At 32.5% G+C, this 144,179-nt stretch overlaps 2 protein-coding genes across 3 annotated transcripts in view; one reads left to right on the forward strand and one right to left on the reverse strand.

Moving 5' to 3' along the window:
- Window positions 1-21,709, reverse strand: part of LOC145296861 (telomerase Cajal body protein 1-like) — a 245,506-nt gene extending 223,797 nt beyond the window's left edge. The window contains exons 1-6 of the mRNA XM_080142995.1: window positions 21,617-21,709; window positions 15,963-16,955; window positions 12,490-12,576; window positions 8,398-8,506; window positions 3,517-3,605; window positions 569-659 (exon numbers count right to left, since the gene is read on the reverse strand). Coding sequence (XP_079999121.1) covers window positions 569-659; window positions 3,517-3,605; window positions 8,398-8,506; window positions 12,490-12,576; window positions 15,963-16,885 — 1,299 coding nt within the window. The 5' untranslated portion in view covers window positions 16,886-16,955; window positions 21,617-21,709. The remainder of the gene's footprint in view (window positions 1-568; window positions 660-3,516; window positions 3,606-8,397; window positions 8,507-12,489; window positions 12,577-15,962; window positions 16,956-21,616) is intronic.
- A 12,707-nt stretch (window positions 21,710-34,416) lies between these two features.
- LOC145296862 (uncharacterized) lies at window positions 34,417-108,110 on the forward strand. Of its 2 annotated transcripts, none has more exons than XM_080142996.1 (3): window positions 34,417-34,586; window positions 71,990-72,244; window positions 107,091-108,110. In XM_080142996.1, exons 1-3 carry the CDS (start codon window positions 34,458-34,460, stop codon window positions 107,934-107,936), a joined length of 1,230 nt encoding a protein of 409 aa, XP_079999122.1. In that variant the 5' UTR covers window positions 34,417-34,457; the 3' UTR covers window positions 107,937-108,110. The 2 variants fall into 2 exon arrangements, with proteins under 2 accessions (XP_079999122.1, XP_079999123.1); XM_080142997.1 differs by lacking the exon at window positions 34,417-34,586 and adding an exon at window positions 64,833-65,065.
- Window positions 108,111-144,179: the final 36,069 nt, after the last annotated feature.

A 144,179-nucleotide genomic window follows, 5' to 3' on the forward strand; every position in this document is an offset into this window, starting at 1 on the left:
TGTCACATTATGCTTCAGTAGTAATATGCATTGTTTTGCATTAACATGAAAAAATGCAAGTCTTTCAAATGACCAATGATTGTGTATTTTATCTCTAAAAGAATTGGACACTTCTACAGAATTGAGACAATATTTTGTAGTCGATAAATGGAGTTTTCAGATAAAAAACAATGGATTCAACTGATTTTTTTTTTGCTAATTCTAATAAGTTACAATGGTTGCTTCCAAATTATGCAGTTGGAATTACCTGAATATTACTAAATTATTTAAAAAAAAAAAACAACTTTAATCATGTTAGCAGGTGAAAAATTGCCGCCATCTTGTTTGAATCAAAACGGAAAAATACCTCCCTTTTTAACTCTCCTGTGTCTTACGATTGTTTTCATCAAATTCTATTTTTTAATTTCTTTAATAAATAATTTTCTATCTTATCGATTTTCGTAATTTTTGGATATAATCATATCAAAAATACAAGGAATACTTGGATTCCATTGTTTTCATGTGAAATTCAGTTTTACGATTTCCAAAATTTCATCCCAATAGTGTAGAAATGCCAAGAATTGCTTACCATTTGATCATAGGCTCGATAGGTACAGCGAAGTTCTGAGGTAAAAGCATCCCACATGTGGATAGGAGTGTCTTTCGATGTGCTCACCAAGCTGGAGTAAAAAGATAAAGATACATTAGATCAAGAAAGGTATTACTAAAATTGAAAGCAAATAGAATGTGCATATTATATAGTATCAAATGAATAACAAAATATATAGCATTCTAATGAATACTGTGTTAGTCAAGTAATGAGTACTACGTCATTTGCTTACCGAAGGAGTACTATGTTATTTACTCACCAGACGAGTATTCTGCCATTTGCTATTTACTCACCAAATGAGTATTATGTTGTATAGTTGAAATAAGTACATTAATGATTAATTAATGAGTATTATGTGGTATAGTATTGAAATAAATACATTAATGAATATTTAATGAGTATTATGTTGTATAGTATTGAAATAAATACATTAATGGTTATTTTATGAGTACTAGGTTGTATATGTAAATAGGTACATTAATTTAATATGTCAACTAGCCATACTATCAAAATTAATCAACTAGCTATACCTTCAAAATTTATTATGTCAACTAGCTATACCTTCAAAATTTATTATGTCAACTAGCTATACCATCCAAATTAATATGTCAACTAGCTATACCATCCAAATTAATGTCAACTAGCTATACCATCCAAATTAATATGTCAACTAGCTATACCATCCAAATTAATATGTCAACTAGCTATACCATCCAAATTTTATGTCAACTAACTATACCATCCAAATTAATATGTCAACTGGCTATACCATCCAAATTAATATGTCAACTGGCTATACCATCCAAATTAATATGTCAACTGGCTATACCATCCAAATTAATATGTCAACTGGCTATACCATCCAAATTAATATGTCAACTGGCTATACCATCCAAATTAATATGTCAACTGGCTATACCATCCAAATTAATATGTCAACTGGCTATACCATCCAAATTTAATACGTCAACTGGCTATACAATTAAAATTAATTTCAACTAGCTATACCATCAAAATTTTATATGTCAACTAGTTACGTTTCTGAATTTTTTAGATGAGGATTGGTTATTCGTATTATTATTCATCGGACTACTGTTCTCATCTTGAGTGCGAGTTTCACAATGTTTCAGTCGATATAACCTACAACCTTCTTCAGGTGTATCAATTGTTTATAATTACTGGTTCCCATATTGTATTAAATTCTATACTAGGTCTACTTAATAGTTGGTTATTCTCCAGCATATGTGCTGCTTCTTTCAGTTGTCTTACTCTCCACCATTCCTCTATGTCTATAATTTTTACTTCGTCCAATAATGGTAGACGGTTTCTCTTTTCCTTCAAGATATAGTCAGCTGTACCTGATTTTTCAGTCTCTCCACGTACTACGGATTTTTGGTGTTCTTCTAACCATACTTTTAATGGATGACACGTTTCACCTTTGTATAGTTTTCCACATTTACATGGGATTTCATATACACAGTTCTTAGTCATGATTTTTTCTGTAGGGGGCTTGACTCTCACAAGCTGTTTCCGGAGAGTCGAACCACTCCTGAATACTGTCCTGATGTCATATGGATTACATATTCGTTGAAGTTTTTCAGACAAGCCCTTTATATATGGTATACAAACTGGTGAGTTTCTGTGGTGTCCTTTTGAGTTTGGTCCAGATTTCTTGGAGCTGATGTCATGCTCTCTGGATAGTTGTTTCGGTGGAGGGTTTCTCTTAAACTGTCCATCTCTTCTTGATATGCACTGATGTTACTACATATTGCTTTTGCTCGGTGGTGTAGGCAATGAACGATTCCTTTCTTTGCATTATATGGATGGTGGGAGTTGAATTTTAGATACTGTCCAGTGAAAGTTGGCATAAACCCCTGACCTATACCTTTCAAATTTTATATGTCAACCAGCTATACCTTTCAAATTTTATATGTCAACCAGCTATACCTTTCAAATTTTATATGTCAACCAGCTACACCTTTCAAAGTTTATATGTCAACCAGCTATACCTTTCAAATTTTATATGTCAACCAGCTATACCTTTCAAATTTTATATGTCAACCAGCTACACCTTTCAAAGTTTATGTCAACCAGCTATACCTTTCAAATTTTATATGTCAACTAGCTATACCATCAAAATGTAATGTTAACTAGCCATACCATCATAATTTAATATGTCAACTAGCTATATCCATAAAATTAATGTAAACTGGCAATACCATTAAAATTAATGGCAACTTGCTATGTAATTAAAATTAATGCGTCAACTAACAATACCATTAAAATTATTATCAACTAACAATATAATAACAATTAATATGTAAAGCAGCTATACCATCAAATTTACTACATTAACTAGCCATACAATTAAAATTAATGAGTTAACTAGCCATACAATTAAAATTAATAAGTTAACTAGCGATACAATTAAAATTAATAAGTTAACTAGCCATACAATTAAAATTGACTAGTCATACCATTCACTCTGTGAACCACAATTTGGTTCTATATTTTAATTGAATCATAGGTAAACAATGTAAATTACATGATGACCCAAACTTAAACTAAAATCATCTGAAAAAAAAGTAAAACAAACTTTGGGGAAATTGTGACTTAGCCTGTGATATCATATCGGTAAAGGACAGACACCTAATATCCATTATAACAAGATATGAACAATTCTACAATTGTTTTTCGTTCTCGACTCAAATCCTGAAGTTAAATTTCTCATTTGGCATGACAAATCGTACTTCAAAACGATACGAAATGATTACTCATCTTAACATGATTTATTTTAAACACAAACTCATGAACTTTTAAAATGTATTTATAGTTGACTACTAAACTCCCACTAATTCTCTCCTAACATTAATTGTACATTCTCATAGGACACTTTTTCATACGATTCTAAACTACTTTTTACTTACCAGCATGTTTCTGGCGTACAAGAAGACATACCCGGATACCAACAATAATCATAAACTGTTCCACATTCTTGCATTTTCAGAACGGATTGCTGGAAGGTAAAAGTTAGAACATATTCATATTAAGACACAAAAAAGTCAGCTTATGGAAGTCTTCGAATGGAGATTGATAACTTGTACTATTTGGACGATTCATATTACAATTTTATATTCACATACTTTCAACTAATACAACCTCCAATCTTCTCCGGATTGGTTTCGAACGATTTGGTGTAAAATTAGCGTTTTGTCATTATAATAAAGTTTTTTATATTTTTAAAATTAACTCAGTAAACGAGGATATTTTTTCTTTGAATAAAATTGAAATAAAAGTTATTAAAAGAAAAAATTTAACTTAAAAACTTTAAAATAACCGGGTTTATTTAAAACAACACAAAAACTGACAACAAAATTCAGTCGTCAAAGAGATTATATTTTCATATTGTTTTTCTTAATTAAAAAAAAAACTTGAAAATATTTTAAAGTTTTGAATCCTTAAAAAATTAATTATAAAATAATAAACCAAAAAAAGTCTTGCAAAAACATGATTTTTTTCTTAAAAACAGTTAACGTGATATAACATTAAAAACTTTGGACCATGTTTATTTAAAACAATACAAAAACAGACATACTATTCAGCCGTCCACAACAAGATTATATTTTGCTATTGGTTTTCTTATTAAAGATAAAAAGACCTTAAAATTTATAATCGTGTATATTTAAAAGACAACATAAAAATAGACAACACTCAGCTGTCAACAATGAGATTATACTTTCATATTGTTTTTCCTAATCTAAAAAAGAAGAACTTAAAAATATTTAAAAAAATAATTAACCAAAAAGAGTTTTGTGAAAACATGATTTTTCTTAAAAATAGTTAAAGAGATATAATTTCCTATTGTTTTCGTTCATTTTTTTTTTTTCTTAAGTTATAAAATCTTTATAAAAATGCTGACTGGCTTGGTCGATGCTGAATTGTCACGGAGCCAAATCCCATTCAATCTTTTATTTTTTTATTTTTTTATTGATAGCACATACACAAACTCTTCTGGCTGCAGTGCACTTGTACTGTTCTAACAACTTCTGGAAGGCCTTATGGAAGTCCTCTTTTGTGAATGTGTCAATGATTCTCATCACAGCCTCTTTCATCAGCTCAACTGTCTCATAACTGGGGCTTTTTTTTTTTTTTTTTTTTTTACACAGATGTCACCACTTATCAAGGCCCGGAAGCCACTCAGGGATAAGGGTTATTGCAAGTACATTCCGTTAGTGTGGAGATTTGATGAAGTGTTTAATTAAGGGGGCGGTTCATTAGGAATTTGTTAACGTTGGATTTGGATAAATCTTGCCAAACTTGGAAATGTGTGCAGAACAGGAGACTTCAATCATATGGCTACGTTGAAAGAATGCATAACAGTTCTTGGGTTCGTAGGTACAAAAGAATTAAGGTAGTTTGTCCAGTTTACAGGGGAAGGTCAAGGAAAACATAAAAGTAATCAAAATGGACATTAGAGATAAACAGATAAAAAGTATCTGACCAGAAATTGGTCACTTTGGAAGCGAATTTCTTAAAGCTGTCCAACAGATGTCAGCATGTAAAACGAACATTAAACTGATGATGATGATGATGGTATCATCTGTTGTAAGGATTAAACTATAGACACATGGCATAACAAGTAATGGTATTGGTTGTCAATCAGTTCTAAATCATAGTCTTCTGGAGGTTGAAGGTTCAATCCTACGACAAGTGATAATAACTAAAAATAATAAAAAGTTAAATGTGGACCTCTATACAATCCTGCTCCAATCTCTGAACATTTAACATTCCATAAAAAAAAAAGTGTGACTGCAAACTCCATAATAATATTGCACCTCTTTTGATCAAAATGAAATATATGTACTCTGAGAAACGTAGTTTCAGAATATATATCGTTCATTTGGTTGATTTTTGTGGAGGTCTGTTTGATGTTCGGCTTTCTTCAGTTTCTTTTCTCTTTCAATTTGAAATCTTTGGTTATATAACCCACATGTTAAACTTTGATATGTCAGAAAACGCAAACTTTCACCGCCGTTAATTATCATTTCTCTGCAGTAGTGATTGAAACTTCAATAGCCAAAAGACCATCGCTTAGAACTGATGCTAATTAACAGGGTAATGACAACAAAATATTCTTTTCATTGTTTTTGCTAATTAACACATTTATTTCACATTTTTTATTAGCATTTTCTTCTAGCCAGGGATGGGGCATCCTACCAAATGTTAGACTTTCACCCACTATCTCATACATTCCAAATTTTTCAGATTCTAACCATCCATTTATGTGCAATTGTTTCTATCTCTTGCACTTGGTTCACCTGGTATATTTTCCAGATAGTTTTTGAAATTCTTTTTCATGAGTTTGGTTGCTCCTATAATTACTGGAATGAAAGAAATCTTCCTAAGATTCCAATTTCTTTTCATATACATAAGACCTTGGTATTTCTCATCTATTTCAGTACGGCAAAAAGTTATATCAACAAAAACATTGTGAAAATAAAATCATCATCATCATCACATTCAGGTTTAATGTCCATTTTACATACTGGCATATGTTGGATGGTTTTTAGAAATTGACTTCCAAACTTATCTCTGGTTAGGTTTCTTTGGAAGTCATTTCTGTAATTAAGATAAAGTTGTTAGTCTGGATGCCCTTCCTGGTACCAATCCAGTGTGGTGGCAAGATACAGATGCTTTTATCGAGACACTATTTTTAGGCTATTGTCTAGCAGGGCTAAAGAGCACTTCTTATTTAGACATAGGAACTGCCGTATCATGCGAGGCATGATGCAGTCAAAGCATACCATCATTTTTGATCTGAAGCCAAATTCACAGCATCCCTCCAGCTTCTTCCCATTGCAAGCAAATGTTCTCCAATTATCTGCTTCCAGTTCAGTTATGATCTCCATCTTCTTTCATCAGGGTCATTGGTGCCAATTCTCTCTGAAACCAATCTTAGGGAATGTTCGAGTCATGCCATTTGCAGATTATTGACAACACTACCTGTGTTGTATACTTGTGTATATATAACGGGTGTATATGTAACAGAGATCAAATCATGTCGTTATATAGCCGGGTGTGTGTGTGGAGTTACACATTTATACATTGTCTATATGTTCATGTATGTTGTATCGCCGTCCGTCTTGTCTCTAATGTTTTTGATCGTCTAGCGCATGCATGTGTCTCTCTTCTAGTGTAATGATCACCAAACACGGACAATAATGTACAAAGACAGTTATTTACAGGGATGGTTATCATCTTTTCTGGGGGGTGCATACCTTATTTCACTAGATCCCTCTTTTAGGTCCTGTGAAGCTGCAAAAACGCCATATGATATTTATTCCTTGATGTACTCCGGCTTGGAGTTGCACGTCTTTTCTTCTTAGTTCTACATCTTGCTGTAATGTCCCCGCTAGTGCTCCTGAGTAACTCAGTGACTGAATTCCCCATCCGCTAGCCAACTCTACTTCTCTCTGACTGACTAATGTGTATATATAAAACCTATCCCTTTATCTGCTTAACTCTCTGACATCAGAGGTCAACATTGTTATTCCAAACCAGGTTTTGCTTATCTGCATTCCAACCTGGTTTATTATTTATGATATTGAATTCGATTACAACTCAAACTGTTTTATTTTCCAACATCCCTTTTTGTTATCAAAGCATTTTCTTTGAATATTTGCTATCTCATAACATCTACACTTCTATACAATAATAATAATTTATTCATTTAGGTGATTCGACAATGCCGGGTTAGGGCTAATATATAACATCTGTTGGTTAGTGCGGGTTCTAACTTCTTGGTTGCTAGAGTACATCAGCTGCCAGTAAAGATGAGAATAGTAATAATGTTATGTAATTGGGAACACGAGAAATTATTTGTTATTTATCTGTCTGTCGATCTATCTATCTATATTTAGCTATTTATCTATTGATCTAGCTATCTATCTATCTATCTAACTGGCAAGGTAAAAACAGGAGATGTGAACCTAGATTTTGATAAAAGTTGTCGAAACATAGCAAGGTATAAAATGGACATGTTGCACCGGAAGTTAAAATAGTTGACCAGAAGGACAGTTGTTACGTGTTCAGGTTGGCTGAATGTTGAGACTATTTGTAATTTGGACATTAAAGAGAGTGGACAGTTTAACAAGTCGACCCCCCACCCTTGGAAGGGAGCTATCTTGTCTCAAAAATGGAGACTAAATAGAATTAACCACCCAAGCAAAAATTCTCACTTTCCATTCTTATGTGATCGACAACTGGAAAATGAATAAAACCAACCATCATCTTGGAGTTGAAATGCCTTTGTCCACAGGTTTCCAGCTTCCCTCCAAGAACAGATGAAACTCAGGTGGATCACAAGATCAACGATGCAGTTGAAAAAGGTATGTCCAGTAGATGTATGAGACACACACACCCGCACATGAACATTTAAATGATCACGGAACGAACTCAAATAGGTCACAAAGATAACTTGGGTTCAGATAGTGAAGAGTCGCTAGATAGAGAATAGTGACACATACATGAACTCAAACCAGACTATACAAAATAGATAATAAATAAGTGTCATGTTTCCAAACTTTTGAGATGAGGATCCAAGTTATCCTCATCCCAAAAGTTTCGAAACATGACACTTATTATTTACAATAAATGCTTTCATCATTGATAAAAAAAAAAAATTTTTTTAAATATTGCTTCAAACTCATAAAAGCAATTAAGGTTTCAGAATGTGTAACATTTTAACAAAATAGAAGTTTTCTTACCGAGAAAAATCACTTAAAAATGCATTTTTTTTTTGTACATACCAATGGTGGAATGTCATTTATTTCTGAATTGTAGATCTGCTCAGGAAGATTAAACAATCGAAGGCAATGATCTTCACTATTTGTCAAAATACAAGAGCCGTCAGGTGCCCTAACATTTAAAAAAACAAAAAAAAAAGAGGAAAAAATAAAAAAAAGAAAAACATTTAAGTAGAGTTGCATCAAAATTGAGACGATTTATATGCATAATCTGTCTAGAAAGTAATAACATTACATTATTACTTATAGTGAGCTACATAATAATAATAATAATAATAATAATAATACTTGTACTATTTGGGATGCTTCAAATGAGTGTTCTTATCTTGAGTGTTACTTTCACAACGTTTCGGTTGATTTAACCTCCGACCTTCTTAAGATGTATCTTGTCGAACTCGGGAATCTTTCCATCAGGCTCGGGGAATCTTTTCGTCAGGCTCGGGGAATCTTTTCGTCAGGCTCGGGGAATCTTTTCATCAGGCTCGGGGAATCTTTTCGTCAGGCTCGGGGATTTGCACAGTATTTCAAACAGAACTCTTTATTTAATCCACAGGGGTAGCATGATCTCATTCCGTCGGCCATGACCGTGTAGAAATCCTAAGTAATTTGCAATGGTATTTTTAAGTGTCACCCGAACTGAGGATCGAAACTTCAACATCCAGAAGAATGTAACTTTACACCTGAATTTTATCAAGTACATTATACACTATGCCATGGGTCCTTGCAAATTACTTAGGACTTCCATCCAGTTGTGGCTGACAGAATGAGAGCATGCTACCTCTGTGGATTAAATAAAGAGTTCCGTTTGAAATTCTGTGCATCTGAAGAAGGTTGGAGATTACATTGACCGAAACATTGTGAAAATCACACTCAAGATGAGAACAGTAGTCTGAAGAATCCAAATAATATGAATAACCAATCCTCATCTCAAAAATTCAGGAATAATACAATTGATAATAATAATAAAGTACTTATTTATAAAAAGATACATATGAAATATGGCAATTCAAAATAAAATAACAGGAAAACTTATGAATATACTTTATATATTATACTGCAATCAAGAAAGAAGTTGTTTGGGGTTAATAGGGAAATTTATTTCAGCGTAAATAATTTAGGTGACTGAAATAGGAATTAATAAGCTGTTGTTGTTGTTATCACTGAGTGTTTGTGTTTTTTGTTCTATTGAATGAAAAAGGATGGTTCAATATTATAATAATGAAAAAATATTGAATTCCAAGTGAAACAAATGGTACCTATGTAATTGTCATGTATCAAATAGTAGCATATCCAAAAATTATGGAAAACAATAAGATAGAAAAATAATTGTTTTTAGTCATGTGTTTTGTTGTAATGTCTCACAAAGAATACAAGTAAACATATATGGATGGTAACATTTAATACTACTAAGACCAAGCTTCTTTCCCTTAACAATTACAAGAAATCTTCTCAACCACCGATAGACATGACTAATAACATCCTACCTGAAAGCTCATCATTCTAACTCCTCAGCTTAACATTCACAGGCAACATGAATTGGAACAAATATATTGAGGACATTGCCAAGACTGCTGCAAATAAGATGGATTCTCTCTATCGTGCTAGAAAATTACTCACACCTGAGAGTATCCTGTACCTCTACAAAGTCACTATTTGCCTATACATGGAGTATTGTTGCCACATCTGGACTGGTGCACCTACCACTAATCTCTTTCTCTTAGACAAGGTTTAAAAAAGAGTCTCCAGTCTAATAGGTCCTGTACTATGTTAGAAATTTTCTTGAGTTAGTTATTTCTAACACTCTTTTTTTTTTTTTGTTTATAGAAAAGAACAATAAGGCAACCATTCGCCCATGTATGGAGTATTGCTGTCATATTTGGGCTGGTGCATCGGCTACTAGTCTCTCGCTCCTTGACAAGGTTCAAAAGAGAGTCGCAAATCTGATAGGCCCTGAACTGGCATCTAAGCTTCAGCCTCTGTCCCATCGACGAAACGTTGCATCCCTCTGCCTGTTCTATAAGTATTTTAATGGTGAATGCTCTGACGAACTGCAAGCACTTGTGCCCCCACGATGTGGACAGACCCGACAGGCTGCAAAATCCCACCCCCACACTGTAGAGATCCCTAGATGTAAAAGATCTTTCTACTCCAGTAGTTTCTTCCCCAGAACCCCTAGACTTTGGAATTCAATTCCAGGTCCCTGCTTCCCCAACTGTACGGACGTGCAGAAGTTCAAGTGCAACGTGAACCAACATTTTGCTGCCCAAATCCCTACATAGTACCCCAGTAGTTGTTGCCCCTGATAGTAGCCCCCTACACCTAAGTGGCAATGTGCCTTGTTTGGGGTGAAAATGTAATAATAAAAAAAAAAAAAAAAAAAAAAAAAAAAAGAAAACAACCTTCCGTTTTGTTTTTGAAGAAGGCAATTAAAAACCAACAAGTTATTGCATTCAAAAACAAATTATGTTCAATTATAATTAGAATACAATAAAGGGTAATACTTATAGTTTCCAAAACAGTTTTTCTGGAGAACGTTCTTTTTTTGTTGAAGAAAATTAGTTCAGTAAATTCCCTTTTGAGCTCCTTTTGTCCTTTTGGTAAATTCTTTTTTTTTTTTTTTAACTCTGCTCATCCAAGTTTCCTTTTTTTGTGTTTATATATAGCCTCTTCTCAAGTAATAATGGGCAATCTGCATAAAGTCACTCATGCAAATTGCATAAAACCTCTTGTTAAGAATATTTCCAACATTTTCGACAATACTATTTTGCACATGATATGGAAACAAAAAACAAGACTGCTATAGAAATGGCAAAAAAGAATCGCCAGAAATACACCAAGACCTTCCATTGGGAAAAATTAGAAGAATGGGTCGATCAACAGCATGCCAAGTATTTTTTGGACAGAGGTGAGAAGTATTTTCATTCCTTTATTGACTTTTGAGCTAGGATCAAGGTGTAGTGCCTGTTCATACCTTGATCAATGCATAACACTCATAGTTTTCCTCATCTGTCAGCTTACAGTCATGTTGTCTTATTAACCTTTACTCTCAAATGGCTCTTTGCCTTGATAAGTGGTGACAAAATATTAAAAAATTGGTTGTCTTCAAATCCAAACTACCCTAAAACGCTATCTGGTTCGAAAATTATTTTTTGACCTCTTCTCGTCCTTTCAGTAAATTCTTTTTGCTTTTTGGTGTCTATATATATAGCCTCTCCTTAAATAATAGTGGGTTATTTGCATAAAAGTCACTTATGCAAACTGCCATAAAAAGTCTTCTTAAGAATATTTCCAACAACTATCAACCAAGCTCAAACTCCTATCACATCGCCACAATGTTGCATCTCTGTGTCTGTTTTACAAGTATTTTAATGGAATGTGCTCCAATGAACTCATTGCACTTGTAGCATCTTGATGTAGACCTCCAGATTGTAGTGCAATGGGGACATAAATGGATGGTAATATTCAATGGTGCCAAAACTAAGCTTCTTTCCTTTAATAATTACAAGAAATTTTCCTGACCACTGATAGTTATGGCTAATGATACTCTACCTTAAAGCTCTTCATTAAAACTTCTTAGCTTAACGTTCATAGGGAACATGAATTAGAGCAAATATATCAAGTGCATTGCCAAGACTGCTGTGAAAAAGGTGGGCTCTCTCTACCGTGCTAGAAAGTTACTTACGCCTGAGAGTATCCTGTACCTTTTACAAGGTTACCATTTGGTAATGCATGGAGTATTGTTGCCACATTTGAGCTGGTGCATCTGCTACTAATCTCTAACTCCTACATAGGTTAAAAAAAAAAAAGAATTGCCAACCTGATAGGTCCCGCACTGTCAACCAAACTCCAACCTCTGTCCCATCGATGAAATGTTGCATCCCTGAGCCCATTTTATATTTGATTTTTGGAATTTTTACTAATTTTGCCATGACACGTAAGTATGTAATAATATTTTCACCTGAAATGTGTTGGTTTAAAAGATCATCGCTATAAACAAGCACTAAAATTTTAATTATTTCTCAATGGCCAACTCATTTCTTTCAAGTTATATTACAAAAATAAAGACAAAAAGTTAAAAAACATAAATTGACTTACCATTTGCATCCTTTGAGGATATTAGTATTTACAAATTCTTCTGAACAATGAGTTAAGAATTGAGGTGCTTGGCCAAAATTGTACGGGCTGAAAGAACAATAAAAATTATTGGTAAACAAAGAAATGGCTGAGTATATTTCTAACATGTTAATCACAGAAATTGTAAGGTTCTAGTCCAGAATTCTCCCCCATATTAAAAAAAAAAATCTGTAAGATGTATACACCCATGATAATACGAAAATATCATATTCCAAAAAGTACATAAACTGATCAAGTAATTTTATTTTTAAATAAAAAAGTTTTATGAATAACCAAAAAGTAGTTGTCTTGTCCGCCATTTTAAAAACAATGTATAAAAAAAAAAACGTAGATAACTCAACAATAACTAAAACTTGAAATATTTATAGTGTAAGACTACAAATTCCTATTAATCATTTAAAAATTTTCTTTTTACTTTTTATACCATCTTGTCTAATTAAAAACATCGAGCCAGCAGCAGCAGAGAGGGGGTGAAAGTGGTTTAGTGGTTTAAGATACAAACTGAAAACCTGAGTGTGCCAAGTTTGAAGCTAGATTGCTCCACAGAAACACTTTCACTTAGGGACGTTGGCAATTTTCATGTGGTCCCTCCAGTAAGTACCCAATATCCTTCTCAAAAGAATTCTTAATAGAAAGATATCGGGGGAAACGAATGCCAACAAAAATCATCATGAATGATGCGCAACAAGTAATAACATAAGCAGCACAAATATTTTTAATCTCTTCAAAAAACATGAAAAAGAATTTCATAAGCCTTTTAGTGCCAAGTTTACAGGGCAGTAAACTGTAAGCGTTTGTCTGGAGTGTACCATCAATTTGTTTACACTGCATCTGCTAGTGGTAATCTCCCTTTATTTTGAGATCATTTTTCTTAACCCTAATGGGCAAAACTGACGGGCAAAATCAAGTGGCAGCCGTGATATTAAACATAAGTAACCATCTATTTCTATTAATCCCCGATTCAGAAATATAACACATATAATTAGTAGGTTGTCATGGCAACTTTCTGCCTCTTGAGACAATGGCATTCTGTACCTAGTTTGGTTTACTACAGCATCTGCTGTGGCTAACCAGGTGCAGGCTTTATTGTAATTGTCTGTATTTTTGAGATGAGGTGTTTTCATTGATTGAGATTGTCGGACTGACTTCCTCATCTTGGTTGTTATAGTCACAACGTTTCAGCCGTTTTGCCCTCTGGCCTTCATCAGGTGTTTTGTATCAAAGTTTACAGTTACTCAAAGGTGCTGAATTCAATCCTGAACAAGGCAGTGAAAAGTAACATTCAAAACAGAGAATCAGCAACTATGTCCCAGAGCCTAGCTGGAGTCCGAACACGGTACCCCCATAATAATAATAAAGGGTTGGGTTCGAGACTCCTAACAAACGGTTCCCCAGTTCAATACAAAACACCTGATGAAGGCCGGAGGGCAAAACGGCCAAAACGTTGTGACTATAATAACCAAGATGAGGAAGCCAGTCCGACAATCTCAATCAATGCAGGCTTTATGTTGGATAACTTTTCAATTCGCTGAGGAGTCTTTTTTATTTCGACTGGCATGTTGTACATTATACAAAATATACAGCATTAAAAAAAAAAAAAAAAAAAAAAAAAAAAATAGAACTAACTATAAATACACCAAGCCTCAATAAAAAAAAAAAAATGACAACAATAATCGCTCCTGACAACGGATGTACCGATTGAAAGCGCTTGAGAAGAATATGACTGAACAACAACTACTTGGCGCCATGATATACAACATGCCAGCCAAAATAAAAAAGACTGCACTACAAATTGAAAAGTTATTCAACAAAATCGGCAAAAAGAACTCAGTCATGTTCAATCAGACATGCTTGAATAATGACTTGCTGCCAAAATATATATATATATATATATATATATATATATATATATATATATATATATATATATATATTGTTTCTTACCGTTGCGCACTTTCAGTTGAATTAAGTCGGTCAATGTAGCTCTTATGCATAGATCATAATATAATGATTAGATCACTTTGATTGACTTAAAAAATATTTAAATAAATGTTTAATTTCAACGTTATTTTCATGTGCTTAACAGTGGCCGAATGGATACGGTCTTTGCTAATCGAGCCAGAGATGGCTTGTGTTGCCAGGTTCAAATCTATCAACTGGTGTTAATCGTGACACCCTGCACTGAAGATTCCCGAAAGGATGAAACACTAGTGTCTGTAGGTATTTAATTATTATTGTAAATAATTATATATATATATATACTAGCAAAAGTACCCGTCGTTGACTGGGTTTAAAAACAGCCTACAGAAAATGGACTCTGATTTATGAAAGTATGATAGGTTATGAAAAAGAAGGGTTGTAAAGATATAGCTTCGAATTTGGGGGTAGCAAAACCAAAGCAAAATATGATGAAAGTAAAAATAAAATAGATAAACCCCATAATTTATTATACCATACCTGTTCACACTGAAACACTTATTACAATATTTTGTGGATCTATATTAAAAAACCTTGTTAATCTTTGTGACATATTTCCATCCTATGCGGTCAGGTGCGAACGAACACCTCATAATTTTATTATACCATATTTCTTCAAACTGAAACATAATTATCAAAGTATACTTACGCAGATAGTTATGAAAAGTCTTTATTAAAGTTTGTGCCTATTTCCATTCTATGGAGGCCAGGCGCGAACGCAGACCCCACAATTTTATTATACCATCCCTATTTAAGTTAAAACTCATCAAAGTATTCTTATGTACATCTATATCAAAAAACCTTGTAAACGTTTTTTTTTTCATTTTTTATTTCCATACTTTGGGGGCCAGACGCAAACGCAGACCCCACAATTTTTATGAACCACCGTTCTGCCAGATCAAACATACCCATTCCTGATACTCGATACATCTTCTATCATTATATGTAATCAGTTTTTTAAAATAGTCGACCATATAGGAGCCTATTCGTGACCAGACACACACACAGACTTCAGCTTATATATATATATATATATATATATATATATTCTCTATATGAGTTTGCATTCATTTCTGTTGTCTTACACTTCTTGTATACAAACAAGCTGTCCTTTCTCAACCTACCAGTAATTCCACTGCTTTTTTAGTGCCCCAATGCCTACATGCAGAAAACTGATTTGCAAAACTTTCCAAACACAAACTGAGCATGGGAATTTTCCACTCTCCAGGTGCTTTGCAATTCTAGAATCACTGATGAACACTTTTGCTTTGTCGACATTCACTCTCAGATCTTTACTTTCCATAGCATTGCACCAAATTTTAACAAGTCAACCCTTCATTGTTTCACAGGCAAGTACTAAGTCATCAGCCGTAAGAAACTCCCTGGATAATGCTTCAAATTTTTTCTCACTTTAGCATTAACGGTTTCACTAGAAATCACAGAAGATAATAACTTACCGATATTCTTCTTCAGCTTCAACCATTTCCGTTTGCTGATTCTCTACAGGATCATTTTCTGCTGTTGCAACTTCTCCAGACACAATCTCTTTCTTAGCATCATCTCCACAAGAATGAGTTTCCGTAAGTGTAGGTTTGGTCAAACTTTGGCAAATATCAGATTCAGATTCTGTTTTCTTGGAATCAAAAATACTGCCAGCATTGGAATCTAAAACAGGTGTGCTATCACTAAGATGGTCATCTTTACTTTCTTCCTTAGCTTGTAAATCTGGTTTAAATTTCTTGCATGGGAAATCCTGTTGAGAATTAGAACAGGTTTCCAAATCTTCGTTGTCAGAAGTTTGAGAAATTTCAGCAAAGCTTCGTTTTTCTGTAGCGCCATTATCAAAGACACTTTCTTTAGAGACATCCATAAGTTCAGATTCCGGTGTGCATTCACTTGAATCATTTTTCAAAGAGTCTTTACAAACGGCAATTTTTTCTGAAAAACATCCGTCAGGAACAGAAGCTTCTTCAGCTAATATATTTGTATTCCTACAAGAATCAGGAATTAAACTATTTCTTTTTGGAGAACTAAGTAACTCAAGCTCTGTCATCTTTTCAGAGGTTGTACCTTGAATACATGATCTTGGTTCAGATAAATCTTTATTTTGCGTAGAAAAACTTAATTCTTCACTCATTATGTTTGAATGTTTGTGGGATTCTTCCGATGCAGGAAATGAAATATTAGAATGTAAATTCAACGAAGCTTCTTGAGTTGAATCAATGTCCGACAATTGAATCTCTTCCGGCTTGTCTATCGAATTAGAATTGAAAGCATTTTCTGATTGTGAATTATCTGTAGAGATTGTGTTGTTCCCAGGAGCTGAAATAACATCCTCCTCAGGGTAAAGTTTATTTTCTTTTTCCACATTGTCTTCCATCACGGCAGGGGAGGAATGTAACAGAACAATAAAACTGATGTTTTTCAGCAGATTATTTGCGTTTCCTTTTCTGAAAAAGAAAAACGAAAGATTTTTTAAGCAAAACTTGATATTTTACTTGAGAACATATCGACTTGTTGGGTTTTTCTTTTGTTGGGAAAATTATTTTAAATAAGAATTTTGAAATTCACCAACTGTGATAATCAGGTTTTAGTAGGGTGTATTCCAATTCCTGTTGAACCTGTACAAGAAACAAGTAGAAATTTTTGAAATCGCAAAACATGGCGTCTTGTCAAGTCTGCTGAGTAAGTTTAAGGAACTCTTAGACAAGTCAAATCATTGAACATACGTAAGCAAATATATATATATATATATATATATATATATATATACACACACACACACACACACACACACACATATATATATTTTTTTTTTTGATTGTAAATTTCAACTTAGTTTTAATTTTCTTTCTCTTATATATATATATGTGTGTGTGTCTTGAGAAATTTCAGCAAAGCTTCATTTTTCTGTAGCGCCATTATCAAAGACACTTTCTTTAGAGACATCCATAAGTTCAGATTCCGGTGTGCATTCACTTTATTTACAATCAAAATTTATTGTTCGACTGAATACTCCAAAAAACAATTTACAATAATAATATATCTCTATTGTGTATTGAGCTTTTTTATTCGCTTGAGATTAAATTATCAACATATAAATACTGGTATCTATATTAGATTGAAGTTTACCATTGCATATATTAGGTAAACACTATATCTTTTTGATTTCATTACTTTATAATATATATATATATATATATATATATATATATATATATATATATATAATCCAAATAAAGTACAATTAAATCAACACTTAGGTTTGGTCTTCTCTTATCTTTCAAAAGATAGTTGTTTCAGAGTTCTTCATTTTCAAAATATTGGTAACAGCAACACCTTTTTAAAGTACTGTCTTTCCTTTAAAGTTTTTTGTCTTTTCTTGTTGAAAGATTGTATTTACTTTTAAAGAAACGTCTGCTTATTTGATACAAAAGCAAAAGATAGTTTTTAATTTCAACCAAGAAAAAAGCGTTCTTTTAAAATTATCTATAAAATTTAACATAAGCGACAAATTAAGTTATTTTGTTTTATTTATATTTTATGATTTCATTTTACTTTGCAAATTATATTGAAGGAATATATTCATTCCTAACACCTTTTAAGGATGACAAACAATTGTTTTACCAACCTTTTCAAATGTGTCTGTCCTTTAATTATGTTAAACTTATATTAAGTTGTATTTAATATACATGACTTTTTAAGAGATTTTACTGTTTTCTGGTTAAACAGAAAACAGTAAAATCTCCTAAAAATGTTAAATGGTATTCTAATCGGTAAATGTCGGCACATTACTTACAGAAAAACGGTTAATTAAACTGCAGAAGCACCTGTTAAGCAACACAAGTTCTATAATTGAATCCACCACCACCCCCAAAAAAAACAAAAAAAAAAAAAACATAAAAATGTTTGGTGCTTATGTTTTTGTAGACTGCTCGTGAAAACTTTGTTTTAGATCAATTAAATTACATTAAAAACTCCACGAGACAAAAAAAAAAAAATCCCCCCCCCCAAAAAAAAGTGCTATAATGTATTTTTTTTTTAAATTTTGTTTTAGACAACTTTTTCTTCTAATTTTAAATTGTCTACCAATGAAAAAAACAAAACAAAAAAAAAAAAATTTGAAAATTCTATGATCTGAAAAAAAAAAAAAAAAAAATTTCTTGTTTTATTTCTTTAAGATTCGTGCGCTACGTGAGAAGGCAGTTTGCTACGCGAAGGCACATTCAACAACCGTTGTTTATACTACACATTTATTTCCTTTCTTATACTTGCTTACTTGTGGGGCTACCTGGTGTTGTCTGGGTGCATGGATAACATAATAAAACAGTTTAAAAAATTAATCTACACCTACTAAGCAGACTTAATATAGAATTTAATACAATATGGTAATCATTAATTATAAAAAATATAATATTGAATGCGCACTTGCAAAAACAAACATGCCTACAAGTGAAAACAATAGAGAATACATTGGATAATAAAGTTTTTAATATCATAAAAACTACTTGTCGGTGACAATATTATATGTGATATTCATTAAAAACAAAGCTGAATACGCTTAAAAATCAACTTTTTAAAAGTAAGTCTTTAGTTGGCACTCAACGGTACTGGATCATTTTTGGTCTACATATTTGAAACTTGATATATAGGGAATTCGGATATGTGGAACAAATTCGATTTAGTTGTTAGACGGTAAAAATAGCTGCTAAGGGATCAAAATTGAAAAAATTGGAACTCGTGTAAGTCGACTTATAAAATGCTCTTCTACACATGCACAAATATATATTTCTAGGTTAAATATTATTTTTTAACTTTTATATGTGTATGGGCGTGGCTCAGAGGGTAACAAATACAGCTGGAGAGCTATATGTTTTGGTTTCGATTCTAACTGATGGCACCAAGTCAATGCTAACTCTAAATGGTTCCTCGTTTACTATATTGGTGCTTATGCACATGTTACCATGCTATCTTTTAAAATAGTATTTTCGAGTTAAATTCAAGATTTACAATACCTTTTTTTTATTAAATTGTTAGGTGAAAGTACAGAATAATTAGAAAACACCCTCCCCATGTTAAGAATGGCGTTCTAAATAATAACGTTAATATTTCAGCATGGTAACATAAGTGCATAAGTACCAAAAAATGTGTACAAACGATAAATATTGTTTTATCTTGTTTATTTTGTTCAATATAGTGTCACTTCTGCACGTCAGTGACATAAGGCGAATGTGTGTATTTTAGTTTCAAGAATCGCCGACAGATGTCACTCGTCAGCCAAAGAACAGGGATCGACAACTCTTTCTTTTCTAAAAGTGAGTGCAAACTAAAATTATATTTTGCAACATTTTTTTATAATCTTTCTGTACAAAAAAAAATAAATAAATTATTCTTAAACCTCTATAAATGTTTCATGTTTTTAAAATTCTATTTTGCTACATTGACAAACAAAAATTATATTTTGATATGTTTATACAATCTTACTATGAAAACAAAAAACTTTGTGTAAAAAAAAACAAATTATTCTTAAACCTCTATAAATGTTTCATGTTTTAAAATTTTGATAAGGTTTGTATTACTGTACACATAGATTCGTAAAAGTTGTCAAAAAACAAATATATAACAAATAAATGTTATCAAAGGCAAGATAAGTTACTTTTCTACCTAACTGGATATATTTTTTTATTCAGCTCGAAAAACATACAGTGTTTACTGATGTATTGGGAAATTCAAGATGGCGCCTCACTCCCTCTTTAACACGGTAAGTTTGGGAAACGGTGTTATAAATAAAAAACTAGACAAAATACTATTAAAAACACGCCAAATATATGTCAACCTATGTCACGGTAACATATATTGAGCGAGTTTTAACAGTATTTTAATCCAGTTTTTTTTATTTATAACACCTTTTCCTAAACTTACTGTGTTAAAGAGAGAGTCAGACGCCATCTTGAATTTTCCAATACATCGGTAAACACTGTATGCTTTTCGAGCTGAATAAACACGTTACATTGAATAAAAACAGGAAAAATATATCCAGTTTGGTAGAAAAGTAACTTATCTTGCCTTTGATAACATTATTTGTTATATATTTGTTTTTGACAACTTTTTCGAATCTATGTGTACAGTAATGCAAACCCGAAAATTCTATTTTGCTATATTGACACACTAAAATTATATTTTGATACATTAAATCATTCCTTGAAAAAAAAATTATATTAATAAATGAAAATAATATTTTTCTACATTTTTTTTTATTCAATAAATGTTTCGATTTTCATATATTTTTGTGTTATTTATTTCGTTATATATTTTTGCGTTATCGTAAACACTTGTTTATATTTGAAGTTCACATAATAGCTGCTAGATGTCATTTCTCTTTCGAAGAACAGGGGTCGATAATTCATATCTGTTGCTAATATATCACTGTAATGCAGAAGTGCCATCTTTTCAGCTTTAAAAAAAATGTTGAAATTTTTATTTACCTACATTTATTTTGTTTAGTTTTCGTAACATGGAATACGAGGGGGCGATAGAACACCTAAAAAAATATTTCCTCTAATATATTTAACAAAACCTACTTTTATTATGTTAAGTTTAGTTAAAAATAAATAAATATCGAAAAATTCAGGGAGATATGACTTTTATTTGATTTTTTTCTAGATTTTTAAAACATGGGTGTGTCTACAACTTCAAAAACGTCACTACATAGGAACGTTGTTTTAAAGCGTCGATAATGTAAACACGATTTGTCTCGCATTTTCATTATTTTTGTATGCTGTAAAAAAAGATATTTTTTAATATTAGCAGTTTATTTGAAGCTTCTTCTTTTAAATGGTAAAAACGTTAGGGTGATAATATTAAATTAAATTACAGTTACATCGGGTTACATATAGGGGGGGGTAAAACTGCAGCGCGCGTTGGAGGTACCTAAATGACCAATTAGAAATATGTAAATAAAAAATTCCAAACATCAATGAAACTGATAAGTACACGAAAAAGATATTTAAAACAATGACAATTATTTGTTTACGTCGATAATATAGCCAAACAAAAAAAGATAGGTCTGTTTGTTTTTTAAACACACTAATACGACTTAACATGTGCTTACCTCAACAACCGCCATGTTTTTTTTTTTTTTCAGTTGTGCTTAACAACAAACGAAACTAAATGCGATCATACTCAACTACAGCGGCTATTTTTGGTCTGCCACCGGAATGTGCCATAAATGAATTTAAATAGATACTGTTACTGCAATAGGGGAAACTCAAAAAATTTCTACGCTGAATATACGAGGGTCGTTCTGAAGTTAATGCATCCTATTTTTTAGCAAAAATAAAGTTGAAGAGTTGCGAAGACGCGAGTGGGACCATCAAAATGAGCGACATTTTGTGCTCCAGAATTGATTTTTCTAATCTACATAGTCACCAGTCACCACCATTTTCAATACACTTTTGTCAGCGAGGTGATGGCTGTGCACCCACTGCACCACTGTGCAATGTGCAGGGGCATTCAAGGCGTACTTTAATCACTCACATCTCTGTCATCACTCCGAAATCGACGAATCCATCTCCTACTTATGCTAATATCAACTGCATCGGTTTCATGAAAGTTTGACAGGCGCCAGTAAATGTTGATCAGTTCAATTTTTTTCTACATGGAGGAATTCAACGATGTATCTCCACTTTTGACGTATATCCATGACAGAGGTTGCTGTTTTAGAGTTTCAAACGTCAATATCTTATAGGATACAAGTCGGGAGGTCACCAGTCACCACTCTATAGGATGTGTGGGTTTGTATTACTGTACACATAGATTCGAAAAAGTTGTCAAAAAACAAATATATAATAAATAAATGTTATCAAAAGCAAGATAAGTTACTTTTCTACCAAACTGGATACATTATTTTTGGTTTTATTCAATGTAACGTTTATTCAGCTCGAAAAGCATACAGTGTTTACCGATGTATGTATTGGAAAATTCAAAATGGCGCCCGACACTCTCTTGGTGTTATAAATAATAAACTAGACAAAATGCTATTAAAAAAACACCGAATATATGTCAACTTATGTCACGGTAACATATAATGAGCGAATTTATAACAGTATTTTGTCTGGTTTATTATTTATAACATCTTTTCCTGAACTTACCGTGTTAAAGAGTGTCGGGCGCCATTTTGAATTTTCCAATACATCGGTAAACACTGTATGGTTTTCGAGCTGAATAAACATGTTACATTGAATAAAAACACGAAAAAATATATCCAGTTAGGTAGAAAAGTAACTTATCTTGCCTTTGATAACATTTATTTGTTATATATTTGTTTTTTGATAACTTTTTCGAATCTATGTGTACAGTAATACAAACCCGGATGGGTTTCCGAATACATGGCGGCGGCACCAATTGTAGAATCATTTTTCGGGAATGTATTTTAGCAGGACCATTAAAGGTAAATTTAATGGGATCGTCAATCCATAGAAAAGGTTGCCAACTTACATCCCATAATAAAGATATAAAAAATGAAATCCAGAAAATAACGGCACTCGACAAATGAACACGAAATCGCCGTATTAACATGAAATAAACAACATTTATTTACGTGTTATAGGAATATTAGTTTAAATTATTCCAACATAAGTGTTTTCTTGTGTGGAGTGTTTATAATAGAAGGATTAGTGAAGTGAACAGTTTGTGAGAATTACACAAAGATTGAAATTACTCATTTTTTTATGATCAGAGTGCTGCACGTCGGCCTTCAGGTTCATGTGACTATTTTAGAGAAGAACAGTCTAAAAATTATATCAGTGAATACATGAATGTGTGTGTGTTTGAAATGAAATTGTTTAAAGGAAGATTTAAATTCTCATTGGATGTGGTAACTTACCATGATGGGAATTAAAGTTCAGGTGCATTGTTCATAATATCAGGACGAGGGTTTTAACGTCTCCCGAACATGTGCTGCGCTGCGGCTGCGCTTGAGAAATTAACAAATAAAATAAACAAAGTCAATTTAGGAATTTTAAAGTAGATTTGGAATTTGGATACTTTTAGTAAACGAACGACACGTGATTTGGTCTGTTTTGCTGACGTATTAGTTAATTAGCAAAGATCAAATTAATGCGTTGGTGAGAAACGCATTAGCAAGCAGATGTGCGGATGCCGCCGTTGGAAAGGGATAGAGAATCAGGAAAATGTAGAAAGAGACTGAACTAGTGACGTTATTTGAAATTTCCGAATTTACGCCAGGGTCACCACTTGTAGAATGTGAGATTGGTAGAATAACCAATTTATCAATTTGAGGGGGCGTGGTTGCGTGTGTCACAATTTATTGGAGTCGAAAGTAGCAGTGTATCCATGGGACCATAAAAGTAAATTCAACAGAATCGCCGATTGATAAAATTCACCGATCCACATCTTTACATAAAAAAAATAAAAATGAAATCCGGAAAATAACGACACTTGCCAAAGAACACAAAATTGCAGTATTAACATGAAATAACATTTATTTACGTGTTAAGAATATTAGTTTAAATTGTTCCAACATAAGTGTTTTCTTGTGTGGAATGTTCATAATAGAAGGATTAGTGAAGTGAACAGTTTGTGAGAATAGCTCGAGGTTTAAAATTACTGAGTTTTGTACGATAAGTGTGCAGCAGTCGGGTTTAAAGTCCATGTGGCTATTTTTGAGAAGAACAGTCCATAAATCATATAAGCAGATACGTGTGGGTGTGTGCTTTTATATCATAAGAACAGTAGTTCGAAATAAGTTTGTTTACAAAGAAATTTAAATCCTCACTGGAGGCCGTAAATTTCGATGCTAGGTATTAAAATTCATGCCTGTCGCGCTAAAAATCATGACGGGGGTTTTAAGGTCTCTCGCGGAGGAATTTCCTCGACACGTATTGAACTGGAGAAATTGAAGAAAAAACTCTGACTATTCCGTGATAAGTGTGCTGCATGCGGGCTTTAAGTCCATCTGGCTATTTTTGAGAAGAACAGTCCATAAATCATAGAAACGAATAAGTGTGTGTGTGTGTGTGTGTGTGTGTGTGTGTGTGCGCACATTCACACCATAAGAACAATAATTCAAAATAAGATTGTTTAGAAGGAGATTTTAATCCTCACTCGATGTGGTAATTTTCCACGCTAAGTATTAAAGTTCATGCCTGTCATGCATAAATAAATGACGGGGGTTATAACGTCTCCCGCAGATGCAATTTCCTCGACACGTGTTGCACTGGAGAAATTGAAGAGAAAACCGATTTGATTTTATGGCATTCTTGATGATGCTATTTTATGTCTAAATAGACGGAGTCCAGCATATGTGATAACTAGGGCTATGACAACAGCATATTCTTTTCATTGTTTTAACTCTCGAGTATATATCTGGCACAGTTAGACACAGTTAATCAACTGAAAACCACATCACTCTATATATGAGATATCAACAGATACACACTCAAGAGTCAAAACAATGAAAAGAATATGCTGTTGTCATAGCCCTAGTGATAACCACGGAGAGTGATGATAGTTACTTGTGGAATTGCATCCTGGACTGTTTAAATTTTGGCGGTTTAATCTTTATACACAGGCTTTCTCGAATGTTCCAACCTATTTACTGTATTCATACGCAAGAGAGCATAACATAGTTCCTTTTGTTTTATGTGTGTGGTGGTCGCATCACGATGTCATGTACCTACGCATTCTTCATATGCATGGGTGTTTCAAAGCAGTGATTGCTGTGAAATGTTCCTGCTGGACATTTATTCCAGCCAGGCATAGTGGTTGCTACAATCCGCAACAGAGAGATGAAACTTTCAGGTCATGAATGCATAAATTCAGTCATCATAACAATGCAATTTACTATCCCCTTATATCTATTCGAGTGAAATGTAAAATAGGAGGCATTACTTTTGGAATGTTCCTCGTAGTACTTAAGGAGATTTGTTGTTGCGTTGTACCCTTAATAAAATAACTAGTAGTTTTCAAACACAGAGCACAGAATGAAAAACAAACATTCTCTCTGGAGTCCTGGGTTGACAGCAGTTGCCTTCTGTGAAAACCATCGATACTTCAAAGTTGAGTAGACAGGGACGAGATGGAAGGGAGAGAGGTATATGGACACTTGTCGGACTACTATATTTAGCCTCATGCACGCAGCGCACACATGAACACAATGTGCAATACCCTCAAGTTTGAAACTGTTATATCCTGTTTCAACGGTATATATTTTTTTAGTTGTTGTTTCCCGACGTTTCGGCCACTATTCCTCTGGCCTTCATCAGGTGGTAACCGCGATGGGATAGGAACTCCAACAACTAAAAAAAGATGAGGATAATAGTCTGCAATAAATAAATGAATAAATAATACAAATTATTCATCTCAATAAGAATTCTAATTAATATATTGTTATATCCTGTTTCAACGGTATATAATAATATGACAAAATACGCCGAGTGGGATGCGTAACAAAAAGAAGGTTTATTAGTACTTCGTAATAATACAAATACAAAATGGCTAGTTGCTTTTGAAGTTAGATAAATGTAAATGAAGGTAAAGAAAAAGGAACTTAGCGTGTGAGAGCTAAACCCTCGTCCCTGAGAAGCTTGGTTAACTGGAGTACACTTGTAGAGTGTACGACGCGAGACTGGTAGGGGGCAAGACTGCAAGACTAAAACGTAAGACTAGACTGCAAACAAAACAAGACGTTCCTACCTTAAAATGGTAGCTCTTTTATATACAGTTTCGTATCTGGTTCGATACGTAGTTATGTCCCTTATTTCCAGAGTTCCATGTTTAAACTGATAGGTGGCGATATCGACTTCCTTTCTATCTATTTCACTCTCTTTTTATGTAGGACATCATCCGGTGTGAACATGTGGAGATTTCTCTCCGTCTGCTTTTCTTATAAACATGGTTTGTACCAGTTGCCCATAATAAATTTACACGGAGGAGATTGTAAGCCAAAATCAGATCACCACATAATTGTTGACGCTCAAGGGAGAAAAGGTTAAGCTTTTTGAGTCGACTATCATAGAGCAGATCCGATAGGCCCTGCACCATTCAAATAGTCAGCCTTTGAACTCTCTTCAGATACTAAATATGGAGAACTATACTTGAACAATGGTCTGACGAGGGAGACATGTGGTGGATAGGTTGGTTATGAAGAAAGGATGGCACACATAATGGGTAGGGTTAGTTGCAAATGACTAAAATAGAATTTGAACAAGTAAAGTGGTGATCATCTATAAATATCAAAGTGAAAATGTGTGTGCGTATGGATGTATGTGTGTGCACTTTTTGTGTATGTCTGCGAAAGGCTTTTTTCGTCGGCCTTCTCGGTCGGCTTGCTCCTTCTTAAAACTTTTTATATCATGTCTAAATTGTAATATCTATGACTTAACAACGGAGGTCGCGAGTGTATTTAATTTGCCCGACTTTTACCAGCTATTTTTCCATCACCGCATCTTTGAAAAGCGAATGATGGGGCGGGGGAAACAGTAACTGGCTTGCAGCGCAAAACTAGGTCAAACATAATGCCAGCTAACTTCCTCGCACCTGTATATTTCCATTTATAAACCTTAACTTCACACACTTATCAATTCCTCTCCCCTCGTTGCCGAGATGGCTAGGTCTCAGGTTTTTTTTCATATCCTTTCCACCTTCGTGTCAAGGCTTCGGGGTTCAATCCTACCTTCCTACTGAAACTTTTTTTTTCTTTTACACCTCTAAACACCCGGTCAATGGGTTTTTTTTTAACATACACACTTCCAAACACCCGGGCAACGCTGGGTACTCCCCCGCCCCGCTAGTCTATAATATAAATCTCACCTATCTGTTTAAATGTACGTATGTATGTCTGTATGTTTGTATGTCTCGCAAAAACTTTCGACAGAGGCGACAGGTTTTCACGAGATCAGTATCGTTTGAAGCTTTCGGGTTGCATTAGCTTACACCACTGCATTTATATTTGCCCTCTATCACCCCCCACAACAGTGGGGTTACTATCTTTAGGAGCATATCTGAGAAAATTGACCACATCCTGTCTGCTCATCCTTCGGCTAACATTCACATTTGCGGTTACTTCATTGTCCATAATGTGGAATGGCTGACCCACTCAAATAAAACCGATGACGAGGGGAGGTTTTGTCATGATTTTGCCATTGCCTATGACCTCACTCAGATTGTTCACGAACCCACCCGTGTGCCCGATATACCCGGTCAATATGCAAGCCTTCTAGACCTTTTCCTCACAACTTCCCCTGAGCTGTGTTCATGTTCCATTCTATCTCCTCTGGGATCCTCTGACCACTCTGTTGTAGTAATTAAGATAAAAACGAAATGTAATAAGTCTTCAGATGTACCTCTCCACCGTACTGTATATCGATACTCTATGGCTGACTGGGATAGCTTCCGTACATTCATATCTGACCTACCTCTGTATTCCATGTTTAAAAAGGATGTGTCCTCTATAGTATCAGACCTGACCGAATGACTAATTGTAGGCATAGACTGATTCATACCATCTAAAAAATTCCAACAAAAACCTAACAACCAGCCATGGTTCTCCCCTGAATGTGCTGCTGCCATCGCGCACAGAAATCACTTTTTCCATAGCTACCAATGTAATAGATGTACTGAGACTAAAGCTGCTTTCAGGACTGCCAGCAACCACTGTAAAAGAGTGATAAAACATGCAAGAGAGCTATATGCTCAGTTTGTTAAATCCAAAGTAACTGAGCAGCGGCTTGGTTCCCACCAGTTCTGGCAAATAGCAAACAGGATCTTGAACAGAAGTGTGCGTTCTATCCCAACTATCATCAATGGACCTGAGGTCATCTCGTCAACATCAGACAAGGCCAGACTATTTGCCAAGAACTTTGCAGCTAATTCTACCCTATGCGACAATGACCATCAACTCCCTGTATTTCCCCCTATAACAGACAACATGCTATGCAACATACAAATATCTGTGCGTGAGGTCGCCAAGCTAATCAAGAACCTTGATTCCAGTAAAGCAACTGGCTCTGATGGCATTCCAGTTATAGTGCTGAAAAAGCTCCAACCAGAACTTGCCCCCATATTTACAAAACTGTTTAAGCGTTGCCTTAAGGAGAAGTGCTTTCCAACACCCTGGAAAACCTCATCAGTATGCCCTGTATTTAAGAATTCAGGTGATAAGTCATCTCCCTCTCAGTACAAACCAATAAGTCTGTAGTGTGTCATGAGTAAATTGTTGGAATCCATATTAAATAAAGAAGTAGTCAACCACCTTAACAGAAACAACCTTCTTAGTGACATGCAATATGGTTTCCGCTCTGCAAGATCTACAGCAGATGTGCTAACGGTGATATCACATAGGATTAGTGAATCTCTTGACAAAGGTTTCCTTTCCAGGGCAATTGCTCTTGACATATCGAAGGCCTTCAATAAGGTATGGCATAAGGGCCTACTTCAACAGATTTCCAGCTACGGTATTACTGGAAATGTTTTCTCAATCATTAAATCATTTCTCTCCGATAGGTTCATAAGAGTAGTGGTTGATGGGCAGAAATCAGAGGCCCACAGTATTAATGCTGGAATCCTCCAGGGGTCCATTCTGGGCCCAACTCTCTTCCTGATCTACATCAATGATCTCCCAAAACACATACTTAAATCATTCGTTGACATCTATGCTGATGACACGACCATTTACGGCAACACATCAAAGGCTGTAAATGACAAAGTTCTCTCTAATTCTCTCTCCTCTGATCTTGAGCACGTGGTACAATGGGGGAAGAGGTGGCTGGTCACTTTTAATGCATCCAAAACAAAGCTTCTATCTTTACATCATCAACGCTCTGATCCCCATCTGGCATCAATTGAAATAGATGGCTCTCATCTAGGAGAGACTCCATGTTTTGACAAGCTTCTGGGTTTGACCTTTACTCCTGATCTGAAATGGAACACGTACATCAAATCTGTTGCCAGGGACGCTGGGAAAACAGTGGGATCCTTCTACCGCTCCAGAAGATATCTCACTACTGATGCAATTCTCTATCTGTATAAAAGCCAAGTACGTCCAAGGATGGGGTACTGCTGCCACATCTGGGCAGGAGCTGCTAAAAACAGCCTATCCTGCCTTGACAGAGTACAAAATAGATTTCGTGGTTTAGTGGGGGATGCCTTTTTCTCTTTTCTGCAACCTCTCTCCCACAGAAGAGACGTTGCGAGCCTATCTTTGTTTTATCGTTATTTCCATGGCAGCTGCTCGTCTGAACTCCAATCCCTCGTCCCCCCTCGCCAATCTTTCACTAGAAACACCCGTCTGGCTGAAACTACTGTCAATAATTTTCCCCACTCTTTATCTGTGCCTAAATCCAAACGTAGATTCCATAAGCAAAGCTTCTTTCTTAGAATTGCACGCCAGTGGAACTCTCTGTCGCTTGCCTGTTTCCCACCTGACTACAACTTGGACGTCTTCAAGTCCAACATAAACAAACTCCTGACAAACCGCCCCCCTTAAGTAAGACACTCTATCAAAACCCCCAATACTAATGATTACTACAATACTATCTCATTGATTACTGTACACGCAATAACCATTATCCCTGAGTGGCCTTCGGGCCTTGATAAGTAGTGACCCCCATGTAAAAAAAAAAGGAAAAAGTAATAGGAAATGTTGAAAATACCATCTGTTATCAAGACGATATATGTGTTAAAGATTTAAATGAAGATGATTTAAAGAAAAAAACTGAAAATATACTGAACCGGCTAAGAGAGGCTGGTATCACAGTAAATACAAAAAAGTGTGTAACCAACGGTAACGAAATATCATTTTTGGGTTACTCAATATCAAAGGAAGGGATTTCTCCAGATAAAGCGCTAATAGAGAAAATTCTAGAAGTGGCTACACCAAAAAATAAAAAAGAGTTGGAGTCTTTCTTGGGTTTGATAAATTTTTATAGAAAATATGTACCAAAATATAATGAGTTGAGAGAACCATTTGCGAAGTTAAGGAAAAAAATGCAGGATTCATTTGGTTAGAACACTAACAGAAAGCCTTTGAAAACTTAAAACAGATTCTGGCAAAAAAGCCAATAGTACAAATTTTTTACCCTAAGAACGACATAACTCTAACTACTGACGCCAGTAAGCATTCCGTATCTGGTATTTTGTCACAAGATGGTCATCCCGTATTGTACTTATCAAGGAGATTAACAACGATTGAACACAATTATTCTAATATAGAAAGGGAGGCATTAACCATCGTGTAGACCAGCGGTTCTCAACCTTTTTTGACCCATGGACCCCTTTTCCCTTCTTTTTTTCTTGGTGGACCCCCTTATAATTTTTGGTCATAAAACAATATTCTATTTCTCAATATAATTTTTTGAGCTTTTAATAAAGAAATAAATATTATATAATTAAACTTTATTTTTAAATGAAAATTAATTTAATGCAAATAAAGTATTTTACAACAATTATAATAATGAAAACTTGATTAACGCTAACTGTTTTTCGTGTTTTTGTTTTTGTAAATTCACGTAATGGAATGAATGTGTGTGTGTGTGTGTGTGTGTGTGTGTGTGTGTGTGTGTGTGTGTGTGTGTGTGTGTGTGTGTGTGTGAAAATTGTAAACACTTGTAAGACAATGTCACTGGAGAATCGGATTTACTGAAATAAATTGAATATTCAAAACTGACAATTCATTTATAAGAGAGCAATTCATAGGTCACGTGACCAAAGTTTTGCACTAATAGTTTAGCTACGCGTTTATAATTTCAAAAAATTAAAAAAATTTACTCGCAGAAATGTCAAAATTTTTCACAGATAAGATTGATTGAAAATCGCCCCCCAAAATTTGATTTTCGCCCACTAGGGGGCGATTCGCCCCCAGTTGAGAACCGCTGGTGTAGACAACGGATAGAGCAAGACAGTTCTTGATGGGGAAAAAATTCTTGTTGAAAAGTGATCACAGACCACTGGAATTTATTTTCAACCCAAGAAAAGAACTACTGAAAGTTACAACATCCAGAATATTATGCTGGGCGATCAGACTGATGGCATTCGACTTTGACATTGAGTATGTTAAAGGGAATATGATTCCGCACGTCGATGCCTTATCTAGATTGAGGTTTTATAGAGAGGACAAGGACAAAAACGATGAGCAATTTGAAGACCCATTCCTGCACCTTGCGAAACCGATGTACTATCTGTTGATAAAATGGCTACTGAAACTACAAATGACCCAGTGTTAAACAGAATAACGTTGAGGATAAAAGAGAATTGCTGAGAAAATTGTACAATGGTTGAAAGACCATTTAAAGAAATAAGGCATAGACTGACTATAGAAAATGGGGTAATATGTAATAAAGACTAGGTAGTTCCTCCAGAAACACAGAGGAGACAGGTTATAAAAAGTGTACATGATGATGTACATTGGGAAGTAGCAGCTACGCAAAGAAGATTAAAATTGGAAGCATGGTGGCCGGGATACTCAAGAGACATAGAGGACTACATAAAAAGCTGCACAAAATGCACAGAACTCAGGAATTTCAAGCAAAAGAAAATACATGTGTGGACCCGAGAAGCAGAACCGTGGAGCAGAGTACACATGGATCATGCCTATGTCAATGAGATAAGACTATTATTAATATTAATAGATGCATATTTAGGTTGGCCTGAAGTGGCAAGAGTACCTGATAAAAAAAAATGTACCACCGTAAAATAAATATTAAGAGTAATATTTTCGAGAAATGGAATACCGAGAACATTGGTGACGGATAACGTGCCAGAATTTGCAGTGGCTAATTTGCATGAATGGTTAAGAAAAATAGGATGCAGACCTTACAAGTCCCCTCTCCACCACCCTCAAAGTAACGGGATAGCGGAAAGGTCCAGACGGTAAAGAAGGGCATAAAAGCATAAAAGCATGCTTGCAACAGGAGAAAATCAATGCTTTCCTACCAAGATTATTACTAAGTTATAGAACAATTCCGCATGCAGGCAGGCCAGAAAGTTCATCTGCCTTAATAAGCAGACAGTTAAGATGCTCTTTGACTATGTCATATGCCACAAATCAAAAGATGTGATACAAAAGAAATAGGAAGCCGAGAGAGTAGAATTTATTATGCAGAAAGGACATAATACTGCAATATTAAATAAAGAAAATGGGAACAGTGTTCTAGCTCATGGTGACCAAATAAGATCCCAAGGAGAACAATCGGATGAGGAAATGCCTTCAGAGCTGCCTATTATTGACGCAACAGAAGAGTTACTGCAGAATGAGACTGCGGAGGAAGAAGTAGAATGGGACAAGGCAGAAGAGGAAGATCAGAACAATAATAATAAACCATACCAAATAACACTTTTCTTAGGGGGGGGGAACATATATCCAGTAAATTTACAGTAGGTTTTTGTTATTTTTATTTTATTGTATTTTTTTTTTTCCATTTTTGTTTATTTTGAAATTCGTCTGCGTGTTACTTTACTCGAGCCGAACCATAATTGACGGGAAATCCCGAGGATCCGAGTCACATTCTGCCAGATTACTATTCCCCCGCCCAGCTTTTATTTTTAAAATTATTTTCACACGTAAAATACATTTCTTAGAGGTTACGTGGTAATCGTGAAGAAAGAGAGAGCCTGTTTCCTCCGTTTGACTATAGGTGGCGTTAATGTCTGTCCACCCAGTTACGGAAGCACAAAATGTATATAATGGCACCGTTGAAATAAAAATAAATGTTTAATTTTAAACATGTTTTTTTTTGTTTGTTTGTTTTTTGCAAACATATTTAAGTTTGTTTTTGTTTTTTTTTCAAACATATTTACGTTTGTTTTTTTGTTGTTGTTTTTGCAAACATATTTAAGTTTTATTTTTCCAAACATTTACGTTTTGTTGCTAGTTTATTTTCAAACATTTACGTTTTTTTTTGTTTTTACGTTTTTTTTGTTGTTTTTTTTGCAGGCATAAACTAAATATTTTTGAAATATTTTTCTTTTAGAAAAGTTTGCTTATGCACTTATTGTACCGCGCTATTTTTTTTTTTTTTTTTTTTATAGTAGTTTCAAGTAATATTCAGGTTTTACAATATCCCTTTTCAAACATATATATATATAAATACTCGCGGAAAAAGTAAAATAAGTCCAGAAAAATTAAGAAAAAAGAGGGAGGGGTCAATAAAAAAAAAGATAAAAGAAAAAACGTTGACTTTTTTTTATTATAAGAACGTAAAAAATACTCGCGGAAAAACGGTTGTACCCATAAATATGTTTAAAAGAAAAATATAGCAAAAACATTTAATTTATGCTTGCAAAAAAAAAAAAAAAATATTAAAATTAAAACAAAAATAACGTAAATGTTTGAAAATAAACCAGCAACAAAACGTAAATGTTTGGAAAATAAAACTTAAATATGTTTGCGAAAACAAAACAAAATAAAACTTAAATATGTTTGCAAAAAAAAAAAAAAAAAAAAAAAAAAAAAACATGTTTAAAATTAAAACATTTATTTTTATTTCAACGGTGCCTGGTGCCATTATATACATTTTGTGCTTCCGTAACTGGGTGGACAGACATTAACGCCACCTATAGGCAAACGGAGGAAACAGGCTCTCTCTTTCTTCATGATTACCGGTTACGTTTAGGTGTTTAGCTCCCACACACAATGAAATCTAAATTGAATAATTATACATTTTTATTATAGTTTATCTCTCTTGATGTACTATGCACTTGAAAAAATGCGAAAGTAATACTATTTAGTTATTTATTTTAATTATTTCAAAGAAATATAATCAGTATAATAACAAAATTAATAATATATATTTTAATGTTAAATAAGATGTGATTTCTTTTTTTATTCTTCTTTTTCTGAAAGGTCTCAAAAAATCTAAATGTTAAGTTCGTAGTTGCGGCTTTCAAAAAAGTTGCTTGTTGCGTAACGTCAATGACTCAGTTTATGGTTTTTAAACATGATGGAGTCGTACGATGATAGTGATGATAGCCGTCATGGTTCGGCTTCAAATTCATCGGATTCATATTCATCTGGATCGAGAAGAAGCAAGAAATCCTCTAGGGATAACTATGTGAAAAAGTACAAGGTAGATATGCCATTTTTTGTTTTCTTCTAGTGAATGAAAAACGCGATGCGGACGAAAGGCTGAAAAGCAGGAACTCGAATGGATATAAAATCTGATTTATTAAAAATTAGATTGGAATTTTTGGTAACTTTATAAAATTGCTCTCATGTTAAATTGGATCATTTATTATTCTTATTATTTTTATTTATTTTATGGGTGTTTGTATTGTGCCGAGAATGATTTTTGCATTGAAAACTATCGCAAATAAATTCTTTGATTGTTACGTCATATGACGTCAGCGGGGGGGGGGCGTGGGAAAACCCCCTTAATTCTAGAGATGGGAGTGACTCTATAAAAATACTGAAAACTTCGGTCAATGTCTAGAATCTTTACAACTTCAAGAAAACCTTTACAATGACGTCTTAACAAGGTTTTCGGGGGCGCTGGAAACGAATATATACTTTTAAATAGTAGCGCAGAGAAATAGTGTTCATGTGAAAAAAGTACTTTTTCAGAAAGAGGGGGATCACTTTTCTATGTAAATTTAACGTAAAATGAGCACCCACTTTCTGGCCACCTAGTGAGGGGAGCATTTTTTGTTTTGTTTTTCTGCTTTCATCTTTCAATAAAAATACTAGGACATTAAAGAACAAAAATAAAGAAAAATCTATATACAGATACGTGTAATTCCTTGTTATCAGTGGTGTGGTGGTGAGCATTTCTTTACGCGCAAGCGCGCATATTTTTGACGCACGCGAAAAACTACTCGTTTGCGGCAAACTTAAATGAGATATTCGTTTTCAGCATATCCGAAAACCATTAAAGTCATCTCAAAGACGGTTGTTAAGGTGGAAACCAAAAATAGCGTTCAACCAGACAAAAAAAAAAAAAAAAAAATATTAGTAAATGGCCAGAAAGTGGGTTCTCATTTTATGTTAAATTTATATAGAAAAATTATCCCTTTTTCCAAAATTTCCTCATACCATGAAAAGTATTTCTCTGCGCCACTTTTAAAGTATATTAGGGAGGGACTGCCAAAATTCACCACAGAATTACCCCACCCTATATGTAACACGATGTAATTTTATTATAAATTAATATTATCAATATAACTTTTGTGCCATTTAAAAGAAGGGCAAAATAAACCAGTAATAATTAAAAAAAAAAAAAAAAAAAAGGTTATCCTTTACGGAGATGGTCCCGACGTCCACCTCGTTCTGAGTTCGGGGAGAGGCCGTCTGACGTAAGCGGTGTCGAGGCAGAAAATTACCCTAACCCTAAAATTTGCGATATGTCACAGACAGATGCTTTTACAAATATTGTGAAACAAATAACAGAATTTTACAGGGTTAACTAACTACGTGGAACTATTCTAATCATGTGGACTGTTTTTTTGTTTTTAAATTCTAATTATTTGAACTGTTGAATTATCAAAAATTTGAAGTGTTTATTTTGTAAAATTCTAATTATTTGAACTGTTTAAAAAAAAAAAAAAATTCTAATTATTGGAACGGGTTTTTTTCTCCTTAAGTTAACAACTGGGCACTTTATTGAAGGGGTAATTTTCTGCCTCGACACCGCCTACGTCAGACGGCCTCTCCCCAAGCTCAGAACGAGGCGGACGTTGGGACCATCTCCGTAAAGGTTATCCAAAAAAAATTTTTTTTTCATCGAACGAAAATGAAATTGCGAGACGAAAATCGTATTTACATAATTTGGCATTTTAAAATAATGTTCCCATACATGCCGAACGTGAAAACATACCCGTATTTAATAAATCCTAGCAAAAATCAACTAATGGTCAGATTTTCATGAAATTTTCGATACTTATCCATTTTAGAATGAAATTATATATAAAATGCAGTTTTCGTAAAATATACGAGGGGAAATATTTTTTTAGTGCCTGTCCCCCCCCCCATTTTTTTTTTTTCGAGATTTAAACAAAATATATTTAAATCTATCGAAATTTCTATTTATTATGAAACATAAGAGTTCAAATAAGTAAAAAATATTTATTTTTTAAAAACACATATTGAACAAAAATTTACCTTGAAGTTGCAATTAAAAAATTGATATAAATTTAATGTTTTTTTTTTGTTTTTTTTTTTAATTAGCGGTTTTTCGAATTAATATATACTATAATTATTTGAATTGCCAAGAAAAAGAAACTTCGTAATCATTAATTAATTTTTAAAAGATTAAAACGATTAAAATTCCATTATTTACAAAATGTTCCGTTACAACATAGATTTTTAATTGTGTTTAAATTTTTTTTAAATATTAAGTTTTAATATAAACATGACTCTTGTCAGCTATTTTATCGCCAGATTAAAACCAATTTGAAAATATTATTGCACAAATATTAAGCATTTTGTAGCCCCCCCTCATATTTTGTTTGCCTCTTTTTACCGAACAAAATATGGAACCCCGTAGGTAACCAAATGAACATTCAGTAAAACCGTATTTCATATTTAATATATAAATGTTTATTATATTATTAATCGTTAAACTGTGTAAATCTTGAAACCTAACAAAATTATAACAAAGATTAATTATTAATTGCAGTTTGAAGAAGATAAAGGTTTTAAAAAATCATTATATCGCTTCTGCTTTTCCATAGTTCTTATAGTTAACACAAATTTGACGTCACGGAAACATGCGGTCCATTTAACCGTGGCTACCGAGAGTAATAAGGCCTGTTAACTAAAAAATGCCAGCAGGCAATGTAGGTTAAGATTTATCAGACTGTTAGTACTATATCAGGGCCATTCTAAAAAGAGCAATAAAACGTTTTTAAAAAGAAAAAAGAACACAGTTCGATTAATACTGAAACTGAACTTTATTCAATATAAAATATAAATATTTATGTAAAATTAAGTAATGCAATTTAATACTGATAAAAGTGAATTATGAATTTAGGAAACAAAGAATTAAATAACATATTAAACATCAACGATGAATAATTTTAAAAGTGAAAGCAAACGATAAATAATTTTAAGAATGAAAACAAACGATAAAATACAAAAAATTGAAATAAAACAAATAATTTTAAATACAAACAAACAATAAAGTTACTAGTGCAGAAATATTTTTTAATTTAATTTAGAGAAAAATCACATGGGTTGAATGTTATTTTTTGGAATTTTAGAGATTATTCGGACTAATGTTCTCGTCTTGCGTGTTTATTTCACAACGTTTTATCATCGAATCTTGACTTCTCCTTTATTACATCCTCAGGCCGAAAATGATGTTCAGATAACTAAAAACAAAGAAAACATTCATAACATAATGTAAACTATTGTTAAAATATAAGAAAAGAAGTTAACATTTGCAATAATAATAATCACAGTGTAGTATCTGTTCTGATGCTACACTTCATTTGTTCTGTCCTCGGTCAGTGGAGAAATTCTTCATGACTGACACAATTTTTATTTTACTTTTGTTCCTATCCAGAGTGCCCCTTTTTGGGGAGTTAGATTTTCCCACATTAAAAACCGACCTTGTGTCTAACTGTGCCCTCGTGGGGAGGCAAGTAAATAAATTTAAAAAAGAATATTTTTGACAATTATTCTCATGTAAAAATTATTTGTTTATAATTTAAAAAGAAGCAATCAATTTTAATATATAACGCTCAATCACTGGTAATTTCATTAATAGTCGCGTGATGAATAATTTTCAAAGCGACTTTAGAAAAAAAATATAGAACTTCAAAATAATTTGGAAATACTCAACAAAAGGTTTTACTTATTAAAGGCATTTTGAAAATTATTCTCATGTAAAAATTATTTGTTTATAATTTTCAAAACTAAAACAAAATTAAATTATATTTTCAACCTTCCTGATAGCCTTATAACCTTATAAGAAAATAAACAGTTAAAAATATCAACATAATATTTGCTGTATTAGCAATAAATGGTATTGTTTCTGTAATTTATATTAACAATGTTATCAAACATTATGAAAGTACTTGAATACAGTTCTAATTAAATACACGTTTAATTATTAACAAATAACATTACTTACTTTACTATATTTGGTTGGAATAAAAATTTTCTCTTCTAATGGTATGTATCCAAATTGAGAAAATTTAGGTAAAGAAAATGTATGTACTTTGGGGCCTTTTAGATAATTTCCCCGGTAATTTGGAACAATGCAAGAATACACTATGTTAGCAAACTGAAAACTAGAGGAAACTGCTGCTGATAGCCTAGACCATATACCTACAACTCAATCTGATAATGATGTCACGCTGTCATGTGCATCGGCCTTCTTTACTCTCGGTAGTCGCGATTTTACACAATCGTTTGGCAGACCCTAAAGTATATATATTCGTTTTCAGCATCTCCAAAAAAAAAAACATTAAAAGTCGTCATTGTCAAAGGTTTTCTTTTTTTTTTTTTTTTTAGTTGGAAAGATTCTAGACATTTGACCATTTCTTAATAAAACATAGGTATGTGTTTAGAAATATTTTAGAAATACCCACGCAATAAATGTCACGGTTACATTTATTGGGTCGGTTTCCACTGGTATTTTGTTTTTCTATTTTTGAGCGATTATCCAGACTACAAAGATATGATCCTCTCATGTCAGCCATTTTTTTTTTTTTTTTTTTTTAACGATCTAACCCGGCGTAGTTTACCACTTCAAAAGCAATCAAAATCTATTTTTGTTTTTGGCTAATACGTTTTAACGTCCCTTAGAGATAATATGAAAGACGGAATTAAGTAATAACATTTTAACATTTTCAAGTGGGGGGATCACTTTTCTCTATAAATTTAACTTAAACTGAGCACCTATTTCTTGTCCAACGGGGGTGGGGGCTAAGAGGGAAGGTCATAAAATTGTAAAAACACGTAGAAACACTTCTGACCATAAAATTTATAACTCTAATTTCCACTTCTTTTGGTAATCATGCACTTATGTTACTGTGCTAAAATAATAACATTCTAAGAAAGTCATTCTTAACATGAGAAGGGAAGGGAGTTGTAACTATTTTGTATTTTCACCTAACAATTTAATAAAAACATATCAAAAACTCGAATTTGACTTGAAAATATGATTTAAAAAATTAGCACTTTAAATTCTAATATAGGTGTCTAACAGTGGGGTATCAATTTAATAGAACGTTATAATTTAAAAGTGATCCCCCACATTAAAAGTCATTAAATAACCTTTAAAAAAAAAAATTTCCCTGCTAATATGAAAGTAAAGTTTGTTTATTGACCGTAATCCACAGAAAAAATGCGAAAACGTGAAAAGGAATTAATTTTATGGCAGGTGGGGGGAGCTTGTTCAGGTCTGCCGATTTTTATACACTTTTTAATTTGCTGAGTTTTATAAGTAAATAAACCCATATATATATATATATATATATATATATATATCGCAAAAATGAATAAAATAACATCTACCTAAAAAGTGATATATCCAAATAGTCGTGCGAGATGGTCCAGTGATAGTTTAGGCTTCTTACCATGAGGTCCCGATTTCAAATCTCGCTAGATTCAACCACTCTGAGTCGTAGACGACAAAACACATGTCAGTGGATAATTATATTTTAAAAACAATATATATGCTGCTCCCTATTTGGGGGAGTATCAAATTGGTCAAAGGGAAAAGTATTCCCAACTTGTGTTGAAGTAAAAGTGCATTTTCTTATAAATAATTGAATTCATTCAAAACGTATCGCACAAACAAAAACAATAAAATAACATATATCTATACTCCTATTAATTCGTTTTCCTTTTGTGTGTATTGATATTCATATTAAAAACCCTCTTTTCTATTTATTTAAAAAGAAAATATGATTTTCTTATATATGGATTGTCGAATTGCCTTTACTAGCAAAAGATCCAGCTAATTTGCATATTATTTTAAACATTCATTTTAATTAATTCCCTATTAGTTTTTTTTCGGTTTTCTGATGAGATAATCATCTTTAGTTAACTATTACCTGTAATTATATTCATGCAGATATTCTACATGATTTATACTTGAATAATATTTGTGTAAAAAGTTTACAGTAAACACAAAATTGTTTCCATATATATTTATGTAAATTTTGCCTACCAAACTCCTAGAGTTTTTGGTCTACAGACATGAAACTTCATATATAAGGTATTTGAATCCATGCAAAACTTTATATTTGGGTTTTAGCCCGGAAAAATCGGTGCAAAAGTATGAAAATTTAAAAAAAAAAAAAAATGAAATTTGCCAGGTGATGGTCGAACGCCAGCATTAGGAATGCATAACGTAGTAGCTATTGGTTCATGTTTTAATTTTTAGCCTTGCAGTAAACATGTTTTTATAGCCCAGTCATTGACGGCAGAGGTAAAATAAATCGTGAGCTGAACGTTTTGGTTTTGATTCTCGGTGGTAGCGCATGAGTCTTTTTTTTTTTAATAATTTACAAAGAACATGCCATTCATGAAAAAGAAATTAAATAAATAAGACAGTTCCTAAGCAAATAATTACTTAAAAAAAAAAAAAAAAACTTTAATATATAAAGGGAAGTTCAGCCAAAAGTAAAAAAAAAAAAAAAAAAAAAAATATAAAACTAACTACCACAAAGTTGGTATTGTCTTCACTGGTGTTAGCCCGCATGTATAATATCTAAAATTTAGAAAAAATATATTCATTCTGCGAGGATCAACTTAGCCGTGTTTCTGTCACGCGATTATTTAAAAAAAAATTTTTTTAGCCATTTTCAATGTTATCGATAATATTAAAGAGCGGTGAATGACTTCTTTTCACTAACAGAATTGAATGGGACAGAAGTAAAAATGGAGGTGGAGAAGGAAAAAAGATAGACAGACTGATCTAGGTAGAGAGATAGAAGTTTTAATCTATATAATTATAAAACTCAAATGACCTTGTAACGAGTGATGTAACCCACTTTCCGGTTTATGACATCCGGTTGTGCATGCGCGCATAAACATTAACCCATAACAACGTAAATAAATAAACACAAATCGCTTCTTTTGCAGATTTTGACCTGCGCACTGAAATATTAACGTTATTTCGAAATTATTATTTAACATGGGAAGAGTGGGGGTGTTATGCAACTATTCTTTATTACAACTATACTGTCGCTATTTTCTTGCAACTAAACAACTTTAACCCGTTGACAAACATAAGAACAATTGTAGTAAAGCCAAGACTACTACCACTCTCTATCCGTCCCTTTTCCTTCCTTCTTTCCTTTTATTTTTTGTTTACATTTCTAGATACAAAATAGTTGTGTAAGAACGGTGAATTTGTTGACACATTTACTAATCTGTTTCAATATTAGCTTTATTTTATTCATTAAGGTTTTATTTTTTGCTTAAGGTTTTATTATTTTTTTTTTGTTTTTTTTAAAGTTTCTATAACTTGGTTGAAGGATTCCAATATGGGTTTTTCATTCTTATATTTCTCATCGGTAGGCTAATGTGTGTTTTAGCTGCTAAATGACTTTCATCGGCGTTCGATTCATAGGAAAATCATGTTTAATTTTCGATTTTTGAGCGATTATTCAGAAAAATAGGTAACTTTACACGAATAGGGGGGGATTTTTTTTTTCATGTTTGAGTGATCCGTCTGATGTTTCATAGAAATGTTTCTGTTGTGTCAAAAAAAACTATTTTCTTTACGTCACAAGTGTCACACTCATACATGAATTCCATAGCTAATATAACATGCTGACCCAACGGGTCGTCTAGTATTGTTATATTATACTCTACTAAGAAGAATAACAACATTTTGATTTATAAAAATATGAATAGACTTTATTGGGGAAGTGGGAGAGGATGGCTTGGGTATTGGCTGACGGTGGACTGTTGGAATACAGTCTCTCTTTGTTGCCAAATCAAACAAACTGCTTTTAACTCAATTCCAACTTATGTTATGTAATTCGCTCTGACCTTTTTGACAATTTTTTTTAAACCACTTCTATTTTGATTTTTATGCTCCTGGGCAATGCTGGGTAGACCTTCTGGTTAAATATGTTGTATTAAAACAATAATGATACATATAAGAGTATCAGTAATAAAGAAAGAAAATATCTATATTAGAATAATGAAATACTAGCAGAGCTACTCGACCATGCCTGTATGGCATGGATAAAAAAAAAGAAAATAAATTAGAAAGATTAAAAGTGACATTTTCCTTTTTAAAATCTTTCTCACACATCTTCAGTCAGGTTAATTTTGTAAGTCCTCTCCTTCCACAAATATATTTACCAACTGGTACATGATAAAAAGAATGTGTGACTGACTGCTGCTTGGCATAGTTTCAGTTTTTTCCAACATCTACTGGTAGGAATTAATAAAATTCATAATCCTTTCCGCAGTCCAACCATATTTAGTACAAATAAACTTAAAATAAACTTTGCAAGGAACTGTGGCATATAAAATTCAGTTCTAAGTGAAACTCTTTTGAAAGTGGAAGGTTCAATCCTCAGTGTGGGCGATACTAATACAATTTTTTTTTTTTTTTTTTTTTTTTACTCCAAACAATGCGTATTGCCACTTGGATATGAGGGGTTACTAATTGGGATCATGCCTACAGGGGACTATATGGGGAGTTGAGCTGCAAGATGTATGTTTGCATTACATGTAAGCTTCTGCATGTTAATACACTCAGGGAAGCAAGAAACAGGGAGGGCATTCTAAAGTCTAGCAGTCTGTGGGAAGAAACTATTAGAGTAGAAGGCTTTCCTACATCTCAACATAGAAGGGGCGAGATTTTTATGCTTGTCAGGTTAGTCACAAGTATGTATATGGAGGGAGGGACACAAGTGTGAAGAGTTTATCAGAGCATGTTCCATTAAAGTACTTGTAAAACAGACAAACTGATAAAATATTGTGGTGATGAGACAGAGGTTTGAGCTTTGCCAATAGTGCGGGACCTATTAGATTTGAGACATTTTCCGACTCTTAAGAGTCGGCCTAGTGGTAGATGCACCAGTCGAGATGTGGCAACAATACTTCATAACGCCAGTTCATTTGCATTTTGAATTTTATAGGTGTTTACATAAATTTGCGTTTGATGTATCGAATGAGTAATAGCTTGGCTAAAGTGAAGAAATGATTTGTTCTCTTTTTGAAGCCAAACTTCAAATTTCCACTTCATATGTCATTATGTTATTTATTCTGTTATAAACAAGTTATGGTGATGTTGACTTGCCCAAGTCAGGTGCGTCTGTGTGAACTTTAAGATTTGTATGTTAAAATCTTAAAGTTAAAATCAATAGTACGGCACAATCATGTTGGCACACCAGTTCTCACCAGATCACCAAAGTTAAGCAACATTAAGACTGGCCAGTACCAGATGGGTGACCATTTTGGAAGGCTAGGCGCTGTATGTACCTTCTGGGAAGGTTAGGCAAGGGACCAGCACCCTCACCTCAAAAAAAGAACTCTTTGCTACAAAAGCATTTACAAAGTTGTTGATGTCTTATGCCCCTCTAGGGGCTCAAGTATGCATGGACGGATGTTAAAAATTATATGTTGTCTGTCCATCCGTCAGAACAAAGACCATCTGATCATCTTTGAGATGGTGGGGGTCCGTTGGAAGGTCATTATCAGTGTATGTGGAGATGGCTAAACCCAATCCGTGCTTGTAAAGTTTTGCCGCTGTGTGGACAGAGAATTGTAGTAGGTGCCTAGGGCTTCAAAACATTGTTCTTTCCTGTCGTTTTCATGTTGATGAGCACTTATGAAAAGCAGTCAACAATTTGGTCCTATCTATTCCCATGATAACTTGTAAACCTTGAAGGTCTTCAGTGATGCTTTTAGAATATCTTTAAACCATTTTCTTTGGCTGCTATAATTACATGAAAAAGAAGTCTAAAGTGCCAAAGATTTTATTCTGTGACTCTACAGTTCTGCATGTAGAGAATATTTGCACTTCATTATAAATTGCTTGGGATTTTCTATTACCATTTCTGTCTTCAGACGCTCATAGGAACAGAGATGCCACATGAATATCCACAAGCTATTGTTGTCAACTATTTCAAAATACCCTTACTTCCATTGCAGGTGATATTGTTTAGTTATAGCAAGTGCTCAGCTGAGCTTCAGCCTATCCCCCCCTGCCAAACTTTCACAAAAGCATTCATCTAGCTACAACCACTATCAACAATTTCCCCACTCTATCTGTACCTAAATCTAAAACACAAATTCCATGAACAAAGCTCATTTCCGAAAACTTCCTACCATGGAACTCTGTTACACTAGGCTGCTTTCCAGCTAACTAAAACATGGTCATCTTCAAGTCCAACGTAAACAAGTTCTTGTCGAACCGTCCCCTTAAGTAATGAAATTCTACCCAATTTCCACTACTAACGATCACTACAGTGACCACCGTACACTCATTAATCCTTATCCTCGAGTGGCCTTTGGATCTTGATTAGTGGTGACTCCCATGGCAAAGTTTTGATCTTGATAATCGGTCTGGCAGAAACTGGGTCATTTCAGTAGCTTTTTATCTGGCGAACTGAGGCATTGTTCTGGGTAGTTCTAGGAGGTTCACCCTCTGTGCCTTGCCTCTCCTCTTTGAGGTGGAATAAGTTTATTTCGTACTACCTGAGGTGTCCTGACCAGGTAATGCCGACGATGCTACCCAGGCAGTTTTTAAAAGGCCAGAGTGCTCCTTCTTTAACACCTTCCGTGACAATGTGTGTCACATCCTCTTGTGCTAGGAAGGGTGCAAATACAGTGATTCGTGGCAGTTCTGGCCCCAGAATCATGACGTGTACTTTTGTTAATAATACCAGTGTTTATCTTGATTATTACCGGCCTACGAAGTCACAATACTGGCGACGAAGGATTTTAAACTTACATTACCACAACGAAGTTTGGGTCAATTTAATACAAAAAAGAAAGTCTAATGAATGTGACCCCTCTCTCCAACAACACCGGGTACTCTTGCTAGTCTTAAATATAAGTGCACTATTTATTTATTTTTTTTGTCTCCCCCCACCCCCGATAAAAGGAGGGAGGACCTTTTTTTTTTACACCACTCAGGGATAAGTACAGTACGTTAGTGTGGAGATTTAATGAAGTGTTCACTTAAGGGGGCGGTTCATCAGGAATTTGTTTATGTTGGACTCGAAGACATCCAGGTTGTAGTCAGGTGGGAAGCAGGCGGACGGAACAGTTCCACAGGCGTGCAGTTCTAAGAAAGAAGCTTTGTTCATGGAATCTACGTTTTGATTTAGGCACAGATAAAGAGTGGGGAAAATTTTTCACAGTGGATTCAGCTAGACGGATGTTTTTTGTGAAAGATTGGCGAGGGGAGGGGACCAAAGATTGGAGTTCAGACGAGCACCTGCCATGGAAATAACGATAAAACGACGACAGGCTCACAACGTCTCTTCTGTGGGAGAGAGGTTGCAGGGTAGATAAAAGGGCATCCCCCACTAAGCTACGAAGTCTATTTTGTACTCTGTCAAGGCAGGATAGGCTGTTTTTAGCAGCTCCTGCCCAGATATGGCAGCAGTATTCCATCCTTGGACGTACTTGGCTTTTATATAGATAGAGAATTGCATCAGTAGTGAGATATCTTCTGGAGCGGTAGAAGGATCCCACTGTCTTTCCAGCGACCTTGGCAACAGACTTGATGTACATGCTCCATTTCAGATCAGGAGTAAAGGACAAACCCAGAAGCTTATCAAAACATGGGGCTTCTCCTAGACGAGAGCCATCCATTTCAATTGATGCCAGATGGGGATCAGAGCGTTGATGATGTAAAGATAGGAGTTTGGTTGTAAATTCACTCTTATCCGTTCGCACTTTCCTCAATAATTACATCTTGGAATTTTTTGAAATTTTGCACAAACATTAAACATGATATGAGTATAAAGGTAACAGAACTGATTTTCCGGGAAAACTCTGGTTTCCCCCCCCCCCCCCCGGGGTGCCTTTTGCGTTAAAATGGCTAAAATTGACACTTTTGTGCTTATTGAAAAAAAAAAAAAAAAATTGCCTTGGATTTTTATAAAACTTTCTGAAAAGTTATAACTAACTGATTTCTATATAATTTTGTTTGTCTATACTTCGCGATAACTCTTGGGTGTGGCCAGGGGCTCTTTTAGGGCTAATTAAAACTACTTCATTTTTGGGGCTATTTTACCATATTTGTCCAAAATTTTCTATGTATGCCTATTTATCAGTTTTGAATGGTGCTGAACTCAAATTTAAATATGTTAAGGCCTTGGGGAGGTTTGAGGCTAAATGGGGGGTGGGGGCAAATGATGGACTTATTCATTTCTTTTTTTTTTGCATGGCGCAGAACTCAAATTTACATATGTTAAGGCATAAAATTGCACCGTTGGTTCATTTTCACCAGGATTTGACGTCCCTTGGGCCTTTTGGGGCTAAATGGAGGGGGTGGGGATGCTGACGCTGTCATTTTTTTTTTTATGCCTTGTTCACTGTGCACTCATGGGGTACCATGCATGCTTCACTTGTTCACTGTAAGTTTAATTTTGCTTTTTTTTTACCAATTTTTCAATTTTGACCCCTTAGCAGCCCTTTTTTTCCAGATGAAAACTAATTAAAATTTTTCCACATGTCTGAATACCCTATATACAAAATTTCAAGTCTGTAGACCAAAAATTGGTGGAGTATATAGGTTGAGAATTGTCCTCACAAACGCAGACACATCCTCACTTTTATAGATATACTTGATGAATGCTAAAAGCAATATGTAGTACAAGGTTGTTTTTGATATGTAGAACAAAACCACCTTTCGACAATCAGTTACAATTCTCTTACCCCCCTCTTCACCTACACATACTTGTAACATTTTTACCAAAATGTTTATATATTTCCCTGACTTATCATTCACTTATAGCAATAACATTTTTGTAAACACACATGACCTAAAACTTGGTTCTATGCTTTGTAAATCAGAATTGCTGATTTGTCCTCCCATGAATTTCCCCTTGCTGCTGCGGGCTATTCCAAAACTAATAGTCTAGGCCGTTTTTAAAATGGCCTTTTCCCTGTTGACTAGGTCCTGTGCTGTTCTAGGAGGTTCACCTTTCCATGCTTTGCATTCTCTTTTAATTGCTAATTGCCTGAGGTGGAATACCAATGGAACTACCCAGGCTTTTTTTTTTTTTTTTTTTTTCTTTTTGCAGGCCAGAGTGCTCCTCTTCTTGAGCAATGGCTCTTTAATCCCAGTTTCTGGCACATCACATCTTCTCAACATGGGAAAGATATTTTTTATACTTCAGCACTAGTCAACTTAGCTAATTGAACATATTACAATTTTAATGATTTTTTTTTTTTTTTTTTAAATCAAATAATTTGATTTCGACTGTTGTGTTTTACATCTAAATAATATTTTCTTAAAGAAAATTATATAAAAAATACATTCTAATCATTTTATAATATTCTAAACTGAATGTTATAATTTATTTGAGAATTAAAGAAAATTATTTATTTGAAAACATAGAATGTTACATTTTATTTGTAAATTAAAAAAATTATTTTGAAATATTGTTTCTTGTATAGTAATTTAAAAAATTTTTAAATAAATATATGGTCCCCTTTTCCCTTGCCAAACTTTCACAAAAAAAAACTCGACTAACTACAACCACTATCAACAATTTTCCCCACTCTCTATCTGTACCTGATTCTAAACACAGATTCCATGAACAAAGCTTCTTTAAAGCCGCCCACATGTGCACCACTGTTCCATTGGTTTGCTTCCCAGCCGATTACAACATGGTAGCCTTCAAATCCACTCTAAACAAGTTCTTGTTGGACCGTCCCTTTTAAATAATCAAAATTCAACCCAATTTGCATCATTAATGATTACTACACTACCACCTTACATTCAGTAATCCTTATCCTTGAGTGGCCTTCGTGCTTTGATAAGTGGTGACTACCTTATAAAAAAAACTTTAAAAAAAAAATGTTTCTGTGAGTAATGTGTTCTGTTACTTCGTTTTTACTGAACTTGTTTTGAATTACAATAAAAGTTTGGTTTGAATTCACTAAATTTTGGATTGTCTCGTCTTTTTCCTACCATAACTCTTCAAAAAATTAAAACATAAGAAATACTTCCAGTTAGCTAAAGTGCACTAGTGTCTTAACTTTTTACAAGCAACAAGGAACTGTTTATTAAATACTAGTTGTATCTACCCAACGTTACTCGAAAGTCTTTTTCTCCTTTTTTTTCTTTTTCTTTTTTTAATCTTATCTTATTTTTTATCTCTTCTCTATATAAATAAAATGAACTCATTTTTTCTCGTCTGATTTTGACATTAATAGGATTAAAAATCAAGATATTTCATGCAAATATAATATGCACAAACGGCAGAACAATATCTGAGGTGTGTTATAGGCTTATTATTTCTCAAATTCCTCGATAATCTTAGATTTCTATACTTTTTCTGCTGAGAAGTCACGGCCAAAATCGGTTAAGATCAATGGAAGTGGTAAAATATTTTCTCTCTAATAAATTCCTCCTCCCCCTGCCACCACTTAACACCGTTTGGGGATCGTTCACAAGGAACAGTTGAGAAGAGAACACCGGTTTGGCTTCGTAGTTCTTTCATGTGAAGTTATTTAAAATCACTAAACTAAGCTGCAGTGCTCTGTGGTGTAGTGGTTAGCGTGCTGGACAATTCACATTATATTTTCACCTTCGCGCCGACCTACCGTAGTCGTTTTTTTTTTTTGTTTTTTTTGTTTTTTTCCTAAACAACTGGAATGGACTTTTCTTGGTGGCCGAACTGTTAATGTTGCAGATGTTTTTTTTTTTTTTTTTTTTTTTTTTCACGCTTTATTTTCCTACTTTTACTCATGACTCCGGGTTTGATCCTTCCTACTTACCTACCATAATATTTTTTAAAACTCCCCCCCCCCGTCCCGGAAACAAACACTCGGGCAACGCCGGGTACCCCCGCTAGTTTTTAATAAATAAGAAGCTAAAAAGAGTAAAATCAGCAAACAGGCTGATATATGATGAATGCAGGGAGGGGGGAACTGGTTATGTCGTGTGTAAGAAAAGGGCGGTGGAGGTGAATATTATTTAAAGCTCTCTGTTTGTCCACCTTCAAAAAAATCACTGAAAATAACGTTTTTACTTAAAATATTTTCTGTACATATCCATTGTTGTGCTGGATAAATTGAATGAAAATATTTTTCTCTGATTAGAGAAACATGGTCACATCCTTGAAAATTTGAAAAACCTAATGTTATAATTTTTTATTAAATGATTAAAAAAATTTTTTTTTTTTTTTTTTACTTTTAATGCATCTAAAATCAAGCTTCTATCTTTACATCATCAACGCTCTGATCACCATCTGGCATCAATTGAAAAAACAGGGTGGACCCTTGTCCGTTTGTCTGTCTGCACTTTTCTCAATAACTATGCCTTGGAATTTTTTTAAATTTTGCACAAACATTAAACATGATAGGAGTAAAAAAAGTAACAGAACAGGTTTTCCAGGAAAACTGGTTGCCCCCCTAGGGGTGCCTTTCGGGTTAAAATGCCTAAAGTTGACACTTATGCTTATTAAAAAAAAAAATTGATGCCTTGGACTTTTATAAAACTTTGTAATTAACTGATTTCTACATAATTTTGTTTGTCTATACTTCGCAAATAACTCTTGGGTGTGCCCCAGGGGCTCTTTTAAGGCTAATAAAAAAACACTCTATTTTTAGGACTATTTTACTATATTTGTTCAAAATTTTCTATGTATGCCTATTTATCAGTTTTGAATGGTGCTGAACTCAAATTAAAATATGTTAAGGCCTTTGGGACTTTTGGGGCTAAATAGGAGGAGGGCAAATGATGGGCTTATTCATTTCTTTTTTTTGTATGATGCAGAACTCAAATTTACATGTGTTGATGCCTAAAACTGCACTGTTAGTTCATTTTCACTAGGATTTGACGTTCCCTGGAGACTTCTGGGGGTAAAGTGGGGGGGGGGGCAAATGCCGAACTTAGTCATATTTTTTTTTTTTTTTTTTTGACTCGTTCATTGTGCACTGACAAGGGACCATGCATGCTTCACTTGTTTTTTTTTTTTAGTTTCCAAGTCTTTTGTGGTAAAAGCAACATAAAAATGATTTTAGTCATTTAATAAAAAATGATATAACATTATTTGCTTTTCTAAACTTTCAACGATTTTTCTGTTTTAAATGATTATACCATCCACTCTGCACAGAAACAAGGAAGATAAACATCTACAGTGTACAACAATTATCACCATCTTGATTTTAATGGATGTTGTCATCCATTATGAATAAGAGTAGTCGTTGATGGGCAGAAATCAGATTAATGATTACTACACTACCACCTTACATTCAGTAATTTAGTGGCCTTCGGGCCTTGATAAGTGGTGACTATCTAGTAAAAAAAATGTTTCTGTAAGTAATGTGTTACTGTAAGTAACACATTACTTACAGAAACAATTTTTGTGATATGGTCCTCTCTTTCACGAGAAACACTCGTCTAGCTGAAAACACTATCAATAAATTTTCCCACTCTTTATCCGTACCTAAACCTAAATGTAGATTCCATGAATTATGGCAACCATATAGTACTGACATAGTATTAATGCTGGAGTCCCTCAGAGGTCCATCTTCGATCCAACTTTCTTCCTGATCTACATCAGTGATCTTCCAAATTGCATCCTTAGATCATTTGTAGACATTTGTGCTAATGACACTGCCATCTATGGCAGCACATCAAAGGCTCTAAACGACCAAGTTCTCTCTTCTGATCTTGAGCATGTGGTACAATGGGGAAAGAAGTGGCTGGTTATTTAATACATCTAAAATCAAGCTTCTATCTTTACATCATCAACGCTCTGATCACCATCTGGCATTAATTGAAATGAATGGCTCTCGTTTTGGGATGCTCCATGTTTTGACAAGCTTCTGGGCTTGATCTTTACTCCTGGTCTAAAATGGAACACGTATATCAAATCTGTTGCTAAGGTCACTGGGAAAATGGTGGGATCCTTCTATCGATCCAGTAGATATCTCACTGCTGATGCAATTCTCTACCTATAAAAGAGCCAGGTACATCCAAGAATGGAGTATTGTTGCCACATCTGGGCAGGAGCTGCTAGTAAGACTTTATCCTGCTTTGACAGAGTTCAGAATAGATTTCGTAGCCTAGTAGGGGATGCACTTTTCTCTTCCCTGCAACCACTTTCCCTCAGAAGAGACATTGTGATCCTGTCTCTGCTTTATTGTTTTTTTCATGGCAAGTACTCGTCTGAGCTCCAATTTATGGTCACTTTTCGCCAAACTTTCACGAGAAACCCTCATTTAGTTAAAAACACTATCAATAATTTCCCCCACTCTTTATCCGTACCTAAACATAGATTCCATGCACAAAGCTTCTTTCTTAGAATTGCACACCATATTGTAATCAGCTGGAAAGCAGGCAAACGGAAGACAGTTCCACGACTGCACATTGATGATACATGGTTTATTCCAATCAAGAAGATACAAAATAACTGAAATGATTTCTGCATTTAAATGCTATAAAGAAAATAACAGTATGTAATGTTATATGTTGGGTTTTGTTCAGTTTGATTTTATTCTAAACTAGCCTGGGTGCCTGGCATTGCTCGGGTGTTTGGAGGTGTGTGTTGAGCAAAAAAAAATGTGGTAGTAAGCAGGAAGGCTCGAACCCATGACGCAAAAGTAGAAAATAAAGTGAAAGAAAATTTGACGTCTTACCGTTACTCTATGATGCAACCGGAAAATTAGGCAAAGTCAATCCAACCGATGACTTGCAAAAATGGCTTGCAAAAAATCGACCTCTCCTTGTAGAAAACTACCCAGTTGAGATTGAAAGAATTAATGTTTTTGGCCAATTTTTCAATATTTGTTGCCTGAGATGTCTAGCTTCAAAATGATACCGGTCTTGTCAAAATCCGATGCTTCTGTCGAAATTTTTGGCAGACATACATACATACATACTAGTGGTGGGACGATTAATCGAATCGTTAATCGTAAGAATCGTGTATTTTGGGAGGCATCGGAATCGCATCGTTAAAAAATACCTTAATTTTCCGATTCCTTCATTACAATTCTTTTAGTCTGATGTTAAAAAAAGAAAAAAATTTCCTTATATTTCTAACTGCAAGAGAGAAATGTAGCATGTTATAAAAAGAAACCAAAGAAATTCATTATTAACAGGGCAATGCTTAGTGCCCCCTCCCTTACAAGGTTCATTCATTCAGATCTATTGTGATCAAAACTACAAAAGAGTTAACTTGAAAAGAAGTATGCATGGCTCTACATTGCGAGTAAAAATAAAAAAAAAACGCTTATCTTTTTGGCGACTGTTTTTTTTTACTGACAAATCTTCTAATAGTGAATGAAAATGCTTTTTCAACTTATATTTTCTTAAAACGAGCAAAGTCAAATTATTTAAACAGTAAAAGGTTTAATAGAACAATATACTTTTTTTCTTTTTTTAAAAGAAGGCTTTTGAAAGAAATATCTCTAAACTGAAATTGATCACGTATTATTTCGCAAAATTTGGACAGTAGTCGGCTTCTTTTGAAGTTTCAAAAAAAACCGACCCCATACCTATCTCTTCCAAACCTAAAGTTATTAAATAACCCCTTCGTTAATTTAAGGGTAATTAATTCAATTCAGTCAAGTTGTTTTTTTTTTTAATTTCATTGAAATAAAATCCATTTTTTAAATTTTTTTCTCCAGAAAGATAAAACCCTGAATTTGATTATATTAAAAGCAGAATATCTTTTTTCTAGAATTTTAAATTGAAAATTAAAAAAAGTGTTTGACGCAGTTTTTTGCCGAACGAAAAAGAAATTAATATATATTTTTTAAAAGGTGTTGTAATCAATTAATTTTTATGTCTAAATAATATTTACGATTAATTAAATAATTTCATTTTAAAAAGTATTTATAAATAGAATTTTACTTAAGACTTATAGTTTAGCAATATTGAACCGAATCAACCATGTGTGAATTGAACACAGTCAACCAAAAAAAAAAAAAATTCAAAAGAAATGCATATTTGCATTTCATTATGTAAACTTTTATACATTGGTTTCAAAAATTAAATTCTATAAGTTTTTTTGTTTTTTTTTTTTTGTTAACTACTGGTTGGTAAAATTTACCGCTCCATCCCTTTATATTTTTTTCTTTTTGTCTTTTTTAGCGGATTATTTTCAATTAATTATCCAAATAAGTGACTAGCTTTAAAACAAAATTTAATAGTAATTTATCTGTTTACAGATAAACTGAATTTTCTAATATGGCCTCAAAGTCCAAAAAAAGTCTTGCATGGAAACTTTTTGAAGTTGAAGATCATGAGTTGAAAGCCATTTGCAAAGTCTGTCAAATTAAAATATTGCGAGGAACAAAACCATCTAACATGACTACAACCAACATGTTAAAATATTTAACTATGAAGCATCCAAATGAGTTGGAGGAGCAAAATAAAAAAAGAAAAGGAACAAAAAATTACCAACTAGTCACTCAGAGCAGTTTTATTAGTGAGGGTCGAAATCGCAGTGTCTTTTTTTTTTTTTTTTTTTCCCAAGTCACCAATTTTTTTAACCTTCCTTAACTTCAAAGAGTAAATACAATATATACAACTAAAAAAATAATTTTTAAAAATGCTGATTCTATTCATGAAAAATTCTTTTAACTAGAAATTAAAACTTAGGTAAAGATAGCTGACTGACAGCAACAGGAGCACTGGTTAACTACTGAACCACATGGAAAGGTGTGGGGGGGAGGAAAAAAGAAAATTAAAGGATGATAATAAATTATGATAACCGTCTTTGAAAGGCACTAAACTCCTAAAATTTACTTCTTTAAAATTTTAGGCGGCATTCCCCGGCGATTTTAAAGCACTCTATCTCAAAAAAAAAAAAAAAGATTTAATTTTTAAGTTTGGGAAAGATATATTTATTATAACCGAATTCCTGTATGAAGACTGGATCTACTTTATTGGACGTTAATTTCTGAGAAGTAATTTTTCAATGTTTAATGTTTTTAAAGTTTCAATTATCAATTAAATTTTTTTAATTGCGTTTTTTTTTTTTAATTTATTTATAAAAAAAAAAACAGGGTTTAAAATGTATTTTTCAAGGTAACAAGCTTCGAAATAAGTCTAATAAAAAAAAAAATCACTTAATTTTAAATTTCGACAACCCTGAGAATTTAATTATTAAAAAAAATATTGAAATGTGACATTTTTTTTATTTAACATTTCTATTAGTTCAATTAATTTTCTTTCAATAATTCATTTCACTCAACAAACTTCACCATTTTTTGTTTTATCTTTTTCTGTAATTTTGGTAACTATTTTTGCTCAATTTTATCTAGTATTTCATTTGTTTTTTATAGTGGTATCATTTTTATGTGTTCCTTTGATATACCCTATTTCAAAATTAGTTTGGCTAAACTTATTCTTCATGTTAGAAACAACGTGTAAAAGTAATGAAAAAGTAAGAAAAAACAATGTGTTAACTACTCTTTGTGAATTATGGAGGTCTGAAGAACTGCCGTCACAAATACAACTATCAATAGCCAAACAAAAAATCGTTTTTGAAATTCCTTTACTTGTAACTTTTTGCTATACCTACCTTTTGGTATAAAACACAAACACTTTCGATTAATGGTATTTCTCAAATATGGTCGTTAACTTTGGAAGGGTTATTTTGTATCTACAGCGCCATGTCACGTGGTATTTTTTTTTTTTTCATTACGCACGTTCATTTATAAATTATTAAATTAAATATTTATCTTTTTTTATATTTAATTAGTATATATTTTCTTTCTCTTCCGCTATATTTTTTTATTTAATTCATTAAATCTGTAAATTATGAAGACCAAAATAATGAATCGTGTTAATTTAATCTCTAATTTTCTTGTTTTTGTTCTTTTATATAAATTCTATTTTATTTGTTTTTGCTCTGAAGAATAAATTTATTTTCTTTGTTTTTTTTTCTGTATTCCAATTAAGTAAAATAAATTTTCTCTAAAATAAATTTTGCTAATTTTTCCGTTTAGTTTACTATATAATAATTTTATTTAAACCAAAACACGACGGTGTAGACATAAAATATCTCTTCCAAAGTTAGGGAACATATTTGAGAACTACCGACCATAAGTATAAAACTACCTGGTATATTTCAAAACAATAATTCCCTCGGAATCGGAATCGTACTTGGTCCTTGCTCCTTTAATTGAAAAAAAATATTAGGGCTTGAATTACATTTTTCGAGGAGTTATAAGCTTGGAAAGACGGGGTGGAATTATTTCACTATTTTTCACGAAATTTCTGACACACCTAAATTAATTTAAACGAAAACACTTAAAACTTATCCAACTAGGTTGAAGAATAAGTTATAACATTTGTTATATATATATATATATAATTATATATATATATATTTTTTTTTTTTTTTTGTTACACCACTTTTTCGTTCTGTTGTCAATAGTAAAGTGCGTTTGCATTGTACGACACGCGATTTCAACAGATCACCCACAGCTGACGTCAATAACCGGAAAACGCCGATCGCAATGTTAGGAACGTGTAACGTCGATGTACATTAGGGACTGCCAAACGATTGTGAAGATTGGACCGCATGTTTCCGTGACGTCAGATTTGTGTTAACTATACAAACAATGGAAAAGCAGAAGGGACTTAATGATTTTTTTTAAAAACCTTTGTTTATCTTCTTCAAACTGCAATTAATAATTAATCTTTCTTATAATTTTGTTAGGCTTTAAGATTTAGTTTAATGATTAATATTATAAACATTTGTATATTAAATATGAAATACGGTTTTACTGAATGTTCATTTAGTTACCTACGGGGTTCCATATTATGTTTGGTAAAAAGAGACAAACAAAATATGAGAGGGGGGGGGGCTACAAAATGCTTAATATTTGTGCAATAATATTTTCAAATTGGTTTTAATCTGACGATAAAATAGCTGACAAGAGTTATGTTTATATTAAAACTTAATATTTAAAAAAAAAATTGGTGCTAGTGCACTTACTGATCCGCGCTATTTTTTAATCGTATTTCCAAGTTTAATTAAAGTTTTGATGTTTTTTTTTTTTTTATTCAATTGTAAGTTTAAAGTATAGAATAGGTACAAAACACCCTCCCCACTCCATGTTAAGAATGGCTTTTTAAATAACGTTATTATTGCAGCACGGATCAATAAGTGCACTAGTACCAAAAATTTAAACACAATCAAAAATCTATGTTGTAACGGAACATTTTGTGAATAATGGAATTTTAATCGTTTTAATCTTAAAAATTAATTAATGATTACAAAGTTTCTTTTTCTTGGCAATTCAACTGATTATAGTATATATTAATTCGAAAAAACGCTATTTAAAAAAAAAACGTAATATTAAGTTATATCAATTTTTTAATTGCAACTTCAAGGTAAATTTTTGTTCAATATGTGTATTTAAATTTAAAAAAAATAAATATTTTTTACTTATTTGAACTATTCTAGGCACCGCCAAAACTGGGGGGGGGCAGGTCAGTACTTTTTGACGGACCGTCTTTTTAAAAATCTACCAAAAATCAGGTAATTATCCGATCAATACGAAATTTTCAGCGATTATTAGGAGAAGAATGAACTTTATAACAGTGTACTTATTTTTCATAAACGATATTTATATATATATATATTTTTTTGCTTACAACCCCCCCCCCTTGTTTTGAAGTGGGAACAAATATGCTTAAAATAATCATCTGAAACTGAACAAAACATATTGTGTTGTTGTAAGGGACAGAATTATAGATTAAAAAAAAAAATAAAAAAAATTGTTTGCATACCTTATTTTGACGTCTGAATATCAGAACTTCGATTGTGTTTAATTATCCCGCTTTTGAGTTTTGAAGTGTGAAATTCGGTGAATATGTTAAGTAAAATAGTTAATTTAAGTTAAGCAAAACAAAAAAAAAAATTTTTTTTATATTTATACGAAAAAAGCCATTTTAAAATTTTTGATAAATAAATTAACAATTTTTTTTTAGTGAGCCGAATAATGCATGACCATTATTAAACAGAGCATGCTTTGAATAATCGATACAAAAAAAAAAAATTCGATAAATATTGTGCCCTTTGTGTTAAAAATAGCATCATTTTTTTCGATCTCGTTTGAAAACGTTTGCCGCCTTTCGACTACGGTGGACCAAACGCGCTGAAATAATTTTTTTTTATTCTGCTTTAAATTGCCCCCTCTCCCCATTTTGGGGAGCCTGGCCCCCACACACATTCACATTAAAAACCAAACTCATACAAATGGTCACCCATCTGGTACTGGCCAGCCTCAGCTTAATAATATTGAAATTTTCGTCACTGAAAAATAAGTTTTTTTGGCCTGTTTGGTCTTCCATAGTTTTCGTCTCATCAAAAGAAAATGTAAACAGAGTCGGTCTGAACTCTACGGCGACGCGAAATATCTGGTTACCTATATGAATAAGTGGAATTATTTGAAATTCAGGTACTTATATTATAATATTTTTGCATATTCTCTTAGAAAATCATCCTAAATCTTAGTTAGACAATAAATGAATAAATAAATTATTTCAAAAACCCTTTTTTTTTTTTTTAAATATTTAAGTACGTTTTTTGTGCAAGACAAAAAATATCAATTGTTAACTTTTTGGGAAAATTTAACATTTAAAATTGAATTAAAAATAGTAGAAAAAGTTTTACATTATTCTGTTTTCTATATGATAAAATTCAGGGTTTTATCTTTCTGGAAAAAAAAAAATTACTCAGAAATAATGGATTTTAATAAATGTAATTTAGTTTTAAAAAACAACAACAACTTGATTTTGCGGCCATTTTTGGCGGTGCCTAAACTCTTCTGTTTCATAAATAGAAATTTCGATAGATTTAAATATATTTTGTTCAAATTTCGAAAAAATAAACGGGGGGGACACGCACTAAAACAATATTTCCCCTCGTATATTTTACGAAAACTGCATTTTATATGTAATTTCATTCTAAAATGGATAAGTATCGAAAATTTCACGAAAATCTGACCATTAGTTGATTTTTGCTAAATTTATTAAATACGAGTATGTTTTCACGTTCAGAATGTCTTCTTCTACATGGGAACGTTATTTTAAAGCGCCAATTATGTAAACACGATTTTCGTCTCGCAATTTCATTATTTTCGTTCGATGAAAAAATTTTTTTTTTTTAAATATTACTGGTTTATTTTGCCCTTCTTTTAAATGGTACGAAAGTTATATTGATAATATTAATTTATAATTAAGTTACATTGTGTTACAAATAGGGTGGGGTAATTCTGTGGTGACTTTTGGCAGTCCCTCCTATTGTACATCGACGTACGAAATCAAAATGCATAAACGCGTTTATACGCATATCGTCTGCGCATACATTATCCACAAATAAAAACAAATAATTATATTTTGGGCCAATTAGGAAACTTTCTGAATCTATTTGAAATAGGTCTTTCTGAGACCTACCCGAATCTTTTAAAGGCCAGATTTTTCTTCAATAAACCAGTGGAACCGTGTCTACGGACCGGTGTCGTATGGGTACCTCAGTCTCACTGTGAGCGTTTGTCTCGACACCATTTCATTTCATACACACGCACTCAGCTAGTTTCAATAAAAAGCAGGGCAATGTTGGCAGCTGGTTTGGCTGTCCCATACCCAACGTTACAATCTTCAAAGGAAAAAAAAAACAAAACCTTCTCACATTATCGTTTGTCAGTCTATATTTTTCATTCTTATTCATTGAAATATTCTAATCTTTTTTCACTGAACTCCAATTATAATATAAAAACAATAAACATTGACTCTTATAAACAACTTTCAATGAATTATAATTTATTTAATTGAGCAGAGAAGTTTTGAATACGATTTTCTTGGCCCTTGAAACTCACGGCTTAATCGATCCAAACTTTTTCTAATGTCTCCGCTAATGAACCCTCTTGTTTTTACAAGAACCCTAAAAATATTCACGAACAGTGTTTTCCTATTGCTGTAAACCTTCCATTTTAAAGATATATGTTTTTTAATTGCATTTTCACCCCAAACAAGGCACATTGCCACTTTGTTGTAGGGGGCTACGATCAGGGACATAGGCCTCAGGGATACTGTGTAGGGAGTTGGGCAGCAAGCTGTCGGTTCACGTTACACTTGAACTTCTGCATGTCAGTATGGTTGGGGAAGCAGGGACCCGGAAGGGAATTCCAAAGTCTAACTGTCCTGGGGAAGAAACTACTGGAGTAGAAGGCTCTCTTACATCTAGGGATCTCTACTAGGGGTAGGGGTGGGATTTTGCTGCTTGTCGGATTTGTCGGGGGTATTTACGTCGAGGGGGCACAAGTGCTTGCAGTTCGTCAGAGCATTCACCGTTAAAGTACTTGTAGAATAGGCAGAGGGATGCAACATTTAGTCGATGAGACAGAGGCTGAAGCTTAGATGACAGTTCAGGACCTATCAGGTTGGCGACTCTCTTTTGAACCTTGTCTAAGAACGAGACAATAGTGGCAGATGCACCAGCCCAAATATGACAACAATACTCAATACATGGGCGAATGGTGGCCTTATAGAGGTACAGGATACTTTCGGGCGTTAGTAGCTTTCTAGCACAGTAGAGAGAACCTACCTTCTTTGCAGCAGTCCTGGCAATACTCTCAATGTAATTGTCCAACACGTTTCCTGTGAGCATTAGGCCGAGGAGTTTAAAAGATGTACTTTCAGATAAAGAGTCATTAGCCATTGCTATTGGTGGTAGAGAAGGTTTCTTGTAATTATTGAAGGAAACGAGTTTAGTCTTGGTAGCATTGAATGTGATCATCCATTTATGTCCCCATTCCACTACAGATCGGAGGTCATCCTCTAGTGTTTCTGCCATTTCTTTAGCTATGTGTTCATTTGTTTTCTTGTTGTGTCTATTATAGAGCGTGGTGTCGTCAGTATATATACCCATCTCACAAACAATTTTGTCAGGGAGGTCATTTATGAATATTAGGAATAACAGAGGTCCAAGGATAGACCCCCGAGGTACTCCCGCATTTATATCATATTGTTCAGATGTATGACCGCCGAGGACAACCTAGATTTTCCTCTTATCTAAGAAGAATTTAATTGTTATGTATTCTTCCAGTGATACCGTATGATCTGATTTTCCTGAGAAGACCTTCATGACATACCCTGTCAAAAGCTTTAGATATATCTAGAGCTACCGCTCTATCCTTCCCCCCACTTTGTCCAGTGACTGGTATATATGTTCTGAGATTACAGTTCGGATGTCTGCTGTGGAACGGGCTTGCCTAAATCCATATTTTTGGTCAGTCAGAAGTTTAGCATCTGTAAGGTGATGGACTAGAGCTTGGTTAATTATGGTCTCAAATATTTTGGCGAAAAGTGGGAGGAGGCTAATGGGGCGATAATTTACTGGGTCAGTTCTTTTGCCAGAATTCTTGAAAACTGGTACTACAGAAGCAGTTTTCCAGCAGGCAGGAAAGCAAAATGCATTAAGGCATTTGTTGTAAAGTTTGGAGAGAACTGGAGCTACTTTGGCAGAGCACTTTTTTAATAGCACAGCCGGGATGAGATCAAGTTCACATGCTTTTGCAGTGTCAAGATTTCTTATGATAGCATGCACCTGAGAACGGGAGATTTTCAGATCGTTTAGTGTGGCATCTGTCCGCAAAGGAAAATCAGGCAGGGAGTGGTTGGCAGGGTCCAATGTAAAGTTGGAGGCAAACCGACTGGCAAGCATGTTAGCCTTCTCAGTTGCAGAGCAAACAACCTCATGATTGTTGGATAGCGTGAGAATTGTTGATTGCCCATTATTTACTACACTGTTGTAGGTTTTCCAGAAGTCACGGGTTCCTAATTTCTGAGCTTCGATGCGTTTTTGGGTGGTTTCAGTAAATTCTCTCTTATCTGTTGCTATTTCTTTCTTACAGTTGCTTCTGGCTTCTATCTACTTCTGCCTGTTTGATCTGGACTTACGTCGGTTAAATTTGTGGTATGCATGCTGCCTTTGCGCTATTGCAGCTGCACAAGTAGAAGTAAACCATTGGGGAGAGTGGGGCTTGCTATAAAATTTACGCGTTGGAACATGTGCTTCAATTGCCATTTTGAACCATTCAGTGGCCTCATTTGTGCAATGTTCAGCAGGAAGTGAAAAGATATTTTGCCATCGGGCGTCCCTGATGAGATCCGTGATGACTTCCCAGTCAGCCTTTTTATAATATCTCGTTGTTTTGAGCAGTGGCTCTTCAGTTTTGGCTCTTCAGTTTAGGGCTATTTCAACCATTACCACTGCATGATCGGCGTTCCCAAGTGGGCTGTGGGCATTAGTTACACAGTCATCGGGAATTGTGGTCAGAAACAGATCTAGAAGTGATGCGTGTTGTTTATGCTGGTCTGGGAAACAGGTTGGAAACGTAACCATCTGTGATAGGGATGCATCTGTGTGAGTAGAAAATGCAAGCCAGTTGCTGTGGTGGACATTGAAGTCACCAAATACATGCACTTTTGCGCTAGTGTCGAGGGAATGTGCTGTAAGAGACTGTTTATTAGGGTACAGTTCTGGGTCGAGGGAGAGCGGTAGAGAAAATAAAAGTATTTAATGTTATGTTGCATGTTAAGTCTGAAGCACATAAATGCTTGATCGTCTGGTTATAGTAGTTAGAGGAGTGTAGGTTAGTCTCACTTAGTGCTAAGATATCCGGGATGTTTGTTAGGAGAAAGGCTTCAACATCATTTAAATTAGTTCTAAGCCCACGGATGTTCGTAAATGCAAGCCTCAAGGGAGAAGGCAGGTTGGTTTTGTTTGAGTTTGGGCCTGGTTTAAGCGTAATTTTTTATTGTACTGTCATTTTTTTTTTTTTTTTTTTTTTTTTTTTTTTTTTTTTATTATAGAGTTTCAGTTTAGGTAAGGGGTGTTGAGCAAGTGGTTATGTAGAATACCAGACATGCAACCCAAGCAGATTATCAGTTGTCCTTCCATCTATTAGGATTGTGGCCTCAGGATAGCACACCGGGGATGAGTGCAGGGTCCCTTTCCATGCACGACATGGCACTACAAACAACCCGATATTATACAACTGTTGATGGAGCAGCCGCCCTAAGCGCTACCAAAGAGTTAGGGCCCCTGTACTACCAGTTGGGAACAGCAGCCTGGAACTGTCTATCCGGTACCCTCAACCCATCAGACGATGGTCAACCCAATCTACTTGTACTGGCATTATGGCATTCAAGCACTCCCAAGTGCCCAGTTTAAGGGATGGGATGTGTCAGGAGTGGGGAAAACGGCGTTTATTGCCCTAGTCAGGAAACAAGATCGACCACTGAAGGTCTGTCGACTCCCTGCGATACGACCTCTAAGCCTGGCTTATAGGCAAAGAAGGAGTATGGAAGTCAGGCGATAGACAGTGCCTATCTACTCCTTAAGCAGTTTAGGTTTGCAAACCGGTAATTTGTTTGAGTCCCCAGCTCTATGAAGGTTGTCATCCCAGACTGGAGAGGCCTTCCTCCCCTTAGGTTTAGCTTCAGTTTTCCTTCTAGACGAATGACCTGGGAAGATCAACGGGCCCATCAGCACCGAGAGGGTTTTCCCTGCGCCTGGGTCCTAATCCAGGTATTTCTGCGACCCCCGCGTTGGTGGTTAATGTTACTGGGTTAATTTATAAAGGTTATATCTACGAAAAAATTATACCCCTCAAAGTGATTACAGGACATTGCTATTTCATTGTATGTTAATGGAGGAGGGGGTGAGTATGAGTACATGCAGTGGAAGCAGCTATGTTTGCAAACAGGTCTGTTGGAAGGAGTTAACATGGTTTGTTTTTTCCCTTTAGATGAAAAAAAAAAAATCTTCATTTTCTTATTTTTGTGTTGGAATAGGATAATGCGTTGCAAAATGGCATGTTATTATGAATTAACTAGAAAGAAATTGTACAGGCTCTGGATATTTTAGATGGCAGGAGGGTCAAGTTATATATTCAACAGAGACAAGTAACGTCATTTTTGATATGAAGTACATTACAGGTATAATTGGGAGTAAGTTATATGCTTTGTCGTATACAGTATGTATATTACAGTAAATAGATATATGGGCAGATTTCCAATAGATGCGAATATATGGAGATTGTAGGTATTAAGTATGTTTCCATTTCTAATGAAGATATCTTCAGCTTTCGTTTAAAAAATCAGGAAGTTGTATTTTCCATTAAAGAGTATCGGTTCAGTATTTGTATTTAACATTGGAAAGCTAAGGAAGAGACAGCTATTGCTATGTAATCTAGATAGCTGTAAATCTAAGTACAGACTTTCGTGAATATATGCCTTCTTCAGTTCTTCACTCCTTATTTTGTAGTGTTTACCGTATGACAATATTTCTCATTTTTCTCACATTTGATTATAAAACCCGCAAGCAATGACTGACCGCCTCCCTAAAACTGGTGAACGAAATCCCATAACTGGCAACCTCCATCACATAAACGAACGCGCTGCTGGTTTTTAGCTAATAAAAATCTAAGCAGGCAACTTTTTCATAAATTGGAAGGTTTACGACGTGCCCCAGCGTCACCCCAACCTCCCTATGTTAAGAACGGCTTTCTAGGTTGGAAGTGTTTATTCCGAAAGCCGTTCTTTACATAGGGAGGTTGGGGTGTTTATAATTCGCTGGGGCACGTCGTAAAAATTGACCAATTTAATTTTAATCGCACAGGTTAGGGTTGGGGGTTAGATAAATGTTTGTTTATTTATTTTCGTAGCGTGTTAAGTGAGGAACGTTCGGCCGACTTTTTTTTTTTTTTTTTTTTTTTGCTTATTTCCGTCAACTGTCGAGTGAGCCCGAGCCAACTGCGTGGAAATAGTGGGTTGTACAATAAAACAAAAAATAGACAGACCCCCCCCCCCAAAAAAAAAAATATAAAAAATTACATTTTTCATACAAAAAAAATGTCGATTTTAGCGTTTCAACATTGGAACAACGCTCGGCTTAATCCGGTGATTGCCGTACGAGCCCGAGCCATTATTGACGGAAAATCCCAAAGATCCTGGTCAAAGCAAGCGTCGATGAACTCTGCTTTATTGATAGGTACAGATTTAAATTGATGGACGTTTTCCATATTTAGGTGTTGATTGTGTGGTCATCATTACTTCCGCAACCTCCTCCCTCCTCCTCCTCCTCCTCCTCATCCCTTCCTCCTCCTCCTCATCCCTTCCTCCTCATCCCTTCCTCCTCCTACCGACCTCCTCCTCCTCCTCCCTCCTTACCCTTTATATAGTCTTGTTCCGTCTTAATCTTAATATTACGCTCTCCCCTGTTTCGAACTCTCTACTGAAACGAGGAGTGAAAGTCATCAAATATATTGCACACCAGCTGCTCTTTACGGCGGCCTACCATCTTTTTCTCATCTTTCTCCTCCGACTCTTTATTCGTCCTTATCATCTGTAACAATCGACCCAACATTATCATCATGAAAGGAGAATTTCATGACCCGTATTCGGAAAAGCATAAGGTAAATATATGTAAATACGTATTTCTTTTTATTACTTCGTCATTGAATAACCTCCGATGGTAACAACCATAACGACTACTATGACGAACAAATATTTATTTAGCCTTCTTTCTAAACCCACAAGTATTTGAAATTAACCGTTATACTTTCTTATCTCTGTGTAGGTGCTGTTTTTATTTATTTACTTTTAAATAAATAAAAAAGTTGTTATAGTTCCATAGCACCGTAGAGTATGTTGGAATATCTTACACGCCGAGTTTTCTTCTCACAAAGCACTTTTTTCCTTTTTTTTTTTTTTTTTTTTTGGTCAGGAGATTAATTATCCTGAACCATATTTCAGCAACATCTGTATTTTTCAAATATATCTATAGTTGATAATAATAATGTTTAAAAATCTTTTTAATATTACGCCTACTATCTGATGTATATAATAGATCTATTGGCAACAATTGATATCTCCGTATACTGTGGAAATCTAGAGTAAGATGGATGCAACGAGTTTCATTTTTTTATTCGACCATTTTTTTTGTGCTTGGGCACTTACTGATCCGCACTATTTTTTTTTTTAAATCGTATTTCCAAGTTTAATTAAAGTTTTTTTTTTTTGTTTTTTTTTTTGTTTTTTTTTTAATTCAATTGTAAGGTTAAAGTATAGGATAGGTACAAAACACCCTCCCCATGTTCAGAATGGCTTTTTAAATAACGTTATTTCAGCACGGATCAATAACTGCACTAGTACCCATTTTTTTTTTTCATGTCCTTATAATCAATACACCAATTCACACTTTTAATATTTAGTATTAATGAATGCGTTAACCTTAAAAATCTATTAAATATTGTTTAACGCAATTTTGTTCAATTTACAATATACTTTTGGTAATAAAATTTATTAAAAAAAAAAAGGATGGGTTAATGAAATTTGGAGTCCAACTTCACGTATTTTTCCTGTCAACTAACTTTGATAATTACACGTTTTTTATGTAGGTACTAGTGCAGTGCCACTGCACTAGTACCTACATAATGCAATGGTGCATGGTGCACTTATTGATCCGTGCTGAAATAATAACGTTATTATTTTTTAAAAAAATCATTCTTAACATGGGGAGGGTGTTTTATAATTCTTCTATACTTTAACCTTACAATTGAATAGAAAAACATATAAAACTTTAATTAAACTTGGAAATACGATTTAAAAAATAGCGCGGATCAGTAAGTGCACAAGCACCTTTTATTTGCTATTAATCGAATATTTAAATGAAGTAGCGTAAACTAAAACGAACAAATAATTGTATTAAATCCCAACAGAATTGATTTTGCTTTCTTCATGAACAAGTCGGCCATTTTAATCTTTTGTAATATGTAGTTGAAAGATTATGAAAGGAAAAGAAAAATGGCACAAAATAATAAAATCTATACAATTAGTGCCATTGCCCTTCCTTCACTTTTTAACTTCGGGTTGCCAACGTATCTATCCGGATTTAGATTTAGTGCTTCTTCGGGTCAAGATCAAAGTGTAGTATCTGTTCTTCAGATGCTGCATTGCTGCTGCACTTCAGTTTCTTGTTCTGTCAGGGGAGGAGAAATCCTTCACGACTGAGACAATTTTTATTTTTGTTCATTTTCTCCACATTAAAAAACGATCCTGGTGTCTAACTCTGTCCCGTGGGGAGACATTGTAAATAGGAACTAATAAAGTTTACTTTTTTATTTATTTATGGTACTTTTTTTATATTATACAATCTAATTCGGATATAAGAGACTTCGGGTTTATATTACTATACACATAGATATGAAAAAAGTTGTCAAAAATCAAATATATAACAAGTAAATGTTATCAAAAGCAAGATAAGTTACTCCTCTACTTATATGCAAAAGATTTTAGTGGTTTTACTCACTTTAAAACGTGGAAGCTTTCGAAAATCATACAGTGTTTATCGATATATTTTGAAAAGGAAAATGGCGGCGTACTCACTGTTGAATACGGTGATGGTGAAAATGATTCAAACTATAAATAATTATACAAAATACTGTTCTCACCGAGTATATGATGTCACGTTAACATGTATTGAGTTTCTAACAGTATTTTGTATAATGGCGGACCTGTACGAGCGTCACCTTTTTTTTTTTTTTTTTTTTTTTTTTTCTTTGCCCCGGTGGATTATTATTAAATGGACACTAATATATTAGATTAAAAAAAGAATAAGAAAGAATAGAAAATAAAAATGAACGTACCGCAGTTGTTGTAATTTATGAATATGTATCTTTTTCTCAATGAAGAATATTGAGTTGTTTTTGTTTTTTTGTTGAAAAGTAAGTTTCTTGGGTTTGTTTTACTGTACACATAGATTCGAAAAAGTTGTCACAAAACAAATACAGAACAAAAATGTTATCAAAGCCAAGATAAGTTACTTTTCTACCCAACTGGATATGTTTTTATTGTTTTTATTCAATGTAACATGTTTATTCAACTCGAAAAACAGTGTTTACCGATGTATTGGAAAACTTAAAAATGGCGGCCGACTCTCTCGGAGACTGTAAGTTTCGGAAAAGAAGTTATAAATAAAAAAAGTCAAAATACTGTTAAAAACCCGCCGAATATATGTCAACCCATGTCACGGTAACATATATTGAGCGAGTTTCTAACAGTATTTTGTCTTTTTTTTAAAATTTATTTATAACTCATTTTCCCAAACTTACCGCCTCAAAGAGAGTCGGATGCTATTTTAAATTTTCAAATACATCGGTAAACACTGTTTTTCGAGTTAAATAAACATGTTACATTAAATATCAACACTAAAAAACATATCCAGTTAAGTGGAAAAGTAACTTATCTTGCCTTTGATAACATTTATTTGTTCTATATTTGTTTTTTGACAACTTTTTCGAAACTGGGTACTTGTACAGATTAGTCAAAAAAATTAAAAAATGAAAATATCGAAAAAAGTTTAAATTGTATATATTTATGTTTAATTGTATAAATTGTATTTTTTTCCGGAGAACTTCGGTCTATAAACCGAAGTTCTCCGGAAAAAAAAATTCACTTAATTTCATTAAGTAGGGTTTTCTTTCTTTTTTTTTTTTTACAGCGGAAAAACATTTTGTTTGAATTTTAGAAATACCAAAGGGAGATAACTCCAGTTAAAGCGCTGACACCCCTCCCTTCCCATCTTTAATACTAGCTAAATCGAACATTTTGCTCGGTATCATAACAAATTTTTTTTTTTTTTTTGCTGTAAAAAAAAAAAACAAAAAAAAACTACTTGATGCAATTAAGTGAAATTTTTTTTTTCAGAAAACTTCGTTCTATAACGAATACATACAATTTAAACTTTTTTCGATATTTTCATTTTTTAATGTCTTGACTAAACTGTACAAGTACCCGAATCTGTGTACAGTAAAACAAACTTTTTTTAAAACTTGTTCTGTTAATTTTTGTTTTTTTTTGGGGGGGGGGGGTTATGGCCACTAATCAGTCCTGTCCTTCAACATTTTACTGGCACATACATCTCGGCAATATTCGTACCATTGAATAGCGGTTTTTAGTGTAATGCCATTGGCATTTGCCGAACATGTGGCAGGCATTTTTCTAATGAAGTCAAGGTGTCACAGTGTAGTATCTGTTCTGATGCTACACTTCACGTTTTCTGTCCTCGGGCAGTGGAGAAATCCATCATGACCGAGGCATTTTTAATTTTTGTTCCTAGCCAGTGTGCCCCTTTTGGGGAGCCGGATTTTCCCCACATTAAAAACAGACCTTGTGTCTAACTCTGCCCTTGCTTAATATCCCGAAAACCTATAAAAGTCATTTTAAAGGTGATTGTTAAGGTGGAAAGTAACCCCCCCCCCCGCCTGCCCCAGATTATATTTGAACAGCTAAAAAAATATTCACAAAAGAATTGTATTTAAAAAAAAAAAAATAAAGATTTTGGTTCTTGTTCAGGATTTCCTTTATATTGAAAATAAAAATAAAATAATCTAATGATGTATGATCCGTGACCAAACGTAAATATATTCAAAAAACCAGGTAAATAGTTTTATTTTTATATTAAAAAAAAAAAAAAAAAAAAAAAAATTCTGCGTATTCGAGGAGTTTTGCCAGCCATTAAAAAAAAAACAAAACTCGTAACAAAAGGAGATAACCCAACAATAATTACAACTTAATTTGTTGTAATGCCTACAATTTCCATGAATCGCTTAAAAAATATTTTCATTGTAAAAAAATAATACTACTTACATGAATTTGGGAATATATTTTTATTTCGTCACGAGTACGTACATCATGCAAACATTTATTTTTGTTAAATGTAGCAAGGGTTTAGGTTAGTGAATCATATTTCCTATATTTAATGTAAAATGAGTACCCATTTTCTGGCCAGTTAACGATAACTCAAAACATATAACCAATTCAACTTCCCGTTTTCTTTAGCAGAAAATGTGTGTGGGGAGTTACATTTTTTATTTATTTTACTTTTTTTTAATTTCATGTGTTTATCACAATGTTGGATAAATGAGGAACATTAAAGTTGATCAAAATAGACTAGTATCCCCCCCCCCCAAAAAAAAAGAAAAGAGTTCTACTTTATGTGATTTTAGAATTTGTAATTGTATGTACAAAACAGAACCGGTAGGTGTATCAGAATTTTTGTAGGAATTTTTGACACCCCTAACACGAAACTGAAAATAAAATATAAATAATTCGTAATTTCTCTTTTAAAAGTGGGTTATTTATTTTCTTTATGGATTATACTTCCAAAATTAAAGTTGTTTTAAAAGTAATAGAAATATTTTTTTATTTTTTAAAAAACAGTAATGAATTTTACGAACTCAATATTTTTCAATTTTTAAACTTTAAAAATCTATCAATTTTTCTATTGATTCTATTTTTACGATATTGTCAGGGTCAATGTGAAATTTTATGCTCTTTCCAATAAATCGAATATAATATTTTAGGCAAACGTTTTCTTTTTTTTTTTTAATTCACGCCCCCCCCCCATTTTCAAGTGTCTATTAAAAAGTAAATTAATATACTCACCAAAGTGTTATATCACAAATTGAAGATAAAAGATCAATAAATAATATATTCAAATTAAAAAAAAAAAAAAAATAGTGTATTTTAGAAATTTACCTGTAAAGTTCGAAGTTTAAAACCTTTTTTTTTTTTTTTTTTTTTTTTTAATGAAAAATCCTTGCTCCTTTAATTGAAAAAAAAAAAATTAGGGCTTGAATTACATTTTTCGAGGAGTTATAAGCTTGGAAAGATGGGGTGGAATTATTCACTATTTTTCACGAAATTTCTGACACACCTACAGAACCGGTAATTGTATCCGTCTGGGGGTGGGGGTGGAATCGTCTTCTCACTACAATGAATGTTTTTTTTTAATTATTTTTTTTATTATTACATTTTCACCCCAAACAAGGCACATTGCCACTTTGATGTAAGGGGCTGCTATCAGGGACATACGCTAGAGGGGTACTATGTGGGGAGTTGGGCAGCAAGATGTCGGTTCACGTTACACTTGAAACTTCTGTATGTCAGTACGGTTAGGGAAGCAGGGACCCAGAAGGGAATTCCAAAGTCTAGAGTTTCTGGGGAAGAAACAACTGGAGTAGAAGGCTCTCTTATATCTAGGGATCTCTACTGTGAAGGGGTGGAATTTTGCTGTTTGTCGGGGGTATTTACGTCAAGGGGCTACAAGTGCTTGCAGTTCGTCGGAACATTCACTGTTAAAGTACTTGTAAAACAGGCAGAGGGATGCTACATTTCGTCGATGGGACAGAGGCTGAAGCTTAGATGACAGTCAGGTTGGCAACTCTCTTTTGAACTTGTCTAGGAGTGAGAGACTAGTAGCAGATGCACCAGCCCAAATAATACTTGAGATGACATTCAGCCAGGATCAGTTAAGCCAGTTCCTATCGTAAAACAGTGCTCTAGATGAACACAAACCACACCTGATCTTACAGTGCATCCCAATTTAGATATTGGAGATGAAATAGTGCCAGTGGTCCCCACAGTTCAGCAGAGGCAGTGTAGGTTGAACACTTTTAGCGTTGTGAGATTCACATCTCTAGTCGGAAGAATACATGTATGTACAAAACAATGTCAACTTAAAATGCTATTAGTCACTTTTTCAGCTTTTATTTGATTTTACATGTTTTACAGTTCAAACTTTTCTGGTTTTATAAGTTTAATATACTTGGATGGTTTTATAAGTTTGATATACTTGGATGGTTTTATAAGTTTGATATACTTGGATGGTTTTATAAGTTTGATATACTTGGATGGTTTTATAAGTTTGATATACTTGGATGGTTTTATAAGTTTGATATACTTGGATGGTTTTATAAGTTTGATATACTTGGATGGTTTTATAAGTTTGATATACTTGGATGGTTTTATAAGTTTGATATACTTGGATGGTTTTATAAGTTTGATATACTTGGATGGTTTTATAAGTTTGATATACTTGGATGGTTTTATAAGTTTGATATACTTGGATGGTTTTATAAGTTTGATATACTTGGATGGTTTTATAAGTTTGATATACTTGGATGGTTTTATAAGTTTGATATACTTGGATGGTTTTATAAGTTTGATATACTTGGATGGTTTTATAAGTTTGATATACTTGGATGGTTTTATAAGTTTGATATACTTGGATGGTTTTATAAGTTTGATATACTTGGATGGTTTTATAAGTTTGATATACTTGGATGGTTTTATAAGTTTGATATACTTGGATGGTTTTATAAGTTTGATATACTTGGATGGTTTTATAAGTTTGATATACTTGGATGGTTTTATAAGTTTGATATACTTGGATGGTTTTATAAGTTTGATATACTTGGATGGTTTTATAAGTTTGATATACTTGGATGGTTTTATATTGACTAAAAAATAATTTTGTTTTTATTTTTTTATTGCAGGATTCTGAAAGGGGTTACCACAAAGAAAAGCCATTGAAGAGTCGTTCGCAGAAACGTAGTTCAAGTCATTCTCCACACTCTCGTTCCAAAGAAAAATTAAAGTATATCAAACGAGAAAGTTCTGAGACAGACTCTTCTGGTGGGTCCCGTAATAACAAACATCGCAGACATCATGTCCATAGTGATTATGATCCAAATAGGAAAATTAAGCAAGAACCAATTGATAATGACTATTCAAATCGGAATTCAAATTGGGTAAGCTTCCTTGAAACTTTTGTTTTTATTCTTAAATCATTCAAATTGGACTGTGCAAATTCATCCAGACCCCCATCTTTGGTTGTTATTTATTTTAACTACAGTGAGATATTCCGAAATTAGGAGGAGCAAGTACAAAATTTCGGTTTTCCTTAAACACAGGAATACTTTCCTTCTATGTGTTTGAAAAATGACACTTGTAGAATTATCGAGTAAAAATGTGGGTTCACAACACTGATATACTCGCTTATTGTTGTGAATTGATAAGGGTCTGGAAGAAAGTCACCACACTGTATTTAGTGGGAACAAAAAACAAATAAGGAAAATGGTTATACATCAGTTCAATTACTAAATGTATTAAGTAATATTATTACAAGACCTATTCTCCTCGTTTTTATAGCAAGGAGAGGTAAGTTTTTAAAATGAATAATTTAAAAAAAATTTTTTAACTTTTTAAAACAACTTGCAGAAGTCTTCTATGAATAAGTTGTTTTAACAACGAAAGTCTAAGAAAAATCTATTTTAATAATTTCAATAAAAAGAGCATTCAGTTTTCTAGATTTTCAACTTGTGAAATGTTTTCAAAGATGCGACCCAGTTTCTCTGTTACATATTTATGTGTAAATATGTATATGATGAAATGTATGACAATAATATTCAAATATGATGAAAAAGGACAAACCAAAATTATTTTTATTTCTTGACCTTTTGCCTTTCTTTCAAGACTTTCCCAGGATGACTGAGTTAAAGAAATAACATAAGTACAATATTTAAAAAAATTAAGTTTGTGATGCAAAAAGATTTTTTTTTTTTTTTTTTACAAATGATAATTGTTAAAATTCCAAATGAACTTGAATTTTGATCCAGACTATCTAATTACGTTCTCACCAAATCTTTGTATATAACACCAATAATAAAAACCAACAAAAAACATTCATTAGATTTCATATATGCAGCACAGATTTAGAATTTTGATGGCTGTGGTCTATTCAAAAAAGAACATTCTTTTTCACATCATAAATGCACTAAATATTTTCAAATATTGCACTTGTGTTATTTTGTTAATTAGTCATCTTGAAATAAATACAAAACATTGATTTTTTTTTTTTTTTTTTTTATACATAATATATGTAAATTTATAACTAATGTATATACACCAATGTACATGACATTGATTGAACTGGTCATGAGTCGTGTAGTTTCAATTTAGGAGTATCATTCTCATTGCATGGCAAGCGGAAGTTTGCTTATGGCACCATTTTATGTGTTATGCTTGACTCTTTTCCTATCTGTTTCACATTACCAAAAACTTTTCTAATGTCAAAGATGTCAGTTCTCCTATGATTCTTTGTCTTGTCGAACCCCACCCCTTGATCTGTGGCCCTGTCGGTGGGGCATTAGAATACGCCAACTGCCCCTCTGCAGAGGGTAAAAGTCCCTCAATGGGGGTCCTGGATATGACCATAAACTATATCCAATGGTGAGGGCCCCAGCTTGTGGGCTTTGGGGAGTGTGGAGCCACCCTTTAATTACCATTGCTCCCAGGTCCACTCTGACCCGGTTAGGGTCCTAACTATGGGTTAAATAGAAACTGATGTGAAAACAAATATATTCTATTAAAAAAATTTTTTCTTAAATCTTTGGATTCGGCATTAAATAACCCGAAAAGGGTTGATATGCCGTAAAACAACCAACCAACCTTGATCTATAGTTTAATTAAGAAATTATAATCGGATGGTACAAGTGCAAGAACACTGATTGTGAAATTTATGCAATTGTTTATTGCAAAATAAATTGTTTCTCTGTTGCTGATAATCACAAGATACCAAACACTAACAGTTATATTCTTATAGAATCTTATTTGTTTGAAAAACTTTAAGTTGCTGACAATTCATTTAATGTTTTAGACTCACTATCATCAACAATGTTTATATTTGTGTCTGTCGTTTTCGTATACTTTGCAAACTACTGTCACAGTAGTTAAGTGTTTCTTATCTCCAGTGTCTGTCTGTCTCTCTCTCTCTCTCTGTCCCTCTGTCGATATTTTTAAAACAAACGTCCGTATTGAACTTGCATCGTTTCTTTGTTTTCAATTTTAATGCAATCATTTTTTGCCTTTTATCAGATTTCTCAATTTAAGTAGCATTACAAGTTGATTTTTTTCTTTTTAGATAATTATTTTATCAACTTGCATGAAAAGAGCTATTTAAAAGATGCTTAAAACCGTTTGAATTATGCAAATACCAAGTTATGAGAATTTTAAGTGCCAAAATTTAGGCTTTTCTGTGGACATTTTTCTTTAGAAAAAGTGGGCTAAATTATGGACCTCAACATTTCAAGAAATTTGGTAATTTCGCCACCATTTATTTATTTTTCAAGCTATTCTCATGAAACTAGACACTCTTATGTAAAATTGTGTGCTCTTTCTGATTATGCAGTCAAATCTGATGTATCTCTTTACCATAAGCCATGAATTATAAATTCAGATGTACAAATTTCAATTTTTTTAAAACTGGCGCTTACAGTAGGTGTCTATTTATGAACAAAACTAAGTATTATAGTAGTATTTAAATATAGCTTTATTGAGAATAGGCATTTTTCTGCCTCCTCACCAAAAGTGAGCTTAATCTTGAGTGTAGCCATTGAATGCCTAAAGAGCATTCATGACTAATATTTACTACTCCCCTCAAAGAAAAAAAAAGTAGATATGAATTAATCTTGGAAATAAATCAAAATTTTTTTATAGATTTTGGATTTCTGTAAAAGATAGAAATTCCCATAGTCGACCAGAACTTATGCATTTTGGGACCAGTCCAATTTTCACTTTTGTAAATCCTCTCTATCTGACCCAAAATATACCCCTATTTTCTGAGATGCAACCATAAATCGTACTCTACATGAATCCTCAATGTAACTTTCACAGTACCAGGATAGCAGGAATCCTGATAAGCAACAACTATATAATAACCAGTTGATGGTAATTTTTGTCATTTCTATTCTGTTGTTTTACTGAAAAAAGAAATAAAACGGTAATTTTTTTTTTACCTTGTTTCCACCTTAATATTTAAAATGATTACTTCTATAGGCTTTAGGGTATGCTGAAAACGAATATCGCATTTAAATTTCTGCAAATAAGTAGCTTTCCAGATATTAAGCAATGTCATTTCTTATGTTATCGCTGGTGGCCATCTTTGTATGCTCAAACACAACCTCGAAACTATGCACAAACACGCATACCAAGATGGCCACCAGCAATAAGGTAAGAAATGACATTGTTTAATATCCGGAAAGCTACTTATTTGCGGAAAATTTAAATGCAATATTCATTTTCAGCATATCCGAAAACCTTTTAAAGGTAGTCATTTTGAAGAAAAATATTAAGGTGGAAACGAGGTAAAAATTTACAAAATGCATCACAATGAAATTCTTTATTGAACCACCTAATTATTATTAATATTATTTAGATATCCTCAGTTAAAAAAAAAATAAAACGGGTTTGTTTTACAGTTTCAAAAAAAATGGTTCTGACAATGAGTTAAAAATAAATTAAAGTTGCACAATATCTTTTTTATTTAATTGTTAGGTGAAAGTACAGAATAATTAACAAAAACACTCTTCCTTCCCCATGTTAAATATGGGTTTCTAAATGTTATTTTAGCATGGTAGCATAAGTGCACAAATACCTTTTTTATTTGTTTTTTATATATATATATATAATTTTTTTTTTTTTTTTTGACCACTAAAAACACAATTCTACCTTTAAGTACAAATAAAAAGTTAAACGCATGTACTTAATACATTTTGTTTTAACGCTTTTAGTACATGTGTACTAAAAGCGTTGAAAAACAACAAAATAGTATTGTTTGGAAATCAAATTTGAAAAACTTGAAAATAATTTTTTAAATTGACAAACTCAGAATAAAACATGACTAGTCTAGTAAGACAGTTTTCTATTTTTAACAGAATACTTTAGTAAGCTCGGCACATAACGCGCTTAGCAACCGTTTCTCTGTAAGTGAATTTGATTTCTATAAAAGATAACATTTTAAAGAAATTTCCACGCAATTAATAATTATCAAATATTTACATATACATAAAAACTATTCTGAAACTATTATCTATATGAAAATGGATGATATATGCCGATTTATCTTATCAATTTTGAAATATTTTTTGTCAACTTTGCTCGGTCGTAACTTTACTTCCTGTGGTCATAACAAAAAAATCAAACACCAGTAGAGATGGGTTTCTTTGTTTATATAGCCTGTAAAATTTCATCCATATCCAATCAAATTTAACCCCGCGCATGTCTCAAAATGTAACGTATAAAATGTAAACATTGAAAAAAGTTTCCCTTTTTTTATTTTACCGTTTTTCATTTTTAACTTGGAGCATAAAAACATTGAACACAGAAAAGAAAAATAAATTAAGATCATTGGAATGCTTATTTTATTCTCTTTCCATCAATGTAATTCTTTTAAAAATTGACCAACAAATATAAAAGACATGACTTGTTGAAACACATTAGTTATGTAATATTGCCGATGTCCACAAAAATACAACATACGCTTGCAATGCTAATTTAAGATTGAAATAATTTTAGAGATAAAAACATATCAAAATTATATTTTGATAACAATTTTGTTCGATAATTTAATAACCACGTGCTCATAGGATTTTAACAGTTAAATTTAATTACTATTCAAAAAAATGAAAGTAAAACGATTCCAAGTGACTCAGGGTACATAAAACTAGTATATAAATAAAACCTAAGTGAAATTATATTTTCTGTGATTATAGATTTATGCATCTGAAACAATTTTGATGAAAAATAATTGTTTGATTTTAAAATAAAAAAAAAATTAAAAATTAACTTTATCAAAAATAGATTTTAAAATATTAAATGTTATTTTGTGTAAAAGTCTTTTTTTAACAAAGTCCTCAGTTTCCTTTTAAGACCTGAAAAATCTTGGCTTTAATTAAGTATCACACTTTGTTTACAAAGCCATTCAGCAGAATTGACGCCAGATGACAAATTTTTAAGTACGGATGATCAAAACTTGTATATAATGTAGCTTTTTTTGTGCAAATATAAAAAATAGAAATTTTATTCAGTCTTTATTTGAACTTTTATAACATTATAATCTTGTAATAAAAATGTTTATGCACTGTCTTTTTTTTGTATTTTTTTATAATGAAAATATTCTGTACTGTTTTGAATATCAGGTGTTATTTTCTTTTTTTGTTTACATAAAACATAAAAATAGAACTTATAAACAAAATATTTAGGTACTGTATTTTTAAATATATTAAACTGTTTTTCAAACATCAGAGGTGTTGGTAATTTTTATAAATAATAAAACATACAAATAAGACTTTTAATGAAAGTATAATTATGAAATGTTTTTTTTTGTTTTTCTTTTAACCAAAAACCAAAACATATCCAATTAAGAATTTTTCCAAAATAATTGTCTTTGATTCGCCACCAAGTTCATAAATATTTAAAAAAAAAAAAAAAATTGCATAAACATTTTTATTATTATAATTTTGTTATTAAAGTTAAAATAAAGACTTTTTTAATAAAACTTTTATTTTTATATTTGCATTTAAAAAAAAAAAAAAAAAAAAAATACAGTTTTGGTCATCCGTACCTAAATATTTGTTTGACGTTATTTCCGACGAATAGCTTTGTAAACAAAGAAATGCGATACTTAATTAAAGCAAAAATCTTTTCTAAAGAAAAATGTTGCCTAAAAAAACTTTAGTAGATTAAGTGAGAAGGCTTGGCTTGCTAAAGTGGAAATGGAAGGAAAGACGAACATACTGATGCTGGAAGAAGGCAAAGAGGATGAAAGCTTTTTTTTTTTTTTTTTTTTTTTTTTTTAAGCAATATCTTTGTCTTTAGATGTAATCACAAATTGAATTTTGTGTTAATCATTCTAGCATGTTTTATTTCCAATTTCTCATGAAATAATGTAAAATTGCAAATAAAGAATATCACTTTGGTTGAAATTGAATTTCTAGATTACTGTTTAACCATATATCAATTTTAGTTCCTCCCATTTCAGTTTTTTTTTCTTCATACCTGTCATTTTGATTTAAAAAAAAAAAAAAGTTTGGTTCTTATCCAGAATTCTCTCTATACTAGAAATCAAAACCAAGAAAAATCTATAGAATGTACATACTTGTGTCAAAACAAAAAAATATTCTAAAAATTATGTAAATTGATAAAGTTTTAAAGTTTTATTTTTATAAATAAAAACCTTTTTTAAGTGACTAATAGGAATTTATAAGCATGAATCTATCAAGTAAGAGTTGTTGGGTTATCTCCCTTTATTTCTTGAAACTTTTTCAAAATGGTGGGTACTTATAAAATAAAAATTTAAGTTTATTCAAAAATTAAACTACTAAACCAATTTAAAAGACTTTTGGAATGTTTTCATTTCATCAGAAATATGTACATCATACATAGATATTTATTTTTTTTTATATTTTAATCAAAGAATTCTGGACAAGAACCAATTCTTCTAAGGAAGCCATCCATTTGCTTATTCGAGAATTAGTTGTCATCCAATTGTTGCATATGCTATTATTTCGATGCTTACTTATTCTCTTCAGTTAACTCCAAATACGACCATATATATGATTTGTTTATTTCATTTCGGCGGATGACAGATCTTGTGAAAAATTTTGTTTTATAATTTAATTGAAACCAAACTCCATTTTACTCAATCTTGTATTTTTTATCACTTGTAAAGTTTGTGTGAAATCCAGTTTTGTATTCAGAATCTTAAGTTTTAAGATGTTCTTTAGTTCTCATATTCCATGAGCGATGTTTCTGACAAAAGGGGAAAATTGCTGTTTTCTCAGTCGGAATCTATCCATCTAACACTTATCGTTGGCAAGTTTTTTGACCTTGTATGATTTTTTTTTTCTCCTTACATCAAGTGGCTTCATGTTTTGCAGCAATTTCCATAAAAGCAAAATAACTATTTGTATAAAGTAGGTGCGATAGTAACAATACTAAAATGGATAATCAAAAAGTCAGACCTATCTTTGTCACTTCTCCTTTAACCTGAATAACAGGGACTATGTTACACTATCGATACTACACAATTCTCAAGTTTTTTAAGATTTATCGATCCAGGTATATTTGAACGCTCTCCATGACAAGTTTTTTGTTTTGCATAACTGGAGTATTTTGTGTGGGTGATAATTTGTAATGATCATTGGATTTTAAATCTGGTAAACAATCGGGATAATTTCTATGTATCATAATTGTTTTGTTCCATGTAGGAAATGACAAACGAAGTCACAGATTGAATATTTGTTCTAAAATTCATGTTTTTTTGGTCCACATGAAGTAGGTATGACCATAATAAAGGTGGAATTTTCAACCCCCATAATAAATAATAGTAAAAACTTGTAAAAAAAAATAAAAATTAATACATTGTAATTTTTGCAGTATTCTCATGAAGGAAGATTCTAAATTTATTTTTTATTATACTTCCCTAAAACTGGAGAATTTACAAAAACATTCCCCTAAAAGCTAAGAATGGGAGAAATTAAAACTGCATGTTATTCCTACATATTTTAACAAATAATGAAAATGCGATTTCTAAAATTCTCTCAGAAATCCAATAATTGATCAGTTTTATGGATTTTTTTTTTTTTTTTTTACAGACTTGAAAAAAAAAAGGCTGAACTATATATAAACTAAAATAAAATAATGAACAAAATTCTCATATTTTGCCCATCAACGTCATCTTGGGTCACAAATGTTGCCGATTTATACAATTTTTATCATTTTTATAATTTTTTTTTTTTTTTTTTTCAGAAAAGTTAGAAATTTATTAAAATTACACAAGTTTTACAAATTTTTTAAAAATTATTTACATTTGACAGTTTTTTACCTGTGTAATTTCAAACGATTTTTTTTTTTTTTTTAATGATTGAATTTTAAGGTTTGTGAAGAAAAAACGAAAAACAAAAAATTGGATGATTGCCTCTTAAAACTTATGAATAAACAATCTTATTGTTGATAATTTAAAAAAAAATTTTTTTTTTTTTTTTTTTCAATCAGTGCCGTTTTTGAATAGCAAATAATAAAAAATATATTTAGAAATGGAACCTGAGTAATTTTTTCTACAGAAAGCCAATGATGCAGTAATCTGCACGTCACTGATAAAATCGTAGCGTTACTCGTTTCTTTTATTAGAAGAAAAATATAATTTCTTCTAAAACAAGTAACTGAAACAAATGATTTATGAGTTAAAAAATTTTGCACAGCATATTTTACAATCTGTTAATATTAATTAAATATGTGAATCTATACAAAAACTTTGTATGGAAAATAAGTTTCCAATGAAGTTAATTTAGTTAAGATTTTTAAAAAGCTTAGTATTAGGAATTGATATATCCTAGAATAAAGAGGAATTTAATAAAAAAATTTAAATACTTCTTTCGGGTTACAAATTACGATATTGAAAATTAATATTAAAGGAAATTCTGTCAGTTAACGGTTCCATATCAAACCAGAAGTTAATTATTTCAGTTGTTGTTTGCTTAAAAAAATTTTTTTTTTTTTTTTTCTGGGTATCCTATCTATGTATGTTATTTTCATAATATTTCAAGCCAAAGGTAAGACTTTTTTCTGTTATTTCACTTGCATAATGATTGAACGAAAACATTAACAACATATAAATTTTTACAAAGTCCCCCCCCCCCATATCTTTTTAATATTCTTCATATATCTGCGACGCTATGTTAATTTCTGATTTTTATGTTTTGGGTTATTTTATGGCGTTCAAATCAAATTTCATCCATTTTATTCAGTGTAAAGTAAAGAATGTTTATGCGATTTTAAACCCTGATCCTTCTTCTTCAATATAGAGTAAAAATTACGATGAATTTTCATTTTACTAGTTTTTACTTGTATTTTTGTTATGGGTGTCGAAAATTAGTGTCCTATCTAACCTGAAGTCCCTCAAAAATAAACTTTTTTTTATTTTATTTTTTTTTTAAATTTTTTTTTTTTAGGGACTTTCTTCCAAAATTTGTCCCAGTATATGCTAAAATTATCAGCAAATTTTGATAAAGGTGTAAAAATTTGAAAAACTTTTAATATAGAAAAAAAAAAAAAAAAAAAATGGTTTTAATCTTCCAAAACCATGTTGAAAAAAACATTATGTAAGAAAAAAATGGACTTAAAATTATTTGCTGAGGTTTTGTAGGTTTTGTAGGTGCAAAAATGTCACTTCCCATCATAGACATTTATAAATTAAATGTATAAGCGGTTAATGTAGTTTACTCAAAGCATTGTCTATGTATATAAAGGAAATTTGAATTTATAGAACGCTCTCTCTCTCTCATATATATATATATATATATATATATATATATATATATATTTTGTCAAGTGGAGGATCCGTATTTTGGGAAATATCCTTTCATTTACTTTCAAATTTCAAAAAAATCCTTTGGGGTGGTAGCTGTTGAATAAGATTTCATGGTCACAGTTTTGTTCTTCCAGTACAAATGTAAATTTCTTGAAATATTTTGTAGGTTTTTCATTGAAAAAACTCATTCATTGAAAATCAATGTTTCACGTTTTTATTTATACTTGTGGGTTTCAATTTTTTTAGATGAGGCTCGAGAATTTGCATCATTACAACTACTCTTCTCATCTTGGTTTTTATATTCAAAACATTTAGATTAATGTAATCTCCGATATTGTTCAGGTACATCTCATGGAACCATCTATTTGAATTTTTGTCTAAATCTGAAACCTGTATAGAATTTTAAACAAAATTCCTTATTTAATCTATGGAGGTAGATTGTTCTCATTCCTTCAGCTTTGAACGAGTAGAGATGTTAATTTACTGCATATGTTGGATCATAATGGCCTTCTAAATATAGCTAGTATCAAACTTAATATTTGGGAACCAAAAAATAGTTGATTAGAATACTAATAATAAACAAAGAAATTTAAATCTTTATGTAAAGTTAAAATCGTACATAGTAGATGTGACCATCACAAACAATACGAAAATATAAAAGTATATTATACTTTTATATTTTCTTATTGTTTGATGGCTGGTTGCTCTGATCATAGTATGATGGGTGGGGATGAATTGCTGTAGAAACCGAGATTTAAATCATTGTAGCAATTCTTTTTTTAGACGTCTGGTGTTATCTGCTGTCTAAAGATACTGACTTCCTGACTTAAATGCACAAAGTATTTTTTTTTGTCCCCCCCCCTTTGTAAAACTCAATCATGTTTTGCAAAGTCAAGAACAAAAATAATTTTTGCCTACAGAACAATCAAACCAAACACCATGAATAACTATTTAAAAAAATAAAGAATTTTAAGCATAAAAACTTTCCAAAATTATTCAATTCAACATTAAATAACCTGAAAGAGTTGATATGCCGTAAAAAAAAAAAAAAAAAAAAAAAAAAAAAAAAAAAAAAAAAAAAACCAACAATCTTTGTAACCAATTAGTGAGAGAAGGGTACAGTCATAGCACTCCTTCTGAAGCCAAGCCTGGGTCTCTTTGGACTTGCCAGTGTCCACCTACTTGCACCAGAGGATCACTGCACTCTTCAGCACGTCCGGGTACACTTTAATGCTGACTTTTTTGAAGATTTGAGGTGGCTTGATGTGACCTTCGCTTGAAACCACACCAAAGACCATAACCGTGGTCGGAAACATTTTCATCACCCTGGGCATATCCCTGTTATTCGTGGCAATCCAGCGTTGCATTTTGAGTGCTGGCAATGGTCCTGTTGTCATAACTTAGATCGATAGCAAGCACAAGTTGTACAGCAGTGTATCTCCGATCTCGCTCATTGAACATTGTGTCACTTTCAGGCATGATAGAAGTCTCCTATCGCTCATGGGATTTGTACACAATTGGCCAACTAGTTGATGGTCTGCAACAAAAAAAAAAAAAAAAAAACCCTCATTTTCATCAAACGGAAATGGAATCTTGTTGTCTTTTCTAAGGTGACAATTTTATTGTTCCACCCTGTACATATAAACAGGAATAGGTTTAAATCTTTCAAAATTAATGTTAGAATGGTTAAAAGCATTGACTCACAAGTCTTCTGGAGGTTGAAAGTTCAATCTTTACTGCATATGATAATAACTAAGATTAACAGTTAACACAGCTTATCGAATGAGAACAATTTACTCTTGTGAATTAAACGGCTCGGTTAAAGAAGATGCATCTGAAGAAGGTTGGTGGTTGCATCGGCCAAAAGCTGAATATGAAAATGAGAATAGTGATCCGAAATAATGCAAATTATTTTTGTTTTAATATTTTGACTCTTCTTTCAATAACAAGTAAAAATTATTTGGTATGAAAAAAAAAATTTTTTTTTCTACACAGAGGAGAAATAAAGCGACCGTTGCTTGCTGATAAATAAACCTGTGCGTTGTTTTCGTGATCTTATTTTTTTCCTCTTCTCCGTTGAATATTGCCGATTTTTATATTTTGAAGTCACTGTTTTACTGAGTTCATTTTTCCTGTTTTAGTTTTGTGGCCGAGGGAAAATCATGTGGAATCAGAGTGTGTAAACTGAGTCTACTTCCAGGCGAGAATAAAACTACTTCTACTACGTAAGATTCTGAACTAAACAACTTTCAGTTCAGACTTCGAGTAAGGTTTGTACAAAATTATTTCGCCGGCCAGAATTCGATTCAGGTAAACGTCTGATTCTTTGGTTAATGCTCAACATAACCTTTTCAAAAAAAAAAAAAAAATTCAAGCAGATTCATGGAGAAAAATACTCTACAATGGAAAATATATTGGTTTAAAATAGAAATGGTATTGAAATAAGTTATTAATTCTGTTATAGAAATAAGACTGCTTTTACATGTTGTTCTTGTCAAGAATTCTCCCTATATTAAAAAACAAAAAAAATTGTCTGTATCATATGTACTCATGACGAAATAAAAATATTGTATTTTTTTGAAAGTCACGTAAATTGATCAGGTAGTTTTATTTTTAAATTAAAAAAAATTAAATTTTGAGTATACAAAGAGGTGACTTTTTCCTACCATTTTTGAAAAAAAAAAATCTTTAAGAAACAAAGATAACTCGACAAATATTTTTGTTTCGTCATATACATGCATTTATAGACTTTTTTTTTTTTTTAAATTTTTGTTTTTATATGGGGAAATTCTGGATAATAAACTCTGTTTTCTGCTAATCCTGGTTAGGTATATGAGAACATTGTTAATATTTCTAAATTAAATTCAAGGGTGAATCCATAGAGGTGAGTCTGAGAACATATCTTTATTTCTAAATTTGTCAGGTTAACTAGTGTGTGTGTGTGTGTGTGTGTGTGTGTGTGTGTGTGTGTGTGTGTGTGTGTGTGTGAATAAACGTGATATGTAAAAATTAAAAGAATAAAAGTCAATCAAAAATAGCTAATTAAAAAGAAAAATGTAATGAATAAATGTGCTTTAAAATCCTCTTTGATATTGACTTTTTAAAATCAACCAGCATGCACTTTTATTTTTATTTTATTTTTTTTAATTATTGGCTGGGGATGGTTATACTTTGTGACGCTTTGAAATTTGAGCTTTTAAACTGTCAAGTAGACATTTCCAGCATTAAGTTTTCGAAAATCCTCATTTATTAAAAGATCAAACGTTTTTTGAAGTTATTTACATTGAATAATTTTATCAATTCAAATTAAAACGTTATCTTAATTGCATTGAATTATAATTTTGTTTAATTGATGTAATAACTAAACAATGGTATAATTAAATTTAACTTTCAAAAGTTAAAAATTAAATTTAGTAAAAACAATAGTTTTAGAAAAATATGAAAGTAAAAATTCTTGATTGTATAGTTACAGTTATCTGTATTATATTTCTCTTGGCTTGTTCCTTTTTTTTTTCTCAAACTGGTGGATCAATCTGACTGAAAATTTGTATGGCTATTTGTTATTAGGTGCAGCAAACTAAGTATTATGGCATCCATTTGATGTGCAGTTATGGATTAATAGGAACAAGCAGAACCAGTGGAATTCCACAATAGTTGGAAAATTTTTTAAACCCATAAATAAAATAAAAAAAATTAAAGAAAATGAATAACAAAATTAAAACAAATTTTTAAGTAGCTTCTTTTAAAGCTAAAAAGAATTAATTTAAATTTACCTTTTTTTTTTCCAATGAAAATTCAACACTGAACACTTTTTTTTTCTGAATAATTTTTAATATAAATTATAAAGGAACAGATACCAATTCACTTACACATTTTTTTAATTTTAAAAAGAAACTAAAAAAAACTCCTCAACATAACTTTTTGATTATAAAATAAAATAGCCAATTTGAAATCGTAAACAGTCATGTTGTTTTGTTTGTTTTTTTTTAATTTTTGCATAGGAAAGGTTTTAATGATTAATTGATAAATAACGACTATAAAAGGGAGATAATTCGTTTCTCATTAATTAATGTTTGCGATTTATTTTTATGACGCTGGACAAGTAAATATTTAGATTAGTATTTAATACAAAAATGAGCACAAATTTAATCATTAATTTGGCATAAAGCACTCCTAAGTCAACAGGCTATAAATTTTGCCTGTTCTTAACGAGCTAAAAAGTCTAGTAGTAATAGAAACATGTACTGCATATAGATTGTTTTTAGTTTATCAATATCTAAAAACAAAATCAACTAAAATAAATTTAGAACTTTTAACAAAGATATCTCATGAATATGAAATGTTTTCATTTTTAATCTATAATTTTGCAACTATTTTGATGCTGAAATATTTTTTGAATCATGTTTTTATTAAAAAAACAAGCTTTTAATAAACAGACAAAACTGTTTTTGGAACTCGTTAAGATACAAAAATTTTATTAAAAGACCCCCCCACCCCATCCCCCCCGTTTTTTTTTTCTTCCCCCCCCCCCACTTTAAAAAAGAATGGAAAAATAAAGTTGAATGAATTTTTTTTTTTTTTTAATAAAATTTTTGTATCTTAATGTGTTCCAAAAACAGTTTTGTCTGTTCAAAGTTTTTAAAATCTTTGATGCTTCCAAAAGCTTGAATACCAATTTATTTTTTTTTATAAGTTTTTTTTTATTTTTATCCTTTATTCATACCAAACAAAGACTAGATTTATAGGGTGCATGCAAAGTATGGCTGTCCAAAATAATAACAGGAAAACTTATCAGTCAAAAATATTAGTGTACGCTAAAAATTACAGGAAAAAGATAGATTTTATTAAAAAAAAAAAAATTAATTTTACTATTCGTAGTTGATAAACTGAACAACAAGACTGCTTAGCATATTCATATTAGAAGTATAGCTATAACCTTCTCACTCATTGGTTTCATGTGAATGCTGTTCAGAGTTTGAACTATGAATAGTAAATTTTTTTTTTTTTTAATTCTACTTGATAATTTTCTGTGAATTTTTGTATGTATACTATTTTTTTTACTGGAAAGTTTTATTTTATTTTGAACTGCCATATTTCATATGCATCTCTACTTATATTATAAATGGCACTTTGTGTTTTTGAGTTTGTTCTTTATAGACTCTGAAACGGCTGGGTCGATTTTTATGAAATTTGCTATATGTCTGGGAGTGTTCTTAAATAGGCTTTGTATCAGAGTGCCTTTGATAAGTATCGAATTGGTAATAGAAAAATTCAACTAAAGAAGGAACATACCGATTTTAAACAGATTTAACACCTTATAAATTTTAACATCATAAGTGCATTTGAAGTTTTATTACCACACAAGTAGAAAGGTATGATGTATAAAATCATGAGTAGATTCTTTAAAACAAGGGCGCATTTGAAATGAATGTTTCAGTTCAGAACACAACTGAACCATGGTATTTGACTTTAATTCAAGCTATTATATAAAAATATTTGTTATAAAATCAACAGAAGGTTGTCTACAGTGCAATATAGACTACACTGTATTAGTGACTGTCACTGTGGAAAGGCATATGAAGTTTCTTCCTGGTGCACTGCAGTGGATTCATAACTAGAGCAGGCAATCAATCAATATGATTGAAAAATAAGCAATTCACTGATTTCTATGGCAAATGACAAAAGTATGGTGTCGAATATACGTTGATCATCATTCAATCTCTGGCAGCGTTGGATCTCCCTACTAGTATATGAATATAAGAACCAAACTTATTTAGTAATGATCATGTATCAATGTGCAGAAATTTCAATGTGAATAAATGTCTTGTTGCCCAACTCCCTCTTAAGATGTTCCCTATAAATCTGATTCCTAATCATGGTAGCCTTTGTGTTGGTAGCAATGTCTTGTTTGTGGGGTGAATCAAAATCTTATATACAGCATAATCATGTTGGCCCACTAGTTCTCCTTAGATTACCAAAGTTAAGCAATGTCTAGCCTGGTCAATACTAGATGAGTGACCATTTGGGAGTAGCAGGCACTATATGTAGAAGGGCATTGACATCTCCCTGCAAGAATTGCGGAGACGTTATGTCCTGATCTTCCCTGATCAGGATATTATGTGTAACTGGAGACTGCTTGTGAACTTGATATTCCCATGAAAATTCCTCCTTTGGAGGAAGCCAGTTCAAGCCACTTAGGGTGAATGCTCCTGGCATTATATATAATCAAGTTTTGAATGAGTTTAGTAAAAGATCAATCAATTTAATATAGCATGTGAAAATTTTATTTTATGCTCTTTCCCCCAAAATTAGAAATGTATACAATCTTTTTTATATTAATATGTTAGTATCTTACATATATATTAATAATTATATATATTAATATGCTAGTATCTTGCATATATATTAATAATTATATATATTAATATGTTAGTATCTTGCATATATATTAATAATTATATATATTAATATGTTAGTATCTTACCTATCTGTGCCATGCTCTGTATCTATTGTACATCTGAAGTTTATGTACGGTTTCATATTTTTACAGTCTTAGCAATTACGAAAAATGAAAGAATTTAAATAAAATAAAAAAAAATAAGCCTTATGTAAAGTTAAAACATTAATGTCATATAATGGGTGTGGCTATTTCTGATCAAGGGCACTATACCTTTATATATTATATATATATACATTTTATTTATGATGCTATAGTACTCACTCTGGTGCAAGTCCAGAGTTCAACCTAAAAAAAAAAAAATGAAAAATATTTTGATGTACCTGTCATATTTCAAAAATTACATAAAATAATTTTTTTTGTTTTTTTTTTGTTTTCTTAAGAAAATCAAATTTTACAAATTTTTGTGATTAATAGTACATCAGAGCCATTACAAGGCTGATTTTGATCAGCTTGGTTTGACATGAATTGTCTCCCTTGATTAAATATGGTAGATCAAGATGACTTCCTCATAATTTTTTTTTTTTCTTGGTTTAAAAAAAAATTGATCAATTTGATTTTTGGAATATGACATTTTTATTCTGTGACAGGTACAAACATGATAAAGCTTTTTCTATAATTTTTGTAAATTAGGCTGAGTTCTGGACTAGTAGGGAGATCCAACACTGCCCGAGATTGAATGATTTCATCAAAAACAATGTTTTGTACAGATTAAGCTTAAATTATTTCAGTTTTAAAAATATTTTCTTTTGAGCAAACCATTTACATCATATTCATCAAAATGAGTTCCATCGTAATGGTAATTACTGCAATTTTACATCAAATAACAAATTATCACTTTAACTTAATATTATATGCCGAATAAGTTTAAGTGTTCTTATCAGTCCTGGGTATGACCTTAAGACATGCGGTGGTCTGTCAGTAATATGGAGTTGCCTTTCCCTTGTCTAAACTCAATCATGTTCTGCAAAGTCAAAAACATTTTACTTTTACAAAATAATTAAACCAAACAAAGAAATATTTGAAGATATAAATAATTTGAAACAGAGCCTTTCCAAAATGATTGGATTCAACATTAAATAACCTGAAACGGTTTGATGTACCATTAAATTAAATGACTAAACCAGTGTTTCTAGAATGTGTTACATTTTGCTAATGATGATGTCTTTCCATATTATGCCTTTAACTGTTTGTGAACAAAAGATCAATGAACTTTTAGAATTGTGCGTCATTTAATTTTGAAAATATCCTCCACCTTTGAGTTGCACATTATTTTAAAAATTACTTTTTGTTGTTGTTACCTATGTATGTGTGTTATATATACCATTAAGTATAACTAACTACTCCACCCAACAAAATTTATTTCAAAACAAAACGCGTACACACACACACATATATATATATATATATGTCACAGAAATTATGTCTAGACAAACAAGTATAAGTTGAGATCGAAAACCATTTTGGTCCTCATCCAGCATTTTGCTATGTTTAAAAAAAAAAAAACAAAGAAAATTCTGTATGATGTATGTACCTGTGGTGAAATGAAAATATCATATTACAAAAATCACATAAATTGATAAAGTGTTTTTATTTTTAGTCATTTTTAAGCGATTAATAAGAATAAAACTACTTGATCAACTTATCTAATGTTTGGAATATATTTTTGTTTTTAATGGATGCGTACATTGTACAGATTTTTCTTTATTTTCATTTTTTGATATAGAGGGAATTCTGAACAAGAACCACCATTTTTTTTTTTTTTTTTAAGTAAAGCTTTTTATCCATTACCCTATTGGAGCAATCTACAAAGTAGATGAAATCTTTTAACAAAAAGCTATGCATTATCACTAATGGTAACTGACGATCTCTTACCAGAGTGTCGACCCACAATAGTTGGAGAGGGATATACTTTTCAAAAATATTATCCCTTTTCTAAGAGTCTGGTAGTTATGATAGGGGCATTTCTTGTAAGTTACGCTCAACAATACAACCATGACGGATAAAAAAATGTGTATTCAATTTTCTGTGATAAGCTAGTTATGTTTTGAATTTTTTTAAATTAGTTTTAGTTTGCACTTTTATTTCATTCAATATTTGAATAGAAAAAGTGCAACATGTACTTCAGAACTTGTTTATAGATGAAAAATTATATAGCTTTTGCAAAATAAAGGCCTGCCCAAGTGAACATGACCTCATACACTTTGAAATAAGCAAGATGTGGAAAGAAGTTGGACGATAACGAGTGATAGCTGTTTAAAAAATGTATTAGAAAACTTTGAAAATTGCTTAAAAAAAATAATGAATAGTTGTGGTGGGTTGTTTTATGAATTTTAAAAATGAAAATTTATTTTGATTACATTTTCATTGTTCACAATCAAAAGGCAATCAAGCTATATCATTATTTAATTCACTAAGGAAAGTCGATTAACAATTGAAATATTTGGATTCATTTTCCATTTTTGAAAAAAAAAAAAAAAACTTCAGCACCAAAATTGGATTTTTAAATATCTTATGTTTATATAATTACGATTTTAAGCAGAATAGTCAAATGCCGTAATTATGAATTTAAAAGACAAAATTAAATACAATTTTAAAAATAAAAAATATTTAAAAACTGATTAAATAATGGATTTTGTCAGTGTTTTCTAAAACTTGCTGATACCAAAAATTCAAAACAATTTGGAAATATAGTTTACACATGATCAGATAGACGTTTTTTATGGAAGTAAGTTTTTTTGACATACTACATTTGAACCAGGGTATTTGGTTCAATTGTACTAGGACTTATTTGACACATACAGTAAAAAATAAATTAGAGTTTGAAGTATCAGAACAATAAAACATATTTTAGACTAATAACAATGAACAAATTGAAGAAAATTCAACGCTACTTAAAATTATATCAAGTTGTTTTTATAGGCTAGTTAAATAAACTTGTTCATATTCCTTGAAATTTCAGTAGACATAGGGGAAACATTGACAGTTTTCATCCCCCATAGCTCTAACTATATTGTAAATATTTAATTTACATTTTTTTTAATGCAGCAAAAATTATTAAATTCTACAAAATTTTAAATGCGATATACTTGAAGTTGTTCTGTTTTATTTTTAAGCATAACACTATTATGTCAAGTATAAGAATTCAATTATTTTTAAGCATAACACTATTATGTCAAGTATAAGAATTCAATTATTTTTAAATTGTTTTTATATGCTGATCTTTTGTCGTGCTAGTTCTACTTTTCATGAATGTTTTTTTTCTCTTTGTAATTTAAAAACCATGAATTGTACTTTTACCTCAAAACCTAAATGTTTTAACTGTATATAGACTACACATTAAAAAAAAAATGTGTTTTGGAGATGAGGATTGATAATCTATATAGTAATACAATAACGTGTGTTTATTTTGTGTGTCACGGTTACATCCGAGTGACTGTCATTTAATTCCATTAAAAAAGAGCTACAATATCAGGGCATTTCCATTTATGCTAAGCATCCACAGAATGTCAACATCAATATATTACACATGAAATAGTTCACTGTAGAATTTCCACAGGTCCCGCTAGTTTGTATTATTTGGATTGCTTACTTGTTATATTCACCCCCTCCCCACCCCACCTGCTTTAAGTTCCAAGTTTCAAACTTGGCAATTTTAATAATGTGCTCAAAAGTTTGTACAGAATCTCCAACTAAACTTTTTAATTCTTCTCATTTTGTCAGCTCTCACCCAGTAGAAGTTTTAAACTTTGTTATTATTATCCCGTTTTTAACTTCTAGAAGCAGAAGACCTAGAACTGATCATTTAATAATATTATGTGTCCACGTGGGCAGTTCTGGTATGAAATTTGGGAACCTGAAATCTTAGTTTGAAATGGAGAGTATTACTACCTATTACATATTTTTTATAAGATTTTTTGTTCCCATATTGTATGTCATCCTCTACTATAGCTACTAAAGAGGTGTTTTGTATTGTTTAGATTATTCAGTTCAAACTACTGTTCGCATCTTGAGTGTTATTTTTGCTTGATGTAACCTCTGACCTTCTTCAAGTGTATCTTATCAAACGCGAGGGAATCCTTCATTTAATCTGCATGACTAGTATGTTTTTGTTCCATCAAACATGGCTGAGTAGAAGTCTTAAGTAATTCCCAATTGTATCTTGAGTGCCATGTGCATTGAAGATTGAACCTTCAACCTCCAGAAAAGGGTCGCTTACAATTGAATGTTATCAAATACTTAATCCACTATGCAGACTCAAAAAAACAATTGCGAATTACTTAGGATTTCTACCCAGTCATGGCTGATGGAACGAAAGCATGCTACTCCTGTTGATAAAATAAAGCGTTCCGTTTGAAATTCTGTGCTGATTCTCGAGTTTGAGAGAAGTATGTTCCTCGTGTTTGACAAGATATACTTGAAGATAAGAACAGTAGTCAAAATAATACAAATTATCAATCCTCATCTCAAAAATTCAGACACGTAAAAAGGCCCTTAACACCCAAAACATGTGTACTACTACTTCGAGATGGCTTACCATCATTCTTCTGTCCATAGTTTTTTACCTTCATCCCATAAGGGTAGATGGTTTCCCTTTCTCTCCAAATGTGGTCAGCCATGTCTGACTTTTCAACATCTCCATACATTATGGCTTTCTGATGTTCTAGCCTTACTTTTAATGGACATTGTTTTGTGTTTGTATGTGTGAATATAACAACCACTAATAATACAAATAATATAAAGTAAAATAGTTATATATAAGCAAACGATAATCTAAATTAATTAAAATGTAAACTTAATTTTTTTTACTTTTTACAGTGAATTCATTCAAGTGTAAACGTGTTCTACTTAGAAATTGTAAATTATAAAGATTTTAAATTTAAAACTGAATACAAAACACTTAAACAATTTTGTTTTTGTATCGAAATTGTGAGAGTATATCTCACAGTTAACAAATTATATAGATAAACTTAACAGTACACAATAATAGAAATTTTCTTAGACTAAGAAATAAAAACAAAGCAAAACTAGTTTACTGTACGTGGTGGAGCGATAAATTTGTTGTCCTAAAGAAAACGCTACAAATCTATCTAAAAACTTTTATTGAAAAAATCAATTCGGATAAATTGATTATGTAGTAGAGCTGGCATCTATTCAATGTAGTCACCTTCAGCCTTAATCACCACCTCAATACGGGTCCAGAACTGGGAGCATGCCTTTTCCACAAGTGCCAGCGGGAGCTCAACGAATACTCAGATGGCGGTGATCAGGCTGGCTTTGGTGTTGTGGGAGGTCATGTTGGTGATGTTCTTGACGTATGACCAATCAAAGTAGCAGGTTCAGGTTAGGGGAAGATGGGAGGGGGGACAGTGAGAGAAGGGTACAGAGTCGTAGCACTCCTTCTAAAGCCAAGCCTGGGTCTCTTTGGACTTGTGGGCTGGCGCCAAGTCCTGCTGCCACACTTAGTGTCTGCCAGCGGCCACCTGATTGCACCAGGGGATCACCACACTCTTACGCACATCTAAGTACACTTTGGTGTTGACTTTCAAGCTGACTTCAAAGATGTGAGGTGGCATGATATGGCCCTCCTTTGAAACGACACCAAAGACTATAACTGTGTCCGGAAACTTTGTTGATTTGTACCCTCAAGCGTTGAACTGTTTGAATTTACATTTGGAGGGTGCTGATAATGGTCCTGTTGCTATAACTTGGAGCAGTAGCGAGCATGAGCTGTGCAGTAGCACATCTCTGATCTTGCTTGTTGAACATTGTGTCACTTTCAGACATGATAGAAGGCTCCTATCGCTTTTGGGATTTGTACAGAACTTGCCAACTAGTAGATAATCTGCAACAAAAAAAGAAAACCGGTTTTCATCAAATAGAAATGGAATCGTGTTGTCTTTTCTAGAGCAACAATTTTATTCCACTCAGTACTATTACTACTACTACAGTTTTTTTTTTTTTTTTTTTTTTTTTTTCTAAAAAAATTGTCTCAGATTTAACAAATCAGAATTTTTCAGTGGTACGATCTCTGAAAATGATACATTTTCTACTTTTCATATAATTAAAGAGGATTTGTTGTAGAGTTAGATTTTTTATTTAAAATCCATTTTTATCGATTGATTGATTTTTGCATAATAGTTGTAAAGAATGTCGGTATTTAAAAAAAAAAAAAAAAAATTATTTTTTTTATACCAAGCTAGAGGACCCGGTTTAAATTATATGCCACCCAAGATTTGCAAATCTTTTCTGCAATCAGACCATATCTAATGCAAATAAACTTCAGTCGGTGACTGGCTTGTCCATCAAGTTTCAGTCATCATTTTATCACTGTTCAGTGATATACGACAATGGTTGTCTCATTGATTGAAGGTTGGATTCTGGATGGTCTTTGTTTTATTGCCATTCAACAGCATGCTTCAAATACGCATCTATGCATTGCAAACATGGCTGGATACAACTGATTTTAGTTGTGGTCGCCATCTTTAAGTCAGGAATTTCCTGGAAAGTTTTCTGGTAAACAGGATGAAAATCATAAAAGTATAAGTTTCGTCAGTCACATGTAATGAAACTATTACCAAAATGTCCCTGCAAATCCTCGAATGGTGTTAAAACAAATTGTTGAGCATTTATGATTGAAGCTTGGTGGACGAATTGAATATAGCCTAAGGATTATTTGTAACAAATATGGTTGGATTGCAAAAAGCAATAAGAATTCAAAGATTCCATGGATGCCACTTAGTGTTTATATTTTGTGACCATAACAGATTGTGAAGTTATTTTTTAAAATAGATTTATTATTACTTTATAGAACATATATTAGATTTAATGGAATTGCATAAATATTTACAATATTCTTTACATTTTGCCTTAGACCTTGATATTTTGCTACAGTTTGCTTTCAGCTTGTATATAATACTGATATTAATACATCCCCTCCTCCTCCTCCCACCACTTATATACTCCTAATCGTATCTAGTAAGTATATTTTGAGTATACAAACAAACTAGCAAAAGTATCGGTTTTGGTATTATGTAGACTAAAAAGAACTGCATCTATGAGAATTGTGGAATCCTTGGAATAAAATTTCATTGCTTCATGAGTCTTGTTACCTGATCACCCTAGTCGGACTTCTGGCAAGTTATGCTAAATATGCCAATGTGCTTGAGTGATAGATTATTAGTTTGGCACAGTGGCTTAGATTTTTTTTTTTTTTTCAGGACGATAGAAAATTAAATTCAGCCAATTATTTAAAAGTGAAGAAATTTACTTTATTTTAAAAATTCTATATTGTTTGCATGGAATGCAGGGTTGTGGACTCTGAGAAAACCGATTTCTCTTGGAGTCTTTTCCAAAATAGAAACATGTTCAAAACCAAGGGAAAAATATCCTCAAAATCTGGGTTAAATCCTATTTAAGTCACTCAAATTATTTAAAATGAAATGTGTGTTAGCATTATTTCTACACAACTTAATTTTTATTTAAACTATGTCTTAATAAAAACAATGTATTTAAAAAATATATTTTTATATAATTAAAAACAATAAGGTCTAGAACAAAACTAAGGGAAGTAACTGTAGTTCATATCTAAAAAGGTTTCCCTGTCCTTTAGATAACTTGTTAACTTGGATTATTGGCCTAATTCTCCAATAGTTTTTTTTTTCTTTTCTTTTTTTCTTTTTATAGTCGGTCTAAAAATAAAGATAGGTTTTATCATAATTCCCAAACAATTTATTTCATCCAAATTAATTTTGGTGACTGAAATAGGATTTAATAATTAAATGGTGGTTGCCTTCTCATCAGAAAAATAATTCTTACATGCATAGTTGCACATACATTATTTTACAGTAATATTTTCACAAAGTTGTATTATTGTTGCCAATGCTTGTCGAGATGTAACGGGTATTAAATTGATGATTACCCCTTTTCAAATTAAATTTGATAGTCTCAGCCAAAATGTTAAAATAACAACCAAGGTTCAAAGAGTAGTTTGAATGATATAAATTATTGATCTTCATTTCAAAAATAACTTATTTCATTTCTCTGTTCTTGATAGAACTGGAGATTTTTCTTTAATAAGTTTTTGTGTAACGTTGACAGACCCCTCCTACTACTGATCTGTTACTTGATACGTCTGCACTATAGCTAACATTTCTTGTTTGTATATTGTCACTTCTGAGTCTGTAACTTCCATCTGTCTGTGTTTGAAAACAAATTCTAAATCTAGACAATATAACATTTCGATCTATGATTATGAAAACCCGTTGTTTCACCTTTTTGAAATGTTGACCTTCTGCGCTGTTACTGGTACTGTTTGTTTAGTCACTAATGTTAAATTTGAAGTCTTGTACGAGACCAACTTATATATATAATCTATAACAAAACACATGCACCGACCTATATGACCCACGTATACTCTAATATATGCACTTTCATTTTCTTTCCACAAAGATACAATTCTTATTCTGAGTGGAGATAAGCTCAACATACTTTGCATGACATTCATTTTAGTAAAATATTTGGGGGAAATCTTTAAAATATGTTTTTTTAATATACATTACTCAAACATGCACAAATATTTGTCTATTCAAAGAGAACCATGCATACAAATCTAATAGATTGATGTCTGACAAATTGCACACTCTCTAACAAGATTTTTTCAAAGTTTTTAACTGTTTTGTTAGTAATACCAAATGACATGCTCTTTAGCGCTGGACAACGCACATTCAGTTACTTAATCTGACATAGTTTTTAAATCCGTAATTAATAGCTTCCTTCTCTGTCAATCAATATAAAACTTATATAACTGGATTCAAAAGAGAATTTTCTTTAAACTGGGATTTTAATATTTTTGTTGTGATTTGTATATTCCAAGAAATTGCCATGTAATTCCACCTATTAACAAAACACACTGCCATGGAATGTCTGCAAGCGATAGATGACTTTTCGGGTGCACATATTTAATGGTCTGTTTATATAAATACTCGACACCTGTTCTACTAGTTGATGACGTTTCATATTTTAAACTAATAAGAGAAAAGAATTCTTTATCATGGAATTTGAACAAAACATTTGCAACTTTCTAGGCAAAAGTTAGAACATGAAGTTGAGGCTTTCTAGTACAAAAATATTTCAAAATAGAAACTTCACTCAAACGGTATGTAATAGCTAATATATTTATTTTTTTGTTATGGAATTCGTAAAGAATTTAAGAACTTTTTACGTGCACATCACTAGAAAAGATAGTGCCAATATTTGATTATTTTGTTTTGAGTGCCATGTCAGGGGTGACGTGTGATGCTGTCATGTAAATTCATAACAAAAACATGTTTAAAAAGTGGCTTACAGCAACGAGGTATACATTTTTTTATTTAGAAAACATCAGTTTTGGATTATGAAAAAAAATATTTTTGGTAATGTTCTATTTTAATGTCAGAAATTTTTTTTATTTTTATTTTTTTTTAAATATTCAATTCAAACAAGTTGAATAGAAGAAAGTTTAGTGCTTATGCACTTATGTTACCATTCTAATTTAAAGAAAAGAAAAGTATTTTTAAGTTTTCCAATATCTTTTTGTGTTAGGTAAAAATACAGAATAATTACAAAGCACTCTCTCCTCCCATCTTAAAAATGGATTTCTAAATAACATTATTTCAGCACAGTGACATAAGTGCATGAGTACCGAAAGTTTATTTGTATAAAAATAAATGAAAAACACGTTTCAGGGGAACAGTAATGTTTCAACAAATAAGATGTCCAAAAATGTTACCATTATTATACATATTTACATGATATTTTGTTACTGTTAATAAATACTGAACATTTCATTAAAATTAGTGATTTCCTAAATTTTGGTAGATTTTAAAATGAAGTGGGGGGGGGGTCAACAACTGTAAAACAGTTTCGACATTTTTTTTTTTTTTTTTTCTTAGTAAAAAAAAACGTTTTAAAACGAGTTAAAGCACACAAATCGTTTATTCAGTTAAATAAAAGAATAACTTATCTTGCCTATGATAACATTTATTGGATTTGTGTTACAATCCACAGAGGTATGAAAAAGTTGTCAAAAAAAAAAAGATATATAACAAATAAATGTTACCAAAGGCAAGATGATTTATTCTTCTACCTATCTGGATAAATTTTTGGTGTTGTAAATGTTTATTCTGTTTGAAAAACAAGTATCAAATGCTAGATAAAAACAAATTAAAAAAAAAAAAATGGCTGTGATGGTTCTTGAAATATTTGAAGTCTTTACAATGATTTAAAAATAAAAACTATTATACAAAATAGTGGTAGAAACCCACCCGATAATTGTCACGGTAACTTAAAGCCATTAAAATGAAACTTAATTATGCTAATTAGTTTAATGTACTTGAAAACAATTCTAATCTGCACAAAATTTCCTTTCATTTGATATGCTACAAAGTCATATTTTGTTAATTTCTTTGAATCGTGTTGTTGTGGCCATCTTGGATTTTTCATAATATAATGGCAAATAATAATGTCCATCAGAATAACACTTCATATGATGATAAAGCCTTACCAGTTTTCTTAGATGTTTTTATGATGTTTCTACTTAAAACCGTTAAAATGAAACTGAAATATGCAAAATAATATGCAAGTTACCGAGTGAGATGATCGTAAATACAGTCATCTGAACCTTCATACCAGCACGTCTGTAGCCAAGATTGAACTGACTACACAAATTTGTAGTCAATTCAAATCTTGTCGGTAGCTGAGTACTTGATGCTTCGACAGGGCTATCAAGGGTATTTTTTTTGCGTGACGGCATCACTAGATGGGGTGTGCTTACCACAGCTTTAGAGAGTTCTTCATAGTGTTATATGTTCCAAATTTCATCATAATATCTTAAAAAAGGTCTGAAGATACAGCTTTTTAAAAATGAGCTTGTCTGTAAGTTGTGCAAATTTCCTATTTTCGGTCAACCTTATATGCAACTTTCTAGGCAAAATAATAGGACCAACTTAAGAACAAAATGTCCAATGAACCACGCATGTTTTGATGCTTTGAATGGTCGTAACTCCAGTTCTAATTTTAAAAAACTGAAGATATTTCTTAGGTTTTTATGCTCTTTTCAATAATGCTGGAGTTTATTTGACGTAAAGAAAAAATGGTGTGGCATTGCTAGTTTTTTAATATCGATTTTTTTTTTTTTTTTTTTTTTTTTTTTTTTTTTTTTTCTCTTGGGAACATTCATCGTACAGATTTTTCCATATTTTTTTTTGTAATATAGGGAGAATTTTAAACAAGAATGACCCTTTCTTGTTAGGCAAAACATTCTTTTGCCATTTCCAATCTAGGTAAAAAAAGTTTCATCAGATCCTTTAAATTGATGGGAGGAGGGTAAATTATAATAAGACAATGAAATAGAATTTTTAAAAATACTTTTAAAGCCGTACAAAACAGTTTCTTGTAGAGGAAAGAGACTGCTGTCAATGGTTGCTGCATTGTGAGATGTCCAACGTAATTCTGTCAAAAAACAAAATTTTTCTACTCCCTCTGGACTAGCCTTTCAAATGTAAAACTCCCCCTCTTCCTTTTTTTTTTTTTTTTAGCCCATCAATAACTTGCTTCTCGGTGTCCTCAGATAACTGAATATTATAGTAAATTATTTACTATAACCTACTTGTGATTATATTGAATCAGAATATGATTTGTTTGTATGTTTAGTAGTTTCTTATGGTCAGTCCATACAGACAATTGCTCTTTATATAATAGAAGATTGTTGATATTTAGTTTTTTGTTTTTTTTTTAACTAAAAATCCTGTTCGTGTTATTTAAAATATCAGTAGATTTTAGATTTGCATCTCTAACCAAATAATAATCACACCTAATCCAAATTATAAACGTGGTGGCATTTTTATTTTTTATCATTTTCATATTTTAGCAGAATGAGAAAATTTTGCAGATAAAGGTTCTCAGAAGAAACAAACTAAACTCAGAAATTTTTGCAATTGAAATCTTAAAAAAAAAAGATATGTGAAACATCAAAATATGTTGATTTTCAAAATTGATGGATTTTAACAAAAATGACTCGTTAAACAGAACTTTAAAAGTTTTTTTCTTTTAAAATTTTATGATTTCGTTTTTTATAATTTTTTTCTTTGAGTGGGATATTTGATATTTTCACTGATACAATTTTACAATGATTCGTTGAACCATTTAAACTTTTTCATGTATCACCCTGCCATAACTAACATTCAAAACTCGCAAGTCGTTCAGTCAGCATAAAAGTTTATCAACTGTTCCTCATTTAAAAAAAAATTTATTACATCATTCATTTTTTTTCTTTATATTTTGGGTGTTATTTTTTTAATTGTTTTAAAGTTTCATTTCATTCAAAAAAAAAAAAAAAAAACTCCTTTCATAAAGCATTCTTTAAAACCAATTTAATTTGTTTATCATTATTTTGTTATTTTTTAATTCTTTAGATTTTTTTTCATCTAAGAAACTGATTATTTTATACAAGTAAAAAAAAAAAATATCCTTTCTTTGTCATTGCTAAATTTTTTTCCTACAAAATCGATATTTGATTCTGGTTTGTCAGTTTTTCATGTGAATCCTTTCAGCAGGCTAAGAATAAAATGTAATTTGATTTATTTCTCCGAGAAAATACTTTGTTACTTGTAAAGTCATAATTGTCATCTTTAACAAAAAAAATAAAAAAAGGGGAGCATGTAACTCTGTCCGTAGTTACTTAGATTGAAAACCAAAAGAAAAATCGAAACAAATTGCAAGTAAATTACCATGCAATGCTCGTAGTTATAAATAATAAAGCATTCAGTTCATCAGACAATCTAAAATTTTGAGAGCTAACTTTTCAATAATGCTAACCAGATTTTCTTTTTTTTTTTTTTTTTTTTAATCTGGTTCCAAGCACTAAAGGTGATATATACTAATTTTCATGTTCTATTTTCTAATCATGCATATTTATCAGTAATGTGTTTTGATAAAAATACTGTTGAACACCCGGATGGCTGACAAAATGGCAGCGTTATATTATTCATCCACTGTAGTGGACTAGTTTAATTAGCTGTCTCTCTCTCTCTCTCTCTCTCTCTCTCTCTCTCTCTCTCTCTCCTAATTGCTCAGCTATATCAAGATATTTAAATAGTTTGTGGAGTATCCCTTATACTTGAATTGGATAATGAGGGGTGGGGGTGTTTCTACTGGTCTGCAAAAACATTGTTCTATAGGCGTCCAACCATGATCATCTGTTGGTCACCTTGCGACACTCATTTTGCTGAACAGCTCAAGTGTGGGTAAATGTTTCGTACTATAACCAAACTCAAAACCATCTTGCCTACAAATGTAAATGAGGATTTTAAAATTCAAAATCTAAATAACCTTCCCATATTCCAACAAAAATCCACACAGCATGTGTAAGTATATAGAAAAATTCAGTGTCTACATCAAAAAACAGTGGTTCTTGGTATCTTTGCATCTGTAAATCTTTTGTGAGTATTCATGTCACCCAACTGGGATATATTCCATGTGGTTTTTGCATTTTCATCCTAAATAAGGCATAGTGCTATTTTGATGAAGGGGGTTACTATCTGGGACATAATTGCAGGGACACTATTTAGAGTTTAGCAGCAAGATGTCTGTTTACATTACACTTGCACTTCTGCATGTCAGTACAGTTGGAAGCAGGAACCAGGAAGAGAATTCCAAATTCTGGCAGTTCTGGGGAAGAAACTATTAGAGTAGAAGGCTTTCTGGCATCTGGAAATCTCTGTAGGGAGTTTAGCAGCAAGATGTCTTTACATTACACTTTAATTTCTGCATGTCAGTACAGTTTGTGTTTTTCTGGTGAATTCAGCATCTAGTATTTATGCGGAATTATAGGATTTTAAATAAATGCATTTTAAGTAAAAATACTATTATGTTTCTGTGTCATGTTGAAATTAGTACAAATTACAAAGATGATCAACTGGAAAAATAATTAGAAAGAAAAGTACAATTTATCAAATTTAAAGATTTAGTGTATTAGTTACTGTCAAGGAGTTTTTAAAATCCAGGGGAGGTCCAAGTTGATTTGTCCCCCTTGCTTTCATTTGAAATCCGCCATTTCAAAATAGAAAATGGCAGACTATTAATATCGTTCCAAAGAAAGTCACCGCTTATCAAGACCCAGGGGCCACTTGAAGATAAGAATTAATGAGTGAACACTGTGATAAACAGTAATGATGGGTATTGGTAGAAAATTTTTTTTATGACTGCTCAACAAGAATTTGTTTACATTTGACTTGTATATGATCATGTTATAGCCAGCTGGGAAGCAGCCCTGTGGTATTGTGTTCCACAGATGCAAAGCTCTGGAAAAGAAACATTGCTCATGGAATTTTCATTTTATTCTAGGTACAGATAGAGTAAGGAAAATTGTTCAACAAAATTCTGCTAAATCAATATTCTAGCAAAAGACACTTGCTGGAATGTGTGCACACCGTGATTAAAATATGCGGGTGCTTAGGATACAGTATCTCTGCAACTATCATGTGAGGGTTGCCTTTCTGGGGTCGGGTTACTCGATATTTCCTACAAAAGTGTTGATGTTCTCACTGTCTATTGCAGTAGGTTCACTAACAATGTTGGTCTTTATGGAATCGCTATTGCACTTGATGCATAAGCTCAAAAAGACTTGCTCATGTGGCAGCCTCTCTCTCACCAACTTGCAGTGACGTGATTGAGAGGTCAGATCATCCATGTCGGTATCCTATCTCTACAATGTAACGACTGGAGAAGTTTCAGTTCTCTAGAGATTTCCAAGCCACATTAGACCTGTTCTGTGCAGAGATGTTGCTTGAGACAGGAATGCATGAGCTGGCCCAGTAGACAATAGTGTACGTTATATATTGAGTTGATTTGCTCTCAATACATACTGTAAAAATGACTGATCAATTTTTGAGTAACTGCTAGTCTTGTCACTTCTCTTTCAACACTTAAAAGATCTGACACTCCAAACATGGCTAGGTGTCAAATCAAATTGACTTCACTCTTGTATGTTTATGCTTAGAAAGCCGTATTGAATTCTTGAGCCTATCAAGAAGCTAATAATGCTAGTGAGCCTGGATTAAACCATATCCTTGTTGTGTGTGTGTCTCTCTCTCGCTCTGTCTGCGTGTGTGTGTGTGTGTGTCTTTCTCTCTCTCGCTCTGTCTGCGTGTGTGTGTGTCTTTCTCTCGCTCTGTCTGCGTGTGTGTGTGTCTTTCTCTCTCTCACTCTGTCTGCGTGTGTGTGTCTTTCTCTCTCTCGCTCTGTCTGCGTGTGTGTGTGTCTTTCTCTCTCTCGCTCTGTCTGCGTGTGTGTGTGTGTCTTTCTCTCTCTCTCGCTCTGTCTGCGTGTGTGTGTGTGTGTCTTTCTCTCTCTCTCGCTCTGTCTGCGTGTGTGTGTGTCTTTCTCGCTCTGTCTGCGTGTGTGTGTGTGTCTTTCTCTCTCTCGCTCTGTCTGCGTGTGTGTGTGTGTGTGTCTCTCTCTCTCTCTCTCGCTCTGTCTGCGTGTGTGTGTGTCTCTCTCTCTCGCTCTGTCTGCGTGTGTGTGTGTCTCTCTCTCTCGCTCTGTCTGCGTGTGTGTGTGTCTCTCTCGCTCTGTCTGCATGTGTGTGTCTCTCTCGCTCTGTCTGCATGTGTGTGTCTCTCTCGCTCTGTCTGCATGTGTGTGTGTCTCTCGCTCTGTCTGCGTGTGTGTGTGTCTCTCTCTCGCTCTGTCTGCATGTGTGTGTGTGTGTCTCTCTCTCTCTCTCGCTCTGTCTGCGTGTGTGTGTGTGTGTGTCTGTCTCTCGCTCTGTCTGTGTGCGTGTGTGTGTGTCTCCCTCTCTCGCTGTGTCAACAAAGTGGCACCATTCTGATTGGATATCTGAAGTCACTCTTCAGCTTACAAAAAATGCAAGACTAAACTCCTGAAGGTCTCATACTACTGATACCCTTTACGAAGTGCTTTCAATAAGTTTCCAGACTTTCGTACAGGTATTGAAAATTGTCATAGACTCTTGAAAATTTAGTATGTTATTGCTATACATCTTATGAGATGATTGACCAATTATGATTTCAGGTTCAAATGAACAGCTACAGCAGGAATTGGAATGCACCCTACTAAAGCCTGAATGTTACAGCTGGTGAATTTCAAAAATGTAATCTGAACATGAGGACGCATTAGAAGAATGATATACAATAAAATTCCGTTTTAAACTTTTAAAAAATGCCATAAAAACGTATGGAATGCTTCAGACTTCTTTTGGACCATTGTGCATAAGTTTTTGATTTGCATAAGACATTCGAGGAAGGCAGGTAGTTTGTGAGAAATGATGAGAGATGTGGTGGGAGTAAGGAAATCAGAACACCAGAGTTGATTGGTCAAATAATTTCATTGGTAAGGACTGTTGTGTGTCTATAGAGACGAGCACCAGCTCCTTAACCCTCTGGAGTGGTGGAAGCGTTGCATTATTTCATGCAGCATGTCTTGGGCAAGAATAGCCCAGCGGCACCCATCCCTCTCCAGCCTCAAACATAGGGGCAATAAGTGCACAATTTGATGTCAGTGTGGGAACTGTACACAATTATTTGAGAGGAACTGAAGATGGGGAAGATTTGCACAAAGTTTATCCCAAGTGTGCTCAGAATATCAGACTATTTGACCAAGATGGGTATCAAGACAGTTCCTCACCCTCCCTGTGACGTTTGGTTATTCTCTAGATTCAAGGAAATCCTTAGAAGCTGTCGTTATGAGACGATTGAGGAGATGAAAGAAGCTGTGACGAGGGTTATTGACACGCTCACACAAGAGAACTTCCATGGCGCCTTCCAGAAATTGTTGGAATGATACAAGTGCATTGCAGCCAGAGGAGATTACTTCAAAGGGGCTAGAGTTTCATGTATGTACTATCAATAAGTGCCCATATGAAAAAAAGTCGGGAAACTTAGTGAAGGCACTTCATATGTCAAACTATACATGCGATTTGAGCTGACCAAAATACTGACAAACTTTCTGCAAAGGAGAATTAGAGAATGGCCATGTCAAAGGCTTCAGAAGAATTTATCAGTTGGTTAGACACTGAAATCGTGGCAATACAAAGCAGTGCATATTTTCATTGGAAGATTATAAAAATGATTTAAACTATTTTCTTTTCTGAATGTAAAGTTTATGCAGATTTACATATACTCTTTACATCTGTATATTTTGGGACTCAGATTTTCTTTTTTAAATTTTCCTCTCTTCACCTTGATTAAATTTTTTTAGTATAATTTCATAAAGAAATTTTGAAAAGGCTTAAAGCAAAATTCAAAGTTTTATTACATCTAATGAAGAAAATACTGAATTGTCCAATATTTTTGGTCTGCTGACAAAGGAGGGATTGGACCAGGTAATTCACTCCCATTTGCACTTTTCTCTATAACCACACCTTGAATTATTTTTGAAATTTTGCACAAACATTAGTAATAGTGAAAGTAAATTTTTGCCAGAACTGATTTTCCGGGATAACTATAGTTACCCCCTGTAGGGGTAGAATTAGTAATTCACTCCCGTTCATGGAGGGGGTCCCACATGCTCAGCTTGCTGTCTTCCAATTTCTACAGAAAGTTTTTTTCTTCCATTTTCTACTGAAGCAATGGTTTCTGATCAATTCCATCTATTTACCAGTTTCTACAAAAAAAAAAAAATTTTAACTTTAAAACAAAAAAACTGGCCAACATTTTTCTCAGAAAATTAACTTTTTATGTAAAAACTTGTGACTTTTTGTTTTTCTGTTCCAAAAAGACTAACAGTAATTAAAGGAAAAAAAATGTAAAAGCTTATGACCCTCCCCCTTTTTTTTTTTTTTTTTTTTTTTTTGTCTATAAAAAAAAAAATCCGGGACAAATAATGAGAAAATAGTTTTGTTCAGACATTAAAAATAATAAAAATAATTGAAAGGAGAGAATAAACATTTATTGGAAATTATATAAAACATAAATTTTGTTTCAGATTCATCATTCAGGGGACTTTCACTTTGAACTGATTATTGATCGATGTCATTAATTGTTATGCTATGGCTCCATGTTGTCCGAATATTCCAAAGAATACAAATCATCTTGCCTTCAATATTCTGAGACAAAATAACAGTGTTATATATTCCTAGTATTACAGAATTAAAATCTGGACAGAACTTATCAGATGGCATGATTTTGCATCTTAGGAAAATGTGAAACTGGAAAATACACTTTTTTTTTTTTTTTTTTTCTTCTTTTTTCAAAACCAATCTAATCAGATTCCTGTCTCACATGCATTGTAAGAATTAAGAAATGATTCTTCTGGGTGCTTTACTATTTATTATAATATTTAATTCAAATGAAAACGCTTGGTTCATATTTCTGCTCATTTTATGAATAGCAATTCATTTTGGGTGGTTGTAGCCTAGGTCTGTTTATTGTGCTTGACATGACCAAACTTGCAGAGACCATTCTCACGTAGTACTAAATCCAGAGATGAGATTTTGAAGTTTTTTGTCAAATAATGGAGTTTAAGATGCTCTGCTGCCTTTTATGTTATATCCAGTGAATTGGCTTGTTCACTACGCAAAAGTAGAGTGAAATTTTAATATTTCCATATTCAACATAATCATGTTGACATACTGGTTCTCATTGGATCACTTAAGTTAAGGTCTGTACTAAATGGTTTGGGTATACCAAGTATTTCCAGTCATCCTGGACTTCTCCTTGCCACTGGAATCAAGCAGTGTTAATTCTAGAGAGGTCTAGTTGGAGATTGTGCAACCTTATTTCATATTTACAAGGGCAGGAGGTATTCATTATCTCAATACAAAACTAAGGCGATACGAGGAGTTCGTTTTGAAGTGACAATTGCAGTTTTCATTTTTATTAAGTGACCATTTCATTAAATGTCATGCCTTTAATATTTCCAATATTTACTTTTCAGAATTGTATTTTCAATTTTCGCAAAATAAATATTTTTCTTTTGTCTTTTTTATTCTCAGAATGAGTCCAGTCAGATGAAACATCGATCGAGCCGTTGGGAGGACGAAGATGCAGGTCGATTACCTGTCAAGCAGGAGAGAAGAAGTCCCAGTCCAAGCCGGAGCAGGTCTCCAGATCATGGCCATCGTCATCACAAATCATCTCACAGGTCATCGCACAGAGAACATCATCGGGACTATCACGACGGCGACAGATATCGGCAGCGCGACGGACGGCAACGAGAAGACAGAAAGCGAGAAGCTGCTCACAGACGCAGAGGCGGGGAGAATCCCTTCATAACGAGTGCTTCTGACTTTAATAGTAGAGGACACAATTCTAATTCTACTAATGAAGTTACAGTGAAAGAAAAGCCGAGTCTTGAATTGTCGGGTAAATTAACGGAGCACACAAATACTTACAATGGCATTGTTGTCAAATATAACGAGCCAGCAGAAGCTCGGAAACCCAAACGGCGTTGGAGGCTGTATGCTTTCAAGGGTGTTGATGAATTGCCCGTTTTACCTATTCACAGGCAGAGTGCTTACTTGATCGGCCGAGAACGGTTAGTTGCTGATATCCCCGTTGGACATCCATCAATTTCAAAACAGCATGCTGCTCTGCAATTTCGAAAAGTACCCTTTGCCCGTGCTGACGGAAGCACCGGTCACCGAGTACGGCCATACATTATAGACTTAAATTCAGCAAATGGAACTTACATTAACTGTAAACGGATTGAGTCGCAATGCTATGTCGAACTCTTTGAGAAAGATCTCATAAAATTTGGTTTCAGCACTCGTGAATATGTCATTTTACATGAAGAGTCTAATACTCGTGAAGTTCAAATGGATGATGAAGCGAGTGAATGAAAGAAAGATACTTTTTTTTTCTTTTTTTTTTTTTCTGCTATCGAAATATTGGTGGAAGATCAAAATTAGCAATTTGATATTTTGGATGGACAGACCTTATTTTAAGGGTTTGCGTTCCTAAGACTTCTAAACAAACACAAAAAAAAATATTAAATAAATTGTAAAAATATACAATGTGATTTTTTAAGTTTTTTTTTTTTTTTTTTTTCTTTTTTTTTTTTTAATTTAATTTATTTATTATTGACTAGCCTTGATGCCCGGCATTGCTCGGGTGTTTGGAGGTGTGTGTGGAGCAACAACAAAAAAAAAAGTGGCAGGCAGGCTTGAAACCCGTACCACGGAGGAGGAAAAGAATGTATTAAAAAAAAACAAAAAAAACGTGACGTCTTTGCTGTTGCGCCCATCGCCAAATTGGTATTGGCAAAGATTTGAATTAAGGCTAGTCAATCGAAAAGAGGGAATGACTTTCAAAAATATCTGAAAAAATCGACACCTCTCTGTAGAAAGGTGTCCAGTTAAGGATAAAGGAATTAATATTTTTAGCCAATTTTTCAATATTTGTCGCCTGAAAGGTCAAGCTTCAAAATGATACCCATCTCATGAAAATCCGTCGTCTCTGTCAAAACTTTTAGGTAGACATACAGACATACATACATACATTTAAGCAGACAGGTGAGATTTATGTGATAAATTTATTTTATTTTGAACAATCAGAATCCCTCATTATTTGGATTCTTCAGACTACTGTTCTCATCTTGAGTTATTTTGTCAACATTTCAGTTGATATATGCAAGCACCTGTTGCATAATGAATAAAGTAAAATTACAAAGTTAAAGTCACTCTTCTGGAAGTCGAAGGTTCAATCCTCAATGCAGGCAACACTCAAAATATAATTGCAAATTATTCTACCCAGTCATGGTTGATGGAAGTAAAGCATACTACCTTTGTGGATTAAATAATGGGTTCTGTTCAAAATTCCAGAATTTGACATGATGGACCTGAAGAAGGTCGGAGGTTACATCAACTGAAAATGTGAAAATAACTCCATATGAAAACAGTAATCCAAAGAATCCAAATAATCTCAATAATTAATCCTCATCTTAAAAGTTCAGAAACATAATCAGAACACCTGTCCTAAGAAAAGTATTTTAAGTCAAGTCTAATATACAGAATTGTTGTCAAATTTTTAATGTTAGACTTAAGTAGCAAAACATGAATTGATATTTGATTTTGACTAGTTTTTTTTTTTTTTTTGTTTTTTTTAATTCTTGCAACATGTTCTTTACACTAAAAAGTACTATCTGCTTCAGCTTCTTTCTGAAAATAATTATTGCGTCAAGATTATTACAATGGAGGAAAAAATTTAAATAACCTATAAAAGTTAATGTCAGGGAGATAATTTCTGTTGTAATTTAAAAGCAAACTATATGGATTATCCTCCTTACATATTCCCCTCCCTTCTCCCCAAGCTCTGTCTTGCACATTATTTTTAGAAATTTAATATAACATAACATTAGTGAATCCTGGTCAACAGTGAGGACATACAGTTTTTGATTCATTTTGTACCACTTTTATGTCAAAGTTCAAATAGCTAGAATGCTTATTTTAATTTGGATCAAAATCCATTATATGATTTTGATTTATAAAAAAAAAAAAAAAAAAAATCTAAAACTAGCAAAGCAGCCAAACATTGCCTGGTCATAAAATGTTTAAATATATTTTAATTTATACAGATTTTGTATTTATTATTATAGAACCAATTTTCTATTTATTATTTTGTACCCAATATAATGTAGTAATTTCAAAAGTTTAAAATATATATATTAAAGCATTTCATCCAAGGCATGAAAATTGTTAAGCAAAATGTTTTTACTATAGGCTTTAAAAGTAAAGGTACAAGATTCAATTTGAAATTTATTTATCTTCAAAGTGCACTTTTATAAATTTTACAAAGTAAGGTATAAAAATTTAATTTAAATTGAATCAAAAAATTACCTTGGATTTATTTTATGTAGTGTACATTCTGTTGCACTTTTAAAAAACAATCATTGAAAATTTTATATCATTAATTGCTAGATAGAAGATAATGTTTTTAAATTGCAACAAAATGTACATTACATATTTTCATGCCTTGGATGAAATGCTTTTCTAACTTGTATCTTATCTTTCTAAGATTATATTTTAAAACTCTCCTCTCTATTTCAGTGTGTATTTCTCCTCACACAACTCATTTTTTGCAACCCCTCTTTGTAATATAGGTCTGAATAATGAAAATCTGAATATTTTTTTAACAAAAACTTTAAAATAAATTTTTCAGATTCAATTTTTTAAAACTTCTTTCAGAATAGAAAATCTTTCAAATTTAATAAGGAACATATTTCATATAGGTTTCATTAACAAATATTCAGTACATAATGAGAAAAATAGAGATGAAAATTTCAAAAGGAGTGTATAACTGGTTACGGTCAATAGTAGTCCTTGCCAGCGAAATTCTTTATTGTTATTCTATTATTATTTAAAACATTTTGTGTCCTGCTCTTTCGCACAAGGACTAATATATATATTATTTGGGCGCCATCAGTTAAAATCGAAACCAAAACGTTTAGCCTTATTTGTTACCATCTGAGCTAACCACAGATGAATGAGAAAACTTTAAAAATTAACTAACTTTAATGTATAAATGTAGATTTGCAAAAATGTAAAACATGTTTAGTTGACTTATGCCTGCCAAGTTATAATTTTTTTCAATTTTGACCACTTACTAGTTATTTTTATTGGCTAAGAAACAAATTAAATTTGTTCAAATGGTCCAAATTTCCTATGTATCAAGTTTAGTCTGTAGACCGAAAATTTACAGTAGTTTGGTAGACCGTTCCACAAAGATAAGATTACTTATAAATGGATATAGAGAAAGAGATAAAGATTTTTGACTTAAACTTAGATCTTAAGGAGAAATTGAAATAATTCAAGGAATCTTCTGTAATTGGTGCCCAATAACGAGGGTTGAAATGCAAATTAAAAATACTTTAATTTTCAAATGCCTTCATACAAATTAACGAATAGCAAAATTATGAAATTACAAAAAAAAAAAAAAAAAATCTATGTGCAATGAAACAGAATCTGTTATAAATTATGAATCAAAATTAATATCTAAACTAAAATTAGATAATAGTGTATAACTAAATTATGAATCAAAATTAATATCCAAACTAAAATTAGATAATAGTGTATAACTAAATTATGAATCCAAAATTAATATCCAAACTAAAATTAGATAATAGTGTATAACTAAATTATGAATCCAAAATTAATATCCAAACTAAAATTAGATAATAGTGTATAACTAAATTATGAATCCAAAATTAATATCCAAACTAAAATTAGATAATAGTGTATAACTAAATTGTGAATCCAAAATTAATATCCAAACTAAAATTAGATAATAGTGTATAACTAAATTATGAATCCAAAATTAATATCCAAACTAAAATTAGATAATAGTGTATAACTAAATTGTGAATCCAAAATTAATATCCAAACTAAAATTAGATAATAGTGTATAACTAAATTATGAATCCAAAATTAATATCCAAACTAAAATTAGATAATAGTGTATAACTAAATTGGGATGACTTATGCTAAAATAACGCAGAAAACTTTTAAAATATTTTTGAAATCTAAAAAAAACAAATATAGAAAAACAAATGAACAAATATATTAAAATATAAAATTAAGTAGGCAACCTGAATGTATGGGGAAAATACTAAAATATATAAAAAGATGGTTTGATGATATTAATAGAAGAAATACAATAGTTACACAATCTGTAATATAAATCTCACCTGTCTGTTTGAATGTATGTTTGTATGTCTCGCAAAACCTTTCGACAGAGGCGACGGAGCCTGACAAGATCGTTATCATTCTGGAGCTTGACGTCTCGACAAATATCAAAACGTTGTCCAAAGACACTAATTCCTTCATCCTAAACGTGTCCGTTTTGTACAAGGAGGAGTCATTTTTTTTGTTAGCAAGTCATTGTCACAGTTGGATTGACTTCTGTTAATTGTAATTCTTTTGACTTCCGGTCGCATCATGGAGACATCGACTAAGACGTCAGGTTTTCTTTCACTTTCTTTTCCACCTTCATGTCATGAGCCTGCCTGCTTACTCTCACTTTTTTTTTTTACACCTCTCTTCACCCTGACTGCCTACTGTTGTTTTGATTCTCTCCCAACGCTACTACCATTTTTAAACACCTCTCCACATTCACGAGTTTGAGCCTGAGTACTACCACTTTTTTTTTTTTTTTTTTTTTTTTTTTTTTGCTCAACACCCAGGCTAGTTTGATATAAAGGACATTCACCATTCCCCTAAAGCATTTAACATTCAGTCAGTTAACATACTTCCTAACTTCCGGAAGTGGTGACAAGACAAATCAGTTCCTTCGCTTTTTTTTTCACACGGCTATATATCCTCCTTATGCATGTACTCTTTTTTAAATTTTTATTTTTTTTATTTTTTAAGACTAAAACACTATTTTTAGGTAAGGAACTATTTAATGACTAATTGTGTTATTTTTATCTATAATTTTAATTTTTGTTCAATAATGTCCTTATATTTTATTTCAAATTTTTTCATAATAGACATGCTGAAAAACAAAAGTGAAGGAACTGATTTGCCATGTAACCACTTCCGGTAGCAGCCGTGCTGGAAGTATGTTAGATGACTATAACATAGACTGCGTACTAGATAATACCTTATAATTTGCTAAACCATACAAAGATATTTCTCTTGACAATATACAAATAATAAAACATTGCAGAGAATGTTTAGGCCATCAGCCTAAGTTTTTACATAGAAGTTTGGTTAATTGAAAAATTGATAATTTGAATCTTAATCTGCAAACTAGAAGGCCACCCAGTCTTAAAATACTTAAATATATTTTAATGTATGTAGATTTTGTATTATTAAGCCAATATTTCATTGTGATATTGTAACTAATATATAGTAGTGATTTTAAAGTTAAAAAGAACAATAGCTTGGTGCCATCAACTAAAACCAAAACATATAGCCTTAGTTGTTAGGTTTGAAAAGTGTGCGAGAAATGGCATAAAAATTTCAGATGGTGATTGTTTTTAGATGACTTTGTACAAAACGTAGCCAATCAGAATACAGTTTTTATGGTGATGCTGATAATTAACCAATCACAATCATTGTAGCATTTTATAAATCAAGATGGTTGCCTCTATTGAAGTACTAAATGTAAACAAAGAAATTTTTTTTTTTTTTCAATAGCAAGTCTGCTGTGGGGAATTACAATTGTAAAAATAGATAAAATTTGCATGTCATAAATTTACAATTTCTGTAATTTCAATGCTTCTAAGTAATCCAATTTTGGTAAAGTTGTAGATTAATACCTTCCGTTACCCTTCCACACATCCTCATAAAATTCTACTTATTTTTGGCAAGTACATATGAACAAACCGAAAAAAATTATAAAATAAGTATGGGGGATCAGTTTTGTATATAAATATAATGTAAAATTATACTCTTTCCAGGCAATTTAAACATTTTAAGGTAATTAATTTTTACCACTAACCTTGTCTGACTATAAAGGGCGTAACATGGCATGTAAAAGTTTAAAAAGTAGAACTTCCCCCTAAAAATATGCAAACAATTTGATGGCAAAGGGTGGGATGGTTATCTGCCCTAGAACGCTAGAACAATCTTGAAATACAAGTATAATTTAGCATTAAATTTATATGCAAAATTAATTCCTCCACACTAAATTCTAAATTACCTTTTTATTTTTATTTTTTTCTTTTGGCCAAGTTTTTCAGAGCGTTCATGCATAATCATCTTCAAAACAAAAAAAATTATATCAATTTTTTTTATTTATTTTTTTTTAAAGGGTAGTGAACACTGTTAATCTATACAATAATACCCTAATCTTATCTGTTAGGTCTTGATATGCAAAAGTGAATATTTTAAATATATGATGCAATTGTCTATGGCAAGACTCTGAAGAGCATTGATGATCAAAAACTTCTGATCTGGAGTATGTTGTGGGGGAGGGTAGCTTGTTATTAATATTAAAACTTCCAAAATCAAGCTTCTCTCCTTTTACCAGCAATACTCAGATCCTTTATTTTTTTTGGGCTCCAGTTAAAATGAATAGTTCTGTTGGAGATTAATATTGGGAGGATATTTGCTCCAGAGAAGTAGAGCGGTGATCACATTAGATTCTTTACATTAACATTAGCCCAGGAAGACATATTGTTAGGAGTGAATCTAGCAGTTTTATTGAAAGTGTTATTGGAGAGTGATATCAAAAAAATCCCCACATACATAAATAACCAGCTTGATCCTATTACTACAGTTCCATTCAGATGGGATTAGTGCACTAGAAATGGTGGTAACAGAAAAGGAAACAAGGCTAATACCTCTGTAGAGAAAAGAGTAACAACTGACATCCGAATTTGTGACAGACCATATGTCGAAACTCCTTTCCCTAACAAGAGAAACAAAAAAATCAATAAATATCAATAACTCGGAAACAAATTCTAAAAATTAAAATAATAAATTATATTTAACCAGTAGTTTATTTTTATATATAAGAGATGCGTAATTAATATTCAACCCTGTATGTCCGTGATCTCTCATGAGCATGAAATTTAAAGTCCATCAATAAAGCTGGGAAATGTGTAGTTTTATAAAATAAAAGTCCAGAATTATGATCCAAGTAAAAAAATGTGTCATGTAAGGGTATTGGCTGGAAATCTTTCATGATTGAGGAAATTATTGTCCACATATTTTAAACACTGAATAAAGGTATATTAGGAATGTAAGAGAGCTTCATTGGTAAAGTATTGAATAATTTATCCGTTGCAGCTTGGTATTCTTTATGGTGCAGTTTTACATCTTTTAGACGGCGTCAGACACGAGTGATAAACACGGGCAGCATTGGAGCAACATGCAGAAACGCTGTCTGAAACTGATTTGTTTTTGCCATATCTGACCTTTTACATTTATTTTCTAGAATGTTCCTGTCTGTTCACTGTCTATTTGTACAAATAGTCAAAAATATAGTCCCATGGATTTGTGTGTAAAAAGGTTGTCACCACGATTCTATTAGAGAAAGCTACACGGTGCCTCCAATAAGTTCCCAGACTTTTTTTCTACAGACATTTAAAATTGTCATAGACTCTTGAAAATTTAGTATGTTATTGCTATACATCTTATGAGATGACTGACCAATTTTCATGATTTCAGGTTCAAATGAACAACTACAGCAAGCACTGGAATACACCCTAGCCTGATTGTTACAGCTGGTGAATCTCAAAAATACAATCTGGATGTGATAACACTTTAGAAGAACGATATGCAATAAAAATTTTTTAAACTTTTAAAAAATGCCACAAAAACGTATGGAATACTTCAGACTTCTTTTGAACCATCGGGCATAAATCGAGCATCAGTTTTTGATTGGCATAAGACATTCAAGGAAGGCAAGTAGTCTGTGAGGACTGATGGGAGGAGTAAGGAAATCAGAACAGTTGATTGGTCAAATAAATGCATGGATAAGGACTGTTGTGTCTATAAAGACGATAAGTGCATATTTTGATATTAATGTGGGGAACTGTACACACAATTATTTACAAGCAACGGAAGATGTGGAAGATTTGTGCGAATGCACTAGTCCACAATTCCAGCCTTGCCACAGACTATTTGCCCAAGATGGGTATCAAGACAGTTCCTCACCCTCTCTTAATACCTAAGCTCAAGGAAAACCTTGGAAGCTGTCGTTATGAGACAATTGAGATCAAAGAGGCTGTAACAAGGCTCATTGATACGCTCACACGAGGACTTCCAGAAATTGTTTGAATGATACAAGTGCATTGCAGCCGAAGGAGATTACTTTAAAGGGAACAAGTTTCATGTGTGTACTATCAATAAAGTGCACATACGAAAACGTCTGGAAACTTATTGAAGGCACTTCATACCTGTTTCTCTAGCAATAATTTGAGGGCAGTCTATTGGCAGGTTGCTATAGATGAGGATGATTGGAAGAAAATATTATTTGCTGGCCATTTGGAGCTTTATTATCAGTTCTGAGTCATGCCATTAGGCTTCGCAGTGGCTGAGTCTTTTAGTAACTTATGTCCATTGTGCTGACTGGCCTGGAAGATTTCACCATGGCCTAAATATATATAGATGACCTGCTGGTATCGTCTAGTGATGCGGAGGAGCATTTTAACCACTTGCAAATCGTGTGTGCGTGATTGAGAATGCACCAGCTGAAGTTGAAAATACCAAAGTGTTCCTTAGTGATGAGACAAAATATCTTAAAACAATACCGTGAGCCAATAGGGCATGTAGGATCAGATAAAATTTTTGAATTAATCTGTCAAAAATATTGTCCTGGTTTGTACCAGAAAGTGATCAATCATGCAGTTAGTTGCATGACCTATCAGGCCAGGAGTGTAAAAAGCAATATAGCCCCACTGATTAAAGGGGAAGTATCCTCCCGCCTATTTGAGAAGGTTAGTATTGATGTATCAAGCCCTTATACATACATACCCAGAAGAAAATGAATACATAGTGAGTTATGTTGACTCGTTGACCAGTTCGGTGGACGTGTTTGTGGTGGAAGAAGAGATTGCCCAAACAGTGACCTACCTGCTAGTTGACAAAATATTTCCAAGATATGAGGTACCATTAGAGTTAATGACTGATAACGTACTTGAAGGCATAAATATGGTAATGAACCATACTTTAGATAGCTTGAGTATAACTCACATAACTAACTCACCATACCATCCACAAGGTAATGTGAAGGTAGAAAGGTTTCACAGGTTCCTAGAAGACATGTTGATAAAACTTAGGGAAAAACGAAAATTGAGACTTGGTATTAAATCAATTTCCAGTAACAAACAGGTTCTCAATTATTGAAAACAGTAAGTTTTCCCCTTATAACATGTTGTTCGAACGAGATATAGACTTACTGATAGACAACATTTTCAGACCAAGATGTAAATATGTGGGAGAAGAATTGAACAACTTAGGCGATTTTTTTTTTGGCTGGGAGCAAGTTCTGATGCTGCACTTAGCCTTTTCTGACCTTGGGCGGTGAAAGAGGATTCTTCTACACTAAGCAATTACTATTTTTGTTCCTATCAAGAGTGCCCCTTTTTTGGAGAGCTGGATTTTTCCCACCTTAAAAACCAACCTTGTGTCTAACTCTGCTCTCGTGGAGAGGCAAGCAAATAGGGACAAAATAAGGTGTTCGTATATGCTAGAAATCAGATACGCAGGGCACAAAAAACAAAACATGATTAACGAGGGAATGAAAATGAGATTAAGCATGAGAAATCCAGTATTGGCTTAAAGATGGAAACCATATGATATAATAATTGAGCAAACTGAACTTGTCTTTTGTGATTTGGTACCAACTAATCAGAAAGACAAAGCGGCTTCATGTGAACAACAAAATTAGCAAAGTTAAGGGAGTGGAGCATGTCCAACATAATCACAAGGTGTTATATACTGGGGTGCATATAACAGATTACTTGTATATATAAACATTCATGTGTTCACATGTCTATTGAATGTGTGTGCGTATGTGTAATATATATATATATATATAAACGTGTATATATTTATGAGTGTGTCTATGATCATCTAGAGTTCTCGTGTTTGTATGTGTCGATATATTCACAGATACAGTTCAACAACGAACATGTAATATTTACAACATACTTTCAACAAAAAGGGATGGATAACAGTTCTCTGGGGGATTTAACATCTGGCCAATTGGAGAAACATACCTGACCCATTTTGGGTCTTGTTTTGACAGAAAGTTGCAAAGAAGATTCATCCTAAGTAACCAACAAATCTCTGGTTGTTTTTCAGCAACTTTATTTCAGATGTTTTCCAATTGTATGCAGTTCCTATATTTTTGATATGCATCGCGTCTATAGCTTCCCTGGGTTTTGACAGCTATTACGACTGATCGGCTCGAGTGTCTGTCTGTTTCCAATGACCAACTCTTTCAACTCTAAAATCTACATGTATCAAAAACTATCTCCCTTTCATTATACTAGTAGGATGACTGTGATAATAAATGGATAAGATGAAAGCTAGGTAAACACATGCTTTATATATAAAACGCCATTACAAGATCATGTCATTAATACATGTAGCACTAAGATCATTACCTGATGTTTTTACATAATCAATAATTTTTATCTAGAAATTCCTGAATTTGTCAATTGAAATTTCCTCTGCTTGGTAACATTCCCATTTATTATAAACTAACCTACATTGCCCGAGTATTTGGAGGTGTGTGTTGAGCAAAAATAGAAAAAAAAGGGTAGTAGGCAGGCAGGCTCGAACCTGTGATGTGAAGATGGAAAAGAAATTGAAAGAAGATGTCTTACCACTACTCCATGATGTGACCGGAAGTTTAAAGCGTTCAAATTTAATGTAGTCAATCAAAACCAAGAAATGACTTTTGCTTTTAAATCTCCCATGAAAGTAAATTAGACATAACATCGTTTTTAATGTGAGGGGGGAACCAGCTCCTCCAAAAATGGAGCACTCTGGCAGATAAGTAGTAATTGTCTCAGTATGAACGGTTTTCCCTACATTGACCAAGGACCAATTACAGAACAGATACTACCTGGTCCGAAGGTGTTTGCATTTGAATAGTTTCGCTTTAGTTATATGAAAAAGACAAAAAAAAAACAAAAAAAAACAGCCGAGACAATGGCTCAGTGGGAATTAACTCAATCAAAAAAAGATAGAGATGATGCCCATTTGCAAATCTGCGATATTACGATCTGGGAAGAATGCAAAACCTTCTCACGGAATCTAATCGACGTGAGAATCCTGATGCAAAAAGCCTTTCATGGACATACACAAATGCTTGCGCCCATTTTGCCCTTGATATAATAAACTAACGAGGGGTACCCGGCGTTGCCCGGGTGTTTGAAGGTGTGTGTGGAAACTTCGGAGCTAGGAGGAGGGGGGTTAAAAAAAATGTTTTGGTAGGTAAGTATGGGGATCGAACCCGAACCCTTGAGGCAAAGTTGTAAATTAGTGTGAAAAAAAAACGCACAACGTTAACGATTGCCCCACCGCGAGATGCTAACGAAAACACGTTTGAATTTATTTAATTACTTGGATTTGGCAGGTGCCCATTTTAATGAGTTAATGAGGTCAAGTTTGACTGCGGGATTGTATTTCATTTACTGCTGAACACTATTTTTCCCCCCAAGATGTTATAGGAAAAAGACTAACCCACATGCGGCGAGCGACAAATGTTGAATATTTATCTTCCCGAAATCGAGCAAAATTAATAGACAGGCGAGCTTCGTTGTTAACTGTGAGATATTACGATTTATGTGATATAAAAAGTTTTAAAAAGTTGTGAAGCGAGCGACCGCTTCTCTGAAAGAAGCCTTTTGTAGACATACAGAAAAAGCGAACACACATACAAACATACGTACATTTTCGCTTTTATATTTATAGACTAGCCTGGGTGGAGGTGTGTGTTGAGAATAAAAAAAAAAAGTGGTAGTCGGCAGGCAGGCTCAAACCTGTACCATGAAGGTGTAAAAGAACATAAAAAATAAATGTGACGCCTTTGCCGTTACACCCATTGCCAAACCGGAAGTAGCAAAGGTTTAAATTAAGGCTAGTCAATTGAAAAAAGAGGATGGATTTCGAAAATATCGGCAAAAAATTGTAGAAAAGTGCCCAGTTGAGGGTGAAGGAATTAATGTTTTTGGCCAATTTTTCAATATCTGTCGTCCAAAGGGCCGAGCTTCAAAACGATACCGATCTCATGAAAATCCATTGCTTCTGTCGAAAGTTTTAGGCAGACATACATGTATACATACATACATTTAAATAAACAGGTGAGATTTATATTATAGATAAATATTTTATTCTAAAATACCTACATTAGTTAACATTCCATTTTAACTATGAAGCACAATAATAATAATCGATCGACACACCTTCCAGCATTGCCCCGGAACCAACAATACGACAAAGGGAAAAACCAGTTCATCAGGCTGCATTGGTTGAACCAAAGGCAAGCGTAGAAGTGTAGTAGTAGAACTAGAACATTGTCATTCACATCTCTGTCTCCATTCTGAAATCGTTGAACCCATCTCCTAACTGTGCTGACACCAACTGTGTTGGCTTCGTAAACCTTCAACAGACGCAAGTGAATGTTGATCGGTCCAATGGAGGAATTCAATGGTGCATCTCTGCTTCCGACACACATCCATGACAGAGATTACTTTCTTAGAGTCTCACACTGTCAATATCTGCAAGAAAGAGATGAAACTTTTTGGTCATGAAGACATAAGTTCTGTCATATTGGCCAATATGCTACTCTGATGGTTATGAATGGCATAAGAATCTCGACAGGTTTTATGATTCTAGCAGCATTTTCATCCTTGAAGAGACCACCATAAGAAGAACGTTTGTTATCCTGAATAATCATAAAAAAGGAGGTACTTCGTATTCATATACAAAAACAATATCATTAGCTTTGGATTGAAGAACATCTGGATTTTTTGAAAGAAGTGGCTTCTTGGTATCCATTCGGAAGAACTCTAGATTTCCGAAGATTTTGTCCACATACTAAAGAAGGTCTTTGTCGATTTTGGATTTCTTTATTTTTATTTAAATTTTCTTTACACCCTAACCTTGGCATTGGAACGGATTTTGTATTCTGCTGGGATGCTTGGCTATCGTTTGTGTGTACCTGATGACTTTTTGTAGCTCTAGTGGGCTATAATTGTCTTGAGTAATCTCGTCAAAAGTGACTTAAGAGATAGAAAGGGACCGTAAACTACAACAAAAGGTTAGATTAGCTAGTATTGTCTCAAATAATCTCACGATAGGAAGCTGAGCAATTAAGAGACATAAGTCGTAGGAAGAGGTTGTACTAACTAGTTTAGTCAAAGAATTTTGGAGAGGAAGTTTAAAAAAGAACTATTTGGGCAGTCGGTATGGAAATCTGAGCACAAGAAGAGAAATATTTATATGACTGATTTGATAGGTCTAGGAAATTTAAAGGTTGTTTAAGAAAATGAGAAAAAAACTTGCACAACAAAAAAGTAACAAACTAATCTGGTTATGCAATTAAGAGTATAACATATATGTCATTAAGACTGTCTATAGCAATAAACTGACTTTATTGCTAAAATAAAAATATTCCATTTCAGTTTGGTAAATTTAAAGGCGCACTACCAGCAAGCATCAAAGACTATCCAATAGCACATAGATTTACATGACTTTATAACATTTAAAACTTAACTTGTGGACAACTAAATTGAAATATTTCAACACTGAACAAGCAATTTCAAAGAAAAAAACCTACATCCTCACTACTGAAACAGTAAACTGAGTGTTTTTCCCTTTCAACGTATTAAAATGTCTTTAAAATAAAGAAATACATTGGAATTCCTATATTTTACAAATGAAAAAAAAGAAAAGAAATAAAGGAGGGAATTGCAAACAGGGAAAAGGGGAAAAAATGGTAAAGTGAAAGGGTTGAACGGATTATGTAGTGGGGCATTTTATGTATTCATGTTTTTATGTGGACTTTTGAGTTTTTTCTTTTCTTGATTTTTATTTACCTCGGAGCAGATATTAAATTTTTGTAAATAATTTGGGAGGGGGGATATGAAGGCATGTAACAGAGCATGGATGCGCGTATGCAAATTCTGAGCCATATGGGAAATGACATCAGGATAAGGAAAAAGAAAGACTATAAAAAGGAGAGAGAGTATGTTAGAGAGGATGATCACATAAGATGTAGGTTACGTAACAGCCGTATTGAGAAGTCATGTATGGCAGGAGAATGTGGAAATAAATATCACTGTTACAAAAAAAGAATCAAGTTATTACTTGTCCTATGTTCCTTGTGTGGAGTTTATGTTTAATGAAACATTAGGTGCTTTACTACCATTCACTGCCACACCTTGATTAACAATCCTATTTTAAATTCCTTTGTGAAGGTTGTTCTTCTGATAAACTTATTTCCTTTTTTTTTTTAAATTTTTCATGATTTTTTTTTAAATTCCTAAATTTATCTTATATTTTACAAATCTAAATGAAAAAAAAACCTACAACTGGATAAGATACGCTTGTGTTAATAAAATTTAATTTCAGAAAACTTTTTAACTCATATTTTTTCCCCCCACTAGTGGCATAACTTTTGTACAAAGTAAGAATAAAAACAAATAAAAAAAAATCACTTAACAAAAATTTGTCACAATTCTCCTGGCAGGAATGTGCAAATTTTGATTTTGCTGAGGCAACTTTCATATATTGTTGTACTGTACTATTGGTAATATAATAGCACATGTTCTGATAAATTAATAAACCACAGAAATGTTAACAAATTGCAATAATAATCAAAAGCAAAGGAAAACATTTTATCACAGGTCAGATGCACTTTAATGTTTCTCATGATTACAAGCAAAGGGCTTTTATTTTAAAAGTTGAGTCTTGGTCACTCGTTTTGGTCAAGCCTAGTCTTGGCTTCAGGGTGAGATGGAAACATTGCCTCATTGTTACATCAAACTTTGATCACTGACTGACTAAATTATGAGAATAAAGGAATCCAAGTTCAGCAGAAGTGTTATTATTTGTAATATAACATATGTTCTGATAAATTAATGATAATTAAAAGTAACCAATATTTGCCTTCAATAAAAAAAACACATCTGTAATATAACATATATTCTAATAAATTAATGATAATTAAAAGTAACCAATATTTGCCTTCAATAAAAAAACACATCTGTAATATAACATATATTCTGATAAATTAATGATAATTAAAAGTAACCAATATTTTCCTTCAAAAAAAAAACACATCTGTAATATAACATATATTCTAATAAATCAATGATAATTAAAAGTAACCTATATTTGCCTTCAATAAAAAAACACATCTGTAATATTCTAATAAATTAATGATAATTAAAAGTAACCAATATTTGCCTTCAATAAAAAACACATCTGTAATATAACATATATTCTGATAAATTAATGATAATTAAAAGTAACCAATATTTGCCTTCAATAAAAAAACACATCTGTAATATAACTTATATTCTAATTAATTAATGATAATTAAAAGTAACCAATATTTGCCTTCAATAAAAAAAAACACATCTGTAATATAACATATATTCTAATAAATTAATGATAATTAAAAGTAACCAATATTTGCCTTCAATAAAAAAACACATCTGTAATATAACATATATTTTAATAAATTAATGATAATAAAAGTAACCTATATTTGCCTTCAATAAAAAAAACACATATTTAATATAACATATATTCTAATAAATTAATGATAATAAAAGTAACCAATATTTGCCTTCAATAAAAAAAAACACATCTGTAATATAACCTATATTCTAATAAATTAATGGTAATAAAAGTAACCTATATTTGCCTTCAATAAAAAAACACATCTGTAATATTCTAATAAATTAATGATAATTAAAAGTAACCAATATTTGTCTTCAATAAAAAAACACATCTGTAATATAACATATATTCTGATAAATTAATGATAATTAAAAGTAACCAATATTTGCCTTCAATAAAAAACACATCTGTAATATAACTTATATTCTGATAAATTAATGATAATTAAAAGTAACCAATATTTGCCTTCAATAAAAAAACACATCTGTAATATAACATATATTCTGATAAATTAATGATAATTAAAAGTAACCAATATTTGCCTTCAATAAAAAAACACATCTGTAATATAACTTATATTCTAATTAATTAATGATAATTAAAAGTAACCAATATTTGCCTTCAATAACAAAAAACACATCTGTAATATAACTTATATTCTAATTAATGATAATTAAAAGTAACCTATATTTGCCTTCAATAAAAAAAACACATCTGTAATATAACATATATTCTGATAAATTAATGATACCATAAACTGGGATGACACTGGCCACCATGGGTGACTTTGATCCTTTAAAATAAATATAAATTAAAATAATAATGAGTAAGTAATATATGATCTCTGAATTTTAAATATAATTTTCAGGTCCTATACGATTTCATAATTTTACAGACGCGTTGTGGTTGCATATGTGTTGCTTATGTGTTGTATATGAGTTGCATATGTGTTGCTTATGTGTTGGTAATGTTTTGGTTATGTGTTGGTTATGTGTTGCATATGTATTGCTTATGTGTTGTACATTTATTGCATATGTGTTGCTTATGTGTTGCATATGTGTTGCATATGTGTTGTATATGTGTTGCATATGTGTTGCTTATGTGTTGCATATGTATTGCGTGTGTTGCTTATGTGTTGTATATGTATTGCATATGTGTTGTATATGAGTTGCTTATGTGTTGTATATGTATTGCATATGTGTTGCTTATGTGTTGCATATGTGTTGTATATGTGTTGTATATGTATTGCATATATGTTGCATATGTGTTGTATATGTGTTGCATATGTATTGCATATGTGTTGTATATGTACTGCATATGTGTTGCATATGTGTTGTATATGTATTGCATATATGTTGCATATGTGTTGTATATGTGTTGTATATGTGTTGCATATGTATTGCATATGTGTTGTATATGTGTTGTATATGTATTGCATATGTGTTGCATATGTATTGCATATGTGTTGTATATGTATTGCATATATGTTGCATATGTATTGCATATGTGTTGTATATGTGTTGTATATGTGTTGCATATGTATTGCATATATGTTGCATATGTGTTGTATATGTGTTGCATATGTATTGCATATGTGTTGTATATGTGTTGTATATGTATTGCATATGTGTTGCATATGTATTGCATATGTGTTGCATATGTGTTGTATGTGTTGTATATGTGTCGCATATGTGTTGTATATGTGTTGCATATGTCTTGTATATGTATTGCATATGTCTTGTATATCTATTGCATGTGTTGCATATGTGTTGTATATGTGTTGAATATGTATTGTATATGTGTTGCATATGTATTGTATATGTATTGCATATGTGTTGTATATGTATTGCATATGTCTTGTATATCTATTGCATGTGTTGCATATGTGTTGTATATGAGCTGCATATGTGTTGTATATGAGTTGCATATGTGTTGTATATTTATTGCATATGTGTTGTATATGAGTTGCATATGTGTTGTATATGTATTGCATATGTGTTGTATATGAGTTGCATATGCGTTGCATGAGTTGCATATATGTTGTATATGAGTTGTATGTGTTGTATATGAGTTGCTTATGTATTTCACATTAGTTGCATATGTGTTGCATTTGAGGCAATAAATATACTTCTTTTGATAAAGAAGAGACATATACTTCACAGGAATATGGTTTCTCTTGCATGTACAAACTTTTGATTTCAGCAAAAAGGAAGAACCATAACAAGTGCAGGTTCTGCCACACAGAAGTAGAAAGTGTGATCCACCTGACATCCAGCTGTCAGGTTCTGTTGGGGGATGGCTACTGTATGATGACACAATGAAGTGTGTACATATCTTCATTAGACCATCTGTAAAAAGTTGAATATTGAATGCAGCAGTAAGTTCTGGGAACACATATCCAAAATAACAGTTCGAAATAAGTCATACACCATCCACTATGTCTATGCAATCTCTAAAGCTATGTACAGGGTGCCTTAAATAAGTTTGCAGACTTTTTTCTACAGGCATTTAAAGTTGTTGTAGACTCTTAAAAATTTAGTATGTCATTACTATACATCTTATGAGATAACGGACCAATTTTTATGATTTCAGTTCAAATAAACAGCTACAGCAGGAATTGGAATACACCCTACTAAAGTCTGCTTGTCACAGCTGGTAAATTTCGAAAATGCAATCTAAACGTGAGGACACTTCAAAAGAATGATATCCAATTAAATTCTGTTTTAAACTTGGAAAAAATGCCACAGAAACGTACGGAATGCTTCAAACTGCTTGTGGACAATCTATCACGAATCGAGCATAAGTTCTTGAGTGACATAAGAGATTCAAGGAAGGCAGAAAGCCTGTGAGGGATGATGAGAGGTGTGAGATAAGCAAAGAAGTCAGAACACCAGAGTTGATTGGTCAAATAAAGAATTTCATGGAAAAAGACCGTCATGCATCTATAGAGACAATCAGTGCACAGTTTGATGTCGGTGTGGAAATTGTGCACACAATTCTGAAGATGCAGAAGATTTTCACAAATGCACCATTCTTGTTACAGACTATTTGACCAAGATTTCTCACCCTCCCGACCGTGACTTTTGGTTATTCTCTAAGCTTAAGAAAACTTTAGAGGCTGTCATTATGAAACAATTGAGGAGATGAAAGGCTGTGATGAGGGTCATTGACAAACTTACACAAGAGGACTTCCATGGAGCCTTCCAGAAGTTGTTGGAACGGTACAAGAAGTGCATTGCAGCTGGAGGAGATTACTTCGAAGGGGAGTAGAGTTTCATGTGTGTACTATCAATAAAAGTGCCCATACAAAAAAGTTTGGAAACTTATTGAAGGCACCTTGTACCTAGAAAATGGAGCTATTAAACCTGATATTGATATGAAACAAGGAGGAGGAAGAAGCAACCTTAGTAGAAGTTAGTGTCCCCAATGGTGCTGGATTAAACAAACCTGAGAGATAAAAGATAATGAAATAGTAAGGTCTTATATGTGACATGAAAAGAAACTGGAATCTTAGGAAGATTTCCATCATTCCAGTAATTATAGGAGCAACTAAGCTTATGAAAAAAGGATTTAAAAAACTGGTACTCCTGCAGAGAGTGATCCAGATGTAACTCAGTGTCCACCTGGCTTTCCCTGGAACATGACGTCAATAGCCAGAGTAAGCCGAGCATCGCCGATGAAAGCATAATAAGAAAAGAAAAACCTACCTTAAATTTTAAGTTTTATTAACTGTAAAGAAAAAAGTTATAACAAAGAAAAAAAGTTATAACAAAGAAAAAGTTATAGCAAGGAAATAGTATTTCACTGATTTTTTTTTGTTATATATATTTTTTTTTAAATGAATAATGTTAAAGATTTTTTTGTTCGAGAAAAGGTTCAAAGGTAAGTCAAATACTTTCAAGGAATTTTTTTTCAAGTATTTTTTTAAAATAAATAATTCTAAGGAATGTTTCAAGAAAACGTCAATCAGATAATCTTATTTTTTTTGTTTTCTTTTTAGTGTTTTTTTTTTCTTTTAAGGAAAAACCTGAAAACTAGAAAAATTTAAACAAAACTGGGTAGGATAGTTTCTTTTTCATATTGAAAGAGATGTTATGTTGTTTCCTCAGACCATTGGATGGCATCACACAACGACACAGTGGGCGCAGAGGTGGTAGCAGATGTGCAAAGAAGCTTGTCATCAACTGGGTAGCTTTCAACGATGTGAGCTAATATGGAGACTAACAGAGCATTACCAAATGTTTGCCTCCACATAAACTCTAGAAGATATGTGTCCAAAAGCTCCCGGTTCCGCGTTCTGCTTAGTTGCGTTGTTTTGCTTCCTTCCACATTCATTCCACACGATTCATTGTAGCCTTTATTTCAGGATCTACAAAGGCTGTGATTCACTGTCAAATGGCGATACCCCTCTCCCCCACTTCCAACAGTCTGATACGACCGTGGTCCCCGCCAGAATATATTGTTTTATTAATGAAAGGAGGGTTTCTGCATTCCGGTTTGGTACACTCACCAAGAAACCCTCCTTTTCAGCTGGGTCATATTCATCGAAGACCAAGACTGGTGTGAGTAATCTGCCGATGTTATGCTTGCGTCGGTTGAACAACGCCTCATATATCTCCACCGTATGGCCTGGGCTCCTTAAGAAAATATTTCCCCCAATTGTCTCGCAGGAAATTCTTCCGTTCGGCAATGGTTTGCGTAGATCATATTCCACATTCAAGCTGGAGGTCTTTCTGTGTTGCTCACTCAAACACCCACAAGTAGATTATTTTAAGTATAATGGCAATTGTCAGTCTAGACTTTAGGTTGATGTAAAGGTTCGGCATTTGGTAGCTTGAAACCTCCAGGCATAACCATCGCTTACCTTTTCTCTTATAGTAAAGTTGCATATGATGTACAAGTCATCGTCCATGCCAGCAATTTTTTTTTGACTAAAGTCAAGGACTCCAGCTGGTGTTTTTAGCTGTTCACTTAAGGCTGCAAAATTCATGGTTACTATTTTTTTTTCTGACGTGAAAGTACAAAATAATATATATGTTTTTTTTTTTTTAACTAATTTGTTTTCTTTTCTTCCTCTTCCAAATTGTCATCTGTTGCTTTGAATCTTCAACACGTGCAAATACCCGTCACATTGAAAACCATGCTGTCATGGTGCATTGTCATTGGTCAGCTTTATGTTATGTCAGCAGACAGCATTGGCTTACTCCGGTCACTGATGCTATGTTCCGGGCAAAGCTGGGCGGATGCTGAGTTATGTCTGAATCACTCTCTGCATGAGTACCCAAAAACTATCTGGTTAACCAAGTGCAAGAGAGATTTAAACAATTGCAATCAAAGGGACAGTCAGAATCTTAAAATGATCTCTCGGTTGGAATATCTGAGTTAGCGGGGGAATGCTTAGCATCTGGTAGGATGCTTCATCCTCAACTCGAACGAATAAGAAATTAAAAAAAAAAAACATAAAAATATGATTCTTATCTTCCTTATTTCTTTTGAAAAATTTTAATAGTTTTCTTCATGCGTGCTTTAACTAATTTGGTTTCCTTGAAAAAGTAGAGCCGCAGTCTACAAAAGAATATTGTTTCTGATTTAAAAATGTTTATTTTTGCTTGGGATTCACTTTTAGAGGTTCCAACCAAGAAATCTTCTTAAGACTTTAACTTTTTAATTTTCTTTTGAAGATTGTAATCTCAATTCTATCCAATCTATACCATTAACGATTATTAACTACCACCTTATATTCATTAACTATCATCCTCCAGTGGCTTTTGAGCCTTGATAAATGGTGCCTCCGTTGTAGAAAAAAAAAAACTAATTGTGCTATTTTTATCTGTATAATTTTGTTAATTTTTATTGTATACTTTTCAATAATGTCCTTTTCTTATATTTTATTTCAATAAATCGCTTCACAATAGAAATACTGAAGAACAATGAAAGTGAAGGAATTGATTTGGTTTGTCACTGCTTCCGGTAGCAGACACGCTGAAAGTTAGGAAGTACATTAGCTGACTATAACTAATTCAATCAAGTACGGTTGAGGAAGAAAAGTCTTCTTTTTTATTTTTATTTTTTTTAATTTTCTTCCTTTGAATATTGTAATGCTGGGTATGGGGCAGCCAAACCAGCTGTCAACATTGCCCTGCTTTTTATTGAAACCAACCGAGAGCTCTTTTTAGTATCCTCGCTGTTCCCTTAAGTGCAATTGTCTGGATCTCTTTTGCACTTGGTTCACCAGGAATATTAGGTAGGTAGGACCTCAGGTTCTTCCTCATAAGCCCTGTTGCACCTATAATAACTGGTATAATTGATATCTCCTTAAGATTCCAGTTTCTTTTCATATCATACATGAAACCTTGGTATTTGGTTTGTTTCTCTCTTTCAGCTCTGTTCATAACTCCATCATTAGGGTAACTCACTTCAACCAAGGTTGCCACTCTTTCGGACTTATTCCATATAACTATGTCAGGTTTCACAGTAGCATTTTCACGGTAGGTGTCTGTAGGGATTACATGGTTGTACTGTATGATATATAAGTCATTTCCAACTGTTCTTTCAGGTTGATGTTCCCAGGACTTGCTGCTACACTGGATGTTTAATTTTTTACCGATGGTCCAGTGGAGGTACTTACATATTCCATCATGTCTTGCTTGCTGTGTAGTAGCTGTCCCCCAAAAGAACCTTGCAAGTTGATACCCGGTGGCTCAGACTTTCCACTTTCGTGTGGCAGAACCTACATTTGTTGTCGTTACTTAAGAATCTTTTTTCTCACCTATATGTGTTTTCATATGCCTTAAAATATGTGATTTCTGAGTAAAACTAGAGCCACATACTTCACAAGAATATGGTTTATCACCAGTATGCATCTTCATATGCCTTAACATATGTGCTTTCTGTGTAAAAGAAGAGCCACATACTTCACAGGAATATGGTTTCTCTCCAATGTGTATCTTCTTATGTCGACGTATACTTGTTTTGTAAGAAAAAGAACAGCCACATATCTCACAGCCATACGTTTTATCCCCGGTATGTTTTTCCATATGAGGCAACAAATATGATTTCCGTGAAAAAGAAGCACCACATACTTCACAAATATATGGTTTCTCTCCAGTATGTGTTCGCATGTGTCGCAACATATTAGCTTTGTGTGTGAAAGTATAGCCACATACTTCACAAGAATATGGTTTTTCCCCACTGTGTGATTTCATGTGTCGAAGCATTGCACATTTCTGTGAAAAAGAAGAACCACATATTTCACAAGAATATGGTTTCTCTCCAGTATGAGTTCGTACATGGTGCAACAGATCAGTTTCACGTGTAAAGGAAGCCCCACAGACTTCACATGGATATGGCCTTTCGCCTGAATGCTTTTTTGCATGCAACAGCAAATGTGATTTCTGTTTAGAAGTGTAGTCACATAATTCACAAGAATATGGGTTTTCGTCGGTGTGTGATTTCATGTGCTGCAGCATAACTGCTTTCTGTGAAAACAATGAACTACAGATTTGACAAGAATATGGTTTTTCTCCTGTATGTATTTGGTTATGCTGCAGTAAACTTGTTTTGTAAGAAAAAGAGGAGTCACATACTTCACAGCAAAATGTTTTCTCCTGTGTGTTTTTCCATATGAGACAATAAATAGGATTTCCTTGAAAAAGAAGAGACACATATTTCACTATAATATGGGTTCTCTCCTGTATGTATTCGCATGTGATACAACATATTGCTTTTTTGTGTAAAACTACAACCACAGTCTTCACAAGAATATGGTTTCTCTCTGCTATGTGATGCCATGTGTTGCTGCATAGCTGCTTCCTGTGTGAAAGTACAGCCACATTCTTCACAAGAATATGGTTTCTCTCCACTGTGTTATGCCATGTGTTGCAGCCAAGCTGACTTAACATAAAAAGAAGATTCACAAAATTCACACGAATTTTGTGGCTCTCCAGTCGCCGTTTTCATGTGCAGCAACATATCAGTTGTGTGTGTAATGATTCTCCAGTGTTTTATTTCACGTGTGGCTAATTTATCTGATGGACAAAAACCATATACTTTTCAAAAAGATGGTTTCATTTTTCTAATTTCTTTTGTAATTAACTTAATAATGAAGCAGTATTCCAAATCTCAAACACTTGTGCTTTCTCATCCGGAATACAAAATCCTTCCAAATATTTATACTTCTGGATTCCTGATGTCATTTTTAATGTTTTACTTTCTCTTAGCCTCACATGTGAGGCTTTGCTATTTTCTTAGAGTAATATACTTCATAAACATATTTTCTATGTGTTTCCTTTTGGTGTTTGAAAAGGAAGTACAGACCCATTGCAAGAATATGGATTCTGTAAAGTTCATTTTTGCAGTTGACATATTGTGACTATTTTAATATTACAGAAATAATCACTTTCAAATATATATATTTTTACCAAATTTGACTTAATAAGAATATGACTTTTTTCCTTGTGTGTTATAACATTTTTTTTTCTGAAGGGATTTCCATATTTCAAGCCACCAAGAGAATGAAGATGCATTACAATTTCATAATGGATTTTTCTTTTGTTTTTAATTCCGGAGATTCTGCAAATATAAAATAAATTTTAATAGATAAATTCAAGAAATGTTATTATATACATGTTCTTGAATAAAGAAAATTATCTTTAAGATATCGAGCATGTATATGAAATTGAGAAACTAATGCTTAATTGATGCAATTTGTTAGATATACAAATTCGTTACTAATGGAATTCTAAATATGCAGTACTAATCTGTTAACGAAATGAATGAATTTCCTTTTTGCTCATAATATTTAACAAAAATACATACAACTTTATTGTCTACAAAATGTAATAATCATTTTCTTTTTATATATTTTTACAGAAAAGAAAGAATTTCTTTCAGTTAATGCTTAAATGAATACACAAACACTCTATCAACATTTTAAAAACATTTTTTGTAAGAATAATTTTTAATAGAATATGTTGTTTTTCAAGTCGGTTTCTATTTAACCCATAGTTGGGAGCAATGGTAATTAAAGGGTAGCTCCACACTCCCCAAAGCCCGCAAGCTGGGGGCCTCACCATCGGATATAGTTTAAGGTCATATCCGGGAGCAGTTAATGAAATGAATTTCCTTTTTGCTAAAAATATTTAACAAAAATGCATACAACTTTATACAAAATGTAATAATCATTTTCTTTTAATATATATTTTTACAGAAAAGAAAGAATTTCTTTCAGTTAATGCTTAAATGAATACACAAATATTTTATTGATATTTTAAAAACATTTCTTGTAAGACACTTCAACTAATGTTTTCAAATATGTGTAATAATGAAGATATCTTTCATTTGTTTCAGTTATATATATTAATCTGTTATTAAAATCAGTGGATTTCCTTTTTTCCTCATGTTTCACAAAAATATCTACAACAATATTTTATCCAAAATGTAATATTTATTTCTTTTTTAAGCAATAGCAATGGCCAAAGACTCTTTATCTGAAAGAATATCCTTTAAACTCCTCGGCCTAACGTTCACAGGAAACATGAGTTGGAAAAATTACATTGAGAGCATTGCCAGAAACGCTGAGAAAAAGGTAGGTTCTCTCTACCGTGCTAGAAAGCTACTAACGCCCGAAAGTATCCTGTACCTCTATAAGGCCATCATTCGCCCATGTATGGAGTATTGTTGTCATATTTGGGCTGGTGCATCTGCTACTAGTCTCTCACTCCTAGACAGGTTTCAAAAGAGAGTCGCCAACCTAATATGTCTTGAACTGTCATCTAAGCTTCAGCCTCTGTCCCATCGACGTAATGTAGCATCCTTCTGCCTGTTCTACAAGTATTTCAATGGTGAATGCTCTGCCGAACTGCAAGCACTTGTGCCCCCTTGACGCAAGTACCCCGACAAACCCGACAAGCAGCAAAATCCCACCCCTTCACAGTTGAGATCCCTAGATGTAAGAGAGCCTTCTACAGTAGTTTCTTCCCCAGGACAGCTGGACTTTGGAATTCCCTTCTGAGCTCCTGTTTCCCCAACTGTACTGACATGCAGAAGTTCAAGTGTAATGTGAACAGACATCTTGCTGCCCAACTCCCCACATAGTACCCCTGTAGCTTATGTCCCTGATAGTAGCCCCATCCTGCAAAGTGTCAATGTGCCTTGTTTGGGGTGAAATTGCAATAAAAAGAAATTAGCTCTTTTCCTGATAATGTTAATATGTAAAGCACCTGTAAATAAAAATTCTCCTGTCTCAGAGAAGATATACCTTGAGACTGAAAAAATAATAATTCTTTGATTCTTATATAACCTTTCTTGCATAGTGTTGGGGGTCATATTTAAGAGATCGGATGGGGACATTCATATTGATGAGTGGAAGAGACATTTATACCGTTCTGGAGTGTCTCTTCTTATAACATATATTAGCGAGGGTTGAGATAGGGGATGCACATTCTTGGAAGAGTTACATAAGATTCATAATAACGATGAGGGAGACAAAATTCATATTAAGGATGTTTCACACATTACCTTTTGATGTTGAATGATGACACGACACAGTTTTACAAAAACATGATGATAACTTCTTTATTATCGGATCGATCGGTCGAATGATGATGACGTCAAGGAATTCAAAGTTGTTCTACATGATTAAACATTCTCCCGTCGCTTCTAAAGGAACCCTCTTCTGATCATGTCAGCTCTGCCCAACCGACTCTGCTGACTGTTCGATCTGGACTCGACTGCCTCTGATCTTCAACTGACTCTCTGCTAATCCTAGCTTCTATTATTGAGAATCTCCCTTTCTGCTATGACGTCATATGTATAGCTTTAAACGTGATCGACTCATGTGGCTTAAACACACTTCTACAGACAAAGAATTCTCTATTTTTCAATATATTTTTAAATTGTATTGTTCATTATTTTTTTTAGCTGACTTTTGTTAATTCAATTTCCATATAAGAATGAACAATTAATTCTTTTTACAAACAAACAATCTCTAAACAATTTTATATGAAATTGAACAATGCGAAGTTCTAACATTCCATTTTCTGAATCTATTTTGAACCTTGCTTACAAGGTTCGAATCTCGGTCTATCCTAATCTCATTTTCGACTTATCTAATGTTCTTCTTACTTACAGGAAAAGGGGACCCTTTTCTTATAACACCTTGAGTTAAAACATAACCAAACAATTATTCATTACTTATCATAAAAGTCTTGATTGTAAAAACAAACAAAAAATATTTAACATTACTTTTATAAAACTTTATAAAACATGTAGTATCATTTGCTCTATTAGCATCAATTAACGTTAAAATATTAATTACAATAATTTTTTTTATCAAAATAAAAATCTTTGGTACATTTTACAGATCTGTTTCATTTACAAAGAGCAATCACTATTTATATATTAACATTGAATATTTCCTTCTGTGAACTCATCAGAAAAAAAAAAACAGTTTCCAAAGAGAAAAACGCATAACAATGTAATATGTAAAATTCAGATAGTACCAAAATAACTCCCATCATCTAGAAAGTGGCCATCTGGTCTTATGAAGAAAGGTTATAATATTATTATTATCTTAAGTAAATACTTTCTTTTGTGTGCCCTTGAGTTAAAACATAAAACAATTATTCATTACGTATTATAAAAGCTGTACAATTATTTTTAATTGTAAAAGCAAATAAAAAAATGTTTAACATTAATTTTTATAAAACATGTAGTATTATTTGCTCTAGTAGCATCGACTAACATTAAAACAATTATTACAATAAAAAAGTCTTTTTTAAGGAGGTTCAAATTTAATTTGTAGAATTGATAGGTGCCAAGATAAGCGGAGAGCACATCTTACTGCTGATGCAATCCTCTATCTGTAAAAAAGGATGGAGTACTGTTGCTACATCTGAGCAGGAGCTGCTAGAAAAACTTATCCTGCCTTGACAGAGTTCAAAATAAACTTCGTAGCATAGTGGGGGATGCCCTTTTCTCTTCCCTACAACCTCTTTCTCATAGAAGAGGTGTTGCGAGCCTGTCTCTGCTTTATCGTTATTTTCATCTAAAGTGATCGTCTGAGCTCCAATCTATGGTCCCCCCTTGCCAAACTTTTACAAAAAACACTCGTCTAGCTGAAACCACTGTCAAGTGTTGAAAAAAGTAATGGATATTCTTTACAGTTTTACTCCTTTTTGAAAAGTGTGTTCAGATTTGCATTGCCTAGAGCACTTTTGCTGGCCTGTCAGGAGTTTTTTTTTATACAGTGATCACCACTTATCAAGGCCCAGAAGCCACTCAGGGATAAGGGTTATTGCAAGTACATTACGTTAGTGTGGAGATTTGATGAAGTGTTTATTTAAGGGGGCGGTTCATTAGGAATTTGTTAATGTTGGACTTGAAGACATCCAAGTTGTAGTCCGGTGGGAAGCAGGCAGACGGAACAGAGTTCCACAGGCGTGTAGTTCTAAGAAAGAAGCTTTGTTCATGGAATCCGCGTTTTGATTTAGGCACAGATATAGAGTGGGATAAATTTTTCACAGTGGATTCAGCTAGACGGGTGTTTTTCGTGAAAGATTGGTGAGGGGGGACCAGAGATTGGAGTTCAGACGAGCACCTGCCATGGAAATAACGATAAAACAAGGATAGGCTCGCAAACGTCTCTTCTGTGGGAGAGAGGTTGCAGGGAAGAGAAAAGGGCATCCCCCACCAAGCCACGAAGTCTATTTTGTACTCTGTCAAGGCAGGATAGGCTGTTGTTAGCAGCTCCTGCCCAGATATGGCAACAGTATTCCATCCTTGGACGTAGTTGCTTTGAAATGAAAGTCCTTTTTTATATACACGCATGATGCACTAGTTTAACATTGTACTGAATGGACATGTAATAATCGTCTCTAATCAAGAGGATTTTCTTGGCACTTGCACACAAACAACATTCATGGAAACTTGATTCTGTGGTTTAATCCCCTTTTGTGGAGAGCTTGAATTAATCCCCAGTTAGGGAATCTATTCAAGAGAGTACTGTTTCAGCTTAATTTTTATCATGAACTATATTGAACCTTTAAACTTAATGGTGATATGTATAATCGCTATTATTTGGATTCTTTGGGTTACTTTTCTCATCTTGAGTGTCATTTTCACAGCATTTCAGTCAATGTAACCCCAAACCTTCTTCAGGTCTATTTTGTCGAACTCCGGAATGTTTCTGTTGAACACTGGAATGTGGGCGGAATTTTCAAACAGAACCCTTTATTTACTTCTCTGCTAAATCCTGACCCCAATATTCACACAAATCTTGTGGAAGGTTGGAGTCTTTGTAAAGTTAAATTCAGAGCTATGAGAGGAACTAGTGAACTCATTGCATAAATATATTTTTATTATAAACGTTCAAACAAAAACGTTTTTATGTAAACTACTTTCAAAACATAATTTTGCTTATTTAAAATATTTTAAAATAAAAAATATATTTCTTTGTTGAAATTCGCATTGGCTAGAGCACTTCTGCTAATGCCTGTTGGAAGTTATTTTGGAACGTGCCAAAGGTGTGCAGTTTCAGTTTCCAGTTGGACATTACACTGACTGGACGTGTAATAATCGTCTCTAATCAAGGGAATTTCCCTGGCTCTTGCATACAGATACCACTTATAGAAACTCTTGATTCTCTGGTTGAATCTCCTCTTGTGGGGAGTTGGAGTTAATCACCAGTTGGGGAATTTATTCAAGAAAGTAGTTTCAGCTTAATTTCTGTCATAAACTATATTGAACCTTTCAACTTTGTGGCAATATGTATAATTGTTATTCTTCTAAATTCTTTTGAATTGTCCCAAGGAAGATTACTCAAAAAACCACTAAAAAGCATGCAGAGGCACATCGTTTTTGCAAACTGACTGAATCAAGAGATCCATTCAAGGTAAGTGTTCTAGCTTTGTGAATTTCGTATCTTCAAAGGTATTTCACCTTTATGAATTTTCTTCACATTTTATTATAATATGAAAAAAAAATCTTATTTAATTTTACTATTGAAAAAACAAACAAACTGGCACTTGTGCAGTAGTGTGAAGGTACAACTATTTTCGTTTTCAGTTGGGATATTTGGAGAGTGCATAGCAGGGAAAGGCAAGTACACATAAGGGGTAGAAAACTCTATTTTGTTTCTTGTATTTATTCATTAAATGTGTGACAACAACTTTCTCAAAAAAAAGAAACACGCATTCAAAAATTTCAGAATTGTGGCTGTGTTAGAAAAAAAAAATTAATCTCTAATTTGTGTTTAAAAAAACTATATTTTGTGTTATTGGAATTTTCTTAAATCTACTAAAAAAAAAAAAAAAAAAAAAAATGCATTTATTGTTATAAGATTTTCGATTCGGTACTAAATTGCATTTGTCTACCCTTGCTATGCATTCCCCGAATGTCCAAACTGAAAACCAAAAATGCTGCACCTTCAAACTAGTGCACAAGTGACAAAAATTTGCGAAAAAAAAAAAAACTGCAATAAAACACAAAGTATTTTTCAGTCTTCATTGCTCAGTTGACAAGACTGCAGAAATCGTTTGTCAACAACGAGGTTAGTACTAATTAAATTAAATAGTAAAAAACTATACATTCAGTTTAATAGTAAAAAATATACATTCATTTTAATAGTAAAAAAAACTATACATTCAGTTTAATAGTAAAAAACTATACATTCAGTTTAATAGTAAAAACTATACATTCAGTTTAATAGTAAAAAACTTTACATTCAGTTTAATAGTAAAAAACTATACATTCAATTAAATAGTAAAAAACTATATATTCAGTTTAATAGTAAAAAATATACATTCAGTTTAATAGTAAAAAACTATACATTCATTTTAATAGTAAAAAAACTATACATTCAGTTTAATAGTAAAAAACTATACATTCAGTTTAATAGTAAAAAACTATACATTCATTTTAATAGTAAAAAAAACTATACATTCAGTTTAATAGTAAAAAACTATACATTCAGTTTAATAGTAAAAACTATACATTCAGTTTAATAGTAAAAAACTATACATTCAATTTAATAGTAAAAAACTATACATTCAGTTTAATAGTAAAAAACTATACATTCAGTTTAATAGTAAAAAACTATACATTCATTTTAATAGTAAAAAACTATACATTCAGTTTAATAGTAAAAAACTATACATTCATTTTAATAGTAAAAAAACTATACATTCAGTTTAATAGTAAAAAATATACATTCAGTTTAATAGTAAAAAACTATACATTCATTTTAATAGTAAAAAAACTATACATTCAGTTTAATAGTAAAAAACTATACATTCAGTTTAATAGTAAAAAACTATACATTCAGTTGAATAGTAAAAAACTATACATTCATTTTAATAGTAAAAAACTATACATTCAGTTTAATAGTAAAAAATATACATTCAGTTTAATAGTAAAAAACTATACATTCAGTTTAATAGTAAAAAACTATACATTCAGTTTAATAGTAAAAAATATACATTCATTTTAATAGTAAAAAAACTATACATTCAGTTTAATAGTAAAAAACTATACATTCAGTTTAATAGTAAAAACTATACATTCAGTTTAATAGTAAAAAACTTTACATTCAGTTTAATAGTAAAAAACTATACATTCAATTAAATAGTAAAAAACTATATATTCAGTTTAATAGTAAAAAATATACATTCAGTTTAATAGTAAAAAACTACACATTCATTTTAATAGTAAAAAAACTATACATTCAGTTTAATAGTAAAAAACTATACATTCAGTTTAATAGTAAAAAACTATACATTCAGTTTAATAGTAAAAAACTATACATTCAGTTTAATAGTAAAAAACTATACATTCAGTTTAATAGTAAAAACTATACATTCAGTTTAATAGTAAAAAATATACATTCAGTTTAATAGTAAAAAACTATACATTCAGTTTAATAGTAAAAAACTATACATTCAGTTTAATAGTAAAAAACTATACATTCAATTTAATAGTAAAAAATATACATTCAGTTTAATAGTAAAAAATATACATTCAGTTTAATAGTAAAAAACTATACATTCAGTTTAATAGTAAAAAACTATACATTCAGTTTAATAGTAAAAAACTATACATTCAGTTTAATAGTAAAAAACTATACATTCAGTTTAATAGTAAAAAACTATACATTCAGTTTAATAGTAAAAAATATACATTCAGTTTAATAGTAAAAAACTATACATTCAGTTTAATAGTAAAAAAACTATACATTCAGTTTAATAGTAAAAAACTATACATTCAGTTTAATAGTAAAAAACTATACATTCAGTTTAATAGTAAAAAACTATACATTCATTTTAATAGTAAAAAAAACTATACATTCAGTTTAATAGTAAAAAACTATACATTCAATTTAATAAGAAAAAAACTATACATTCAGTTTAATAGTAAAAAACTATACATTCAGTTTAATAGTAAAAAACTATACATTCATTTTAATAGTAAAAAACTATACATTCAGTTTAATAGTAAAAAACTATACATTCATTTTAATAGTAAAAAAACTATACATTCAGTTTAATAGTAAAAAATATACATTCAGTTTAATAGTAAAAAACTATACATTCATTTTAATAGTAAAAAAACTATACATTCAGTTTAATAGTAAAAAACTATACATTCAGTTTAATAGTAAAAAACTATACATTCAGTTGAATAGTAAAAAACTATACATTCATTTTAATAGTAAAAAACTATACATTCAGTTTAATAGTAAAAAATATACATTCAGTTTAATAGTAAAAAACTATACATTCAGTTTAATAGTAAAAAACTATACATTCAGTTTAATAGTAAAAAAACTATACATTCATTTTAATAGTAAAAAAACTATACATTCAGTTTAATAGTAAAAAACTATACATTCAATTTAATAGTAAAAAACTATACATTCAGTTTAATAGTAAAAAACTATACATTCAGTTTAATAGTAAAAAACTATACATTCAGTTTAATAGTAAAAATCTATACATTCATTTTAATAGTAAAAATCTATACATTCAATTTAATAGTAAAAAACTATACATTCAGTTTAATAGTAAAAAACTATACATTCAGTTTAATAGTAAAAAACTATACATTCAGTTTAATAGTAAAAAACTATACATTCAGTTTAATAGTAAAAAACTATACATTCAGTTTAATAGTAAAAAACTATACATTCAGTTTAATAGTAAAAAACTATACATTCAGTTTAATAGTAAAAAACTATACATTCAGTTTAATAGTAAAAAACTATACATTCAGTTTAATAGTAAAAAACTATACATTCAGTTTAATAGTAAAAAACTATACATTCAGTTTAATAGTAAAAAACTATACATTCATTTTAATAGTAAAAATCTATACATTCAATTTAATAGTAAAAATCTATACATTCAATTTAATAGTAGAAAACTATACATTCAGTTTAATAGTAAAAAATATATATTCAGTTTAATAGTAAAAAACTATACATTCAGTTTAATTGTAAAAAAGGGTTTTGTCCAGAACACTCCCTATATTAAAAAAACACAGATAAAGAGAAATTATAAAAGCGAAATTCAAAATATTGAATTTCAAGTAAAACCAATGGTATCTATTTAATTGTCATGTCGCGATAATGAACATATCCAAAAATTATGAAAATGAAATGAATTGGTACTAATGCACTTATGCTACCGAGCTGCTTTTCTTAAATAGTATCTTTTAGTTAAATTCAAGTTTTACGATATCTTTCTTTTATTAAACCGTTAGGTGAAAGTACAGAATAATTGCAAAACACCCTCCTCCAATATTAAGAATGGTTTTCTAAATAATAACTTTATTATTTCAGCACGGTAAGATAAGTGCATAAGCACCAATTAATTATTAACGAAAACAGATTTCAAAGAAAATTAGTAAAAAATTAAAAAATCAGTTTTGCAAAAAAAAAAAAAAGAAAAAAAAAACAGACCAGAGATTTGGAATCATAACAAGGCAGGTAACTATTTTCAGAAAAGTTTGAAAATCTTAGGTCTATTTAGCAAAGTTCAATTTTCACTAATTTTTTTTATTGCATTTTCACCCTAAACAAAGCACAGTGCCACTTTGATGGGACTACTATCTGGCACATGATTGCAGGGAGTTGGGCAGCAAGATGTCTGTTTACATTACATTTGAACTTCTGCATATCAGTACAGTTGGGGAAGCAGGAACCTGGAAGAGAATTCCAAAGTCTAGCAGTTCAAGAGAAAAAACTGTTAGAATAGGAGGCTTTCTGGCATCTAGGGATCTCTACTGTGAAGGAGTGGGATTTTGCTGCTTATCAGGTTTGTTATAGAATTTACGTTGAAGGGGTACAAGGGCTTGTAGTTCGTTGGAGCATATACCATTAAAATACTTGTAAAACAGGCAGAGGGATGTAACATTATGTCGATGGGACAGTGGCTGAAGCCTAACTGACAGTTCAGGACCTATTAGGTTGGTGACTCTCTTTTGAACCTTGTCTAGGAGCGAGAGACTTGTAGCAGATGCACCAGCTCAAATATGACAACAATACTCCATACATGGGCGAATGGTGGCCTTATAGAGGTACAGTATACTTTCGGGCGCTAGTAGCTCTCTAGTTCGGTAGAGAGAGCCAACCTTCTGCACAGTGGTCTTGGCAATGCTCTCAATGTAATTGTTCCAATTCATGTTTCTTGTGAACGTTAGGTGCTGTGGTTTGAAATCTTCTGTTAATCTAACTGCTGGGATATCTTGACCATAAAAGTCCTGCCAGGTAATTCCATCTCAAATCATCCAGACCATGACACCCTTACCTCTCAGAGATTTTCCAAACTTTCACCATATGTTGGTATAATAAGTGAGAGACTTGTAGCAAATGTAACAACAATACTCCATGCATGGGCAAATGGTGGCATAATTTTCTAGCATGATAGAGAGAGCCCATCTTCCTTGCAGCAGCCTTAGCAATTCCCTCAATGTATCTGTTCCAACTCATGTTCCCTGTGAACGTTAAAATGCAATTCTCTATCTATATAAAAGCTAAGTACGTCCAAGGATGGAATACTGTTGCCATATCTGGGCAGGAGCTGCAGAAAACAGCCTAATCTGCCTTGACAGAGTACAAAATAGACTTCATGGCTTAGTGGGGGATGCCCTTTTCTCTACCCTGCAACCTCTCTCCCACAGAAGAGACGTTGCGAGCCTATCATTATTTCCATGGCAGGTGCTCGTCTGAACTCCAATCTCTGGTCCCCCCTCGCCAATCTTTCGCGAAAAACACCCGTCTAGTCGAATCCACTGTGAAAAATTTCCCCCACTCTTTATCTGTGCCTAAATCAAAACGCGGATTCCATGAACAAAGCTTCTTTCTTAGAACTACATGCCTGTGGAACTCTGTTCAGTCTGCCTGCTTCCCATCGGACTACAACTTGGATGTCTTGAAGTCCAATGTTAACAAATTCCTAATGAACCGCCCCCTTAAATAAACACTTCATCAAATCTCCACACTAACGTAATGTACTTGCAATAACCCTTATCCCTGAGTGGCTTCCGGGCCTTGATAAGTGGTGATCACTGTGTAAAAAAAAAATAAAAGCCAAAGAGTTTGAACAAAGTACTTTCAGGTAATGTATCATTAACCATAGCTATTGGTGGTTGAGAATGTTTCTTGTAAAAAAGAATGAGCTTTGTTTTGGCAGCATTGAATGTTACCATCCATTTTTGTCCCCATTCCACCACAAACTCGAGGTTTTCCTCTAGGGTTTCTGCTATTGCCTTAGATATGTGTTTATTCGTTTTTTCCTTGTGCCTGCTATAGAGCGTGGTGTCATCAGCAAATATTCCCATCTCAAAGACAATTTTATCAGGGAGGTCATTTATGAATATCAGGAATTATGTAGGTTCAAGGATCGACCTGTGGTACACCCGAATTTATATCATTGTTTTGATGTCTGTCCATTGAGGACAACCTGGAATCTTCTCTTACTTAAGAAGGATGTATTAAGTTAAGTATTTGTCCATATAATCTGATTTTCTTGAGCATACTCTGTCAAAAGCCTTAGCTATATCTAGGGCTACTGCACTACCTTTACCTATTTTATCCAGTGCATGGTGAATCTGTTCAGAGATTACAGTTAAGATATCTGCAGTAGAACGGGCTTGCCTAAATCCATATTGTTGGTTGGACAGAAGTTTTGCAAATGTAAGGTGGTGGACTAGAGCTTGATTAATTATGGACTCAAATATTTTGATGACGAGAGGGAAGAGGCTTATGGGGGTGATAATTTAATGGGTCAGTTCTTTCGTCAGAATAGTCTTCAAAAACTGTTTTCATTAATAATTACGTAAAACGATCAAGCAGTTTTTTTGTAATGTCGTTAAATAGGGTTTGCGAGTGATATGAGAAGAATAAGACATTCAAAATGTTTCTTATCTTAAACATTATATAAGGAATCATTTTGCGTAAAAAGTTAATTTATTTTACTCATCTGAACTATATAAAAGCCAAGTACGTCCAAGGATGGAGTACTGCTGCCACATTTGGGCAGGAGCTGCTAAAAAAGCCTATCCTACCTTGACAGAGTACAAAATAGACTTCATGGCTTAGTGGGGGATGCCCTTTTCTCTTCCCTGCAAACTCTCTCCCACAGAAGAGACGTTGTGAGCCTGTCTTTGTTTTATCGTTACTTCCATGGCAAGTGCTCGTTTGAGCTCCAATCTCTGGCCCCCCCCTCGCTAATCTTTCACGATAAACACCCGTCTAGCTGAAACCACTGTCAAAAATTTTCCCCACTCTTTATCTGTGCCAAAACACAAACGTAAATTCCATGAATAAAGTTTCTTTCTTAGAAGTGCACACCAGTGGAACTCTCTTCCGTCTGCCTGTTTCCCACCTGACTACAACTTGGATGTCTTCAAGTCCAACATAAACAAATTCCTGATGAACCGCCCCCTTAAGTAAGACACTTCATCAAATCTCCAATACTAACGATTGCTATGATACTATTC

This window comes from Euprymna scolopes, chromosome 17 (genome assembly GCF_053919585.1).
Source record: "Euprymna scolopes isolate OS-2025 chromosome 17, ASM5391958v1, whole genome shotgun sequence".
In the NCBI taxonomy this organism is placed as follows: Eukaryota; Metazoa; Mollusca; class Cephalopoda; order Sepiida; family Sepiolidae; genus Euprymna; species Euprymna scolopes.

Excerpts from the sequence above, each read along its gene's own strand:
- LOC145296862 (XM_080142996.1), top strand. The coding sequence starts at position 34,458 with ATGATGGAGTCGTACGATGATAGTGATGATAGCCGTCATGGTTCGGCT. Across the intron at positions 34,587-71,989 it reads ACTATGTGAAAAAGTACAAG|GATTCTGAAAGGGGTTACCA; the intron begins GTAGATATGCCA and ends TTTTTATTGCAG. Across the intron at positions 72,245-107,090 it reads CAAATCGGAATTCAAATTGG|AATGAGTCCAGTCAGATGAA; the intron begins GTAAGCTTCCTT and ends TTTTATTCTCAG.